Source organism: Brassica napus, chromosome C1 (genome assembly GCF_020379485.1).
Source record: "Brassica napus cultivar Da-Ae chromosome C1, Da-Ae, whole genome shotgun sequence".
NCBI lineage: Eukaryota > Viridiplantae > Streptophyta > Magnoliopsida > Brassicales > Brassicaceae > Brassica > Brassica napus.
This window is the reverse complement of record NC_063444.1, coordinates 17,448,637-17,575,524: the sequence shown is the minus strand read 5'-3', so window position 1 is coordinate 17,575,524 and position 126,888 is coordinate 17,448,637. Positions and strand designations below refer to the sequence as shown.

The following is a 126,888-nucleotide window of genomic DNA, read 5'->3' as shown; positions in this document are numbered from 1 at the left end:
AAAACCCTAATTTCGCAGAGGTCCCGGATCTCTGCGAGAGCCAACGGCAAGTGACCAAATATATGCGGAAATCATGAAAAGATAACAAAGGAGTTTAGAGAAAACAGTATATATCTTATTTCAAGTCCGCGTGAGAGCGTTGCGACAGGCCTATGGACTTGCCTACAGCCCTGATGGCCCCTCCCCATGGTAACTCGCAGTCAAATGATCTCCATGCTACTCGAGACTACTCAACGAAAACTGCGTCATCAAAACGCCCTTCTCGTGAGCCAGAATTCCACCAGAGACTTGATAGACACGGCAAGCCTTCTGGTGAACGAATCTCGGCGTCGCTAGTTAGTACTAGAGGGCCAAAAAACAAACTGACTCCTTCGCTTGGGAAGACTGAACAATATCGGAAGCGTCCTATTGATACTGAAGTGGAGACAGAGGACAACATACGCTTCCCCGCACAGCGCCAGACATCGCCAATCAATAGAACAAATGATCGGATTGAACGTAGACTCGAGGGATGTCCTCTCCCTGTTCAACACTCTCCTCCATACTCAACGGTGCGAACCAGAAACTCTGCCTCTCACAAAAAACGACGTCGACAAATCTTCCCGCCTAACTCATCGGAAAACCAACGTCAGGTACACGAAGGTGACAGTACTCGCATGGAAGGCACAAACAACGGCCATAATAGGGAGCGTGGCCTGCCTAGAACACCCCTCATGCCGACGGCGCCCGATTCTCAGTCTCTCCCGAATGCCCCTTCCATGGAAGCAGTAATGGAAGAACTCAGAGAAGTAACATACCAGTACACGAACTGCCCGGATCCAGTAGAAAGCGCAGCAAGGAGACAACAAGTACTGGATGGAGAGGTGCACGGTTTGATGGAGGAAACAGCATCAAGAATAATTGCTGCGGCGTTGAGGCTCAGCAACACAACCAAAACGTTTCAATCCCACAAATCTCCCCCGCGGCAACGGATCGAGTTGTTAATGCAGCGAACTGTCAATCTGTTATGCCAGATCCTAATGTCATCCTCCTTCCTGCTTCATTGGCAGCACCTACTTCAAAACGTAGAGGCCGTCCTCCTAAGGCAAGGAAACAGAACCCAAGCCCGAGATTGCTTGCTGGCACAAGTTCACGCAAACACAACCTAGCGAAGGCTCATGCGTCGCCAGGAGGTAACTCACCTCATAGGGCGGGCTCATCGGGACGTCAGACGACGCCGCATCAATCTGATAGACAAGCTCACTCTTCTAGTCTATCCCAATCTTCTCAACAGGATGAGGCACAGGTGGATTTTCACCACCGCCATCATCCTCTTCCTTAGCAATACTGAGTTGGAATTGTTGTGGGCTCGGGAACCACACAACAATTCCGAGGCTGAAGAATATTCGGCGACGTATCTTCGCCGACCTTCTGTTCCTCATGGAGACTAAGAATCCGGATGATTTTGTTCTCAGTGAACTCCAGTTTATGGATTATGATTCTCATTTCCTTGTTCCCCCTCACTCTCCTGGTGGAGGAGGTCTACCTTTGTTTTGGAAGAGTAATGTGGATGTTTCAATTGTTTCTGCTTCACAAAATGTTATCGACATTGTCATCTCCTTTAAAGGACAACGTTTTTTGGCCTCAATTATCTATGGTGAACCAGATATAACATTGCGATCAGCCTTTTGGGACTCTTTGTCAACTCAATTTGCAGATAGAGACACACCCTGTTGTGGGAACCAAAATTCGCACTGTCAATTTACGTTTAAATTAGGAAACTAGGAAAACCATAATTTCCCAGAGGTCCCGGATCTCTGCGAGAGCCAACGGCAAGTGACCAAATATATGCGGAAATCATGAAAAGATAACAAATGAGTTTAGAGAAAACAGTAGATCTTATTTCGAGTCCGCGTGAGAGCGTTGCGATCATTACAAGAGATCATAAAAGCTTTGGCCGCAAAGGCTGTCAGCGAGTTACCTAGTTCTAGCGGCCTAAAAGCTCAAACCTAATTGACTAGCAGCTCGATAACAAAAGACGAAGAAAATACAGAAAAGGTTTTTGATTGATTTCGGACTGAACCTTATGAAAGGCTGCCTACGTACCCCTTTCGAGGATCAAGCCGAACGTAGTTCAAGAGTGAACCAAGAGATTGAACTGCTTGTGCACGTTCGTCTGGTAATCGGGTGCCAGTCATGGAAACAGAGCATGTCGAGAATAATGCCTCAGAGTTTCTAAGTGCCGAGAGTTTTGAGTCTAAAAAGTTGTCCCCCATGCCTCTCGCCTAGAATTCCTAATATACTCGCTCCTAGGTCGGTTTACGCTTTTTCCTCTTCTGCCCTTAAGCCGTCATAATTTAAAAATGAAGATATTTCGTTTTTCCCGATCTTTCTAATTATCTTCGAATACTTCACATTTATCCGCGGAAACTTGACATTTATCTTTCCTTGCGAACCAAGCATAAACCGTTCTACGGTTTATGGGCTTTTGGTTAAGAAATCGTAAGTGGGTTTCGAGTCACGTCTTACTTTGGGCCGTTGTTTGACTCGAAACGTTTATTACGGCTTCTTTCGATAAAAACGAACTTGCCGCGGTTTTTATCGTAAAGTTCGATTGATGACTTCAAATGACGAGAAACATGAAATGGGTTGGCTACGGTCTTCGGGAGATAGCATTAAAGAGTAGACGAGAATGCATGGATTCGTGTCGTATCGATTTTTAAGAAAGCACGGTCGCTACGTAGCGAATGATTCGTGTGCGTGCTCGGTCCCTACGTAGCGACCGAGCCGTGTGAGCTTCGGTGAGAGCTCGGTCACTACGTAGCGACCGAGCCGTGTACGTGCTCGGTCGGTACGTAGTGACCGAGCCGTGTACGTGCTCGGTCGCTACATAGCGACCGAGCTTCAGGGAGAGCTGTGTACGTGCTCGGTCGCTTTTGCGCTGGATGCTACGTGGCAACCTTGTTCGCGTCTTTCTCCAATTTTTCGTGAATGTGTTTTCTCCGCAAGATTCTAAGATTTATTTTTCGTAAAAACGTTCATGCCGATTTTTACGGACTTTCAGACATTGATTCCGTCGTGACCGATTTTGACCCCAACACCTGGATAGTTACCGGTGATCTTAATGAAATTATAGATAATAGCGAGAAGACGGGAGGCTCAACAAGAGCCTAAAGCTCCTTCAGCCATTTTTGCGACTTCCTCTCACGAAACGATCTTTTTGACTTACGTCACACCGGGAACTTTCTTTCATGGCGAGGACAACGACACACGCATTTAGTTCATTGCAGACTAGATCGTACCCTCATCAACAGCTCCTGGCATGACCCCTTCCCAATGGGAAGATGCCACTATCTCCGGTTTGAAGGGTCTGACCATAGACCCTTTCTTACTATGCTGGATACAACAAGGAAGAAGTCAGCACGCATTTTTCGTTACGACCGACGTCTTAAGGACAATGAGGAGATTAAGCAGCTTATCGACGCGATATGGAACTCGAACCCGTTTCTTTCGGTGATACAGCGCCTAGGCCAGTGCAGACGAGCCTTAGCCAAATGGTGTAGAACGAACCATTTCAACAGTCGTCAAACCATCGAAAGACTGCAGAAGGAACTTGAAGAAGCTATGTCAGCTACCTCTGTAGAATAATCTCAGCTTTTGCAAATCAACACCGCCCTGATAAAAGCCTACCAAGAGGAAGAAGCTTTCTCGAAACAGAGGAGCCGTCTACTTTGGTTGACTCTCGGAGACAAGAATACGAGCTACTTCCATGCGGTGGCCAAAGGGAGAAACAGCAGGAACAAGTTCTCTGTTCTGGAAACAGAACAAGACGTTGCTATCTTTGAAGAAGAACACATTTGATTGGAAGTGGCGAAATACTTTCAAACCTTATTCGCGGCGTCGGATAGGGAGTCTACTGCTACTGTCCTTAATGCCTTATCGTCTCGGGTAACCCCAATCATGAATGCAGTGCTGATCTCTACACCGGCTGCGGCTGAGATACGGAAAGCACTTTTCGCAATTCATCCCGACAAAGCACCGGGACCCGATCGTTTCTCCGCCAGTTTCTTTCAATCCCAATGGGCAACCATTAGCTCTACCATTGTAGCCGAAGTCCAAAATTTCTTCGAGTCTGGCACAATGTCACCGAGCATCAACACAACGCATGTTCGGCTCATACCCAAGGGACAGGGACCAAAGTTTGTCTCAGATTATAGACCGATTGCACTCTACAAAGTATACTACAAGATCATTTCCAAAATCCTATCTCTTCGCCTCAGACCGATCCTTGGACACATAGTCTCCGAGAACCAATCAGCTCTTCTCCCCGGAAGAGCCATCACCGACAATGTGTTGATTACACATGAGATGCTTCATTACCTCAAGAACTCCGAGGCTCGGAAACATTGCTTTATGGCGGTGAAAACTGACATGAGTAAAGCTTACGATCGATTGGAGTGGGGCTTCATCCAACAGGTTTTTTCGCCGACTAGGCTTCCATGAGAAGTGGACGAACTGGGTCATGCAGTGTGTGACGACAGTCTCTTACTCCTACTTAGTAAATGATTCCGCCTATGGAATGTGGTTCCGCAGCGAGGGATCCGACAAGGCGATCCTCTATCTCCATATTTGTTCATTCTTTGTGGAGAAGTTCTCTCGGGTCTTTGCAGGAGGGCTCAGGAAAGCGGTATCATGACAGGCATACGTCTCACGAAACAATGTCCGAGGATTAACCATCTCCTGTTTGCGGAAGATACGATGTTATTTATCAAAGCAGACGAACAAAGCTCAGCGGCGCTTAAGGATATTCTACGGCAGTATGAAGCGGCTTCTGGGCAGTTAATAAATGCGGCCAAGTCTTCTGTCTTCTTCTCTTCTAAAACACCACAGGTGGCCAAATTATGTGTCAATCAAATCCTTGGTGTTGATCGGGAAGGCGGAGTGGGAAAATATCTAGGCCTCCCGGAACTGTTCGGTAGGCGCAAAAGAGACCTATTTGCATCGATTGTTGATAGGATCATACATATATTTAAAGCAATTGTATAATTAGTATATTTAAATGAAATTAAAACTTTAATAAATTAAAAATTACCAGTAAGTGTGGGGTGGTCGATCTGGGTTGATGATTCGTAAACCTTCTCGTCCCGGCATCTGGAGAAGGTCTTCCACTGTATATCTTGCATATGGTGCATTCGGTGGCACCATCAAATCTGGAAGAAGAAATGCAGGAGCCGGAGCAGCTGCGGGAGCCGGAGCTGCTGCAGGAGCCGGAGCTGCTGCAGGAGCCGGAGCAGCTTCGGGTGCGGTGGACTGCTTCTGAGGATGATGCTGCTCATTCTGAGGCTGCTGTGGAGGCTCATCGTACTGGGGAAAGAATTGAGCAGGGTCTGTAAGACCCGATCCCGGCCTACTAGGCCGCGGTCGATGCCTCACGTCGCTTAGTCCATACCCGGACCGAACCTCTAAAAATTTTTGCCCTTTATTTAAAACATCGCCCATAGGCGAGGGCTAAATCAGATCTTAGCTCAAGACTACCATAGTCTTTCCTAGCTTAGATCAATACAACACATACGCAGCGGAATAGTATCTACTTAACCATTGGACTAAATCCAATCTAACACTTGTCTGGTCAGATCGCCTCAGCTACTGGTCAGTAAACGCAACTGCCAGCTAGCTCCAAGGTCGATCCTGAACCTAGACCAAGTCATACAATCAAAGGTTCCGTTCCCCTAAGCCATTCTATCTAGATCTATGCAACATTGACAGATCATACACTTGCCACATTCCCAGAGCTTGTTAGCTCATTGTCCCAGCTGACTTAGCTGTCTTAGCTAGCTCACCCAGTCAGTTGAGCTGAACCACTTCACTTGAGGTTTGCTGCTCCGTTCCAGCTGATCGAGCTGCGAGGTAGCTTTGCCCAGCTCCCCGTCAACTCGTCCAACTCCCTTATACCTGCATAAACTCTTCCCTTGGGTACTTAGTCATTCAGCCAATCATCCCCACAGACATAAGTAACCCTTGAGAAGTCTTCAAACAGCTAAGGACATGCATTTGGCCCTTACCGGCTCATGCACTGTCCCACATCCTTTTTGCCTTATCAACTTATGATACCAAGTCCAGCTCATGGACTAACAATGCCCATCAGATCCTGAGTCAATCAACCAACCACCCCACATGACTCAGAACTGATGAGTCTCCATACTTCCTAATCAGTCATGGAACCATGTCCCACTGAACCTGATTAGTATTGCTCTTACCACCGGTGCATCCTTTGATCAATCAGATCAGACACCTTGATCCATCATCCAAGGATCAGGTCATCCATCCTTCCCCATGATCAGGTCACACACGGCCTGCCTTAGCAACGCCAAGGTTGATAACCAGCAATTCCTTATGATCAATATGATAAGTGACAATATGTTCCAGCACACAAACATATGATCAGATATCCTAACACAAGGATCTGACCCCAATATGCCCTCAGGTGCAATTTCGACCGCAAGCAAACCTGCTCCAAAAATCAAATAAAATTCATGACAATTCATGATAAATCATTACTAAGAGAATGGTCCAATCAGATTTCCCAGAACCGGCCTCCATCCCATAGATCTCGGCCAAGATCAGCCAAACCGGCCCAAGGGACCATCTCTAAATCAATCCCTAAAAACTCATTAGGATTCATGATAATTCATGATAAATCTTAACTAAGAGAATGGTCAAGTCAGAATTCCAAGAACCGATCTCGATCCTATGGATCTCGACCTTGAACAGCCCCATCGGCCACCTTGACCATCTCGAAATCAATCAGATAAAAATTCCCAAATACCATGATAATTCATGATAATTTACCACTAAGAGGATTCCAAAGTCAGATCGCCATAAATCCATCAGGAAGTAGGAGATCCGGACTTAGCTGCCAAACCAAGGCCATGGAGGGTTCTTCTGAACCGGCCAAGCTATGGTTCAGTGCTACTATGTCTAATCATCAATCTCAATCATAAGAAGAAGAAATAATATGATTAATAATCATAAAACAGAGTAAGGTGTAACTGCAGGACCAGATCAGCCCATAGTGTACCAGACTATGTTCAATGGTCTGCAGTCCCCACCTGTTACCTCATCAGGGGCGTCCATGCTCCTCCTAGCACGCCTTCATCAAACCCTTATCACATACTTCCAGTATTGATAAGATCTAACCATGGTTCGTGCCCATCACTCCTTCCATGGAACTTCCATGAAACCAGTTTCTATACTGCATCCATCTTCAAGGCTGTTCATGCCTTTGAGAGTGGAGTCAAGCCTTCCCCCTTCTCTCCTAACCAATTGCGTGTGTTCCCAAGACACAGAGGAAGCCTTAGACATGATCATCCATGATCAATCACCATCCAAAGGTCGTGCATCACTTCCCTCTTTGTTCCCCATGAAACTGCTTTCCACACCAATCTCCCTTTAAGGCTGCATTGGCCCTTGGGAATGGATTCCGGCCAACTCCCTCCTTTACTCACCATTTGCATGTGTTCACAGGCTCCAGATAAGGCTTTGGGTGTTGTCAACAATGATCAAAACCGTTCAGAGGGTCGTTCTCAACTTCCCCCTTGATCTGCCCCAAAACTGTCTCTTTATGGCCTTCACACCACCATGGGTCTTGGATTGGGAATCCGACCAACTCTCTGTATTTTTCTCTGGATTCTTTGTGTTTCAGGGTGTATAAGGAAGCCCTGGCGTGCCTAGTATCCATCCTCTTGATCTCACAAACAAACTCCACCGGAAACAACCAGGAACCACCATGGATCAGATCGTCCAACCGTCGGTTTGCCTCCCTTTTCTCTCTGGAAGTTTGTCTGAGTTTTCTATCTTCTCTGTAATGATATTTTCGACCAGAGACCAGAAAAATGAAGAAGAATTCGGTCATAACCTCCCCCCTAACTGCCTGGACGAGCAGTTACCAAAAAGGTATCAAAAGGGGCAGTTTTTCCCATAACCGCCACCAAGTAACTGCCCATGGCGGTTATTCTTCTTTTTTAAATTCACGTCCTGGGCCTTCCAAACCACCCCTGGACATGTCTAAAACAAGCCCAAAGTGATTTCCCACGCCCATGGTTCAACCACAAGAGCCCACCGGTCCATCGGTACCCATGGGTCGTCCACAAGGCCTGGTCACTGTCTAACACTTGAACACTCAGTACAGCTTCTTCTCTTCATCTTATTCAATCTTACTAAGTCCCTTGGTCTATTTCCAGACCTAGACTTAGGTTTCTCATGATCCATCCTGATCATTTACTTCATTACAGCTTGTTCACGATCAATTCCCATGATCTGAACCAAAGCAGTTCCGTTTCTGTTGAAACATATAGACCCTATGTCAAGTTCCAGGAACGGGGACATGACAGGGTCATCGAACCGCGGATAGTAAGCTTCAGGGTCATATGCCTGTGGAGGCACATACGGATCGGCATATTGGCTATCAGGCACATTCTCTTGGCCGGATGCAGTGCCGGAAGTAGAAGCTCCGACTGTGGAAGAAAGTTACTCACGTAAGAGTTTCTAGGCATAAGGTTCCTAAGTCTCTGTCTACCGCTAGCCATAGCAATAACGTCAATCTGAAAAAACAAACATAAAAAATGGTTATAAACAATTCAAATTTATTATATAAAAATAATCTAAACCTATTCTAATTTGATCATAATCTAACTCCATCCTAAACTAATTCCAAACCTAAACTAATTCCAAACCTAAACTAACTAACCACCTAAATCTTAAAAAAAAAAAAAAAAACCTAGAGAGAGATGGGAGGTTGTTGTTAGAGAGAGGGTAATGAGCAACTAAATGGCTTCGCGAGGTCTGCGCATATATAGAGTTTTGCTGTTAGTCGTAAATTCGTTGTAAATGTACGAGCAATGAGAGACTAGCAGTCGTAAATAAGTCGTAAGTTTACGACTAATGGGGGACCAAGAGTTATAACGACCAATGAGAGACTACTTTTTCTTTTTTTTTACGATCAATCAGATACTAGTGGTCGTAAATAAGTCGTACATTTACGACCAATAAGGGACGCAGTCTTTACGACTAATTAGGGACTACCGTTGAAAATTTGAATAAAAAAAGAAGAGAAGAAAGATACCTAGAAACACAGGTGGAAAGAGACAAAGCGAGACCTACGTAAAACATACGTAAGTCTCGCCTTGTCTCCAACTACATGTTTTCTAGGATCTTTCTTCTCCTTCTTTTTATTTTCAAATCTTTAAGATTTGGTGAGGAAATTGGTTTGGAATTGTGTTTGATTTGGGGAGCAAAGTGGTGAGCTTTTATAGGAAACTGCCGGAGGCTTTACGACTAATAAGCGTCGTCTCGTTTTCATTTAGTCGTAAATTAGAAGTAGTTAACGACTAATTAGCTTCGTTATCTTTTAGACTAGTTGTAACGGAGCCGTAATTTACGACTACTTAGCTTTGATACCTTTTATACTAGTCGTAAATTAGTAGTAGTTAACTTCTTTCAATTTCCCACCTAGACGTCCAATCTGACAGAATAAGTCTGGAACATCTTCAACAATATATGTCGGCATAACACCACCATCATCATATCTGCTCGTAGTCGTTTTCCGTGTTCGGACTCGGGACCCAAAGTAATACGACGTGAAGTGGGATGTTTCCTCATTCAAACTCCCAGCAACTATTGAACCTTCAACCCTAACCAGATTTTAGGCTTTCCCTTTCAAATATTTCATGGCTCGCTCGTAAGGATACATCCATCCGTTATGAACAGGTCCACGAAGCAATGCCTCGTACGAAAGGTGGACAACTAAATGTTCCATGACGTCAAAAAATGACGGAAGAAAAATCTTCTCCAAGTTGTACATCAAGATCGGAATATTCTCATCAAGTTGTCTGATGACATCTACAGTTAAGGTGCGTGCGCTAAGATCTCTGAAAAAATTTCCGATGCCTGCAAATGTACAAGCCAGCGTAAGATAATTTTCATTAGTTTTTTTCCAAGAAGAAGTAATAATAGCTTTATTTGTTACTTGCAAGTGCCTCGTGAACATTTTTTGGAAGCAACTCCACAAATGCAAATGGTAGAAGTCGTTGCATAAACACATGACAGTCATGGCTCTTTATCCCTGAAAACTTTTGTCCCTGCTGATCAACACATCTTGATAGATTTGAAACATATCCATCAGAAAACTTCACATCTGATGCCACCCACTTGAACAACGCTGCTTTTGCTTCTGCTCACAATCTGAAAATGGGAACCGGAATTTTCCCATCGTTTCTAATATGCAGCTCAATCCTAGAACATAATGCAGGCAAATCCAACCTTGAGTTCTAGTTATCTTTTGTATTCCCGGGGACGTTCAACAATGTATTGATGATGTTGTCAAAGAAGTTCTTCTCTATATGCATCACATCAAGATTGTGGCGTGGAAGTAGATTTTTCCAATATGGAAGTTTCCAAAATATACTCTTCTTGTGCCAATTGTGATGTGTCCCGTAACCAGCAGACATATTTGCAGTTGTCTATATATACAGTTGTATATACGCACATCAATCATCTCCGAAGGTAAACCAAGGCTATGAACCAGTTTTTGAATCTCATAATAAGATTCATCACACTGATTATCTTCAGGCAAATACTCTTTAAACAACTCAGCCCATGCATCCATACAAACTTCAGGTAAGTTATGATCAGTTTTGATATTCATCATCCTAGCTGCCAATGATAATTTAGAAAGACCTTCTATACAACCTTCATAAATTGGCTCATTAGCTGCTGCTAGCATCTCATAAAATCTTTTTGCATCCAAATTAGGCCCCTCTACATTTTCTACCTCCTCTATTACTGATCTTGTTTCACGAAATGCATTTGTAACCATATCATGCATCCTATCATGATCTACCATATGATCCTCTTGAAGGTTACAACTTTCAGAAGGTAAATGTGGTTCCTCTCTGTTACGAACATTTTCAACCTGATTACTACTACTAGCTTCATTCTTACTATCAGCTTCTCCGTGGTTAAACCAGATACAGTAATGTGGAGTAAATCCTCTATTTACTATATGTTTCCAAACGTTTCACTAGCAGCAAACTTGGTATTGTTGCATTTACGACATGGACAAAACATTTTACCCGTTTCTAGTGTGAGAGACGTCTGTCCGGCGTGGTACATGAACATCTCTGCTCCGTTGAGAAATTCTTCTGTTACTCTTCCGCTTGAATCTTTATATGCATACATCCAACTCCGAAGCTCATAGATATTTCTAGACTTTTTTTTTTTTACTCTTTCTCATTTTTTTTTTGCATCTTAAGAATGAGGGAGAAGATCATATTTATAGGGAAATTTTGATTTTGGTAGGTTTACAACGAATTTACGTTTGATAATAACGTAACCACCAATGTGCAACTGCATTCCTCGTAAATTGGTCGTTAATCAGATGGTACAGCGTCGATGTTTCTTAGTCGTATATTTACAACTACTTTACGACTACATAAAAGTGTAGCCGTAAACTGTGGGAACCGAAATTCGCATTGTCGATTTACGTTTAAATCAGGAAACTGGGAAAACCCTAATTTCTCAGAGGTCCCAGATCTCTGCGAGAGCCAACAGCAAGTGACCAAATATATGTGGAAATCATGAAAAGATAACAAACGGGTTTAGAGAAAACAGTAGATCTTATTTTGAGTCCGCGTGAGAGCGTTGCGATCATTACAAGAGATCATAAAAGCTTCGGCCGCAAAGGCAACCAGCGAGTTACCTAGTTCTAGCGGCCTAAAAGCTCAAACCTAGTTGATTCGCAGCTCGATAACTAAAGACGAAGAAAATACAGAAAAGTTTTTTGATTGATTTCGGACTGAACCTTATGAAAGGCTGCCTACGTACCCCTTTCGAATATCAAGCCGAACGTAGTTCGAGAGTGAACCAAGAGATCGAACTGCTTGTGCACGTTCGTCTGGTAATCGGGTGCCAGTCATGGAAACAGAGCATGTCGAGAATAATGCCTCAGAGTTTCTCAGTGCCAAGAGTTCTGAGTTTAAAAAGTTTTTCACTGTGCCTCTCGCCTAGGACTCCTTATATACTCGCTCCTAGGTCGGTTAACACTTTTTCTTCTTTTGCCTGTAAGCCGTCATAACTTAAAAATGGAGATATTCCGTTTTTCCCGATCTTTCTAATTATCTTCGAATACTTCATATTTGTCCGCGGAAACTTGACATTTATCTTTCCATGCGAACCAAGCATAAACCGTCCTACGGTTTATGGGCTTTTGGTTAAGAAATCGTAAGTGGGTTTCGAGTCACGTCTTAGGTCTCTTTGGGCCGTTGTTTGACTCGAAACGTTTATTACGGCTTCTTTGGATAAAAACGAACTTTCCGCGGTTTTTATCGTAAAGTTCGATTGATGACTTCAATTGAAGAGAAACATGAAATGGGTTGGCTACGGTCTTCGGGTGATAGCATTAAAGAGTAGACGAGAATGCATGGATTCGTGTTGTATCAATTTTTAAGAAAGCACGGTCGCTACGTAGCGACCGAATTGTGTGCGTGCTCGGTCGCTACGTAGCGACCGAGCTGTGTACGTGCTCGGTCGTTACGTAGCGATCGAGCTTAGGGGAGATCTCGGTCGCTACGTAGCGACCGAGCTTTGGTGAGAGCTCGGTCACTACGTAACGACCGAGCTTCGGGGAGAGCTCGGTCGCTACGTAGAGACCGAGCTTTGGTGAGAGCTCGGTCGCTACGTAGCGACCGAGCCGTGTACGTGCTCGGTCGCTACGTTGCGACCGTGCTTCGGTGAGAGCTCGGTCGCTACGTAGCGACCGAGCCGTGTATGTGCTCGGTCGCTAAGTAGCGACCGAGCTTTGGTGAGAGCTTGGTCGCTACGTAGCGACCGAGCTTCGGTGAGAGCTCGGTCGCTACGTAGAAACCGAGCCGTGTACGAGCCCGGTCGTTACGTAGCTTCCGAGCCGTGTACGTGCTCGGTCACTACGTAGCGACCGAGCTTCGGGGAGAGCTCGATCGCTACGTAGCGACCGAGCTTTAAGGAGAGCTCGGTCGCTACGTAGCGACAGAGCCGTGTACGTGCTTGGTCGCTACGTAGCGACCGAGCTTTGGGGAGAGCTCAGTCGCTACGTAGCGACCAAGCTTCGGTGAGAGCTCGGTCGCTACGTAGCGACCGAGCCGTGTACGTGCTCGGTCGCTACGTAGCGATCGAGCTGTGTACGTGCTCGGTCGCTACGTAGTGTGGGACCGTGCTTCGGGGAGAGCTCGGTCGCTACGTAGTGTGGGAACCGAAATTCGCACTGTCGATTTCCATTTAAATAAGGAAACTAGGAAAACCCTAATTTCTCAGAGGTCCCGGATATCTGCTAATACCACATGCCAAGCGAATCAGAACACAATAATGACAACGAAGAAGTATAATAATCGTAAGAAGAGAGCAAAGAGAAGTCTTATTCCGAATTTACGTATGAGCATTTACAACAAGGTATAAGCCTGGACTCGAGAGCTGTCGGCGAGATTCCTAGTTCTAGCAACCCTAAGACGGCTAAACCTAATTGAGTCGCAGCACGAAATAATAAAAACGGAAAGTTGCCTAATTGCTTTAAGTGCTAAGTTTTCTCTGAGAAAATCCCTGCACATGCCTCTCGCCTAGGACCCCTTATATACTGGCTCCAAGGTCAGTTTAAGCCTTTCCTCTTCTGCCCTTAAGCCGCCATAGCATAAAAATGGAGATATTCCATTTTTTCCGATCTTCGTAATTATCTTCAAAATTTCGTATTTATCCGCGGAAATTTGACATTTATCTTCCCTTGCGGACCAAGCGTAAACCGACATGCGGTTTACGGGCTGTTGGTTAAGAAATCGTAAGTTGGGCCTCGAGTCGTGTCTTAGGTCCCTTTGGGCCATCTTTCGACTCGAAGCGTTTATTACGACTTCTTTCGATAAAGAATGAACTTTCCGCGGGGAACGTGAGATGGGTTCGCTACGGTATTCAGGAGATAGCATCGAAGGGTAGACGGGAATGCATGGACCAATGTCGTATCGACGTTTTGGAAGAGCTCGGTCGCTACGTAGCGACCAAACTTTGGTTCGAGCTCGGTCGCTACGTAGCGACCAAGCAAACGCTCGATCGCTACGTAGCTACCGAGCTCCGGCTCGAGCTCGGTCGCTACGTAGCGACCGAGCGGAATAGGCGTTTGGTCGCAACTTAGCGACTGAGCTTTGGCTCGAACTCGGTGGCTACGTAGCGACCGAGCAGAGCACGCGTTTGGTCGCTGCGTAACGATCCTTCTCGAGCTCTTGTCCGATGATTCGCGTTTCTTCCGCAAAGGTTTTTCGTAAAGAAGAATCTATTTTCGAAAAAATATTTGTCGAAGAATTTTTCTACGTTTTTTCTTCTTAAGTGATTTGGACGTTAACTTCATCGTAACCGTTTTTGACCCCAACAGTGAGCCCCCCAGCACATTGGGAACATGGATTTCTAGCGAGGTCCCAATGCGAGGTATGGCGAGTTTGGACGAGATTGGTGTATTTGGACGAAGTTCGTGTCCAAAAATCCGCAAGTAAATAGTAATTTACTCATTCTCATTGAGAAGTTTTTCCTGAAAAGCTCTTTCTCTTTCTCTCTGTCATTTCCTCCTTGATTTTAAAGAAAAAGAAAAACACGAGATGTCGAGTAAGAAGAGGAGTTCGAAGAAAGGGTCTTTGCCCGCGAATGTTTCTGAAGAGCTTCGAGTGCCGAAGATGGAATTTGTTCCTCATTCCGTATACCCCGCCGAGAACGAGGCATGGTGGGTGGCGTGTTACGGTTCGATCACGCCTCCCATAGAAAAATTGTTTCCGGTCATGAACCATCGCCTGGTGGAGGCAGGTGCGCCGAGTAGGAGCACTAGCGGATTTCTCGAGGTCATGCAGTCGTGCTACCATATTTCGGACGCGGTAGAATTCAGGGTTACTTGTCAAGGAGAGTGCGCTAGTAGTCCCCCGGAGGGCTTCTTTACTTGTTACGGGGGATTTATAGTGCGTTGCCGTTTATGGTTTCTGATCCCCGAGATCATCGTCCGTGTGTTGGATCGCTTCGGGGTGGCGATAAGCCAACTGAATCCTCTTGGCATCCAGCACCTCATAGGGATCCTGGTCCTGAGCTACGAGCATGGTCTTTCACTCACCGTTGATCACTTCGAAGCGCTTCTTCGACTACAGATCATCAGGGAAACGGACACGTACAGACTGGTTCCTCGAAACTTCATGTCAGTGGTAAAGGGGTTCACTTCTAGCTTCAACTCGTGGAGGAAGTTTTTCTTTTTCGTTCGTGTAGACACAGCGTCCGTTGAGGAGAGTTGTATCCCACTGTTTCGGAGGTTTCCGAACGATCGTCCCTTTATCAACCCTCTTGCTCCGTTTCCTGAGGACATTATTGCGATGAGGGATCTGCTCAGGAATGGTCCTTTTTCTGGACTTCTTTTACATCGAAGAGAGTTCGAAAGGCGTTGAGGTTTGTGCATCCTGGTCCTGCTTTGGGCGGAGAAACAAGGAGTGATTCCGAGCCTGAAGACCAAGGTTCCAACGCCGGTCCCAACGCCGCTCCTACTATTGTGTCGGGGCCAAATTTTTCGAAGGGGAAAGATATTGATCTCGGCGACCTGGAGTTTTCGGTGGACGATTGCATGATTCCAGGATGGGATCCGAACCTTGCTTTTGGCGATGGAAGTGGTACGAGCGAGGTCCCTATTCCGGACTTCGATGATTTCTCCGCTGGTCTTCCATCAGGATTTGACGCTCCTCAGGCCACGATCGAGTCAGGGAGGCCGAAAGTTGTTGCGGAAGGATCACGCATCATTAACGGGGTATAAATTTTAAGAATGCTGACGATCGTTATTATTATTTTTTGCTTATAACGTGTCAATCGGTTTTACAGGGTTTGAACTTGCTTGGATCGGCCATTGGGGTGAGCCATAGAGAGGCCAGGATCTATCGCTTTAAAGCGGAGAAGGGGGAAAAGGATCTTGCTCGCATGCGAGACGAGATGTTGGCGCGAGACGCCCAACTCGTTCGTGATCATGCCAGGGCTGTTCGCAGGGCGGAACGGAAGGGCAAGAGGTAAATTTTCGAGGTGATGAAGACTCGCGCTTCTCAATTCTAGGTTGAGTACAGGAATCTTAAGGGTGCTTTCAACTCGCTGGGCGACTTCCGTGAGTGTCGCGGCTCTGTCGGGAGCCTTTGGAAGACGCAGGAAGATGACTACGTTTTCGAGAGGGAGATGGAGTTAATGAAGGGTGGCATGAAGGATCATGCTCACGCTGAGGCGACCATTCCTTCGATAGATGGGAAGATCCAGGGATTCTGGGATCCCATCCCGGTTTCCCCTGACACCGTAGAAACTACGACTGATTTTGCCGGTGACGACGAGGAAGTGAACTTTCCCACGGATGCATTCGGAGCTTCCTTGTCCGGGAGTTTTAACTTTGACCTGTGATCATTTTGACGGGAAGGAGTTTTTCCCTTTATCTAGTATTTAGCGGCCGAGTGTGGCCCTTGTTCATATATGTCTGGCCGAGTGTGGCCTTGAACCCTTACCGCTATGTGGTTTATATAATGGATGTCTGTTTGGGTTACTTTGTTTAGAGTAGGTTTGAAGTGAACATGAGTTGTCGTCTCACATATATCTTCGTTGAGGCGTTCAATCTGTTAGTTCGTTCGCGATGTGAGTTTTCGTAAAAATCATTTACGATTTTTCGGGAACGTTGAGTTATGAACAAAGAGACGTGTTTTAGGAATCTCGTATCGTTTAGATATCATGTTTTTGAGATGTTTGAGACCAATGCGATGGGTTTAGGGCAAGACCTAGGTTTACTCTCGGTTTTAAGGTTTGTGCAGTGACTAGCCGGCTATCGGTTTTCCTGTTGCGATTTCTACCTGATTCGTACCGATTTAAAGTCCGCGATAGGTTCTCGGCTTATACGACTTGTATGGTACGAAACGAGCATCTTTCCAGAGACAATTTTTAAGCCAACTAGAAGTGCTAGACCAAAATTTCGGATTTTTTTGTAGCGTGCTTTCGTCTTTGTGTTGGACGTTTGAAGATCAAAAGAGTGATCAGGTTGCGTTTGTTTAAGACGTTTATGTGTTCGTCGGGGCCAATCGACGAACGGAGTGTAAGATTTGTAGTGGTCGTGTTCGGACAATTTGTTCGTATCATCTCGATTTTTAACTTGGCGACGTCTCGCAGTTATTTCGAAGACTATACGTATATTGCTGAAGTGAGATTGTTTTGCGATTTTGTCATAAAAAGAGCGACGCATATTTCGTAAAAATTTTCGAAATCTTGATAGAATTCGATTACAATAACGCATATTTTTCTATGTGGGAGTATACGAGTATGCGCACACACTCCCCCCCCCCTTTTTTGAGAAGGGGATAGCTGAACTCGTCCTTCGACGAGCTGCCTACGTACCCCTTTCGAGTATCAAATCATCTCGTAGTTTTGTTTTATTCCGCGAGCATTTTTACTCGGCGGTTGTCGCCGTGCTGAGCGCCTTGATCGAGATGATCGTGGCAGGGTCAGTGTTTTCTTCCAGATGTTCCGGTTGAATTGTAGTGTCGGCTCTGGCCTCGTGTCGAGTTTCGACACCCGAAGCGTCTGCGTCGGCAGACGATGTGAAATCGTCTTTTCTCGAAACGTTGTTGGTCGAAGATTTATCGATCTTCGTGCGTTTGCGATTTGCCGTTGCAGAGGCTGTTATCTGTCTTAACTTGTGTTCTGCGAGGAAGCACAGTCGCGACTGTTTCTGACATCCCCAGATAGCTGCGACTCCGTTTGGGGTCGGGAATTTGACGCCCAGGTGGTACGTCGATGGAACGGCTTGCATAGCGTTGAGCCACGGGGTTCCCATGATCACGTTGTAGATGGCAGGATGATCGACTACCGCAAACTCTACGATTTTTGTGACCTCCTTGGCCATGACAGGTAGCTGAATTGATCTGAGGGTCATCGATACTTCGCCAGAAAAGCCTGTGAGCGGTTTCGGAGTTGGAGTTACTTCTCCGAATTCAATGCTCATCCGATTGAGAGTGTCGCGGAAGATTACATTTACCGTGCTCCCTGTGTCAATGAGTACTCTTCCGACTTCCAGATCTCGTATGACGAGGTCTATGACGAACGGATCGCAGTGAGGCTGATCGATCCCGCTGGCTTCCTCGTTTGTGAAGGTGATTGAGCAGTTCTGATCATCTTTGGTAGGAGACCATGTAGGCCAGTTTGCGCTCGACTCTGCCTTCCGCTGGTAAGCCTTGATGGTAGAGACCGTATCATAGCAGAATTGCGATCTTCCGATGATCATGTTGACACTACGACGATTGTTATCGTTCCCCTTGTCGTCTGGCTCCCTGCCGCGTTTATCCCCGGATTGGTTTCTTTGGGGAGATCTCTCCGCGGGGAGATTTTTGTCCGGCTTCGGGGGGGGCGATCGGTCTCGAGGATGAGATCTTTCACGCTAGTTACTTCCGAGAGTTCTCCGGCTAGTAGCTTCGCGGCCAGGCTCGCTCCCAAGACCTTGCAGTTAGTCTTGGAGTGTCCTCGAGATTGGTGGAACTCGCAGAAGGTGTTTTCGTCATATCCTTGGTTGTGAGTCCATGTATTACCCGTGGTTCGGCCCTGGTCTGAGCCGATCGCGTAATTATGTGCTCCTTGGAGTTCTTCCCCCTCGTGATGGACATACTTGTCGTTACGAGGGTTCTTCTTCCTTGTTTTCGGGTCTACATCTTTCGAGGACGATCTCGCCGACTTATGCTTCTGCGATAAGATTTTCGTTTCTTCCTCGATCATGATGTAGTTCGTCGCCTTGTGGAGGGCGTCTTGGATCGTCCGCGGTTTTTCGAGGGATATCCATTTTCTGAATTTCGACTTGTACCAGAGCGCCTTCCTGAGCGCGTCGATGGCCACCTTGTCGCTTATCCCGCTGACCCTGGACATCACCAACTTGAACCGTCTGATGAACTCGCGAAGGGGTTCCTCTTCCCTCTGGGACAGACTCCAGAGATCGACATTGGAAGTTTCTCTATCTATGAACATAGAGTATTGCTTGAGAAATTCCGATGCGAGCTGTTGGAAACTTCCGATAGAGTTTCGTTTAAGGCGCGCGAACCATTCGAGGGCTGCTCCTTCTAGATTCTCTACGAACAGGAGGCAGTAGCCGGCATCTCTCTCGCCGTCCTTCAGCCTCGCTCTTCCCAACGTGATGTGGAAATCCTGAAGGTACGCTCTCGGATCGGTTGTACCATCATATTTCGGTACTTTGATTTTTCCTGGATCGGATACCCTCGTATCTGAGATGCGAGCGGTGAAAGGGGTCTTCCGAGCCCCTTCCAGCAGTCTGTCGATCTCGGGGCCCGCGTTCGTAGCATGATGGATTTGAGATTTTACGGCTCTTACTTCTGCCGGAGTCTTGGTCATATAGTCGCGAAGATCGCGTATATCCGACGTCTCGTCAGCAGGTTTTCGCGCTTGTCGGCGTTTACTGCGAGTGAGCTCGGTTTGTTTTTCAGCCAGCTCTTCCTGTTCGTTCCAATAGAGGATTTCCTCCTCTTCTGTCATTGGTTTGTCGAACGGAGAGCTTTCCCGAGTGAATCGGCTTCTGGTCCTTCTTGGATGTCTGTCGGCGTCCTCATCAGTATTATTGGAGACATCGCTAGGATCTAGGTCGACTTGCTCGACTCCGTTGTCCTCTGAAGCCTTCGCGGTAGGCGGAGGGCTTTCGGAGTTTCCCCTTTCGACGTGAGACTTCTCGCTAGGGTTTTAAACCAAAGGTCGTTCCTGGGCGGCTCCAGGCCTGTCGAGTGGGGTCGCAAAGTCGAGTCTTTTCCCGCGGACTTTAGTGGTTCCACGGGGGCGGATTGCTCGAGTCCTTGCCGTGAAAGTTTCAACTTGTTTGGTCAAGGTGCTCACGAACTTATCCTATTCTTCCGACCTTTCTCCTTAGGTGGCGAACATCTTTTTGAACTCCTCGAGCGCCGCGGCGTTGGCCGCGGATATGTTTGCTGCGGGAGTGTGGAGATCAGTGCCGCTGCCTCCGTTGAGAGGAGTCTGCACGTTATCCGTGTCGTCAGTTGACATGTCTGGTTGAGCGCGATGTGGTCGAGAGTTAGATTGATCCGTGTATCCCCCTCCTTCTAGCGCCAAACCGTGGGAAACGAAATTTGCACTGTCGATTTCCGTTTAAATAAGGAAACTAGGAAAACCCTAATTTCCCAGAGGTCCCGGATATCTGCTAATACCACACGCCAAGCAAATCAGAACACAATAATGACAACGAAGAAGTATAAAAATCGTAAGAAGAGAGCAAAGAGAAGTCTTATTCCGAATTTACGTATGAGCGTTTACAACAAGATATAAGCCTGGGCTCGAGAGCTGTCGGCGAAACTCCTAGTTCTAGCAACCCTAAGATGGCTAAACCTAATTGAGTCGCAGCTCGATATAACAAAAACGGAAAGTTGCCTAATTGCTCTAAGTGCTAAGTTTTCTCTGAGAAAATCCCTGCCCATGCCTCTCGCCTAGGACCCCTTATATACTGGCTCCAAGGTCGGTTTACGCCTTTCCTCTTCTGCCCTTAAGCCGCCATAGCATAAAAATGGAGATATTCCATTTTTTTCCGATCTTCGTAATTATCATCAAAATTTCGTATTTATCCGCGGAAACTTGACATTTATCTTCCCTTGTGGACCAAGCGTAAACCGACATGCTGTTTACGGGCTGTTGGTTAAGAAATCGTAAGTTGGGCCTCGAGTCGTGTCTTAGGTCCCTTTGGGCCGTCTTTCGACTCGAAGCGTTTATTACGGCTTCTTTCGATAAAGAATGAACTTTCCGCAGTTTTTACGGTAAAGTTTGATTGATAACTTGGAAATGGTGGGGAACGTGAGATGGGTTCGCTACGGTATTCGGGAGATAGCGTCGAAGGGTAAACGAGAATGCATGGACCGATGTCGTATCGACGTTTCGGAATAGCTCGGTCGCTACGTAGCGACCGAACTTTGGTTCGAGCTCCGTCTCTACGTAGCGACTGAGCTCCGGCTCGAGCTCGGTCGCTACGTAGTGACCGAGCGGAATAGGCGTTTGGTCGCTACGTAGCGACTGAGATTTGGCTCGAACTCTGTCGCTACGTAGCGACCGAGCGGAACACGCGTTTGCTCGGTGCGTAACGATCCTTCTCGAGCTCTTGTCCGATGATTCGCATTTCTTCCGCAAAGGTTTTTCGTAAAGAAGAATCTATTTTCGAAAAAATATTTATCGAAGAATTTTTCTACGTTTTTTCTTCTTCAGGGATTTGGACGTTAACTTCGCCGTAACCGTTTTTGACCCCAACACGTAGCGACTGACCTTTGGTGTGACCTCAGTCGCTATGTAGAGACCGAACTTTGGTGAGAGCTCGGTCGCTACGTAGCAACTGAGCCGTGTACGTGCTCGGTCGCTACGTAGCAACTGAGCCGTGTACGTGCTCGGTCGCTACGTAGCGACCGAGCTTCGGTGAGAGCTCGGTTGCTACGTAGCGACTGAGCCGTGTACGTGCTCGGTCGCTACGTAGCGATCGAGCTTTGGTGAGAGCTCGGTCGCTACGTAGCGACCGAGTTTCGGGGAGAGCTCGGTCGCTACGTAGCGACCGAGCCGTGTACATGCTCGGTCGCTACGTAGCGACCGAGCTTAGTGACCGAGCCGTGTACGTGCTCAGTCGCTACGTTGCGACCGAGCTTTGGTGAGATCTCTGTCGCTACGTAGCGACCAGCTTTTGCGCTGGTTGCTACGCGGCAACCTTGTTCGCGTCTTTCTCCGATTTTTCGTGAATGTGTTTTCTCCGCAAGATTCTTCGTAAAAATAAATCTTTTTCTAAGATTTATTTTTCGTAAAAACGTTCATGCCGATTTTTACGGATTTTTAGACATTGATTCGGTCGTGACCGATTTTGACCCCAACAGTTAGCCCCCCAGCTCGTTAGAACCATGAGCTTCTAGCGTGAGGTTTTAGCGAGTGGCTTGGCAAGTTAAGTGAGTTAGGCAGAATTAATGGTCGAAAAGGTCCGTGGTAAGTGGTTTTCTCGCTCTTCTAAAAGTAGAACACGATAAGATTGGGGCTGCGCCTTATGACGGCTGCCTACGTACCCTTGTTGAAGGGATGAAGCCTTTCGTAGTTCTTCTTGGAGTTAAGGTTCGTATGACTAGTTTTCCAGCGAGACCTTTACGGTCTGGTTTTTATGTAGAGGTTATCAGGCGTGTTGCTGCCGATGGCATTTTATATGGGTGTAGAAGGAAGACTACGAGTTGTCATCTCGTAATCTGACTCTGTGTGAACTGCTATATCCGTGATCTGTTTCGAGAGTTTTCCGCAGTGTGTAAACTTGCGAAATTTCTGAAGACGCTCGAATATTGGCAAAGAGACAAATTTTGGGATCTCGTATCAAGGTTTTTGATACTATGCCTAGAGATGTTAGAGACCAGTGCGCTGGGTTTAGGGCAAGACCTAGGTTTACTCCTGGTTTTAGAGGGTGCGATGACTAATTCGACTTACGTATCCCATTTCAGTTTCATCCTGATTCAATACCGATTTAAAGTCCGCGATAGGTTTTCGGCTTATACGACTTGTATGGTTGGAACCGAGCATCTCTCCAAGGACAATTTTTAAGCCTCCTGGAAGTGCTGACCAAAAATTTTTGGGTTTCTTTTATAGCGCCATTATCCTTGTGTCGGATGTACGAGAGTCATCTCTACGAGATGGCTAAGTCTGTTTAGGACGTTAAGAGTTTGTTGTGAGCAGCAACAAACTTAATGGTTAAAATTACCGTTTTGAGTCTTCGCGAAGGATATGTTTTGAGAAGATGTTAGTGCGTATGATTGTCTGGTCTTCCAAGAAAGTGTTTTTATCGAGGAAGGAAATTTCGTCGAAGAACGAATCTTCAGGCGTCTGCGACGTCTCGCGATGCTGAAGATTTTTTATTCTTTCGTATGCCGCGTTTCGTGCTTGAAATGTTCGCGGGCTTGAAGATGTTTTTCGATGTTGCAAGGGATTTGTCCTAGCCCTTCGTTTGGGAAACATTCTGGTTTGACTACGGATGTTCGCAGCCAGAATTGTTGTTCCTGTTTAGATTTGATTTGCGATCGAGGAGTTAGGACCAAGGGGTCGCGTAAATTTGTCCCTGGAAAGAGGCATCCTCCTATACCGTGCTTTTTGTGGTGTTGGCCTTCCGAAATTTCTTTCGTGTCTATTTGAAGATGTTCCGTATAGCTATAGTAGTTCTGTTACGAGTTTTCCTTACATGCCGCGTTTACGAGTAAAACACAGCGGACTTAAAGTGAATCGTAGTATATGGAACTTGGTAGATTTTTTTACAAGTGGAACCTTTCCGTTAACTATTTGGTTGTTAGGACTGAGTTTTGTTATGACGAATTTACCGTATGATGCCCGTTTTTTGGGTGGTACGATAATTGTTTGTGTAATCGTTACTTGGCGTTTCAAGACAAATTCCAGATTACCGTTAAGCCGTCAGGTTATTGGAGCGGTGGTCGCTCAATTGTTTTGGCTTTGCATGAAGGTTGTGCTCAGCTTTATAGCCAAGGACGTTGTTGCCAAAGGATTAGACCATGACACTTTCATGCTGTCAATAAGGTCAAGTCGGTTAGAATCGTCCCTAAAGGGGATGCTGTAACCTAGTTCGGCTTCAAAGGAAAGACGTAATTGGGCGAGTGACGAATGACGTTTATCGAGATTGATAGGCCGAGTATGCCCATGGTGGTAAAAAACGTTTTTCCACATTAGGGTAAATTTATACGATGAAAGTTTCGTATAATGTTTCCTTTATTCGTATGGAAGTTGTTTCCTTTGTTTCTGAGGGAGATAAAGCCTAAGAAGCTCGATACAGAGCCCGTGCGGAGTCAGTTGCGGGGTGATTTCCTGCTCGGACGTGACAAAGCGGAATGAGAGCGGATGCCAGTGAGTCGCGGGGCTAGAGAATGAGATCTTTCAGATCGTGGTGCGAGGAAGTAAAGTTTATATTGGTCGTCCAATGTCGGATCATATAGCTTGGTTTTTTGCTATAAGGAAAGTACTTTTTCGTAAAACCTGTTACGTTTACTTTCGAAAGTTACTTCTTATGACATGATCTGATTATACGAAGGAATTTTTGCGTAAGTAACGGGCGACCGGTTTTTACGAATTTATTAAATTGACGCGACATATGGAGATGTCAAAATAACGATGCTTCCGCAGATTTTGAGAAACGTTTTCGCCTTTGTTTTTATTCTTCGGTGAAAGTTTCTCTGAGTCACTCATGGAGTTTTACCAAAGGTTATTTCCCGAGATCTAGTCGCGAAACGTTTTTGCAGGTTTCTTGAATGAATCAGTTAAACAGCGATAGACTTAGTCGACGAGCGGGGAGGACGTGTTCTCTTTGTCGTATTTTCTGTTACTTTTGTTCTTGATTTTGCTTTGTCGCAAATGTTTTTGATGTTTTTCCGTGAGTCGGTTGGTTCAACGGAAAATGAGAGTGATGCTTTGATGCCTGAAGATTTCTCGGACAATGATTCTTGTACGAAACTCGTTTTATCAAATCGGAAAACATCTTTATGACTTCAGCAAATCATCGACTTTCATTCTGAAGTTTGGCAGAGGTTTTCTAAACGAATGATTGCGATGATAGATGTTGTATAGTCTTTCAGAATTTTTTCCAACATGGTTTGGATCAGTTCCTAGCGTTTAGACGAATCTCAGATTGTCGTTCGCTTTTAGGACGATCTTGACGAGACATCGCATTGTATGAACATTTTTCCGCATATTTCTACGAGAGTTTGCTTTGTCGAAAGCGTTTTCTTGTCGAAAGCATTTTCTTGGTCTTGACGAGACATCGCATTGTTTGAATATGTTTTTGAAGTATGGGAGTATACGAGTATAGTATACGCACCTACTCCGTCCCTTTTTTTCTCGAGGAATAGAATGATCGACAGTCCGAGTCGGTTTGAAGACGACGCTTGGACTGTGATTTGGTTGTTTCCAGGTTGAAGACTTGGAATATGTCCGTTCCGAGAGAATTGCCCGAAACGAATCGGTTTTAAGACGACGTTCATGTCTCTAGTTTTTTCTCTCTTTAGGAAGCGAGCTTGATATGCGTGGCGATCGTTTCTCGATTTTCGGAGAGTTTAGATCGATTTGCAAGATCTGGACGAACAGTTATGAGACAATATTTCGAGACAGGAAAAATCACCTAAGACTTACTTTGCTAGACTATCCACCTAGGTTTTACGTTCCCTAAAGTTCTATGGCAGTCTCAAAGGCGTTTTTATTTCTTAGTAATATCCTACGAAAACTCCAAATCTGATTTCAAAAATTTCAAGTCGCAAATACCTTAGTTCTCTCGAAGATGCAGTTTTGTCTCCTCTCAGTTTTGCTTGCTCATTTCCCCTTCCTGCGTATGTTCGCCTTTTTCGATATTGGTGTTTATCCTTTGAAACTTGACATTTATCTTCCGCACTTGACTGATACGAAGTCAATAAAAAGGTTCAACGTAATCGTATAGTTGAGGCGGCTAAGGTGTTAAGTTAACCGTTGCCGTATTATACGATTAATCTGAATCCACGCGAGAAAACTAGTCTTTGCGGGTTTTTTTTTATCGTAAAGTTTCAATGGTAACTCCAATCGAGACGAAACAAGAGACATTTCGATCGAGATTTGAAGCACAACACAAATATGGAGGTAAGGACGAGTAGGATCAAGCAAAGGAGTTTAGACGAGTCTTACTCGTTTTCGTCGTAAAATCTCAACGGAAACTCCGATTGAGACGAAACGAAAAGCGTTTCGATGAGGATTCAAAAGAGAACGCAAAGGAGGACTTTTCTGAGGCCTGACAGGTTACTATGTAGCGAGTGGAGGTCTGACAGGTCGCTACATAGCGAGTGGAAGCAAGCCAAGAAGAGTCCTACTTGTTTTCGTCGTAAAATCTCAACGGAAACTCCGATTGAGACGAAACGAAAAGCGTTACGATGAGGATTCAAAAGAGAACGCAAAGGAGGACCTTTTTTAGGCCTGACAGTTCGCTACGTAGCGAGTGGAGAGTTGGCTTGAGCTTGGTCGCTATGTAGCGACCGAGCCGTGTGCGTGCTCGGTCGCTACGTAGCGACCGAGCTGTGTGCGTGCTCGGTCGCTACGTAGCGACCGAGCTGTGTACGCGCTCAGTCGCTACGTAGCGACCGAGCTTGGCTGGAGCTCGGTCGCTACGTCGCGACCGAGCTGTGTGCGTGCTCTGTCGCTACGTAGCGACCGAGCTTGGATTGAGCTTGGTCGCTACGTAGCAACCGAGCCGTGTGCTTGCTCGGTCGCTACGTAGCGACCGAGCTGTGTAATCGATTTGTTGCGCTTCCTTTTTCCGCGATTAACCTAGGGGTTTTCTGCGGTTTTTGTGAGAACAAGTTTTACCCTTCCAAAATGTGTTCAGAAAACGTGTTTTGGTAAAACTCTTACGCATTGAGATTTCTTTTGTTCGGTAATGAGCCAAACTTACGGGGTTTGATAAGATTTATCGTTTCCCTTTATGTTTAAAAAGAGAAATCGCGAGCTCGTTTCATTGCACTTCCTATTGCAAAAAGTCGCAGCAAGGTTTTCGATTTTCTCAAGAACTGTGGCGTTTTCATAGGCGTTGGCCATAGGCGCAGTGGCGGCTGGAGTTTTCTTACCAGCGTTGTTACGAACTGCGATTTTCTCTTTTGTATTTCCATACATTGTTTTGATCAAGCGTTTTGCGGCTATGAGTTAGAGTAATCCGTACCCCCCTCCTTCTTGCGCCAAACTGTGGGAACCGAAATTCGCACTGTCGATTTACGTTTAAATTAGGAAACTGGGAAAACCCTAATTTCCCAGAGGTCCCGGATCTCTGCGAGAGCCAACGGCAAGTGACCAAATATATGAGAAAATCATGAAAAGATAACAGACGAGTTTAGAGAAAACATTAGATCTTATTTTGAGTCCGCGTGAGAGCGTTGCGATCATTACAAGAGATCATAAAAGCTTTGGCCGCAAAGGCTGTCAGCGAGTTACCTAGTTCTAGCGGCCTAAAAGCTCAAACCTAGTTGACTCGCAGCTCGATAACTAAAGACAAAGAAAATACAGAAAAGATTTTTGATTGATTTCGGACTGAACCTTATGAAAGGCTGCCTACGTACCCCTTTCGAGGATCAAGCCGAACGTAGTTCGAGAGTGAACCAAGAGATCGAACTGCTTGTGCACGTTCGTCTGGTAATCGGGTGCCAGTCATGGAAACAGAGCATGTCGAGAATAATCCCTCAGAGTTTCTAAGTGCCGAGAGTTCTGAGTTTAAAATTTTTTTCACTGTGCCTCTCGCCTAGGACCCCTTATATACTCGCTCCTAGGTCGGTTTACGCTTTTTCCTCTTCTGCCCGTAAGCCGTCATAACTTAAAAATGAAGATATTCCGTTTTTCCCGATCTTTCTAATTATCTTCGAATACTTCATATTTATCCGCGGAAACTTGACATTTATATTTCCTTGCGAACCAAGCATAAACCGTTCTACGGTTTATGGGCTTTTGGTTAAGAAATCGTAAGTGGGTTTCGAATCACGTCTTAGGTCTCTTTGGGCCGTTGTTTGACTCAAAACGTTTATTACGGTTCTTTCGATAAAAATGAACTTTCTGCGGATTTTATCGTAAAGTTCGATTGATGACTTCAAATGACGAGAAACATGAAATGGGTTGGCTACGGTCTTCGGGAGATAGCATTAAAGAGTAGACGAGAATGCATGGATTCGTGTCGTATCGATTTTTAAGAAAGCACGGTCGCTACGTAGCGACCGAGCTTCGGGGAGATCTCGGTCGCTACGTAGCGACCGAGCTTCGGGGAGATCTCGGTCGCTACGTAGCGACCGATCTTCGGGGAGAGCTCGGTCGCTACGTAGCGATCGATCCGTGTACGTGCTTGGTCGCTATTCAGTGAGAGCTTGGTCGCTACGTAGCGACCGAGCCGTGTATGTACTCGGTCGCTACGTAGCGACCGAGCTTTGGTGAGAGCTCGGTCGCTACATAGCGACCAGCTTTTGAGCTGGTTGCTACGCGGCAACCTTGTTCGAGTCTTTCTCCGATTTTTCGTGAATGTGTTTTCTCCGCAAGATTCTTCGTAAAAATAAATCTTTTTCTAAGATTTATTTTTCGTAAAAACGTTCATGCCGATTTTTACGGACTTTCAGACATTGATTCCGTCGTGACCGATTTTGACCCCAACATAAACGCGAAGTTAATTTACGACCAATTTACGACGAGAACTATTAGTAGCCAAATTACGTCTGAGTTACGACGAACATTCAGGTAGTCGTAACTTAGTCGTAAAGTCGAAATTAATTTACAACTACACATTTGTAGTCGTAAATCGTAGTCGTTACTCCCACGTTTTCATGGAGTGTGGATTAGTATGCGGAGAAATATGGAATGTTGATCCATTCACGATTCTGAGAGAATTAATGCTGACACCATGGCAGTACCATATTGTGCGCACAGTTCATAAGCAGAACTATGCCATCGCTAGAACAAACATTTGATTAGTCCTCCATCTAACCAGAAAGGCGATCACATATCTTTAATTTAGTGTTTCCATTTATAATTTTGTGTATTTACATATTATTTATTATTTTCGAAATTATATTTATCAGTAATATTAAAATGTAAAACTATACATTATATCAATATTTCGAAAAATTTAAAACTAAACATAATAAGATAATAATATTAGTGGACGCTCTCTAGAGCCTCGATTAGTCACTTTTAATAGTATAGATTGTATATTTACTTATTATTATTATTTATTTAGTTACAATGCCACGTGGCTTCTTTAGGAAGAAATATTTTTTGCTGATGTGGAACTATTTTGATTTTCAAATGTTAACTATATAACTATTATTTTGGATGTTATATTCGGAATTATATGTTTGTGTGAATACATGAGTGATTTGTATGGTTTGTTTAATAGAAAGTTTTCATCTTTTTAGGTTAAAATTATTGTATTGTAACGTTGATGTGAGCATTCTTTGCGATGTTTGAATTTTGTTGTTGTCCGTGTGCTTAACCTAAGTGATATTGGTGATTAACCATTATTTTTTTCTGGAAATAGAAAATGATGGCACAAGCAGTAACATATATCAAAGGGTATCTAATTATACATATTGTATATATACACATATATCTTTAGAAAAAACCAGAAAACAATACATTTTTCAAATAGATGTTTAATGTAGTTTTTCATTTCTAATATTGTATATTTACTTATTATTTAGTTTTTCTTATATTGTATATTTTTATATTCTATTTTTTTGCTTTTATATCAAATGGTAACATAACGATAGATGTTTAATGTAATATTTTTATTTTATATATTGTATATTTACTTATTATTTATTTTACTATACATTTTTGGGATAGATGTTTAATGTATTTTTTGTATTTTTTATATTATATATATACTTTTTTTCTTATATTTTATATTTACTTATATAATATTATGATAGATGTTTAATGTAACATTTCTATTTCTTATATTGTATATTTACTTATTATTTATTTTACTATACATTTTTCAGATAGATGTTTAATTTAGTTTCTTCATTTTTTATATTGTATATTTACTCATTATTATTATTTTTTGTATTTTTACTTATTCAAAATTTCTTGCTTTTATATCAAATGATAATATTACTATATATTTTTAATGTAATATTTTTTTATTACATAGTAAATTACATATTATTTATTTGTTCTTATATTGTACATCTATTGATTCTAATTACGATGAATGTTTAATGTAATATTTATATTTCTTATGTTGTATATTTATTTATTATTTATTTTACTATACATATTTCAGATAGATGTTTAAAGTAGTTTTTCTATTTCTTATATTATATATATACTTATTATTTATTTTTTTTCTTATATTGTATGTTTACTTATCTAATATTACGATAGATGTTTAATTTAAAATTTTTATTTTATGGTGTATATTTACTTATTATTTATTTTACTATACATTTTTCAGATAGATGTTTAGTTTAGTTTCTTCATATTTTATATTGTATATTTACTTTTTTTTTGTCAACAATATTGTATATTTACTTATTGTTTATTTTTTAAAATTTCCTATATTTACTTATTCTAAATTTCTTGATTTTATATCAAATGATAATATTACGATATATGTTTAATGTAATATGTTTTTCTTATATAGTATATTTACGTATTATTTATTTTTTTCTTATATTGTATATTTATTGATTCTAATTATGATACATGTTTAATGTAATATTTCTATTTTTTATATTGTATATTTACTTATTATTTATTTTTTTCTATATTGTATATTTACTTATAAAAATATTTGATAATAAAAATGTAAAACTACAAATTTGCAGATAGATGTGTAATTTTTTTTTTTTTGTCAACATAATTCATTTCATAAAGCCCAATGGGCAAGGTACAGAGGATTTAAAAGTCTACATAAGGGCCCAATATATTAAACTTAATCGGTAAGAAAACATATTGATGAGATGAGAATTGATCTACGCGTCTTCCACCGAAAGAGATTAGGACCACGTGTCATCATTTAGGAGATATATCTAGCATCTACCACCAACTTCCGAACACGCCTATTGCCGGTGTATCCTCCGCCGCGAAGTCGGTGTCTTCTCCGCCTCTAAACCGCTGTCTTCTCCGCTTCAATTTACCACCATCAACAGACTTCAGAAATCCTCTGAGATTATCCTCTTTGCAGACTGCCTAGGCATATGACCATATTCTTCAGTCACCATCTTCACGTATCTCCGGGGAGGTTGAAGGAGGAAGAGATATAGATCATTTGTTAGGACATCCATAAGACCCCAACTCTTCTTGATCTGATCTCACCATCGCCAAGACACTCCCAATCTCTTGATTTGCAAACAATGAAATACTACATGCAAAGCCCAGTTTATGTGGCCATAAATCATGTAGATTTATAATCCATTGAAGTAAAACAAGCTAAAATGAGAAAAGAAGAACTAAGAACATAGCTTCGGGATTTTTGATTAAAGCAAGCAAAGAGGATTTTCTGGACATATCTAAAACTTATTTATTCAAACCAAATCGAAAGCACAAGATAATCATGAAGAACAAGTTCGATATTGGCTTGAAAAGACACAACAAAATCGTCAAACGAAATACAAGTCGCCTAGCGAAAACCATTATCCGCTTAACGGAAGATAATATAATACACCAAAAAGAAAACACAAAAGAGTATGGCAACCGGTGGCGATTAGCCTACCGGCCGCCGGAAAACGATATCAGCTTTTGAAGGTCTAGAGAGAAGTTGGGTGATTTTAGAGAGAGAGTCTTTTTTTTTATTATAATTTGACGATGATAGATGTGTAATGTAGTTTTTTCATTTTATTCTATTTTTTTCTTTTATATCAAATGGTAATATTACGATAGATGTTTAATGTAATATTTATATTTCTTATATTCTATATTTATTTACTATTTAGTTTTTCTTATATTGTATATTTATTTATTCTAATATTATTATAGATGTTTAATATAATATTTCTATTTTATATTGTATATTTACTTATTATTTATTTTACTATGCATTTTTCAGAGAGATGTTTAATTTTTAGTTTTCTCATTTTTTAATTGTATATTTATTTATTGTTTATTTTTTATTATCTTGTATATTTACTTATTATAGCTTTCTTGATTTTATATCAAATAATAATATTATGATAGATGTTTAATGTAATATTTATATTTTTTATATTGTATATTTACTTATTATTTATTTACAGATTTTTAATGTAATTTTTTTATTTTTTTTTAATTTTTTATTGTATATTTATTTTTTTATATTATATATTTACTTAATAATTATTTTTTTATTTTTAATAATAATACCACATAACTTCTTTTGGCATAATGATTTTTTTTTTATGTATGGAGTTTCAAAATGTGTCTTTTATTATTAGCATAGATTCAAGCCCTTAAGTGTAAAAATGGTAACTATTGAGTTAACCTTCTTCAACAGGGCTTTATTGGGCTGTTATATACTTATAACCCGACTCTCTGGCTGGTTGGACTTTTTCTTTGTTTAAATAAGCCTTCGCAGTGTCCGGGTACATGTGTTATACATCTCAGCTTTCCGATTTGAGAGTTGTGGGTTACTCTCCTTATTTGCATAGAAAATACATAGACTACTGGAATAAATTCAGAACTATTTGCACACAACGTGTTCTAATATACGTTAAAAGGTATTTATTTATATGTCAAAGACTGAGTTCTTCGCGTGTACGTCTCTTCTACTCTTTGGAATAAGCTGATGAGTGCTATCATGGGGATTCATTACACTGCAGACTGGAATGCCACTCTGCTCTTTATGGCACAGCCACCAAGTTCGCGAGTAAGAATCTTTATAGCTCGCTATGTCTTCCAGACTGCAGTATATATGATTTGGAAGGAGAGAAATTCAAGGAAGCATGGAGAGCATCTAAGGACACTAGAAAATCTTTGCAGAACCATTGACAGGCTTGTTAAGAACATAATTATGTCCCTTAAGGGAAAAGATAAGAGCTTGGAGAGCGCTTTCCAACTTTGGATTACTTATGTGAGAACATAGTGAGATCATAACTCTTTTACTATTTTGAAATGTAAGAGCCAAAGTAACATCTGTTGTAAAAAAGCTTATTTTCTTTTGAATCAAATTTAATTTTTTTTTTCAAAAAAAAGAGTTCTTTTGAATTATAGATGGAAGTCTAAAATTAATTTATTGTATAGTTTAAAATGCAACATTTGTAAATGTCACACATTAGGAACATAGGGTAAAAATCATCATATATAAAAAATGAAAAATCCATAACAAAGCTCAAATCTTTCGATCTGCACATTATGGGGTTGATTGGCAAATGCTTTCTATATCCCAGATTATTTCTAAAGCATAAAATTTTACTAATCATACTTTGTAAATTTTTTTAAAAGCTACAATTTTTTTTTTCTTTTTTGTTTATTTTTAGTTGTGGAAAGCAATAAATCTAAAGCACTTATTTTTGTTTTAGAAAATTTATATGTAGGTCACTAAATCTTTTCCAACCTACAGCTAAATTATTTACAACCACACCAAAAAAAATTACAGTTTTATTTTTACAGCAAAAAATATAAAGTTACAGCTTCTTTCATATGTTGCGAAAAATATATCAAAGCTGAGGTTAGGCTTCAGGCTTTGGAATTTAGCAAATACAACACATGTCAAAAGATTAGTTTTTAAGGTTAATTCCTTTTAATTTTTTTTATTGACAAAGTTGACAAAAATATATTATCCATTGATACTGGTTAGATGAATTAAGTGGCAAATAAGTGCATAATCAATTGAATTTGATTTGTAATGTAAGAACTTAATTCACATCCAAATAATTATTGTGATAATAAATTCTCAATATCCCATCATTGTTGTAAGTTGAATTCTGCAAATTAACAAAGTCATTATCTTCTCATACAGCACCACCTCGACACAATCATAAATCTGTGAAAACTTAAATTACAAATGTAGGATGCATTTTAACATTCATGTTTGAATCTGAACTGGAGATGTGTATATCTGACTGAAGGCTACAAATTGGTTAATGTCAAAACTGTAGTGTTTCTTAGTTGAGTAATACTATAAGTCTAGTCAGGTATAAATTTTCCGAAATAATTGCTTGTTTATGTTGTGGAAGTAGGCACATTACTAAACCTCATCAACTTGTGTGTGTGTTAATATGATATTTTACAAGTACTTGCTCATCCATATGATGGGTTATTGTCTTGGTATTAGTCCCGAGGAACAATCTAATAAGGAACTCAAATGCTGATATTAAATTAATCATATACAAGTAGCGAAAATGGTGGCACTGATCGTAAGGACAAAAAAGGAAAGGTTTGGAATGTCTAGGGTAAATGAAGTACAGCATGGAGGGTAATTTAAAAAAAAAATGTTAAAACATATTTATTTTTACGCGGAGTGGTTGTAATGGGAGTAGAAGAAATAAGCACGCGTTGTCCCTAATCTCTCTCAACTAATCTAAAGACATTTTATGTTTTGTCTCATCCGATCCCACTTAATTAAAATTATGTTACAACCATCTATCTAATTGGGTTTATCATCAAATCAGAGCATTATCGATAAGTTCGCAGATACCGAAGCAGAAACACTAAAGAGTGAAACAATGTAAATCCAAATCCTAAACGTCGTAGCATCTTCAGCTTTGGTGTATGCATGCCATTACATTCCAATTACTTCCCGACAAAAATTTGCTCCCACCACTTTTGATGTGCCTTTCAGACTTTATATCCCCATGTCCACTTCTTTCTTTTCAACCCCGCTCCATTTTCTAGCTATACTGTCTCGCCTATTTTTGTTAGAAACTGTTACGATTAAATTTACCAAATGAACCTAACTAATCAAAAGCAAGAGAGACACATTTAAGCAGAATGATCATATATAAGTTTGTGTCAGTGCTCGATCTATACACTTACGCTTTATCATTATGTCATCATGGAAAGGAGCTTAGATTATCATTTCAATCGAGAGAAAACGAGGAGATCGGGGAGAATGTCTTTGAGTAAAAACGAGTGGTCTTTTTCACAATTATTTATCTATCAAAACACATTCTATTATATCCTGATATCATTATTTCCTACTCCTGAACTCCTTTTGTCTTTTTTCCAATGTATAGGACCAGTTTTATATACTTTTTCCTACTTGCCAAATCATAAGAAGTTAAAAACATAAAAGTGGATCAACTAATTTATAGAAAACATTAACAACTTTTGACACTGCTTTAAAATGTGTTTCATTTTAAATTATATGCCAATAATATAACTTTAAATTCCACCGAGAGATTTGATGTAGAGACAAATAAGTGGCTCCATTTCACCATCTCCCAAGCCACCAAAATCTCTCCTAAACCCTTTTGTCACTCCCTTTTCTTATTCACTTTTCTTTCCAATGAAAAGTAAAATATCATTTGATTTTCTTGAATATAGAAGATATGAATACGAGCTATCAATGGTTATGCATATCTCCTTACATTACATATTTACATATGCAAGATTTTTTCATGTATTTTAGCTTGACAATCCACCATTGAAAAATTCATTATGTATAAGATTTAAGTTCTGTTACAAGCAAAAAAAAAAAGTATAAGATTAAAGTTCAAACATTAACCAGTTTCAAAAAAAAAAGTTCAAACATTAACAATAAAAAGTATATATATATATATATTATTCTAGATTCATTTCAAGCATTGACAATATATAAACAATCTAGATCCGTGGCAAAGAAAAGTTTCCATTACAAAAAGAACCCTTAGGAGGAGGTAAGTGGGAAGCATGAAAAAAGGGGGTTTATACAACTCAATAATCATCCAAGCAAACCAATCCATGTGCTTCCCTTGAAAGTCTTGAAACATTATTCTTGTCATTTTCCTCCCAGCCATCTTCTACTTTGGCCAACTTTTTTTGTTGCTTCAAAAAATAATTTCAAATATGCAAATATCCACTCACACATAATACATTCTCTTTTTACAATCCTTAGATTGTCCCTTTTGCCTTCTTCCTCTTGTTCTCTTCCCACTTTACTCCTGATTCTCTTCCTTTTGGAATTTCGTCGAACTACTCAACAACCCTATATACGTTTTATTTATTTTGTAATATTCTCATGCAGATTAAATAATAAGAAATGTCGACCACTTTCATCCATATATAAATAGGCATGATGCACGTAACATGGCCCCAAACCCTATAGCAACACACCCTCCACGACTCATATCATTACCATTATTACTATTATTATACTTTGCACGTCATGAATTCAATGGTAAGAGACCGCAAAGAACAAATGGTAATCCAGTCTTCAATCGTCTTGCTTCAAGAAAGATTCAGACAACTTCAGAAAGCGCGAGAGTTAAGAGCTGAACGAGAGCTCCTTAACCCTAAACCTAACCACCAAGACAACAATATCTCACAATATTACAGGGAACCCGTGAGTTTTTGTTTCTTCCAGTTTCTACCTCTAAACTCTCAAACAAGCTCGTCACAGCAGCTCCTCTCCCTCTCCTTGTGCCCTCACTCCACTTCTGATTCCATTGAAAAGCCTAAATTTTATCATCACTGGCCAAAAAAGGACGAGAATAAGGTGGTTGGGATTGATAGATACGATGACGTTGACACGTCTCTGCGTCTCTAAACTCATAAAAATTGCTCCTCTCCATCTTTTGTTGTTTTGTTTTGTTTCTAATTTAGAAATATGTATGTATAACCTTTTTGGTCGGTATTCTCTTTTACGGAGTCTTGTAGGTGGTGATGATATGTAATATGGAAGGGTCAAATGCGATCAAATATATTATTAACTATTTCGGAGCTACTGCTTATGATCTATTTTATATTACGTTGGCTACGTTGACAATGATCTACGTACTCATTGAGTTATTTGTTCTTGTTTTTGAATGGTTGCCAACTTAATTACCATCTTCCCTCAACTTGATATCGACTTATACGTAAGATAATGTTCTGTCTCTCTACTTTTTATATACTTGGAACTTAACTCTAGCCAAAAAGGCCATTGTAAGGTACATGTACTTGAAATTAGATTCATGTTGGCCTGCGCTTGCGCATGTTCAAACCCTGCTTTTGCTTCTCAAGAAAATTCAATGTTATATATTTTTTTAGAAATAGTGAAAATCTCATACGGGTCATGATAAAAAAAATGTCAATCACAATCAAAACTTACTTGCATGTATTTGAGACAATACTCTTTAACTCTTTCATACGTCAGTAATAACGAGAGAGAGATAGAGATATCAAAAGTAAGTGCCATTCAATTATAGCCAGATTTTAAAAGAATATATTCAATCCAGTATTATATTTTTAGTAGCTGACCACCCGCAACTAAACTTGGTGTTATATATTGGATCTTATATTTGCAAATCAAGTTTCACAAATTTTGAAGTTAGGTGCTATTGTTGGTTCTAAGTGATAATTAACAAATGAGAAAACTGGTATGCTTTGGTTCAGGCAATAAATCGAAGGCTTAACTGATACTCGCTTGATGATCTCTAGTTTAGATATTGATTACAGTAGAAGAGAATCAAGTATTTCAGATCTGTAATTTAACGTTAGACATAGACTTGCAACAAAGTAGCTGATTGGTTATATATTATTGGCTCTTGAGCTAAACACTACCATCCAATCTATAAGTAGGGCTTTTAATAATCATATATGATGAAAAATTTCACTATTAATTTAATAAATATATTGTTATTTTGTAAAAAAACTGTGTATTTAAAATATTTTTGGATTTAAACAATGCTTTTAAATTCAACCTGGACCCGCGTCAAACTGGTTAATCCGGTGATTCGATAATTTGATTTAGGTTTTTTAAAATATACATATTTTAAAAAATTACTAAAACCATAAACTAACCGATTGAAACCGATGGATGACCGATGTGTAATGCAATTTGATTTAAATTGTTATAGTTCCATAATTTTTCACATTTTAATCCAAATTTTAAAGTTCATTGTTTTGCAATTGTATGAAATTAGGACGTTTCTATACAATTTTGATAGATATAAAAATAATTAACAACTATAAATATGTCTTGATCATATTACTCCTTTTTATATAGCTTAATTAATTTTATTATATTTTTTTGTGTAATATATCTTGTTAATAATTTATATTATAATCAGTTCAAATTTGTTGTTAACAATTAGTGTTAAGCATTTTTCTATTTATTAAAATATATTTTGAACATTTTCATAATTATTTTCGTTATTATATTTATTGTACAATGTATAACGTTTATATATTTTTTTATGTAATGGCTATTATTGAATTATTATGTTATTTAAATAAATGATATAACTATTATTAAGTAAATATAAATAAATAATATGTTAATTTAATTGATATACTATTGATTGAAATGTTTTTGTAGTATTTAAACCTGTAAAAATAAGTTCTATTTATTTTCGTTGTTTTATAAATTATTTGATTTCCAATTATTTAATTTATTTAAATAATTTGAAAGAAAACTGTGAGAAATTATTGAAAAGATGAGTTATAATATTTTATATTGTTTGGCACAAGATTAATCATAGTGTTGTTTGGAAACATGGATAGTAGTATAAAGAAAGAGGTATATTGTTTGGAAACATGGATAGTAGTATAAAGAAAGAAATATTAGTTGTGATTTAATGTAGGTTTAACTATAAAATAGAAAGGTATTTATTTAAAAATGACAAAATAAATGTTAGGTTCAACATAATGTTTCTGTTTTAATTAGGGGTGGGAGTTCGGGTACCCATTCGGGTTCGGTTCGGATCTATTCGGGTTTCGAGTTTTCGGAGTCAAAGATTTCAGTCCCATTCGAATATTTCTAAATTACGGTTTGGGTTTGATTCGTATCTTTGCGGACTCGGTTCGGGTTCGGATCACCCGTTAAAATTGTTTTTAAAATTTTAAAATTCATTATATACTTTAAATTTCTCAAAATCTATAAACGAAATATTATATTACATAAAAATTTGAATAACATATGTCAAAATACCTAAACTTAACATATAATTTGATTTGGTTTGAATATTTGGATAGATAATCAATAGATAGTTCAAATATTTTTGGTGTTTTGAGTGTATTTTAACTATTTCAGACATTTATTTTTGACTATTTGTATATATTTTAAAGTATTTTGGACAATTTAAAAATATCTTATATATTTTGGATGTTTTTAATAGACATTAAATCTAAAATATATTTATATAAGGGGGTATAGAAATTAATTTCGGATACATTCGGGTACCCGGAATACTTTGGTTCGGGTCAGATTCGGTTCCGGTTCTTTAGATAGCAAAACTTTGAACCCGTTCGGATATTTAATCAATTTCGGTTTAGGTTCGGTACTATTTTTTCGGGTCGGGTTCAGTTCGGTTCTTCGGATTCGGAATTTTGGCTCAGCCCTAGTTTTAATAATATAGATATTCCAAATAACTTCATTAGTAAATAAATTAGGAATATTAAAAAATGTATATAATTAAAATTGGTTTAAATATATTATAATATTTTGGTTTAAAAATATATATATTATACTTTGTATGACATATGCATGCTGTAGTATCAGATTATAAATTTTCATTATAATATATGAAAACATGATTCTTATTAATACAAATCTGACATAGTATAGGAATACGACAGCAAAATTATACATAAATATTTTTCCAGAAAAAAAATATACATTAATGGAATACGTAAATATGTGCTTACTCATGTTTTTAAAAAAATATATGCATACACATAGAAGAAGCCGTGCATATCATCCATTGTCAATGAAGATTACACTATGTGCATAGTTTTAATTAATGGCCCATTATAGTATGTGATAACCTACTATTGTGAAAATTGGTTTACATTAAACGTGAGCAATCACTACAAGAAACCATACCTTTAACGAGGAAAAATTACGAGGAAATATATTCCTCGTAAATTTACGAGAAAATTACTACGATTTTACGACAAAACTGAATTTCGTCGTAAAGTCGTAGTAAAGTTACAAGGAAAATGTTTCGTGGTAATTTACATGTAAATTTACGTCGATTTTACGAGGAAAGAGAAAATTCGTTGTAAAGTCCTTGTAACTTTACAAGGCTTTTACGACGAAACATGTTACCATTAATTTTTGTGAAAACGTATTTTAAGAATGCTTTACCAAACTGATACCCTCGGTTTAGAGATTTTGGAATAACTTGATTACCTGCTATCAAAGTTACACCTAGTGAACGAATAGTTGCTAGAGAAGAATCACTTTTGCAAGAAGAAGTGTGTATCACTGAAGTGGAAGTATCTGAACAACAAACTGATGACATCCTTCTAATTGATGTGGATAACCGTCAATATGAAGATCTTTTCGACGATATGACGGATGAAGAAAGTGAAGAAGAGTTCGATGCAAGCGATGATAATCATTGTACTGATATTGTTGAAAACTCGAATGATTCAGAATGATGTAATATATGTTTTAAATATTTTAAAAAAATATATAAATCAGTTTAAGACTTAATGCAAGTGTATATTGTTTGGTTATAATAATTATTTGTTGGCTTTTAAGGATTTAATTGGAGTTTAGGGTTTAAGAGAAAATAGGATAAATGGGAGAATGGGGGAATGGGGTAAAAGGGATATGAGGTTATAGGTAAGAGACTTTGGGGGTTAGGGATTTGATTTTTAGGGATTCAGATATAGTCGTAGTAAATTCGTCGTAATGGAAAACACGGGCCTGGTATATTCCTTGTAATACACGTGTCCTTATAAATTCGTTGTAATCATTTCCTTGTAAATTCGTTGTAAAAATTTCCTTGTAAATTCGTTGTAATGCTCCCTTGCAAATTTGTTGTAACTCTAAAAACGCGGGCCTGGTAGATTTGTCGTAAACATGTGTCCTTGTAAATTTGTTGTAATTTTTTCTTTGTAAATTCGTTGTAATGCTTTCCTTGTGAATTCGTTGTAACTTTACAAGGATTTTTTTCACGAAACATGTTACCATTATTTTTGGTGAAAACGTGTTTAAGCTGTTTTACCAAACTGATTTTGTTGTAAGAATTCTCAAGCAAGTTAACTTCATTTCATACCCTCGGTTTAGAGATTACAGAATAATTTGATTATTTGCTATCAAGTGGTTGTTTGATTATAGTACTTATAACTTGCGTTTTAAGGATTCAATTGGAGTTTAGGGTTTAAGAAAAAATATGATAAAGGGGATGATGTGGTAAAAGGGTATGGTGTAAATAGATAAGTGATTTTGGGGTTTAGGGATTTGATTTTCGGGGTTTCAGATATAGTCCTAGTAAATTCGTCGTAATAGAAAACACACGGGCCTGGTAGATTCCTCGTAATATATGTGTCCTTGTAAATTCGTTGTAATGCTTTCCTTGTAATTTCATTGTAAAGCTTTCCTTGTAAATTCGTCGTAAAATTTTCCTTGTAAATTCGTCGTAAATATTCCTTGTAAATTCATTGTAATTCTAAAAACGCGGACCTGGTAGATTCCTCGTAACACTAAAAACGCGGGCATGGTAGATTCCTCGTAAAATTACGACGACTTTACGAGGAATGTTGTTTTCTTATATAAACTCGACACATGAATGAGGAATGCCTCCTTCATTCATCTCAAACCACTCCTCTCCTTCTCTCAAAGGTATGTTGTTTTTAATATTAATTTAGGTTTAGGTGGTTAGTTTAGGTGGTTAGTTTAGGTAATTAGTTTAGGTGATTAGTTTAGTTAATTAGATTAGGTGGTTAGTTTAGGTGGTAATTTTAGGTAACAAAACTATATTCAAATATTAGGTTGAGGCATTTAAACGACTGATTAAATATTTTTTTAAAAAAATTAAATATATTTTATTTTCTTATAATTTTATGTAATTAATTATATTAATATGTTTCTTTTTTCAAGGTGGCTCCTAAAAAGATGGAACTGACGGTATGAATAAGCTTCATCAATGAAGCCACAAGGAAGACTTCATCCTACTCTTCGAGACGGAACCCATAGATGAAGTACGAGACTCTCCATGAAGAAACACCTCCAACAACTACTTCGACGGCGTTCTCCCTTAGCTTTTTATTTTTCAATTTTTTTGTTTTCTATTAGTAATTTGAATATTATTTTATGAAATTTATATATTTTTTAAAAAAAATATTTTAATTTTCAATATTTTATTTTATAAATTATATATTTTGATTTTGAATATTTCATAATAATATAATAATATGACAATGAGATGTAAATTTCTCGTAAAGATTACGAGGATTTTACAAGTACTTCCTTGTAAAATCCTCGTAATCTTTACGGGAAATTTACTAGGAAATACTTGTAAATTCCTTACGGGAAATTTACTAGGAAATACTTGTAAATTCCTTGTAAATATTACAAGGACTTTACATTAAAAGACTTGTAAATTCGTCGTAAATTGTACAAGTACTTAAAGACGACTTTACAAGGAAACTATACGAGTCTTTTACGATGAAGCGTAACTACGAAACTACGACGAAATACTCTCTTTCGCTTTTACAACGAATTTATTTCGTCGTAAATGTTACATGGAAGTTACGACGAATCTTGCATTACGACGGACGTTTTACAACGAAACGCTATTCCTTGTTAATTCGTTGTAACCCTTCTATTACAACGAATTAACAAAAAATATGACCCTTGTAATAAATATGTTTTCTTGTAGTGAATATCTTATATATTAAAACAGAAGTCATTACATTGATTCATGTGTAATTTTTTTAAAAATAGACTTAATGGACATATTCCTAGAAAATCATATTACATTTAATCTCTAATCTTATCATTTAAATTTTGAGCTTACCAGAAATTTTTATTGGGATATCAATAATTGGATCTAAACAATAGATGATCCATTGGATTTATAAATAGTATAAATTAAATAGATATAATTTAATGTTGTAATACTATACATCCATATGTTAATTATTTAAATATTTGTCGATGTAAACTTTTAAAATTATAAATATTTTTTTTAAATAACAAAAATCATATTATCTAACAATGATTAATCTTTACTACCTTAAACCAATGAAAACAGATTAACTATATAGTTTATTTTAAAAATTAAATAAAAACTAAATGTTTAATTATTTACTCAATAATATAAATCTATGAAGCAAAAAGTTTAATTTTTTAAAAAAATTCTAAATTTGTGAAATGTTACAATATTTTTGACTATGACAATAAAACAATATTTTACTAATATATATATATATATATATATAGTTACGATTTTAATAATGAAATAATAATCCGAAAATATATATATATAAGAAGATACAAATACGTGTGAAAATTTGAAACAATCTATTCAATGAAAAAATATACCGTATGCTTATTATGTTTTAAAAATTGATAGACACATATATATTATAATATATACCAATTTAGAATTGAAAACAAAATGTTTATATAAAAATAAATGAAAAAAAAAATTCGCGCGGTTGCGCGGATTAAGATCTAGTTTGGTATTAAGTGGATATCATGTTAACTTAGAATATTAAAAAATTTAGAATAAAAATAGACAGTGGGTTGAGGAATCACAAATATAAAAGTATGGAACCGGTTTAGTCTTTGAATTATTAATCACTTTTTATTTAGAAAAATACATTGAGTTATCAATCAGTTTGAATTATTTATAATGCTTCAAATATTATTACATCTTTTGTTGGACTATTTTAAATTTAAATGACAACTTCCAACAGTAGATAAAAAATATGATCCTAAATTAATAGATTAGATGCCTCTATTTAAATGATGTGAAATTGGACATTTTTTGTTGCTGCATAGATCAGAAAAGAATAAATAGTTAAAAAAACAAAAAAAACAATTCAAGTAGAACCAAAATACTAAAAGAAATTTGAGCACATACATTTAAACACAAATGCTCGGTGTTCTAAAAAACGGTGTACGCGACCTCTAGGCGTCCTTATAGGCGGTAAATCAGATTTAAACGAAACGATTTTTGATTGATTTTTTTAAAAATCGGTCTAGTGTTGAAAAAAATCAATGTGACGTCCGCTTAATCAATAATATTTTATAAAATTCCTAATTACCGCTTAGCGATCTGTTGAACATTGTAAATATCTAAAGATAATTTGATTACAAACTGTAAAACAAATATCAAAAAGAAAATTTGATCAGTTTTGATGTGAAAAGTTTTAAGCAAATATCTGAAGAGAACATGACATGATCGAGTCCTAACTTTTTTTTTGAAGAATTCGAACTTATTTAGTGAAAATAATAATTCGGACTTCAACTGTTTAAATCAGTGACCCAACTCCCAACTCCAGATCTCTCCATTATTTTTGTAATGATCAAAACTTTGAAAATTATAAAACATAAAGAGTTAACTTTAAATCATTCACCAGATTTTTGTCGACGACCAGATAGTTAAAAATTGTTTAATTTATGTTTAAGTTTAGAAAAACCCCACGAAAAATGAACATAGATAACATAGATACAAATCCTTTCATAACGATCGATCGCTAGTCGTTTATCCAGTCGAGTAGCATAAGGTGAAATGAATTTCTTAATGTTATACACCACTAGTTGAAAGAACAGTGGTAGTTTTTTGACCGGAGAGCAGTAGCTTCCTTTAATGGGCCCATCCGGCCCAACAAGGAAATTTCTGGGTCGGAGAGAGCCTCTAGACAAAACAGAGGCTCGGCCCTGCTTTTGTTGCGGATTGAGAGAGAGAGAGAGAGAGATCCGATTCTGATCAGAGATTTGTAGATTGTTCGAAGAAGATGAACACTGACATCACTGCCTTGGAGAAGCCCCAGTACCCCGTCGTTGATCGGAATCCTCCATTCACAAAAGTCGTCGGAAACTTCAGCGTCCTCGATTACCTCCGTTTCTCCACCATCACCGGCGTTTCCGTCACCGTCGGCTATCTATCAGGTCCACTTCTCTCCCTTTCTCTCTCTATCTGTTGGAATGCGTGTGAATATACTCATCGATTTGGCGATGTGTAGGGATTAAGCCTGGTATCAAGGGACCGTCAATGGTGACGGGAGGACTGATCGGACTCATGGGTGGGTTCATGTATGCGTATCAGAACTCGGCGGGGAGGCTCATGGGTTTCTTCCCTAACGAGGGCGAGGTCGCTAGCTACCAGAAGCGTGGTTGGTTCCCCAAATGAGTCTAGGGTTTTTGCTGGATCTGGGTTCGATTTCGAAAAGAAGTCTCTTTTTTTTTTATTTGCTACTCCTTTTGTTTGAGGATAATGTTTGCCTCTGTTTGAGGATAATGTTTGCCTCTGTTTGTTAAAACCTTTTGGTATCTTCTTTGTAGTGTAGTTTGTGTGCAAATATTGGTTTCAAGAGATATGTGTATCAGTGTCAACGTTCCAGATGAACTTGGAGCAGCTGCATTTTTGAGTCTCTTGATAGACTCTGCCTCTTGTTCCTATCCTGGTAAAAGGTTTTTAAAAGTTTTAGAAAGGGAGTTTTTTCTGAATTGAGGATAAAAGAAGCCTACGAAGTATTTTGTAGCTGCAACTTCTAGCAGTTTCACGTTCCCAGTCCTGCATGGAGGAGCGTGCTTCATACGAAATGGAGGGGGCATGATTCGTAAAAGTACAAGTGACCCCAAACGATGTCACAATATATCACTGGAACCATGTATGGAGTGATACCAAATATGTGCCTCTAATTTTTAAATATTTTTGTTCAGCTCTCTTTTGTTTTCTCATATCATTGTCTCTCTATATTACTCTTTTCTTTACTGAATATTTACATCAAAAACGTGACTATGAGTATGAGTTTAGTTTTTCTATTTGATGTTTCAACCAACAGTTCCAAAAATTATGAGTGAGATTTGATCCTTAACCAAAATTTTTATTTAGCAACTTATTTAAGAGTACCATATTATCAATAATTAACTTACAGCTGAAGCAAAAAAACAAAAGAAAAATACAGCTGAAGCACTAGCATACTAGTGACGAGAAAGCGAGAACAACTACAACAAGAGCGAAAATTAAGACTGTTTCAGAATTGTCTTAAGCAAAAGCGTGAAAGACTGGTTCATAACTAATTGATGTACTATCCTCTGCATCAAATATGTTTTCAATCAAATTACAAGTCACGCACATGACACATGTCTACATGTCTCATATTATATACATACGACATACCAATTCGATGACGCATGCATTAACAAAATCATATTCTCGGACCAAATTCTTATCAGTATGCAGCAAGCTTAGTCCAGTCAGCGATATATGTATTTAAGTAACTAAAGTTAGCTCAGTATATTATCTTCTTTAACCTAAAGATCCCTAATCGTATATATTGTTATTATTACTCCTTAGACGATATACCGAATACTCTGTTGGAGATACGTACGGTTTTTTACACTATGTGATTAAGGAAAACCACAACCATTAAACATTCCCCTTTTCTTGTGAATCGTTTATGTACCTAAAGTTAGTCCTTACTTATTGTATATTATACCACTTGTTTAACCATCAATACCACTTGTTTAACCATCAAGTTGTCACTATTATTTTTGATTTTTATTACTAAATTTAGTACTTAAATCTGATTCTATTCTCTGTAAATACAATTTTGCGCATCCACCAGATTTCACTTTTTGTTTCAAAGTGTTAACTGAAACACTAGACATCTTTCTGAGTTTCTGGAGATTTTCTTTCTTGTTTTTGAATCAATATATACTTGGAAAATCATCAAGAGTGTTTTATGCCCAGGTAAATATCTTCCCTGCTTTGTGAGTCTGCCTGATGTAATTTGGAAACACTACCTTCTTGCAAATAATATATTTGACAAAATTAGTTTTGTTTGTTCAACTCAGTTTCATTCTATATGTTCTCAGTATGTGAGTCCGAAATTAATTGTTCTGGAAACCATTCCATTAACAAAAATAATAATACTCTATATAGTCTTGTCTTTATATATTACTTTTAGTTTATGTTCTGGTTAATTTGTATTTAATCTATAATTAAATAAAATCAAATATCTCTTAGACCAATGGCAAGTGAGGCCCTTCCGAAGAGTGAGCAGTCTGCTCCATAGAGTTTGGAAATAATCTAATCCCAACATAGAGTTATATCATAAACCTAATATTTTTGGATCCATTTTAACCGTATTAAAACAATAAATATGAATGTATAAATTCGATAAAATATTTTAAAATTTTAATAAAATTTGTTTTCCTCTCATTTGTAGCTTGCAAAAACTCGGCTGGCTAAATGTTTCTCCTCAGCCATATTATTATAAATATAATTTGAAGTCTGAATAGATAATGGAACTAGAGGGAGCAGAATCGATGAAGAGTAGGAAGGAACAAGAAAGGGAAAGGAGGTTGTAATGGGGTTCATGGGCTCGGGTTCATAGGCCCGGATATAAAAAAGAAATATTTAAATGGATTTATTTCCGCGACCCGCGTCTTACGAGTGACTCGGTATGAGGCGGGTTCACGCCAGGTGTCACGGTTCCATTGGCGCCGCGTTGTTGACGTCACGACGACGAAAGGGGAGAGAAATTCATTTTTTCATTTTCCAGAAAAAACTAGGGTTTTCTTCCGAGAGGCGATATCTCGTGCGATTTTGATCTTTCTTCACTTTTCTCCACTTTTCTCCATCGAATCGACGACGGAGTGTCTCCTCGACGAGAATAGGTCAGTGTCGAGTCAATTTCCCGTTAGATCGAAGCGTTTTGATGTCGATTAGTGGAGTTCTCAAATTAGGGTTCAAACTCGATTTTGGGGGTTTCGATTCTAGGGTTCCAAATCGTCATATGGGTTACATTTTGGGTAAGATCGAACCGTTTAGTTGTCGATTAGTGGGGTATTGGAGGTAGGGTTCAAACTCGAGTTTTGGGGGTTTCGATTTTAGGGTTCCGAATCGTCTTATGGGTTTCATTTTGGGTTAGATCGAAGCGTTTTGTTATCGAATAGTGGGTTCCATTATGGGTTCCGTTCATGATATAATTTTGTGATTTTGTTGTAAGCCGTTTGCTTGTCTGCTTCAGATGGATCCCGCAGAGGAGAGAAGAGATACAAAAAGGCATCAGGAGAACTGCAACATGTTGGGATACGTGGCCGATTCTGAATATGGGATTCCTAGAAGATGTCCCTGTGGTGGGAGAATCATTGACGAGGTTCGCGGGAAGGAAGAGTACGACACTCATCCTGGGAAACGCTTCTTCAGCTGCATAAACTACGAGGTAAGAGATACCTCAACAGACGCATATATTAGTATAGAATTTTTTTTTATGTTGTCTGATGTTTTTTTTTGTTGTCCCCAAGGCTGATGGATTTCATTATCGTCAGCCTTGGGTAATAGGCGTCCAGGAGGAGATCGAACGCCTGCATAAGCGTGTGGAGGAGGCTGATGAGTTGATCAAGTTGGTGCCCAATCTCAATAAACAGATTGAGAGTGTCGAGGTTAGTGTCGTTTTTTAAGAGTAGCTCATAGGAATTTAATATTGGTAATGTTTGGGTTTTTTTAATTCACTAACAAGGTTTCTATGTTTCCATGTGCATGCACATGTTAAAAGGCTCAGTTTGCTGCTTGATCACCTCACTGGTGACGTTTATAACCTCACTGTGCAGATGGCTAATCTGGAGAAGGTCTGCTTTGAATGAAATTGTTTAGGTAAACACTCTAACTAAACTGAACTGAACTAGAAGTAGTTTCCTTGTAGGTTGCTTGGTTGAACTTCACTAGGTAGACTAGGAAGTAAAGTAGATGTTCATAAATCTAGTTTCTGTGTTGTATTAATTGATATGCTTTGAAAGTGATGTGATGCTCTCTATAGTACGAACTGAACTAGGGTAGTTGGTTGCTGTGATGAATGCTTGAAAGTGGTTGTGTTTTGATGAATGCTATCTTTGTAATACTTGTTAGCGTTTTAAAAATGTGATTTGATGTGTAATGAATGCACTCTGTTCGCGTTTTTAAAATGTGATTTGAAAGTGGTTGTGTTTTGATGAATGCTATCTGTGTAATCAATGTTTGGTAGTTAGAAACGCAAACCAAAATATTAGTTTAAAAACATAGTCAATCTTTCTACCCTTAACTCAAACCAACTTCTGAAAACACATACCAACTTTAAAACACACCAATCGAAACACAATGGATCCGTTTTCCCTTACTTCTCCCGGCCCTGTGAACATAGACGTAGGGTCTTCTGATGTTCCTAAACCGGTGGAAAGGAGAAAGTGGACAACACAAGACGACTTAGTCCTCATAAGTGCTTGGTTAAACACCAGCAAGGATCCCATAGTTAGTAACCAGCAGAAGTTAGGGTCGTTTTGGAAAAGAATTGAGGATTATTTCAATTCAAGCCCTCAGCTCACAGGCTTTGCTTCTAGAGAGTGGAGTCAGTGTAAGCAGAGGTGGGGTAGGCTCAATGACCAGGTGTCTAAGTTTGTGGGAAGCTATCAGGCCGCTTTGAAGGAGCAAGCTAGTGGCCAAAATGAGAACGATGTCATGAAGTCTGCCCATGACATCTTCTTCAACGACTACCACGGCAAGTTCACACTTGAACATGCGTGGAGGGAGCTGCGGTTCGATCAAAAATGGAGGTCTATCTCTTTACCAAGAGATGGTGCAAAGGAGAAAAGGAAGGAAGCTGCAGAGACGGTGCCTGACTCGGAAGAGGTAAGGCCACCTGGTGTTAAGGCTTCCAAAGCAGCCAAACACAAGAAGAATGGGAATGAAGTTGCATATGATCGACTACAGAGCATTCTAGACTTAAAACAGAACATATCCAAATAGAAACTACTATATCGTCTCCTCTCAAAAAAAGTAACTCTCACTGAAAGTGAGGTGTCTCTGAAGGACAAACTCGTAGCTGAGATGCTTTGATCTGGTCAGTGATTAGTTGCGTAGTTGTTTAGGTAGTTATGATGTTCTGTTGATTGTTTACGTTGTGCAGGTCACGGGTTGATTATTTGCTTACTTGGTTATTTGCTTACTTGATTATTTGCTAGCTTGATTATTCGCTAACTTGATTATTTGCTTACTTGGTTACTAACTATTTGTCTTGCTTCTTCTTTTGTTTTTTGTTGTGCAGGTCACGGGTTGAACATCTACTGGCGTGTTTGGTTCCTTCTGCAGGTCACGGGTTGTACTAGCTAGTGGTGTAGTTGTGGTTGTAGTAGGTGTGTTTGTGTCACGGGTGATGATGCTCTCAGAGTTTTCTACAAGCTAGTCACGGGTTGTAGTAGGTAGAGCTGTAGTTGATGAATTATGTTTGTGTCACGGGTGTGAAAGTGTAGTATTTTGTTGGTTTCTACACTTCACGTGTGTTGTAAAACAATGACTATATAATCTGTCTCATTTATGCATTGCTCTCTCAAATATTGTTCACCTCTTTTTCTCTTAAACTTGTACTTCTTCATCGCTTCTCTCTAAAACAATAAGAACACAACTATCATCCTCTATCTTCTTTAAATCATATAGCACAAAACACTCAAGCCCACGCCACAAAACACTCAAAACACACTTAGCCAAATATTCTTCTTCTATCTCCAATTTTTTTTTTTAAAAACCATTAATCATATTTTCTTCTTCGATATCCTTTTTTTATTAAACACACTTAGCCAAATATTCCTATTCTGTCTCCACCTTTTTTTTAACCTTTAATCATATTTTTACTAAATTAAAACATAAAATTTCATCCTCATCGTCAGATGGCGTAGATGAAGCTGTTGAAGAATGGTTCGACGAAGAATTTGATAATCTCGTCGACTCCCTAGTTAATGATCAAGCAAAAAAACCAAAGAGACGGGCTTACTACGAAAGACATCGGGAAGAAGGACACAATCAACTATGGAATGACTATTTCAGGGAACATGCTACATACCCACCGGAAATGTTTAGAAGACGTTTTTGAATGCACAAGCCATTGTGGATGCTTTAAGAAATGAAGTTCCATACGTTCAGCAAAGAAGAAATGCTCACGGAAGGTATGGCCTATCTACACTGCAAAAGTGTACAGCAGCTATACGTATGCTGGCATATGGTCAATCAGGAGATACGTATGACGAATATCTCCGACTAGGTGAAAGTACTGCACTTTTATGTTTGGACAATTTCACTAATGCGATAATACAATTGTTTGGCCATGAGTATCTAAGAAGACCTACAACTGATGATCTTCAACGACTACTGGATATTGGAGAGTTACGCGGGTTCCCAGGAATGGTAGGCAGCATCGACTGTATGCATTGGGAGTGGAAAAATTGCCCAACAGCTTGGAGAGGACAGTACACACGTGGTTCAGGAATGCCGACAATTATCTTAGAGGCGGTGGCATCACAAGATCTATGGATATGACACGCATTTTTCGGACTTCCAGGTACCCTCAACGATATTAATGTTCTTGATCGGTCACCAGTTTTTGATGACATTATACAAGGTCGAGCTCCTAAAGTAAATTTCAGGGTCAACAACCACAATTATCGTATGGCGTACTATCTTAGCGACGGAATTTATCCGAAATAGTCAACATTTATCCAATCAATCTCACTTCCTCAAACTCCAAAAGCACAACTATTTGCTCAACATCAAGAAGCCGTAAGAAAAGATGTCGAACGTGCTTTCGGAGTATTGCAAGCGAGGTTTGTAATAGTTAAAAACCCAGCACTACTATGGGACAAGGAAAAGATAGGAAGGATTATGAGATGTTGTGTCATACTGCACAACATGATAGTAGAGGACGAACGCGACAGATTCACTCAGTATGATACAGATGAATTCGAATCAGGAGAGTCAAGCAGAAGTTCTCAGGTTGATGTCGTCTCCTCTACGGAAAGCCTTTCTAATGTCGGTGAAATGCGTGGGATTCGCAATCAAATTCGGGATCAACAGATACATCATCGTTTGAAAGCTGATTTAGTTGAAAATATATGGCAAAAGTTTGGTAATCTTGATGAATAATCTTTGTATGTTTAAGATTTCTCTATGTATTAAATAACTTTTAACAAAAAAAAAAATTATAAAAAATAATTTAAATTTCTAAGAACCCCATATTCGGGTTCACCAATGGAAAAACACAATCAATACAGGTTCATCACTATTTCTGACCCCATCACAAATATAATAAAAAAAATCCAATGAACCCAAGAGACTGAGAAAGAAGACGGAGAAAGAAGACGGTTTCTGAGCGAAGATGAAAGGGAAAGGCATTTAGCACGGCGCCGGAAAAACTACCAACTCCGAAGGCAGAGAGCAGAGATAAATCGCATCGACTGTCAGGTCCAAGCGATCACCGGAGGTAGCCAAGCAACACTAACCTCACCTCCTGATTCCGGAACCAGTAATACTGTCCCGTTGGCAGAGTCTGATCAAAGTAAGGATGCTCTCACAATCATCATCTAGTTAATTATGAGAAGATATACAACCTATAGTAACTAAAATGTTTATCATTTATTTGTGTTTCAGGTGTGGATATACCAATGGAGAAGTTGGGTCAACTGATTGGGACAATACGGCTGAGCCGTGTGAAACATCTGGTGAGGACACTAAACAAGTCCACTGCTATGAGTGTAGAGGCAAGTAACAATGAAACAACAGAAGAAAAAAACATACATGATTAAGCTAACTAGCTCAGATTGTATATTGATATACTCAATGGAAGAGATCTATTTTAATTAGTTAAGGCTAAGATGTGGGTAAGTGTGAAAATTGACAGGTACTGCAATGTCAAGTGGGTTACGTTTGAGTGAGGTGAAACAACTAGTGAGGTCAAAGGGGGCAACAAGAGGGATTGTTGTCACAACATTAGCTCTCTCCACAAACTTTACTCAAATAATTTAGGGTACTAACTACTTTTCTTCATGAAGTGATTTCAGCTTTACTAGAGTTCAGAGCTTGAATGGAAGTCTTATAAATTAATATTTGTAAAAGCGAATCCATTATTTTGTGAGAATTAGAAATTCAATATTTTTGCTTGTTCCCATACACAAGTGAAAGTACTTTTTAGCTTAGATAAAAACTGAGTTTTGCAATCAATTACTGAAAATGTAGAAGGAACTAACAAAGACATTTGGTAGTACAAATGTTTTTTTTATGGGTAGAGAGATTAAAAACCATCTTGATTTTTTATACGTGTTTGCTTGTGAATTAACGTGATGAAATTTTAATTTTGAGATACACCTTCAAATACATTTGTGAAACATACATCTTCCATGACAATAACTCGTCATCTTCAAATTCTATGTATCATCAAAGTTTTTTTTTCTGGATAGAGATGGATAAAATTTAATTTTGACATAAAGTTTTATTGTACGTTCAGTTTGTAAATATATTTGCTTGGTATGAAAATTAGGTTGTATTGTATACATAAATTCATAATATTTTTGTCCTTTAGTTTTGGTGATGTATATTAGAGCACCTCCAGTAGAGGTATCTCATTGAATATCTAAACATTTTTTAAGAATAAAGAAAAAAAGAGAAATTGGAGAAAGAAATCGGCAGTTAATTGCTGTTTTATAACTTTAATGCTTGGAAGAAAAAGAAAACGCACTGTTTTGAAAGGCGACACAAAAAGCGATAAAAAAGGCGATTTCTATGGGGTTTTCGCGATGGATCCGGCGGACCCGCTGATGTTAGGAGTTTTCAAGGCTCCTAATACAAATGATGTAGTATAAAAGATTGTCGAACAAATTCTAAGGAATTTCAAAGCACCGAGAATGCAAGTACGTACTTAATCTAAGTGCAACCGATAATTTGGATGGTTTTAAACTACTAATAATAATATAATGCAAGAATAGAACAATAAAACAATAAAACTAATGACTTTCTTTGGTTATGATAAAAGAGAACTTATGGGTATAGGAATTAGACCTTGGATGATCAAGTTTCGAACTAAGGATGACAAATGATCAATCAAACTATCAACCTTAAGCTTAGACACAATCTTAAACAAACTCTATGTCTAGATGAATGTTCATTTACTAACATATTTCAAACATCAAATGTCTTTGGTTGAATAATATGAAAGCAATCATTACTAACAAGTCTATTGGCTATCTTAACACCTTTAACAACAAATGTCTTTGGTAAAGTATGTTAAAAGCTTTGGGGAGTTGTCTCAGGCATTTCATCAAACACCTTGTGGGTGGAAAATGCCTAAAGATCAACTTTTGATAGGCCAACTCAGAAGATGCATTATGAATACTCTATTAGCAAGGAATAAGAAGGATCTACACTGTAACATCCTAGATCTAGCCTAATCACCCTTAATCTCCCTAACCCATGAATTCAAGAATGGATTACTCACTACTCTTCATGATTCCTCTTAAACCCATATTGAATTTCAGATTAATCATGTAGAAAAATACATATAATAGATATGAAAACAACAGAATTGCAATAACAAAATGATCAATTGATTCAAAGAGATAAACTTTCCAAGAGGTTTTGGTGGTTTTCTTTTGATAAAAGATAATCTGCCTCTAATGGCTTACAAAAGATACTTAAACTTAGGTTTAGAAAGTAAAAACGTGCATAATGAAATGACCAAAAGGCCCTAGAGTAAACATGAAGTCGAGCAAACAAAAGGCGCGCAGCGACCTCCAGTAGTCGCTCCAGGCTTCGGGAGCGACCTGGAGGGGTCGCTGCGAGACGTCGCTCTCGTGTCTCCGAGTGATGAAAACGCGAGCGACTTCTCCGCGTCGCTCTGGTAAGGTCGCTCTCGTGCCTCCGAGCGATGAAAAGGCGAGCGACTTCTCTGCATCGCTCTGGTAAGGTCGCTCTCGTGCCTTCGAGCGATGAAAACGCGAGCGACATCGGGGTGTCGCTCTGGCCAAGTCACTCTGAAGGGGTGTCACAGCGACTTCACGGTGTCGCTCCGGTGAGGTCGCTCCCATGCACTGCTCATCCAATGATCATCTTTATCACCTCTTCTGAGCTCCAAATGCACCCAAAAGTCTCCAAGAACTCCATGTGGTACTCCAATACCTGATAAAGATTCATGTATGCAAAATGCAACCTAAACATGGCTAAATTCTAGTCTATATGATCAAAATGCACATGGGTGAATGGATAAAACAATAGAAATATGCAAGATATCAACTCCCCCAAACTTGTTCTTTTACTTGTCCACAAGTGAACTTTCTAGAACTCATAGGGAGAGAGGGTTGAAGGTGGGAGCTCATAGCCAAAAGAAACACAACTAGCACTCAATTCAACATCTAATCCAACATGAGCACACTCTCTTATTACACTATAGCTTCTCTAGGCCTATCTCAACTCCTTTTGCCCTTACTCTCATCATCAAGCATCCACACATTCAAATCAACCAACCCTCACATTCATTAAGCATAAAACATCAGGTGAATTCTTGCAAATTGTCAATTGGTCCAAATCATTTGGTTGTGTAAGGGAAGGCTTTTTATTCAAGTGAGTCAAGAGGTTCAAGATATATGATCTTTGAGGTGGTTTACTCTCGAAACAAGTAGCCTTGACATTGCACATAATATATCTAAGAAAGGGACCAACTCATGCATACAATGCTCAATCTCCATTGTTCTACCCTTTTCCCAAACATACAAGTTACACAATCACTTCCCAATATCAAACCCAACTCACATCTCTCACCAAAAGAACCCAAGAACAATTTGCACATAAAACTCTTTTTCTTTGAAATCTATAAAGGATTTTCCTCAACTTCAAAACAATCTTAGCTCCTAACAACTTTGCTAGCCCTCTTTTTTTTTTGTTTTTTTTCTTTCTTCTTTTCTTATATTTTTCTTCTCTTTTTTTTTCGGAGGCCAAGACTTTTCATAAACTCGAGCTAGATTTACAATCACTTCCCAATGCCAAACCCAACTCACATCTCTCACCAAAAGAACTCAAGAACACTTTGCACATAAAACTCTTTTTCTTTGAAATCTATAAAGGATTTTCCTCAACTTCAAAACAATCTTAGCTCCTAACAACTTTGCTAGCCCCCTTTTTTTTTTTTTTTTTTTTTCTTTCTTCTTTTCTTATATTTTTCTTCTTTTTTTTTTTGGGGCCAAGACTTTTCATAAACTCGAGCTAGATGTTTATCTACTAATTCCAATAAGATTATCCATTTAAACACAAAGAGTCTATTCTTTTCCTTCGAACTTTTCATGCTTCCAAATCATAATCACAATACTCACTCCCACCTATAGCTAGACAATACAGTGCCTAATCTAGCAAGAATGAAGATCAAGCATTGTCGTTCCCGATACTCTCAACATTATGCACATGTAAGACTTTCTGAAAAAGGCCTCACTCATCAAGCAATGAAAGCTTAAAAGGAGGAAAGGGTTTTGGGAGTGGTGTACCACTCGAGTTTTTCAAAAAGATTGGCATAAAGGATGTGACACTCAAGTGTGTATATCCATGACTCAGTACACAAGGGACCATAAGCAAGAAGCATTAAGTTCGTTCAGTTCAAATAAGGTTGTAGTTGGCTTCAAAGATTGAGTTTCAGCAACTAATGAGATTCAGGAAGAGTTTTCAAGGCTCGAAACATACAAGGCTTTTTGAGAGATGCAATAGCTACTCGAGTGTGAGATAGTGTTCTTTACAAGGCATCTTAAATCATTGCTCCCAATGCAAGTGAATGCAACTTATATGCTCTAGACTCTCCTAAAAATGCAAGTGATGCAATCTATATGTTTTTTTTTATGCAAAAAGGTATGTGTGCAAGACTCAATGCAAATTCATCAAAGTAAACATGATCAAATACTTGGTACCTCCCCCAAACTTAAGTTACACAGTCTCTATGTTGTCAAGTAGAGGGAAATACCCACAAGAAAAAGCTAATATGCAAAAATGGGATGGTATATACAAGGGAAAATAGTGAAGTACCTTCAAGGATAGTGAGTAGGGACAGAGGCCCCAGCATCGTCGTCGTCCGGTGGGAACGTGGTGTAGTAACCCCTAGGTGCTGACCTGTAGTCTCCATACCATTGTTGGCTCTGAACCTCGTCAATCTCAACCTCACTATCTAAAGAGGCTAAGGATGGAGACTTGTTTCCTGAGGTGGAGGGTTGAATGGGTGGGTTCCTCCATGTTCGCTGGAGCTGTCTATCAGTGAGGGGGAAACCAAGATCAGTAGGCTGAGGTGGGGGCTGGGGTACTGATGTGTTCGCGAAGGCGAAGTCCGCTGAGCAACATCCAGCTATGCCTCCTCTGGTTAAGACATCGGCCACTTTCTTCATGAACTTGGCTGAAGTCTTTGCTTGCTTCTTCACCGTCTTGCTCAGCGCCTTGCACTTGTCCTTCAGCTTTTCTATTGTCCTGTCTTGTGCATTGTTCCATCTCTGAAGTCGACCAATATGCTCATGAGCGTCACGAAGTGCACCAGGAGGAAGAACCCCATCATGTGGCTTGAAGTAGTAGCGCGGAGGTCCATAGACGGGTACAGATGCTTCACTAGGAGGTTCGTAATGTCTCGTCGGAACACTCATTTTCCTTGGTGGAGCAATGGGACCGAGAGACCCGTGTTCTCCAAGAAAGTCTTCTTGGGATATGTTGAAGCTGATAGCTCCAGGTCTCTCTAAGCTCGCCAGGTTCTGGTTTGGAAGAACCACTTCGACCGGCTTGCCCTGCAAGTAGTAGTGGTAGACGTAGTCCTTCCCATACATCCCACTGAAATAGGTGGCAATCCTCAAGTAAGTGCCATCGATGAACTTAGGCCCTGCTACATCCTTTCCCAAGGGAACATTCAGAAATTGGAGCAGTGGTGTGATCATCCCGCCTATCCCAACCTTTGGGTGCAAATCAGTGGTGTACCATGCCCAGTCTCTGTAGTGCTCGAGACGATTCACGAAGAAGCTGACCATCCCGAAGGTAGCATAGATGTCGGTGCTTGGAAGGGGCAATGCTCCAGGTGGGGCGTATGGGCGGATAGCCGGGCAGAGCAGTCGCATGTCTTCCTCGGTGACATTACTAGCCTGCTTCCGTGGGTAGAATGCATGGACGAGCATCCTATGGAGGTAGCGTACAGACGGGTGCCGGATATGTGAGTTCTTGTCAGCCCCGGTAGAGTGCTTGTTTCCAGTGATCAACTTCCAAAGTTGGGTGGGGAGGTTTTCGCATTTGGAAAGGGAGTAGTCTGCCAAATCTTGGAAACCCATGACTCTCCCAATGTCTTTGAAGTTCATGTTGTAGTCTCTCCCATTGACCTTGAACCTGATTTTGCCCCATCCTTGCCTCACGTGCGGAGTGTCATGGTAAGTGACCTCAAAGGAAGACAAGAACTGACAGGAGACATCCCTGTAGACAGGGTAGGCCATGGTGAGGAGTTTGGGCATCTTCAGGTGCCCCAGCATTGCCTCAATATCAGAATCGAGACCCAACTCCTTCAGCAAATCAAGGTCGGCGAATCTGGTTGGAGTCCAAGTCACCCCATTCAGCAAATGATGATACAGCTCTTCCTCAGATGGAGTTTTCGCTCTGTCTCTATCAACATCAACCTCCTTCCCTTTTAACATCTTGGCCCTCTTTGTAGGAGCCTGCTCATCCGCACTTTCATCGCCACTCTCCTCGTCTGTGGCAACTACTTCACTTTTTCCTGCCCTCCTCTCCTGCTCTTTTGTCTTCTTTGCAGCCAAGGTTTGCTGTCGAGAAGCCCTCTGTGTCCAAGAGCCAGTCTGCTCCGAGGATAAATCTTTCCCTCTCAATGCAGATTCTCGTCTCTCAGCTTCTTGCTTTTCAGCATCCGACTTTCCCTTAGTTTTCTTAACCATTGGTACCTGAAAAATTCAAAACTTGGAAAGGGATAAGTGGATGAACTTTGCAAATGAAAATGGTAAGAGTAAACTCAACAAATGAATAGCAATTTAAACTCAAGTTAATTAAGCAGTCAAGCTAAGAGTAAAGAATCACACTTCTCAATCTTTTAAAATTTTGAAAATTACAAGACAAGTAAAATTCAATAATCAAAGTGGTTCTAGAATGAGAGAATTCTTTAATCAAACCTTTCAACACTTTAACATACTAACTTACCCACTAGCACACTCAATTGGGGGCAATTTTGAAAACCCCCAAATCCATGAACCCTAATTTTGCCAAAGTTCAACTTAAACTCAATTTCACCATTGATTCAACAACCCAACTTGATAGATAAGCTTTCCCTAGTCTATTTTACCACAATCTAGCAAGAAAATAACCAAATTTTGATTTTTAAATTCTAGGGTTCATGGACCTATGAATTTGAATTTAAAAACTCAATACCTCGCTTTGGATGAAAGGAAATGGTGAATGGGTGGTGAGGAATATACTAAAGGGGCGAAAGCTTGGATTTAGAAACAAGAACTTGTTGATTTGGGTGAGAATTGAGAAAGTTAGGGGATTTTTGGTGTGGGTGAGTTTGAGAGAGTATGAGTGTTTATGAGAGGAGGAGAGGGTGAGGAAGCTGAAATCATGGGTGTTGGGTAGGTTTAGGGGCGTCCGGTTTGGTTTAGGTAGATTGGGGATTGGTTTATTTTAATTAAACCGGGTTTAAAAAAAAACTTACATGGACCGGCTCGGGAGCGACTTGAGGGTGTCGCTGCGAGAGGTCGCTCCCGGGTCGTTTCTTCGCGAGCGACCTGGCTGTGTCGCTCCGAAGACGTCGCTCCCAGATGGAGTGACTTCATGTGCTCGCTCTAGGAGGTCGCTCCGAGAGCGATTCTCGCGTATCCGACGCCATAAACGCGAGCGATCTCGCTGTGTCGCTCCGGCCACGTCGCTCCCAGCTGGAGCGACTTTATGGTGTCGCTGCGGAACGTCGCTGCGAGGTCGATTTCGTGCCCAAGAACCGCGAAAACGCGAGTGACCTGGCTGTGTCGCTCCGAAGATGTCGCTCCCAGCTGGAGCAACCCTTCACACTCGCTGCTGATCCTCGATCACACGATCGATTCTCTGCTCAAACCGGATCGATCAAGCACCAGCACACTACTTCAAAAAAATTTCTCTTTTTTTTTTTTTTTTAGAAATATGATGAAAATGAAAATACTAATGCAATATGTACAAGGATACACATGGGACTTCTTCCCAAGTGAGCTAAGTCTCTAGCTTGACTTTGCCTCCTTTTGGATTAGGTCGGGGTAGGATCAGACAGTGGAGTTGAAACCCCATCTTCCTCGGGTGCATTTGCCATGTAGAGCTTAACCCTTTGCCCATTGACTGTGAAGTCTCTTCCATCAGTACTCCACAAAACTATTGCTCCATATGGCCTAACCTCCTTGACCTTGAAAGGACCGGACCACCTTGACTTAAGGTTTCCTGGAAATAACTTCAGCCTAAAGTTGTAGAGAAGAACTTGATCTCCTTCTTTAAACTCTCTCTTCAGGATATTCTTGTCATGGAAAGCTTTAGTCTTCTCCTTGTAGATCCTTGAGTTCTCAAAAGAATCCATTTTTATCTCATCAAGCTCATGTAGCTGAAAAATCCTTTTCTCCTTGGCACTCTTGATGTCTAAGTTCAGCAACTTTACTGCCCATAGTGCCTTGTACTCAAGCTCCACTGGCAGATGGCAAGCTTTCCCGTACACTAGGTTGAAAGGTGTGGTCCCCAGAGGTGTCTTGTAAGCTGTCCTATAAGCCCAAAGCGCATCATCAAACTTAATTGACCAATTCTTCCTTGTAATCCCCACAATCTTCTCCAAAATGGACTTGATCTCTCTGTTAGAAATCTCAACTTGACCACTTGTTTGAGGGTGGTATGGAGTTGCCACCTTGTGCTTAACACCGTTCTTCTTGAGAAGTCCCTCAAGCAGTTTGTTGATGAAATGAGACCCTCCATCACTGATTACAACTCTTGGAACCCCGAACCTTGGAAAGATGGTGCTCCTGAACATCTTGGTTACAACTCTAGCATCATTGGTGGGACTTGCAATAGCTTCCACCCATTTGGAGATATAGTCAACAGCTACAAGGATGTATTTGTTGCCAAAAGATGATGGAAATGGCCCCATGAAGTCTATACACCATAAATCAAACACTTCAACTTCAAGGATTGGATTTTGAGGCATTTCATTCCTTTTTGTGATGTTCCCTCTCCTTCGGCATGAATCACACTTTGAAACAAAGTCCTGTGTATCCTTAAACATATGTGGCCACCAGAATCCAGCTTGTAGCACCTTCGCAACAGTCTTGAAGGTAGCAAAGTGGCCTCCATAGGATGATCCATGACACTGTGTAAGGATCCCATCAATCTCCTCATTAGCAACCACTCTCCTATAAAGTTGATCCTTGCAGAGAATGTAGAGGTAGGGCTCATCCCAGTAGTATCTCTTCACATCCCTGTAGAACTTCTTCTTGGCATAGCCCACAAGATTCAAAGGTTCTTTTCCTGTGGCTAGGTAATTTACCAAATCAGCATACCAAGGTTCTTTCTCCTCTGTTGCCTTGACTTCTTCAAGCTTCCTACCAGTCTCACAAACTGCCATCACTGCTCCAATAGCCATGATCTGTTCCTCAGGAAGTCCTTCGTCAATAGGAATGCCACACTCCACTCTCAGCCTGGACAAGTGATCAGCTACACCATTCTCAACTCCTGGCTTGTCCTTGATCTCTAAATCAAACTCTTGAAGCAAAAGAATCCATCTCAAGAGCCTGGGTTTTGCATCCTTCTTTGCCAAAAGGTGTCTCAGCGCAGCATGATCTGTGTAGACAATGACTTTAGATCCCACCAAGTAGCTTCTGAACTTCTCAAAGGCAAAGACAATGGCTAGCATCTCCTTCTCTGTTGTGGCATATCTCATTTGAGCATCATTCAGGGTTTGGCTCGCGTAGTAGATCACATGGGTCTTGCCATCTTTCTTCTGCCCCAAAAAGCTCCCACAGCATAGTCACTAGCATCACACATGATCTCAAAGGGGAGATCCCAATCAGGTGGCTGGACAATCGGAGCACTGATGAGTTCACCTTTCAGCTTCTTGAAGGCTTGTAGACATTCCACATCAAAGCTGAAAGTGGCTTCCTTGCACAGCAGCCTGGTCAATGGTCTAGTGATCATGGAGAAGTCCTTGATGAATCTTCTGTAGAACCCAGCATGACCAAGAAAACTTCGGATGTCTTTCACTGTCTTTGGTGGGGGCAAACCAACCATAACATCGATTTTGGCCTTATCCACCTCAATCCCCTTCTCTGAAATCTTGTGTCCCAGCACAATCCCTTCCTTAACCATGAAGTGACACTTCTCCCAATTCAGCACAAGGTTGGTGTCTTCACATCTCTGTAGGACCCTGCACAAATTTGACAAACAAGCAGAGAACGAAGATCCGTAGACAGAGAAATCATCCATAAACACCTCCACAACATCCTCAATTAGATCAGAGAAAATTGACATCATGCACCTTTGAAAGGTGGCTGGAGCATTACATAGACCAAATGGCATTCTTCGATATGCGAAGGTACCATAAGGACATGTGAATGTCATTTTCTCTTGATAATTGGGATGTATGGGGATCTGGAAGAATCCTGAATATCCATCAAGAAAGCAATAGAATGGATGGTTTGCAAGTCTCTCAAGCATCTGATCAATAAATGGAAGTGGAAAATGATCTTTTCTAGATGCAGAGTTCAGTTTTCGGTAATCAATACACATTCTATGACCAGTGACTGTTCTTGTTGGTATCAATTCATCCTTGTCATTTTTAATTACAGTTATACCACCTTTCTTTGGCACAACATGCACAGGAGATACCCATTTAGAATCTGAAATAGGGTAAATAACACCAGCATCTAAGAGTTTAAGAATCTCTTTCTTTACAACATCCTTCAGGTTAGGATTTAACCGTCTTTGATGCTCGACAGAAGTCATTGATTCATCCTCAAGATGTATCCTATGCATACACAAAGAGGGTGATATTCCTTTGATGTCATCAAGAGAGTAACCTATTGCTTTTCTAAATCTTTTAAGTGTTTTCAAAAGTTCAGATAGCTCAGTTTCAGTAAGTTCACTACTCACAATGACTGGGTAAGTTTCATTAGGACAAAGGAACGCATACCTTACACCATTGGGGAGAGGTTTAAGCTCCACTTTAGGCGCCTTAAGCTCGCTCCAGTCGTCTTGCTGGGTGTCCTCTTGTTGAATGACTGAGGTTTCTTGATGAACCACTTGTGGCAGCTCCTCATACTGATCCTTACTACCAAATCCTCTGTGTGAATCCATCATCATCCCATAGGCAGCACTCTCCAGGTTCTCAATCACTTCAGTTTCTCTCTCTATCGTCAAAGCATGCTATAGAGGGTCTTCTAGTGACAACTCTTCAAGGAGCTCATCAGCAAGGGCGTCCATCTTTTCAACGTAGAAAACTTGCCCTTGAACTGTTGGTTTCTTCATTACCTCCTTGATGTCAAAGTGAAGAACATGTTTACCTAAGTGGAGATCAATCTTGCCCTCTTTCACATTAACAATTGCTCCTGCTGTAGCTAAGAAAGGCCTTCCAAGGATTAAGGGATCTTGAGCTTCCTCACCCATCTCAAGCACCACAAAGTCTGTAGGGATCTCATAGTTTCCAACCATAATGGGGAGGTTCTTCAAGATACCCACAGGGTACTTCACTGAACGATCAGCCAATACTAGAGACAGTCTACACTTCTTGTACTGAGTGAAACCAAGCTTCTTAGCAACAGATAAAGGCATCAAGCTGACACTAGCTCCCAAATCGCAGAGACATTGATCAAATACCATAGGTCCAAGAGCACAAGGTAATGTGAAGCATCCTGGACCTTCTAGCTTCTTTGGAACAACAAGCCTCTGGATGATGGCACTGCACTCATGAGTGAGAATCATCATGCCCTCCATCTCTTTCTTCTTTGCAGCTACAACATCTTTCAGAAACTTGCTATATTGAGGAATCAGCATGAAAGCATCAATGATGGGCATTGTGACTTGAACTTCACTCATTTGCTTCTCAAATAGAGCTTTGTACTTCTCTAGCAGCTGCCTCTTGAATCTACCAGGAAATGGAAGTTTGGGTTCATAGGGAGGAGGAACAAAAGAATTCTCACTTGCTGGAGCAACAATTTCACCATCTTTCACTGTTTTCTTCTCTTTCCCAACCTTTCCTTTACCTTTGGCTTCCACAATCTTCTCCAAGATTTCATCATTGATTTTCTCATCAACAATCACCACTTCATCATCTATGTTGATGGCAACCCCCTCACCTTGTTTCTCATCATCCTTGGTGAGAGCTCTCTGAGGTAACTCCTTACCACTCCTGAGGGTGATAGCTTTCATGGTCTCCTTGGGGTTTTACTCAGATTTTCCAGGTAAAGAACCTTGTTGGCGATTTTGTTGAATGTTCATGGCAGCAAACTGGTTCTCCAAGGTTCTGAACTTGTTGTTGAGCTCATTGTAACTTCCATCAATCTTTGAGTGAAGGTTCTTCAACTTATAGCCAACATGCTTCTCACTTCTTGTCTGAGACTCCAAGATTTGTTTCAGTAGGGCATCAGTGCTGCTGACTTGAGGAGTAGAGGTAGAAGGATTAGCTTGTTGTTGGGAAGAATGTTGTCCTTTGTTGTTGAAACCATGACGAGGGTTTTGTTGAGGCTGATAACTGCCTTGTTGGTTGTTCCGAGGCTGATAACCACTCTGTTGGTTGTTGAAATAGGATTTCTGTTGGTAGTTGTTGTACTGAAAGTTGGGCTCTTTTTTGTACCAGCTACCATTGTTGTTGATAAAACACAGCTCTTCTTGACCTTCCAAACCCTCAACCTCATGGACAATAGGTGGTGTCTCTTGGCTTGGGTTACCAACAAAGTGCAGCTGCTCTTGGGTGGCTTTATCAGCAATGAGGATGTCTATCTTATCCTGTAGAGCTTTCAACTCCTTCCTCGTCTGCTTGTCATCTGATCTACTGCCTCTGTCGTGGTCTCCACTGTAGACTGCATCACTCTTTACCATGTTGTCAACCAGCTCTTCTGCATCTTCCTCAGTTCTCCCCAAGAAGAACCCATTGCTAGCTGTATCAAGTCTGGCCCTGTACTTCGGAAGAGCACCCCGGTAGAATGTGCTCAGCAAGCTTTCCTTAGAGAAGCCATGGTGTGGGCATTGAGCTTGGTAGCCCTTGAATCTCTCTCAGGCTTCACTGAATCCTTCCAAGTTATTCTGTTGAAAGCTGGAAATCTCATTTCTCAGCTTAGCAGTTCTTGAAGTAGAGAAGAAATTCTCCAAAAATGCTTTATTGCAGTCATCCTAGGTGGTTATAGAGTCGCTGGGTAGAGACTTTTCCCACTGATGTGCCTTATCCCCCAAAGAGAAAGGCAATAGCTTGAGCTTTAAGGCATCTTCGGACACACCATTGGTCTTTGACAACCCACAGTAGCTGTCGAACCTGTCCAAGTGATCAAATGGGTCCTCTAGAGCCAAGCCATGATACTTGTTGTTCTCGATCACGTTGAGGAGTCCTGATTTGATCTCAAAGTTGTTGGTTGCTACAGCTGGTGTTCGGATTCCCAATCTATGACCATGAATGTTGGGGCGGTCATAAGTGCCAATGGGTCGAGCTGCTCGCTGTTGGTTTTGTGGAACGTTGTTAGCTCCATTGGCGTCCGCATCATTTTGAGGTATGTCTCCCATATCAGTATCCAATCTCGGCAAGTGAGCCTGTTGCTCTTCTTCTCTTCTCTTTCTAGCACACTCTCTCTCTCTAAAGCTCTGATGTCTGCAGCTCTTGGAACTAGGTTTGATGGACCCCTGCTCCTCAAGTTCATACACCTGTAAATTAAAGGGAGGTGAAGAAGGAGAATCAGTAACAAAAGAAAATAAAAATGACTTAGTCTAAAGCAACTGACTAAATCTCAATGTTCAAATCTACTCAGAATTTGGCAACGGCGCCAATTTGATGTTAGGAGTTTTCAAGGCTCCTAAGACAAATGATGTAGTATAAAAGTTTGTCAAACCAATTCTAAGGAATTTCAAAGCACCGAGAATGCAAGTACGTACTTAATCTAAGTGCAACCGATAATTTGGATGGTTTTAAACTACTACTAATAATAGAATGCAAGAACAGAACAATAAAACAATAAAAGAAGTGACTTTCTTTGGTTATGATAAAAGAGAACTCATGGGTATAGGAATTAGACCTTGGGTGATCAAGTTTCGAACTAAGGATGGCAAATGATCAATCAAACTATCAACCTTAAGCTTAGACACAATCTTAAACAAACTCTATGTCTAGATGAATGTTCATTTACTAACATATTTCAAACATCAAATGTCTTTGGTTGAATAATATGAATGCAATCATTACTAACAAGTCTATTGGCTATCTTAACACCTTTAACAACAAATGTCTTTGGTAAAGTATGTTAAAAGCTTAGGAGAGTTATCTCAGGCATTTCATCAAACACCTTGTGGGTAGGAAATGCCTAAAGATCAACTTTTGAGAGGTCAACTCAGAAGATGCATTATGAATACTCTACTAGCAAGTAATAAGAAGGATCTACACTGTAACATCCTAGATCTAGCCTAATCACCCTTAATCTCCCTAACCCATGAATTCAAGAATGGATTACTCACTACTCTTCATGATTCCTCTTAAACCCATATTGGATTTCAGATTAATCATGTAGAGAAATACAGATAATAGATATGAAAACAACAGAATTGCAATAACAAAATGATCAATTGATTCAAAGAGATGAACTTTCCAAGAGGTTTTGGTGGTTTTCTTTTGATAAAAGATAATCTGCCTCCAATGGCTTACAAAAGATACTTAAACTTAGGTTTAGAAAGTAAAGACGTGCATAATGAAATGACCAAAAGGCCCTTGAGTAAACATGAAGTCGAGCAAACAAAAGGCGCGCAGCGACCTCCAGTAGTCGCTCCGAGAGGTCGCTTAAGGCAAGACGTCGCTCCGGGTCGCTCTCGTGTCTCCGAGCGATGAAAACGCGAGCGACTTCTCCGCGTCGCTCTGGTAAGGTTGCTCTCGTGCCTCCGAGCGATGAAAACGCGAGCGACTTCTCTGCGTCGCTCTGATAAGGTCGCTCTCGTGCCTCGGAGCGATGAAAATGCGAGCGACATCGGGGTGTCGCTCTGGCCAAGTCGCTCTGAAGGGGTGTCACAGCGACTTCACGGTGTCGCTCCGGTGAGGTCGCTCCCATGCACTGCTCATCCAATGATCACCTTTATCACCTCTTTTGAGCTCCAAATGCACCCAAATGTCTCCAAGAACTCCATGTGGTACTCCAATACCTGATAAAGACTCATGTATTCAAAATGCAACCTAAACATGGTTAAATCCTAGTCTATATGATCAAAATGCACCTGGGTGAATGGATAAAACAATGGAAATATGCAAGATATCACCCGCCGGGGTCTATGGCTTCTCCAATGGGGGGTAACGATGATCGGGGAGGATGGATTGAGAGTACTATTCATGGGACCGAAGCGAATGCAAAAGAGGGTTTGAACCAAAGAGGATCTTTACATGGATCTTCATGGGTGGAGGTAGCGCAAGAGAAGAAAGTTCTGAAAAGGTATGAGCTCGACATCACTGAGCAAGAGGGGCAGAAAGTCGTGGAGATTCCAGATGAGATTCTTAACAACGCAAATCATCTTTGGGAAGATTACTTGATTGGGAAATTTTTGGATACGGCTCCTCATATTGTGTGTGTTCATGCCATCGTGAACAAGATCTGGCAAGGGGGGAAATCACAGCAGATTGATGTTCAAGAGGTTGATGCTACGACGATGAAGTTTAAAGTATCAAATCCGTTGATGAGAGCTAGGATACTACGAAGAGGCATGTGGAACATTGGCAATATTCCGCTCATTGTCACCAAATGGACACCTGATGAGTTGAAGGAGAAACCTGGGGTCAAGTCTATTCCACTGTGGGTGTATCTCAAAAACGTTCCCATGAACATGTACTCTTGGCAGGGGCTTAGTTTCATTGTTAGTGAAGCTGGGTTTCCTGTGCGACTACATCCTGAAACGGCTTCTTGCTCCAACTTTAAGCTTGCAAAGATTTTTGTCAATGTGGATTTGACAAAAGAACTGCCTAGGAAGATAAATTTCACAAAAGATGGAAAGTCCTCTCTGGTGGAGTTCATCTATCCTTGGCTTCCTACAAGGTGTAATACATGTGGAAAGTGGGGGCATGAAGAAAACGCTTGCGTAATGAATAAAAAGGATGGTGTAGGATTGGCAGATCAGATGGAAAAGCAGAGGGAGGATGTAGAGAAAACAAAGGATGAGATAGAGAAGGCAAGTGATGAAATAGAGAAGGCAATGGACGAACATTTAGTACATAAGAAGAACGGAGTAAATGGTAATGAGGTGGAGTTAAATGAGATTGAGAAAGGGCAAATAGTTGAGGAATGGTCTGATGTTTTACCAGGAAAAGTCAATAGGAATCAGAGTCCTCTGAAGTTTGGACAAGTCAAAATCATGACTCCATTGAGATTTTCAGCTTTGAATGAGATAAATGATAATGGGGAGTTGGTCAATAAGGATGAGATAAAGAAGGATACTGAAGCTAATAAAGTGGAAAAAGGAGGTTCTGAAGCGGAACAGTTTGTTGCTGCGGAGAGTCAAGAGGTTGCTGCGGAGAGTCAAGAGGTTGTGGAGAGAAAGGATGATGAGATTGGGAATTCTGGAGGAAAAAATGAAGTTTTAGTAATGGAGAGGAAAGTAGAGGGGAATGTTAACAATGAGGATGTATCACAGGAGGAACATAATGCAGAGGTTAGAGAAGTGGATGTTGTGAAAGACGATATGGTAATTACTAGAGAAGAAAAGGAGATTCGGAAACCAAGCTATTCTGATGTTTTGGGAGTAAGACCATCCATACCAAGAGCCACGAAAACACACCATAGGATCATTCATGAGCCTATGGTGGGTGGAAAGCATATGCCTGGGAATCTGGGTAAAAGAAGTACTCGCAAACCTACTCAATGACAGGATTCTTCTGGAACATGAGAGGTTTCAATAAGAGTTCAAAACACAAGGTAGTTCGCAGTTGGATTCAAAATAAGGAGTTGCAATTTGGATGTTTATTGGAGACGAGGGTAAAGGAGAGTAAGGCTATTCAGATAGTAAGTACGGTGGTTCCTGGATGGTCTTTCTTAAATAATTATGAGTATAGTCAGAAGGGTAGAATCCGGGTCATGAGTTTTTCTGCTCCTTTGTTTATGGGGAAAATCTTGCTGAGAATAAAAGAGGACTATGAAGTGATATGAAAGCTCATCAAGATTCTCCCATGTTCAAAGATAAGCAGTGGATAATCATGGGTGATTTTAACGAGATATTAGAAGGGGAGGAGCATTCAAACTATCAGAATTCGGGTCTTATAACGATGGGAATGCGTGATTTCGAGAGTGTCTATCAGCATTGCAGACTTATGGATTTGGGATATCAGGGACCAAGATTTACATGGTGTAATAAGCAAGATGAGGGTCTAATCTGCAAAAAGCTGGATATGATCTTAGTAAATGAGACTTGGCTAAATCAGAGAAGCCAAGCTCATGGTGTTTTCGAAGCTGGGGGCTGTTCGGATCATCTCAGAGGGAGATTTCATTTACAAGCGGAAGCAGTTGGGAAACGAAGGCCATTCAAATTCACAAATGTGGTTGCGGATATGCCAGAGTTTCTCACCTTGTTAGAAGATTATTGGAAAGATACTCAGCCTCTATTTCAGTCAACTTCAGCTCTTTTCAGATTCTCAAAGTATCTAAAAGCCCTGAAGCCTCTGATTCGGAACCTGAGCAAAGAAAAATTAGGAAAATTGTCTATGATAGTTCAAGAAGTCTATAAGGATCATTGTATGAAGCAGGAGAAACTATTTAATGATCCCTCTCAAGAGAATATCAGAGCGGAGTTGTTGGCAGCAAAGCATTGGCAAAGAATTTCTGCAATTGAAGAAAAGGTTCTTAAACAACGTTCTAAGATGCATTGGCTGCAGTTGGGTGATTGCAATAATAAAGTTTTTCATAATGCGGCCAAGATAAGAGAGACGAGGAATGCAATTCGAGAAATCAAGTGTCCTAATGGTACTATTGCTACATCACAGGAGGCTATAAAATCTGAAGCAGAGAGGTTCTTTCAGGATTTCTTAGCCCATGTACCTACAGAGATTCAGGGGATTTCAGTAGAAGAGATGCAGAAGATTATACCATTTTGCTGTTCTGAGGGTGAAAGATCACAGCTGATAAAACCTGTCACCAGTGAGGAGATCAAGGAAGTGATGTTCAAAATGCCAAGCAATAAATCACTGGGGCCAGATGGATTCACATCAGAATTTTTTAAAGCATCTTGGAGTATCATTGGTAATGACTTCATAGTCGCGGTGCAATCGTTCTTTATGAAGGGATTTCTTCCGAAAGGTCTAAACACCACCATCCTAGCTCTGATCCCAAAGAAAGAAGCTGCAATTGAGATAAGGGATTATAGGCCAATATCTTGCTGTAACGTCCTATACAAAGTAATCTCTAAGATCATTGCAAATCGTCTTAAAGGTACGCTTCCTCAATGTATATCCCCAAATCAATCAGCTTTTGTTAGAGATAGATTGTTGGTGGAGAATCTGTTGCTAGCTACTGAAATTGTCAAGGATTATCATAAGGAAGATATATCACCTAGATGCGCTATGAAGATTGATATATCAAAGGCTTTTGATTCTGTTCACTGGCCTTTTATGCTGAACACGTTGAGAGATTTAAATCTGCCAGAGCAGTTTGTGCATTGGATTGAGCTTTTTGTCTGCACTCCTTCTTTCTCGGTTCAAGTAAATAGAGAGCTAGTAGGCTTTTTTCAGAGTAAGCGAGGTCTGAGGCAGGGTTGTGCTCTCTCTCCCTACCTCTTTGTTATCTGTATGAACGTTTTGTCTCACCTACTAGACAAATCTACAGCGCAGAAGATCATTGGCTATCACCCTCGGTGCCAAAACATTCTGCTTACGCACCTGTGTTTTGCTGATGATTTGTTAGTCTTCACTGATGGTACAAAGCGCTCAATAGAAGGTATTCTCAAGATTTTTGAAGAATTTGCTAATATCTCTGGTCTAAAGATAAGTCTTGAAAAGTTCACTCTCTATACGGCTGGGATTTCAGAAGATCAAGAGAGTGATATTCTTGCTTGTTTTCCCATTGAGACTGGAAATCTTCCAGTGAGATATCTTGGACTACCCTTGCTCACAAAGAGAATGACGGTGACTGATTATATGCTCTTGGTGGAGAAAATCAGAAAGAGGATGAAGTCTTGGACGGGTAGATTCCTATCGTATGGAGGTCGGCTTCAACTCATCAGCTCAGTGATTACTAGCATGGCAAATTTCTGGTTATCGGCTTTTAGACTTCCTAGTAGTTGCCTAAAGGAGATTGAAAGTTTATGCTCTGCTTTTCTTTGGTCTGGACCAGATTTAAAGACAAGTAAAGCCAAAGTTAGTTGGAAGGATGTATGTTTGCCGAAGTGTGAAGGGGGTTTGGGGCTAAGACCGCTTAAGGAAATCAATTTGGTCTTTTGTCTGAAGCTGCTCTGGAGGATCTTTGCTTGTCATTCATCTCTATGGGTCAAATGGATCCACTGTTATTTGATTCGAAAGGGGTCTTTCTGGTCGATGAGAAGCGCAGCTGCATGCTCTTGGATGTGGAATTTTTTTTTGAAGTTAAGGGATTATGCTAAACAATACCTTATGATGGATGTTTATAATGGGGAGCATACATCTTTTTGGTATGATTCTTGGTCTCAGCTTGGATGTTTAAAGGATGTATTGGGCAGAGGAGGGAATTTGGCTATGGGTATTACTGAGGATTCACATGTTGCTGATGTTTTAATGGGACACCGTAGACGAAGACACAGACTGAGTATTCTAAATGAGGTGGAAGAAGAAATTGAGAAGGTCTGAAATAGGAAAATTGAAGAAGACGATATCCCTCTTTGGAAGCAGAATGGAAACACTTTTGCAAATAGTTTCTCAACAAAGAAGACTTGGCAGTCTATGCGTCAAGTTCAGCCGGTTTGTGATTGGAATAAAGGGGTATGGTTTCCTCAGTCTACTCCTAAATTCTCTTTTGTTGTTTGGGTGGCTATAAGAAATAGACTGTCAACATGTGATAGAATGAAGCTCTGGAACAACGCAGTTTATGAGACCTGCGTTCTGCGTACAGAGACTGAAGAGACTTGTCGGCATCTATTCTTTGGATGTAGATATTCGAGAAAAATCTGGGAGTTAGCTGAAGGTATTATGGGAAATGAGTTCACTTATGAATGGAATGATATTATTGATGCTATTTCAAAACAGCATCAAAAGACCACAGAGGGATTTCTGCTTTGCTATGCATTCCAAGTTTTGGTACATATTATCTGGCGTGAGCGAAACGCTCGTCGTCATGGGGAGCAGCCAAGGGATGAGTGTTTACTTCATAAGTTTGTGGATAAGATAATAAGACTGAAGTTGCTTGCTGTAAAGGGTAAGGGTTAGAAATATTTGGATGAAGGTTTACGTGGATGGTTTGAGACGAGAAGACTTCCCTCATAGCTTATAAGCTCTAGATGAAGATTGTTTTTACTAATTTGACTTTAGTACAAAGTAAACTCTAGATGCACTTGATGTAATACATGTTTTTTCCGATTGAATAAATTTTGCATTCATTCGAAAAAAAAAAATTTTGGAGAAAGAACACAATAAGTTCTCATAGAAAAACTTTTGAGAACCTCAGTAGAATCCCCTTTCCACTTCTCATTATCTTACTAGCTTATGTATTCAATTAAGATTAAAATTTAATTATTTAAGCAAAACTAACTAAAATACTAATATTATATTTTCAAGAACCCCTTTTGAGAATTTTAACATTGGTGTTGTTCTTACTGTTTACTTCTGAATTTATATTCAAACATTTAAAAGTATATAGACGTTATTATGATATCTTAATTGTTAATGAAAAAAATAAAAACTTTGAAACCCATGTGTTGTTCAAGATTATTCGAAAGAGATGATTAGATGAAGATTGACGTGAAGCTATGACAGAAACTAAGTATTCACTTTTGCTATGGGTAATATCAAGCTTTCATAGCTCAGTTGGCTAGAGCACCCGTTTAGTAAGCGGGAGGTCTTGAGTTCAACTCTCAATGAAAGCAAATTTATTTTGTGTAGGCCCATTTAAAATGGTCCCAATCTTTTTTTTGGACAAAGGTCTCATTGAAACTATTACGTAATAGATCACTTTTACACATTTTAATTAGACAATTTCAACTCTTTACACACTTTTCTCTTCTTCCAACCCACTTTTCTCTTTTCCCAACCCATAAAAACCCCACGTTACCCTTTTTCCTATTACGAAAGTCTAACCTATTAAATTAAAGAAACATTTACACTCTAGGACACTTTCCCTACTTTATATTACACCTTAAGACATTTTCCTATACTGACACACTTTCCCTAACAGCTTGTGTCTGATCTAGTGTCTTTCCTAACTAACATATTCCTTTTTTTGTTACAGCCCAACTACCCAGCTTCTTCCCATTCGCCATTTAGGCGAGATTATGCCCTAGCCGTCGATCTCGTTTTTTTTCTACGGCTGAGATTTATTTTCGCAGATCTAGACAAGACACATTGCTTTTTTTCAACATCAACCACTAGATCAAACCTAGTACATCGGACGGCCGAGATTAGTTGCATCAGATTCACCATCTCCTATCAACCTTTTGTCGTTGTTTCTAAGAACATCTTCAGCTTTACCTCATTCTTCATTCAGAAACTAAGAACATTATCAATCCCCTGATAGGGGAATCTTATTATCTGGACCACAAGTCGTGCTTGGTTAGCTAACTAACCTCTTTTTCTATGTCTGCGTATCACGTTAACTCCAACTAAAGAAAGATTTATCTAATTTGTTGCCCGCAACCACCATGGCCGACCACTGTATGATCATTGCCGGCGAATGGAAGACCTCCGGCGATGGTTGCTGGAACTTCTCCATCGACAAACACCAAATGTCGAGGATCGTGACGCTTAGCCCCTCCATGACGTTGGTAGAACTGCAGAACAATGTCTTGAAGGAGTTCTTTCCTAACACCCAAACACGCCCAGAAGCCTCTTTGAGCTACTGGCCTCCGAACTCTAAAAACCGGCAACGGGGATCTCAACCCCACCTGTCATGCTCACACACGATGGTTCTGTTTGTTTCTTCTACCAGCATTTCGAGTTACAGAAGGGCATGAACTTGTTTGTCACGTTCAACCATCAGTCGGAGCCCATCAACACGAGTCAAGTTGCTGAAAATCTATTCCCATTCAGCACTCCCAATCAGCCTATCACCAACCCCCCCCCCCTCCCCCTCTACTCAACCGTTATTCCGGTCCCTCGTCCCCCTGCATCCGGACTTTCCCCGCCTTCTACTGCCGCGTCTAAAATCCCCGGATTTTCCCTTTCCCCTGATGATGATTTATTTGGAGGCAGCCCTTCTAAGCCATCTAACACAACCAACAGCCCTCACTCAGCTCCTTCCAAGATCCGACGTTTCTCACTTATTGATGAAACTGTTCTTTGTAGCGACGATATGCTAGAAGAGATGTTCAAAGCAGACTCTGACAACATCCCCGATATTTGGCAGACAGAAGATGAGGAGGAGGAGGTTATCGGTCCTGACAGTCCCCTTCCTCCCAGTTTTGAACAAGTTCAACCACGCGGTTATGACCACGACTTTTGGGACCCTTTGATTGTGAAACATCTCGGTGGATATGATGCGGAACAGGTGATTGCCGGCATAGATGTTCCAAAAACGGCTCTATACAGTATCCACAGTAGCTACGATCTTTCCTACGAAGCTGAGGATGTTCCTGACTTGAATTGGAGGATAGCAGCGAGGAACCATTTGTGGGGAAACTGTATGCAACTAAGCAAGATTGTCAAATTGGGCTTGCTATCTACGCAATCAAGGAGCAGTTCTACTTCAGGCAAACCCGAACCACTAGGCATTCATTTGTGCTTAGTTGCCATGATACTGCCTACGATTGGCGCATACTGGCGAAGGAGCTAACCAACTGTGGTTACTACACCATCAAGAAGGCCCAGCTTGATCACACCTGCACCATCGACACACGCAACCTATACAGGAAGAAGGCCACTTCCAAAGTCCTTGCCCACGTATATCGCTCTCGCTACACCGAACCCACCAACGGACCTAAATCACTACAGCTTCAGCAGATGGTATTGGAAGACCTTCGCATAGACGCTTCCTACATGAAATGCCACAGGGCCAAAGAGCAAGCGGTGGATAACACTGTTGGAAATGCTGAGGATTCATTCCTCAACATCGCCTCCTATTTTCAGAGGCTCAAAGCAACCAACCCAGGCACGGTTACTGCAATCGAAACCGAGCCTGACATTTAAGGCAACACATGTTTCCTCTATGGCTTCCTGGCCTTTGGTGCTTCGATACAAGGGTTTCGGCGCCTACGCAAGGTTCTTATTATTGATGGGACACACCTTTCTGGGAAATATAATGGGGGTACTACTCACGGCTAGTGGTCAAGACGGTAACTTCCAAGTCTTCCCTCTTGCTTTTGCTGTCGTTGATGGCGAAACAGAACATGCCTGGACCTTGTTCCTCACCAAACTTGAACGGATCATTGCAGACTCAAATTCACTAACCATCATCTCTGATCGTCACTCCTCTATCATCAAAGCCAAGCTTGCAGTCTTCCCAAAGGCACATCATGGAGCTTGCATAGTCCACTTAATGCATAACGTTATCTCACGGTACAAAAACAAAGGTCTTGCAAAGATGGTGTGTGAGGCTACGTTTTTGGCATCAGCACCCCGTCAACAATGATGATCAGGCATATTCTAAACTTCTTCCCCTGCGACAGAGTTGTGTCACCAGCGACCATGGCTGCAAGGTCTTCTAAACTCAAGTTACGCCTACTCCCAAACAACTTGTCCCAGAAAACATAATACGCTTTCTTCGGCTTCGATTTATCATCTACCTCGTATCCCTGCTCAAACTCCCCACAAGGCAAGCCAGTAACATGGCCAAACTCGGTAAGCGAAAACCTTGTCGGACCCTAACCAAATACAGGCCACATCTCGAACCGTTTCTTCGTTACCAACTGCCTACAAAGCATTCCATGTACCAACTTCGCTGAGAACGCGCACATGCGCACTGGTAACCTGAACAGAGACCCGAAGCATGAACACAACAACCTTTCCATCTCCGTTGAACCTTCAAGCACATCCCTCACCAGAAGCAGGAACTCTAGCGATGAATAGCAGTTGTTCCTGTTGCTTGGGTATCGGTCGGTTGCAAAAAGCCGAAGTGGTAGCCTCTCATTAACCAACGGCGCCGTACCTAAGACCAAGAACACATTACAGACCGGATCTAAGACAAGCAAACTTTAACAAATGCCACATGACCTGGGTTCTCACTCACCTTCAACGACGCCTTTGCCTGATCTCTTTCTTTTTGTCGACATCACCTACCGTTGTTTGTCGTTGCTTTCGCCGCCGACAACGAAATTTCAATAAAGAACCGTAGAAAAAAAATGTTACGGTTTCAATTTTTTACGGGCCCAACAAAAGGAAATTAACCAAACACAACCGCCCTTTTGAAATCCACCAATCGTGTGTGTCTCATTTCGAAATTCAAAACCGCAAACAAGAGTAACCAGAACAAATAGATGTTTTACTGAACTACCCACCCCTGGTTACAATTTATTAGGGGCATGCACGACTTTAGCCACCAAAATGTGTGTTGGTAGCAATAAGTGTTCTACCATGTAATAAAAAGTCAATAAGTGTCTATTCCTGTTATAAACTCTAAACTAGACCTTGATCCGCGCACCAGCGCGGGTATGAATTTTCAGTTTTTAATTATTTATTTTATTAAATGATGTATTTGTAATATTCGTTCATATTATATTCAATAAGTAAATATTTTTTTTTTGCATCTTAAACTATCTATTTTTTTACGAATGTGTGATATCATATAAAAAATAAAAAAAATGAGTATAGAGTTAATTAGATAATTTTAAAAACAGAAAATTTCTTTCGTGTGCGATATCATATAAATAACGATCCGCCCAGTTAACAAAAATCATGATTATTTTATGTGTAATTTTTTTATTTTGACCATTTCCTTAAAACTATACTAAATTTTACATATTTAATTAGAATATTTTTAATATCTTTACATTTTTATTTGAAATGCAACTCAATATTTTTTTTAACAATTATAACAAAATATTTAAAAAATATTTTTAGAATTTATTTGAAAAATATGAAAATTACATTTTAAATTAAAATTATCCTAAAATATAATAAGTTTTGATGTAAACGAAAACTCAAATTATGTCAAAAATAATGATATTCAATGATAATAACAATTTTAATTGATTATTTTTAAAAAAATACATTTACAAAAATATTGTTTGAAAGAAAATTCATTTATCTTTCAAATATAAAATGAAAATGTTATAATTAAATAATAAAAAATATAAATAAAAACCATAAATTTAGCAAATGACAACTGAGTTATATTATGCTAAAAATTTTTTTCTAACAATTTATCAAATGACAAATGAGTTATGAGCAAATAATACCATATAATTTTTAAAAACATAGCCATTCTTAAATATTTTTTGAATAAATAATTATTTTAAAATTTAATCAACTAAAAATAATATTCATACAATTGTTTGAGTCAAATTCTAGTTTTATTGATGCATGTTATATATTAGTGCTGCATGTTTTAGGTAACATTTTAATGATGCACGTTTTTAAAAATCTCCATTATTAAAATTATGCACGTATGGATAACTCATGAGTTTTTTGGCTGATTAAATGACATTATGTCCAAATTTATTTAAGGATATATTTCATTAAGGTAACTGAAAAAGAGAAACAATAAAATATGAAGTTTAAATTCATTTAAGCATATTTCATTAATATAACTGAAAAAATAAGTAATAAATTAGGCAGTTTTATTCGTTTTAGGATATTTCATAAATGCAACTGAAAAAAAACAAGAAAAAAACAAAAAAAAAATTAGTGAATTAAAAACATTTTCAAATGAGTACATCTTTTTTAATAATATAGATTAAAATCTAACTAATGTTTAGTTTACTTTTTTAGCTCTTAACTTTTCAACACACTATTCTCTTTCTTTATATTTTCTTTTCTCTTTTTGCCGAAATTCAGTCCATCGATAAAAGACGACGGAGAAGAAGAAGTTGAGCGTTAGATTCATCAATTGCGTTGACGGAGAGTAAAGGATCTTGTTGATGTAGAGGTGTTATGTGACGGCGGCTCCGACAATTTTGGCGGTTGCTCTGTGGCCGGAGATGGTGATAAACTTCTTCAGCCGTTCACAGGCCTTTAGAGCCTTTGTGTGTGGGTTTTTAGGCATCAAAGACATGTGCTTTCCATCTATGGTGTATCCTCCACCGTTTTCCATCGTCTCCACAACCATTATCCGCCGTCTCTGTCACCGCACCGTGTCTCCACCAACATTCTCTAGCATCTCTGCCACAATTTTAACTTGGATCCTCTGATTTGTCCAGAGTCGGAACTCAAATCGTACCCGTCACAACGTAGAAATGGTGAGATTATGATATTTACAATTTTGGTCTAGATAAAGATATTTATTATAATTTCTTCTGCAAAACTCTCACAGGCCATCCGAGGAAAGATGTAGAGCTGATGCACGATAATATTTTCCTCATCCTTTACAAGACCTGTAAGAACAATCTCTTTTAACATTTTCAAGTCTGCTTATTTTCTTCATCTGGATTTATCTTGTTTAATTGTTTGGTAAAATTTTAGATTATTTTTATCTTGGCCGTATTTGTTTCCCTTCTTTGGATTTTCTTTCTATCTCAACCTATTGGAATTTCATTGTGAGTGTCGCATGTTTTTAACAAAAACAGAGTTTGTTTCTTGTTTATGCAGAAAATGAGAATTTATGCCTCTACGAATTTCCAACTGAGACATGTGAGGTTAATCTTTTGTGTTGAAGTTCCTTTTTTGTGTAGGGAGTGTGACTATTGTTGCAGAGAGACAAGCAAGTAGTTAATTTGGGCTATTGTACACCGTTTACAGTGTACATGTGGACACTTACATGCGGATACCAACAAAAAATTCATGTACACTGATGAACTTATGGTCGTATGTACATATCAATAATTTTTTGTTTGTAAACTTGGTGTCGTTTTTTCTCATAATTGAGTTGATCCCTTGTTTGAATCAAAATTGTGATTTTTTAACTACTAAGGTGATGATTGTTTCAGTAGTTTTTATTTTTAGTTTTTGGTTTTTAGATTTTAGTTTTTGGTTTTTAGATTTTGGTTTTTGGTTTTCAGCTTTTACTTTTTGGTATTTGGTTTTTAGATTTTGATTTTGGTTTTTGGATTTGCTGTATTTTTTTTTCAAAAATTAATCAATACATTACTTTAAAATAATACAACAAAATAGCAATAAATATTTAGATTTTACAATTAAAATTTATCAAAATACTGTGATTATTATTTTAAAATTAAATACTATAACATATTTAAATTATTATATTTTTACGAAAAATATATTATAGTAAAATATAAATCATAATATATATATAAATTATGCAAAAATAAAAATATTAAATTTTGAAACTACTTAGAAATTTTTCTTATATAAATTATTTTAATTTTTAAAACTTCAAAAGCAATAGTTTTTCTTATATAAATATTATAAATTATGCAAAAATTATGTACATAGAATTTTGAAACTAATTATAAATTTCTTATATAAATTATTTATATTTTCTTAAAGTTAAAGGTAATTTTTATATTTCAGGATTATAGAACACATTTTATTAATAAAACATATTATGATAAACTGAATTTGGTTGTTTTCTCTCTCTGAAAACAGCGATAGTCAAAATCCCTAATCACAAGCGTTGACCTTCTTCTTCTTTCTGATGGTTGGTGAATCGGAGTCACCGCTGGTGTCTCCTCTGCCTCCTGACCTTCTGTTCCTCCTGCCTTTGGAAGCTACGGTCCCTTTGGCCTCTCCTCCTCTTGTTGAGAAGGATACAATCATGACAGAAGCTGTTTCTGTTTCTGACAAAATTGATGTCTCTCCTGCTACGGCTGGTGTTCCGCCTATTTTGGTGGCTCTTTCGTCTGGTACCTCTGTTACGGAAACGGTTCAAGTTAAAAATTTGGCAAACCCTACTGTCTCCCAATCTGATTATCAGGCGGGTCCTTCGTCGACTCCATCCTCCGCTGGTGTACCTAAGGGTTCTACTTCTCAGGGTTCTGAGTTTAATTGGCTTAGCAGAACTAAAGCTGCAAGGAAATTTCCTAATTCTTCTATCCCTGTTACACGGTTCGAAGAAGGTGTGCCTCGTGTAAAGATTCCAAATGTGGTGTTTGAAAGAGGTGCTAAGGCTCACTCTGATTACATAGTTGGAATCTTTTATGGCAATGCTCCTTCATACGGAAAGATTTGGGGAGTTCTTAATTATCTGTGGGGAAAAGACAGGAGAGTGACAATTCATAACCTCTCGAAGAATGCTTATCTGTTCTATATCGGTGGCTCTAAGGCAGCGAATCCTCCAGCATGAGCTCTGGAGAATTGGTGACTCGCCGTTCTTTGTAACTGAATGGAAAGCTTCCTTCAGTATCGATCCCCCTTCACTTCAACAAGCTCCTATCTGGGCTACTCTAAATAAGGTGCCGTTTGATCTTCTTACTGATGAAGGTCTGGAAATCATCTCCAAACCGTTGGGGCGGATTGTTGATGCAAAACCTTTCTCGAGCGTTTCCTCAGTTGATGTTAAGGTTGTTGTGGACTTGACCGTCAAGCTTCCTACTTCGGTGGAGATTGAAAGAGAGAATGGTTTAGTGGATGTTTTAGAGGTGTCATATGCGTGGCTTCCTCCACTATGTCCGGTATGCAATGAGATAGGTCACAAGGCTAGTTTTTGCCCTTCTCGTAAAACCCAATCGAACAATCAGGATCATACTGGTGCTAGAAAGACCTCTCGGTGACAGAAAACTGCTTCAAAAGCTGCTGACAGGTCTCGACCTTCGACTTCGAACAAACAGTATGCTCAAAAAGTTCATCCTCAGGACCAAACCATCCCGGTTCAATCCTGTATTAATTCTGTTCTTGCAGATTTGGAGCCCTCTTCAGGAACTACTTTGGTTGGTGGAACGAGCAAAACCTCATGCTCTGTCTCTCAGTCTCCAGAAGTTTTCCCTATCCCTCCTCCCCAGGATAGTATGGTGGAAGCTCCTTCTCAAGCGGGTTTGGTTTCTTTAACAGAAGCTCCTTGCCAAGGAAGTCTTCAGTTGTTTACAGCGAGTAATGATACTCTTCCTGTTCCTGACTCAATTATTTCCCATTCGGAATTGCCTTTTGTTCCAGCAATGAAGGCAGTTTTGGTCAGGTCAGTGGTAGGGTCTAGCCAAGAAAAGCTTGTGGTCATCTCATTCAATCCTTTTGCAGTTCTTGAGCAGGAGGAAGATCCACCCAATATTCATCAGGAAGTTTCTTGTCAAGTAGAAGAAATTCCTCGAACCTGTCTTGAAGAATCTAAGCTTACTCTGGTGGTTACTACGCCAGGGAGCAGTAAGTCTCCTCCATCCCAGTTTCTCTCTAAGACTCAGAAGTACAAGAAGAGGAAGCTCGCTAAAAGGTCCCCTGTCTCAGGTGGTTCGCCTCCCCTCTCCTTAGGGGACCGCAACCCCCAATAACTATTTTATGTCAGACACATTTTTTTGGAACGTGCGCGGCATCAATTTTTCGAAGCATAGACCTCTGTCTTCATGGATAAATAAAAGGAGAATTTGCTTTGGTGCTATTTTGGAAACGCATGTTAGTGAGGCTAATAGTATATATATTTTATCGGTGTTGGGTTGGAGGCTTATCGCCAATTACCAGTTTTCTGATCTTGGCAAAGTGTGGTTTGTGTATAAGGGTCCTATCAAGGTTCAGTTTTTGTTTGCGGATTCTCAATCAATCACGGTTAAGATCTTGCCTCCAGAGTCTCTTCCCTTCTACTTCACGGCGGTGTATGCCTCAAATGATTTGGATGAGCGTAGGCAGCTTTGGATCTCTCTAAAAGACACAGCAATTGCTTTTGATTTGTCTACTCATCCCTGGATGGTCTGCGGGGACTTTAATGAGATTTTGGATCCCCGGGAGTCTTCAAATCCATCTATTATTTCCTCAACCAGAGCCATGCGTGAATTTGCATCGTGTCTTTCTGATATCGGAATCTTTGATCTAGCGTCGCAGGGGCCAAAGTTTACTTGGTCAAATCATCGTCCGTCTGATCCTATTGGTAAGAGGATTGATAGATGTCTAGTGAATGATCTGTGGCAGTTGTCTTATCCTAAAGGTTTTTGCTCCTTCGAACCTCCGGAGTTCTCTGATCATACGCCATGTCATATAAGGCTTACCTCCACTAAGCCAGATTTCGGGACCCGATCGTTCATGTTCCCAAGCTACTTAACAAAGCTGCCCTCTTTTGTTCCTACTATCAAAGAGTGTTGGTCTCAGTTAGGGGCTCCGGCAGGGAATCTCACATATTTGTGTTTTAAGCTCAAGCAGCTTAAATCTCCTATAAAGTCTCTTTGTAAGGAAAACTTCAGCCAGATTGAGAGAAGAGTTCAGGAGGCAAAATCGACTCTTGATTCTCACCAGCTGCAGGCACTTAATTTACCATCCCAAGATAATATTGCCTTGGAGAAGCAGTCTCGTGAAACCTGGCTGTTCTTATGTCTAGCTGAAGAAATGTTTTTCCGTCAGAAATCGTGTATTAAATGGTTGGAGGTGGGAGATTTAAATACCTGCTTTTTTCACAGAATTACTCTGGTCAGGAATGCACTTATTGGGATTACCTATCTATTAAGAGGTGATGGTTCACGTTCTCATTCTCTTAAAGAAGTTCACCAGATTGCAGCTTCTCACTTTGCGGGAATCTTATGTACTCTAAGAGGTTCTCACTGTCTTTTCCTACCTGAAGTTCTCTCTAGAATCATCTCAGCAGGCTGTTCTCCGGATCATCAAGCTCACCTTTCTGTTCCAGTGTCTGCTACCTTGATCAAAACCACGTTATTCAAGCTATCTCTAAATCGTACTCCTGGATCTGATGGTCTAACTGCTGAATTCTTCAGATCAACTTGGAGCTTTTTAGGAGATGAAGTATGTATGGCGATCTTGGATTTCTTCAGAACCAAGTTCATGCCTTCATGTCTCAATTCTACAACTCTTATTTTGTCCCTAAAAGACCGGGAGCAGACAATATACAGGACTTCCGACCTATTTCCTGTCTAAATACCTTATATAAGGTGATCTCTCGTATCTTGGCTGACAGATTGAAATATACTCTCCCAGATCTTGTGCTGCCTAATCAAACAGGTTTCATTAAGAATAGGTTGCTGCTTGAGAACGTTTTACTAGCCTCTGAGGTGCTTAATGGATATCATAAGAAGAATCGCTCACCGAGAATAACGCTTAAAATTGATATTTCAAAAGCGTTTGATTCCGTTCGTTGGGATTTTCTGCTTCAGACTCTCAAGGTTATGCAATTCCCATCTGATTTTGTTGACTGTATTCGTGCCTACATTACTACTCCATCTTTCTCATTGAGCATCAATGGAGTCACTTCAGGGTTTTTTAAAGGAAAATCCGGGTTAAGGCAGGGAGACCCCATCTCCCCTCTTTTATTTACTGTGGTCATGAACGTCTTATCTTTTATGTTGAATCGGGGAGCAGAGGATCGAATTTTTGGCTATCATCCGGGCTGTGCCGGAACTAGACTAACTCATCTCGCTTTTGCGGATGATTTACTGATTTTTCTTGATGGTACAGAAACCTCTCTGGCTGGAGTATTTACAGTTCTGTCCCAGTTTGAAAAATTCTCTGGTCTTCAAGTTAATATGTCAAAAACTTCCATGTTCTCTTCTGGTCTAGCAGCGCACTCGCAAGATAACATTCTTAACCGGTTCAGGCTGCGATCTCTCCAGCTGCCTGTGAGATATCTTGGTTTGCCTCTCTGCTCCAAGAAGTTATCGGTTAGGGACTGTGATCCTTTGCTTTCTCAAATTCGTAGGAAGCTTAATGGTTGGATGAACCGGCACCTGAGTATGGCGGGTAGACTTCAGTTCATCTCATCAACTATTCCTGGCATACTTGGATTTTGGTCTTCTGCCTTCTCTATCCCTAAGAAGGTTTTAAAGATGATTCAGTCCCTTCTCTCCTCTTTTCTCTGGCATGGAACACTAGATAATGCATCGGCCAAAGTCGCATGGGATTCATTGTGCTATCCGAAATGTGAAGGGGGTCTTGGAATCAGAGGACTCTCCTCTTGGAACACTGTTTTTGGCATCAAGTTGATTTGGATGCTTTACTTTCGTGCTGGTTCAATTTGGGTGGCATGGGTTCGAGACAAATACCTCTCTGCAGGTTCATTTTGGTCTCTTAATTCGCGGAGTTATTCCATCTCTTGGACTTTCCGAAGGCTGTTAAAGCTTCGTCACATAGCTTTGTCTTTTCTCAGCATCTCAGTGCGGGAAGGAGGTGAGACTTACTTCTGGTTTGATCCTTGGACACCTTATGGTATCTTGATTGACTATTTGGGACCTTCGGGACCTATGGATTTGGGAATTCCACTGAATTCTCTGGTTTCCTCTATTACTCAAGGTTCTGCTTGGATCTTAAGACCGGCCAGGTCTGAGAGACAACTGAATCTTCATGTCTATCTCACTTCATTCTCTCCTTCTCCTGGATCAGATGCTGCTATTTGGAAAGTTGGAGACAGAATTTGTACTAAATTCTCTACTAAGGATGTTTGGAAGTCTATTAGGATGGCTAAGCCTTCTGTTTCTTGGGCGAGATTCATATGGAATCAGGCAATTATACCAAAGTATAGGATTACCTCTTGGTTGTTCACCCTCAATCGTAATCCGACTATGGATCGTATGATCTCTTGAGGACTTGATTTGGAGAATTGTTGTTTGCTTTGTGGAAGCGCCCCTGAATCTAGGGATCACTTGTTTTTTGTCTGCCCCTATTCCTCTCTTGTTTGGAAAGCTGTTATTGGGGTGCTTGGTTTCACTAACCCTCCACTGCAGTGGGATTATGTTTTTGAGTGGTTTGTTTCTGCTTCTTTTAACCGGATTCAACTTGCTGCGGTGTTTCAACTCTGGCACGGTTCTATATATGTTATATGGCAAGAGCGCAATGCTCGATACCATAACGGTCTTACGAAATCTCATTGGATGTTATCTCAAGATGTCATCAAACATGCAAAGGACAAGTCTTCAGCTATGAGAAACTGTGGATCTGATCTTGGCTTTAGTTTGGTGGCGTTCTGGTCTACGTTTTAAAAAGTGCAGCATCTCTACTGCTGTGCTTTTTCCTTTCACTTCCATGGTCTTCAACGACATTGTGACCCTCTCCCTACTTTCTCTTTAAATTCCCTTGCTCTGTTTCTGTTTAGTTTGTTGCTTTGTTCTTCCTCTGTAAACTCTGTTTCTTTGTTTTAAATATGAAAGCCAGTTAAAAAAAATAAAAATAAAAAAAATAAAACATATTATGTTTTATAATTTTTTTATTTTTAATGTGACTAATAATTATTAAAATAATTCAATTGTTTTAGTTATAGAAACTAATGACTAAGTTTTAAAATTAAATATATTATTTATAAAATATATAAATTTATTTACAGATATGAAACACGAATTAAAATATTTCACAGTATTGTTTAAATGATATCTAATGTGCAAAATATTTTATGATAATTTTATTTTTATGAAAATATTAATTATTAATGAATTAAAATGTAGTAGTTTCTACAAAAAAAATTAAAATTCGTTTTTCTTCATAAAAGCTCACAAAAATTGATTTTTGGTTTTCCTTCATAAATTGGTTAAACTTTTCAAAAACTAGTTTCCCTAAATTTTAGAGAATCTATTTATTGAAAATCTTGATTGGCAACTCAAATGGTTTTTACAAAAACAAAAACCAAAAACTTGATTAGATGAAAAATGGTTTGTACAAAAACAAAAACCAAAAACTAAAGCAAAAACCACAACCTCTAAATAGATTCCCCAAGGATCTAGCCTCTTTGAAGAAAGCTCAGGTTTTATTTGCCACAATTTTGCAGCCGGTCCCAAAAGGTAAAGGCGGCATTGCTGTTATTTACCTTTTGGGACCGGCCATGACACCTACATTTCTTTCTCTGTTATTTAATTTCGATAAACAACTATGTGGTAGTGATGAGCAATTCGAGAGTTATGCACCACTCTGATTTAGATCTGTAAATGGATCTTTGTGCTGAGTATTTCTGTACCATATTTTAAACTGAGCCATCTATAATTGATGTTACATTAATATGGAACTTTGCCTAGTTTGCCATCTAAATAGCTGATGAAGGGTTCTTGAAATGATTAGACCTCAATGTGGTACTGTACAAGCGGGATTTCTAAAACTATTAAACCAAATTGATTGAGAAGGCAGTGACCACTCGGAAATATTCAAGCTCAACAGACCGGAACTAGGCGTTTCTTCATTTAACTTGGAGATTCGTTTCTGTGTCGATAATCCCGCTGAACTGAGCCTTCCCTTTCACCTTTTTAAAAGTCACTTTTGACATTGGTATAAGAACATGTTTTAGCATTATGTCCTATCGGGTTACAATTCTACATGTGTTTTTTTTTTGGAACACCAATTTTACATGTGTGTTCTTTGTTTGTTTGAGCTTTTTTATACGGTCATGCAAATGTTAAAGTTTAGTAGATTAGAAAGTAACCCATTGAAATACATAATCTGATTTTAAATATATTACCTCCGGAAACTTCTCTACACTACGAGTTAGAGAGGCTTTCATCAAGTCAGGATCATGTTTTCTTGACGCAAACCAGGATATCATCATTAATTGGATTGATCTGAAAGGCGAACAATTGGCAACCTTCTCGCATATGGCAAAGCTCTTTAATTTTATGGATCCAGTTATGTTACTGGTGGTGGTGTTATTATTGTTATATATATCACCTCCAAAATGAGTTCGTGCCAATCCTTTATCATTGGGTATCACACCGCTGAATTGGCGGAAAAACCATGTCCATGATTCATCATTTTTTGTGTCAATCACAACAAATGAAATTAGAAATATTTGGAAATTAACATCATGTGATGTTGCAATAAGAAGCATTTTTTTGTATTTTGTTTGCAAGAAAATATCATCTACCACCACAACTTTCTGAAGCCAATAATGCTAGTGTTAAAAACAAGGAATAAGTACTTAAATCTATTGTCTGCATCAACTTCCAGTCCAGTTAAAGTTCCAGGATTTGTCATTCTAATCATGTCTAGGTAAGTAGGTGATTCCTCGTATCCACTCTCTGAAAAACCCATTACGATATCTCTAGCAATTATAAGTGTATGATGAGCTTTCTAGTAATCCATCGGCGATATACAATAGACACCAACCCATTTAAAAGAAAGTAAGGTCAGAAAAGACAGTAAATTTGTTGCAAAAATGTAGTCAATTAACCTTTATTCTGAAGCTCATGTTCATAGCACTAACAACATGATGTGGCAAAATAGTTGGATCAACCCCACCAATATAGTCTTTGTACAAGAGTCCAAGAATTTCAGGAGTAGCATGTCGGAAACGAGATGAACGTTCTATTACAGAGCAGGAATGTTCGTCATATACTCATATCGTACACTTCGAATATTCACCTATTATTGTGGTTCTAAGCTTCCACGTGCATCCTTTTATCCATCATTTTACAAAAACGTTTATGCATAGTTTTTCCACATCAAAATAGAAATGTTGGACAACTGAAAAAAATCTTTGGACGTGTTTCCAATGCATCTTTTGAATCAAAACTTTGTCCCACGTCAAATTTGAAGGAGCTCAAGTCAAACTTATTATGTGGAGAATCTATTTCTTGTGTCTTTATGAAACAGGCTGGAAATCAGGGTTGGCAAGATGGATGATGGAAGCTTGATGGATCGACCAAATATATGATCGGGTGGGCGATATGAATGGAATCCGAGATGTAAACTTGAAACAAATGCAAATGCGATGAGATGCGGTTTATACTAATAACAAAATAAGATAAAAAAAACAAAGGATAGGATGGAATCAGGCTGCTGGACGTGTGTCTCTCTCAGCCTGATCAGAAGATGATCGAAGTGGATTGAGATGGTGCTTTGCTTGCTGGATGTGTATCACTCTCAAGCTTGGCAATTGGGTGGTACGGACGAAAAGGATTGATAGACACCACAAAGATCTATGGAAAGAATCTTTGATAAGCCTGATTTCTCTAGAGCTGTTTCTCACAACACTCTAAAGACTTAGAACAATAGTTTTAAGAAAACTAGAAAAATGAATATTTCATAATACTTTCAAGATGGGTGATTTACATTGAAGCAAATACTAGAGCTTTATAGGCTCAACAAAGACAGACTCTAACAGTCATAAAATGATAAAAGGAAACAAAATAACTCGAACTTAAAGTCTTGGAAGCAAAGGCTTTGATGGCTCCATGGAATATAGCCGTTAGGCTTGAATTGCTTTCTTCCAAAAGAGAAACTTGTGAAGACTTGTATCTTGATAGCTTCTGGACGTGTTCATGATCTTCAAGCCTTCCTGAAATACTGTAGAAACTCCTCAAAAGCATTTAGTGTAAATGTTGCCATATATGGAATGTTGATATAGAGAGAGATTCGCCTGATCTCCTGGGTGATGTTGAAGCTAAGGACTTCTTGGATGTCTTCTGGATGGTTTATATGATGTCCTGGCTTAAATAGATAAGTTTGGGTCGAACCAAACTGAAGGAGTAGAAGACATTCCTTAAATAATATCGGTTTGGCCAATGTAAGCAAACCGGGCCTCTCTTCTGGTCTGATTGGGATCCGCCTGATCCAATGTGGTCAGGTACATCTTGGGGCTCCTAGACAAGCTGGTAATGACTCGAAAACGGTGTAGCTTTGATGGCTGGGTTGTTGATGAGTTATGGCTCCAAGTGTGAATGCATCCCAATAAGGAAAGATGTGGTTAATGAGGATCCTCCTGATCCTATGGTTTCTGGTGCATGAAACGGACTTGTCTGACTCTTCTGAATCACTAGATGGACTTCCTGAATGTATAGATTGATCTCTTGGTGAGATCTTGCATATTCACATTGTTTTGTCCATTTATTCATGTGCATTTTCATCATATAGATTAGGATTTAGCCATGTCTAGGTTGCATTTTGCATACATATGTCTCTATTAGGTATTGGAGTACCACATGGAGTTCCTGGAGACATTTGGGTACATTTGAAGCTCAAAGGAGGTGATTAGAGTGATCTTTGGACGAGCACTTCCCGGAGCGACTTCCCGTAGCGACTACATGAAGTCGCTGTGACACACATCCCGGAGCGACCTGGCCAGAGCGACATGAAGAGGTCGCTCGCGTTTCTATCGCGAGACACCCCTCCCAGAGCGACTTGCCAGAGCGACGCTCCAAGGTCGCTCGCGTTTCCATGGCGAGACGACACCCAACGAAGCCCGGAGCGACCTCTCAGAGCGACCCACTGAGTTCGCTCCCGAAGGCCGGAGCGACTTGTCGGAGCGACATGCCGAGGTCGCTCCGCGTCTATTTGCCTGTCGAACTCATATTTTTCTAAGGGTCTTTTGGTCATTTCATTATGCACGTTTTTTCTTTTCAAAAACCTATGTTTTAAGTACCTTGGTAAGCCACCAAAAACAGAATCTCTTTTGGGGAGGAACAACTAGTAAAAACTTCTTTTGATTCAGATTTGATTGTTTTCATCTTGTGTTCTTGTTGATTTATTATCTATTTCTCTACATGATTAATCTGAAATCCACCATGGGTTTAAGAGGAATCATGGAGATTAGTGAGTAATCACCTTTTGAATTCATGGGTTAGGGAGATCAAGGGTGATTAGGTAGTTCTAGGATGTTTTAGTGTAGATCATTCTTGTTCCTTGCTAGTAGAGTATCCATAATGCATATTCTGAGTTGGCCACTCAAAAGCTGATCTTTAGGCATTTCGCACCCACAAGGTGTTTGATGAAATGTCTGAGACAACTCTCCTAAGCTTTTAACATACTTTACCAAAAACATTTGTTGTTAAAAGTGTTAAGATAGCCAATAGACTTGTTAGTAATGATTGCTTTCATATTATTCAACCAAAGACATTTGATGTTTGAGATATGTTAGCAAATGAACATTCATCTAGACATAGAGCTTGTTTAAGATTGTGTCTAAGCTTAAGGTTGATAGTTTGATTGATCGTTTGCCATCCTTAGTTCGAAACTTGATCACCCAAGGTCTAATCCCTATGCCCATGAGTTCTCTTTTCCCTTAGTAAAGAAAGTCATTTCATTTATCATTAATCATTAGTTTAGAAACCTCTTAAATTATCGGTTGCACTTAGATTAAGTGAGTACTTGCATTCTCGGTGCTTTGATATCCCTCAGAACTGGTTCGACATTCACTATACTACAACATTTATCTTAGGAGCCTTGAAAACTCCTAACATCACTTGGTCGCCAATATCTGGTTTGAAGCTGATTGAACCGGTTAGCTTCCAATTCAGGCAAGTGTAGAACTAGTTTGACCGGTTTTGGAGATTGGATCATAATTCTCCTGATATTTGGCTTTCTGGAAAGTTGAGAGATCCATCTTGAATCCTATGATCGTCTTTGGTTCAGGCCACTTCTTCTTTGGGCTTGAATCTTCTTCAAAAGTATGGTACTCGCAGATGGACGGGCTGGGGAACCTCAGGTTTGTAAAATTCATAACTTCTTCCTCCGTGAAGCTTATCTTGTAATTCCAAGCCTAATTGATTCCTGATGAGTTAGCCTTCTTGTATAATTGAATTCATGGAAAAATATCTTCTGTTTGTTGAGATATTCTCCTTGGACTGAACCTTTGTTGCTGGTATCTCCAAAGTGGCCAGTTTAGATGGTTTGGTGAGACTCTGGTTGAGATGCTGATTTGATGACCGCATCACTTTAAGACTGTGGCATAACTCATCCTTGCAGAAGATGCATGAACCTCTTCTACTTGGTCTGGTGGAAGCTCGTATGACGTAAAGTTTTCCTCATCAGACACTGCTCATCGTCGCATGCAGTAATCAAATCGATTACCTTCTTCATCTGCACATAATGGGTCATTTTCTTGCACTTTTTCTTTTGGATCTTCGTTAGCTTCCTCCACATCATTTTTCTTCACTTTAAACTGTACACATAGTCTACCGTTTTCGACTTTGTGAAGAAAAAAATCCATGAAACTGTGTACTGTTGCTTACTTTCACAGGAGGTGTATCGAGGTTTTGCTTCAAGAGAGTGCATTTTGGCAAAAGGTACGTCAGTTCCAACTCGTGTTCTAAAAAATCAACTCCGTAATTCTCAAATATGATTTCCACAAAATCGTCATATCTACGTCCTCATTCACAGCAAATAATTTGCTACTTTGATCATTGTTCACTTCAAATAACCACTTCATTCTTTCAACTTTCCACTTTCCACATACGAGAATGATGTGATCCATTTTTGTTTAATAAATGAAGATAGTAACAAGGGATTAAAATACTATGAAAGAGGACAATTTGATAATGAATAAAAGTGGGATGAAAGAGACGACAGTTACAAACTTTGTATAAGTTAATTCTAGTTTTAATTACTCTAGAAATCAACCAGATTCAAAATTAAAGTAAACCGGATTTAATCCAAATCGATTTAATTTTGGTTTACTCAAACCCATAATTTTGTCTAAAAATCTGCTACTTCGTAAATACAAAAGTTTGTCACAAATTTAAATCTGATACTAAAATCTGCCATGAAAAATAAGTCTAACACAAAAACTATCAGTTATGAAAAATTGGCTACTTCATTCGCCAAACATATCTATAAAAATTTGTTCAAATAAAATTGGATTAAGCTTGTGGTATTAAAATCAGACAATCAACTCTGTCACAGATACAAATCTGCCATTTTTATGAAAGTCGTCAACATACTTTTGACAGACTTTATTTCCGAATCAACTCACAGCAAATTCCTTACTTATAAATTGTTGGCCAAAAGAACGGAGGATACGATTTTGTAACATCCTAAAATTCAGCAAGCTCAATTTCCTTTTATTTTAAAAGAAAAGTTATGAGTGAATATTCGGGTATCCGTTCGGGTTCAATTCAGATCTATTCGTATTTTAGATTTTTGGGTTAGAAATTTAAGCCTCACTCAAATAGTAATAAATTTTGATGCGGTTTCAGTTTGGATTTTTGCGGTTTGGTTTGGGTTCGGATACCCACTTAGATTATGTAAAGAAATTTGAACATCCAAATATACCTTAAAGCTAGGCTCCCCAAAATCTAAAAATAAAAAATAATATACAATATATAAATTTGAATAATGCATGACCAAAAAATTTAAAATTAATATATAAATTGGGTTGATTGGAATATTTTGATGAGTGTTTCAAAAAAAAAGGAATATTTGGATGAAGAACTAAGGGTGGGCGTTCGGGTACCCATTCGGGTTCGGTTCGGGTCTATTCGGGTTTTAGGTTTTCGAGGTCAAAGATTTCAGCTCCATTCGGATATTTTTAAGTTTCGGTTTGGTTTCGGTTCGGATCTTTGCGGGTTCGGTTCGGGTTCGGATAACTCATTAAAATTATTTTTAAAATTTTAAAATTCATTATATACTTTAATTTTCTCAAAATCTATAAACAAAATATTATATTACATAAAAATTTGAATAACATATGTCAAAATACCTAAACTTAACATATAATTTGATTTGGTTTGAATATTTGGATTGATAATCAATAGATATTTCAAATATTTTTGGTATTTTGAGTATATTTTAGCTATTTTAGACATTTACTTTTGACTATTTGTACATATTTTCAAGTATTTTGGACAATTAAAAAATCTATATATATAAAAAAATGTTTGTCTCCCTCCTATTGTGCCACGTCATAAAGTCGTTGATTGTGAGTGCGACACCTGTCTTCTTTGCCTAAAACTCATCGTTTCATTAGCTTTTGATGTGGGCTGCTGCGTTTCATAATTGTTTACGGTTTATTGGGCTTTTTGTTCACACCGTAATATAGCCCAAATACAGAGAGATAGCCACTATAATGAAAACATATGTAAAGACTGAAACTTTGGAAACGAGAAGGAAAAGAAGGAGCGTACCGTGAGTTTCTGGATGCTACTGACTTCGCTTTGGTTGGAGGCGATATCCACGGTGACGGTTCATTTCGCCGCCCCCTCCGGTAACTCAATAACATTCAAGAGTTTAAAATTATTGGTGATGGGTTTTGCAGAGTATGAAGAGGCAGAGGGAAGAAGATGATGAGCAACAACACTGAAGAGGTTAAAAAAAAATCGAGCCAATTAATAAAAATATTCCACAGTTTAAGCGGTGGCGAGTAAATCAGATCGGTTTCTCAATTCTGCTATGACTCGATCAAGAGAGAAATATATTTTTTTTTGTCCAAAGAAATATAGGTATTATCAAAGCAAAGATTGCTCCGAACGAATCATAAGAAGATAAGGGAAGCAATCAAAGATTTTTATTTCATTTTTTAATTAGTTATTGGAAATTAACATGATTGGAAATGCCATACACGCGCAGAGACATGCGAGTTGGTGAGATATGAAATACAGATTTTAAACTTAAAAGGGAAATAGACAGGAAGCAATGCGTTCAATTCCCATTGGGTCTTTTCTTTTGAACCTTTTGTTTAGAGATAATTTCTACTGTACTTTGTGTTATACTTCTTGATATAATTCTTGCATTTACATAAACTATTTTAGATGTCTGGTGTATCTAGATATTCTTAGCAATAAATGATTATATGTTCAGAAGCATGAACATAGAAATGATTCTTAAACCTCCAGATATTTGTTTTAGTTAATGGGTCTGATTGGTAATGGCTGTAGCTTTAAAATTTTTGCTGTAGAAAAAAATCTGTAAACATTTTGAAGTGGCTTTAGATTTTATTGTTGTAGAATTTTATGGAAAACACTAAAAAATTGCTTTGGATATTTGGCTCTGCAGAGCACTTGTACAGCTGTAGGTTATTTCAAGAGCTGTGGTTTCAAAAAAAAATTTAAAGCTTGATTGCTCTGAATTTGATGCTTTAGAAATAAATAGGACCGTGGACAGCACCTACAGCAACTACCAATCACCCTCATTGTTGCCCCTTAATACTTGTTCTGTGTACCAGCAAGTCAATCTTTTTTTAAACAATTATTTTACCCTAACGACCTGAATTTCGTGTTTTTGGGGGCAACTAATAAAGACATGTGATTTATTTTTCCACTAGTCTGAGAAAATTCTAAGGACCTGACTTTGAAAGTTCGAAGTCACACATTCACAAATTACATCTTCTTAATTATTCACCATTTTACCTCAACACAATAATTAATGTGTTTATATAACAGAACCATAGTATTATATGGATACACTTTGTAATACCTTCTAGTGTTGTCTTAGCTGATGAACTCGCAGACTCTGCAGCCAATCGTTTTAGCTGAACACATGGCCGAAAAGATAAGTTTACTTTAATGATATACATAATCAAATCGTTTTCTAATTCTTTTCAACATACACCACCAAATAATAGAAATCGAAATGTCACAAATACGCTCCGGCCCCCTGATAGTAAGTTTCTTATTCATCATCCTCTTTTCATATCCCTCTTCTTTAGCGACAATAACTAGTTGCAGTTTAAATAAACCTATGATCATTATCCTTGATAGTAGATTTCCTTTTACTAAATTTCTCATTCTGCAACGCCTTTACTTACCTACCCAGCTACCCTCTCACATATAAATTAAACAGTTACCATAATTCTTAGGAAAGATATCAGTTTTGTTTCACAAGTGTTTCCATCTTCTTTTAACGCTTTTCGGTTAGCCAAGAAGTTCCCAGCCATAACCTCGTCGCCCCCTCATACTGGAGGCAAGTAGTTCCCGTCCAAGCAGCAAACCTGAGAACTGGATGCACACTCCATTTTTTGTTTCAACCTTTGTTGATTTTAACACACTCAGACATAGTCACGTAGCTTAAGAGTGAGATTAAAAGAGAAGGTGTGACAAGGTAAAAAAACGTTACTGGTTGGAATCTTCTTTAGTTGCCGAAAACTTTAGGTCAACTTAACAATTAGTCCTTATCGTTCATCCAATTTGTCTTTCTCAACATCAGTCCATTTCCCTAGTAAATGAAAATTTTGCCTTATTCAACACTCCATTGTTTGCCTCTACATCAGTCAGTTTCGCTGGTTAACTTCTGTAAAAATAGAACATAGATTTGAGATTTTTTTTTCTGAGGAAATTGCCAAGCACCTTACTTAGAAGTCAATAAAAAATATAGAACAATCTTATCATATAAGGAAGAATCCAACTTCCTATAGTCCAAGGTGTGAACTCGTTTTTTCTATAAAAACAATCAACAAAAACAACTCGCCTAAATCACTTCCTTTTTCATCGTTTTTTTTTAACGCTGAATAATTATGCTATTACAACTATGAGAAATATTACAAACGATTCTACAGCCGACAATTCTACCTGCCGTATGAGGATTCACGTATGACTGCATCACCTGAGCCGCCCTATGGATCCACGCTTGACGGTACTCCTTGCGACATGCTGCAGATCTCTTGTAAGCCATTTTCTCCCTTAATTCGTATAATTCCGCATTCTCCGATGTGTAGAAGCATTAATGAACCATTGGTCAAACTACTAGACCAAGGGAGCTTCCACCATTTTTCATCGTTTACTAATATATTCAAAGTCTTCCAGAATCTCCGACTCTGCTCTATTTTTTGCTATAAAATCTTATATATTAAAATAGAAGTCACAACATTTTACTAATGTTTATATATATAGTTACGATTTTAATTATGAAATAATAATCCAAAAATATATATATATATATATAAGCAGATACAAATACATGTGAAAGTTTAAAACAATCTATTCAATGAAAAAATATACTGTAAACTTATTATGTTTTAAAAATTGATAGACACATATTATAATATATATCAATTTAGAATTGAAAACAAGATATTTATATAAAAATAAATGAAAACAAAAACTCGCGCGGTTGCGCGGATCGAGATCTAGTAGAGTTTAAAGTAAAAATATAGTTTAGAGTAAAAGTACTCCAATGATATTCTATTACACACTCTATAATAGAGTGAAAAATAGGTTTACTCCAAATATAGAGTAACTTGTTTTTTTTGTTCATCATTCTATTTTTTATTTAAAATAGAGTACCATTGGAACATACTCAAACACTATTATAGAGTTACTCTATTTTAGAATAAAAAATAGAGTAAACCATTGGAGATGGTCTAAGCCACATAAGTCCAAAAGAAACTTCGATTTGTATAATTAATAAAAACTCCAGAAAGAAACTTCAATATTAATAATATGGAGGGTTTGTCCAAAAGATTGAAACCAATGTTCTTGACTCATCAATGTAGCTGGATCAATCGTTGAACAGGTCTAACCGGATTTTAAATTTTAGTTTAATTCTAAATTAAGTAACTATATAACTATAATATTACTTTTATAAATTTTTATATTATTGTTAAAATCTAAAAATGATATACAGACCTCTGTAAATTAATACTCGATAAATTAATAATCTCTATAAATTAATAATTTCACCGGTCCCAACTTGGACCGGTTCAAAATTTGACACAAATCGATAAAATAATAAGATAATAATTTTTTAAAAAATTCTATGTAGATATATGGTCCCATTGAAATCATAAATTAATAATTTATATGTATACATATTTTATATAAGTAAGAACCTATTATTATATTTTTTATTTTATATTCACAATAAAAGTTTTTTATATTTTCTTAACACTTAATATAGTTTTGATGAGATTTAGTAATATTATATCTAAAACCACATTTAAGTTCTATGCAATATATATTATATACACCAAATCATATATATAAAATTAATATAAATGTCAAATTTTGAAAGATAACAATTAATATCTCTATAAATTAATAAAATTTCAAAGTACCAACATTATTAATTTATAGAGGTTTTACTGTAAAACTAAAGTGAAAACTTTCAGAAGCAATATAAAAATATAGTAAAAGCTAGATAGATATTAAAAACAATATAAACTTTTGAAACTTTATAATTTTTTTAAATTTGAATTTGAGAAACCGGATTTTAATATAGAACCGATCATCATTTTTAACGAGTTTGACGGGCTTTTAACCGGGTTTGTCTGTATAACTAAAATTCGGTTTTTAACACAATCCAAAACCGGTTCCGGCCGGGTCCAGTTTTCAGAAGACTGACTGAAACACAGGTTCTTCACCATTTTCCTTCTTACAAAACTAAGACATTCACTAATCCTTCTTTCTTCACCATTTTCCTATTGACACCTCAACACAATGATCATTCTGTTTCTATCCCTTACAAATTCTCTGTTCTACAGAATCATATGGATACTCTTTGTGATACCTTATTGTGTTTCCTCAGCTGATGAGCTTCACAGACGCTGCAGCCAATCATTTAGCTGTGGCGATCAGACAGATCTCTTTTACCCTTTCTGGATACCTAGCAGAGTCGAATGCGGCCACCCCGACTTCCAGCTCCAATGCAGTGAAAGGTTTGCAGAGGTTAGCATCTCCTCCGTGAAGTTCAGAATCTTAGAGGCAAACTCTACCTCTCGTGTCATAAGACTCGCCAGGTCAGATTACATCAGCGGTTTCTGTCCCCAACACTCAATAAATGCGCAGTTCAACGAAAACGTCCTTCCTTTCGTCCCTGGCACCGATAATCTGACAATTTATTATGGATGCTCACCAAACTTTCCACGGAGTTTTCCTCCTTTAGTTGGAGAACTTGACTGTGGTGGTGATGATGAGAAAAGTTACTATGTGACGACAAACCTCTCGTCTCCTTTACTTAGCGAGATTGGTGGCTTTTTAAACTACTTCAGCGGACAGTGCAAAAGAAACGTCAGCATTCCTGCATCTGGACCTGCGTTGAACACACTGCAGAAAAATACAACTCAAGATAATCTGAAGAAGACTCTTCAAGAGGGTTTCAACGTTGGACTTAGCCATGAATGTTTGATGTGCATAGCCTCTGACGGTGCTTGTGGATATAACCGGATCTCAAATGAATCTATCTGTCATTGTATACATCAGACGTATAGCCTTACCTGCAGAAAGAAAGGTAAGATATGTTTTTCATATATATATATGAACTCATTTCCTAATATTCTCCCATTGACCCACATTTTGATTGGATCTTCCCTAAATTCTTACATCAATTAAGTACAAAAAAAAAAAATTCTTACATCAATTCCGTTACAAAGAAAGAGCTGATCTAAGTATTTAGTTTCTGGTAAAGAACAATGTTCTCTCTTCATTTTTGAACTTTGAACTGACCTCTTTTTTGGCGTCCTTCTGTTGATGCAGGCTTCTCTGCTGCCGCAAAAGCAGGTTCTTACCTTTTTAAGGCAGTTGATTTTATCACACTATAGGCAACAACATAGACTTGCAATGAAAGTTGTTGTTGTTGTTTTATTGGTCTCAGGAATGGAAATTGCTTTCGGATTGGCACTGTTATTTCTTATAGTAGGGTGGCTTTGTTCCATCAGGTGCAGAAAGAAGGCACATAAAGCTCAATACACAAGCAAAGACATCCCAGTAACAGAGTAAACTTCTTATGAAAACCTAGCTTCTTTTTTTTTTTTCCGGTTAATCGAGTACACTTTTGGTTGGTGGTCATCATTTTATTCTGTCTTATCAGCCAGCAAAGGAAGACATCATCACATGCTCCTAGAAAACTTAATATAAAGGCCCTTATTCCAGTGAAACACTATAGCTACGTGCAAGTAAAGAGAATTACAAAGTCATTTTCGCAAGAGGTTGGGAAAGGCGGATTTGGAACCGTCTATAGAGGAACCCTCTGTGATGGCCGCAAGGTTGCTGTGAAGGTCTTGAAGAACACAAAGGGTAATGGTGAAGACTTCCTCAGCGAGGTTGCAAGCATGAGCGAAACTTCTCATGTCAACATCGTTACCTTGCTAGGATTTTGTGCTGAGGGTACCAAAAGAGCAATTATTTGTGAATTCTTGGAAAATGGAGCTCTTGATAAATTCATCGCAAGCAAATATGGAATGGACGAAACTATATGAGATCGCATTAGGCGTTGCTCGTGGGCTAGAGTACTTGCACCACGGATTGTACATTTTGACATAAAACCGCAGAATGTACTCTTAGATGACAATCTTTGCCCCAAAGTTTCAGACTTTGGCCTTGCTAAGCTCTGCGAGAGGAAAGAAAGCATCTTGTCACTACTGGACATGAAAGGCACGATAGGATACATTGCACCTGAAGTGTTTTCAAGAGTGTATGGTAGAGTCTCCCACAAGTCAGATGTGTACAGCTATGGAATGTTGGTTCTTGAGATGATAGGAGCAAGGGCCAAAACATCAACTGAAGACACTGTAAGTTCAGTGTACTTTCCAGAATGGATCTATAAGGATCTTGAGAAGGAAGACAATATAAGGCTTAACGGGAATGGAATCATTTGTGAAGAAGAGGAGATAGCAAGGAAGATGACATTGGTGGGTTTGTGGTGTATTCAATCTTCCCCTTCAGATCGCCCACCCATGAACAGAGTGGTAGAGATGATGGAAGGGAACCTGGATGCTCTGGAATTCCCTCCGAGACCTGTTTTTCATATTCCCCCAGCACCTCTTCAAGAATCTTCTACGCTTTCAGAGAGTGATTCGGTTTACACAGAAATATGTTCCATGAATGTCGCATAAAGAAAGAAAACTCCTTAGAACCTATAAATCACATAATATGTATATACTTTATTCATGACATTCAGTATAATGGAGCTTTTGTTTCTTCTACACCTCATCTGGGATTTGTCATGCTAATTACTTTCCTCCTGACTTCTCCAACCCCTGTGGCAGCTTCCTCTGCTTGTTTTTGGCAAGTGATACAACAAATTTTCTTCAGATGCTCCCAGCCAATTAGTATGTTAGCCATCCAAATCAAAACTTGTGTAGATTTTGAGCCTAGCACTTCTCCATCATCACTGGTTTCCATATGAGAGAGAGACTGCTACACAGATTTAATTGGACACAGATTTCTGACAGCTAACTGCAAGTTGTTTTGGTCACACAACCAAGACAAAATGACAAACCAATCTATCAAAGAGGATAACTAGTGTCCAAGTCATCTGGATAGTAGTCAACATCCATAAACAGAGAAGCCATCTCTTGGACCTTGTTGTGTATCTTCCTAGAGAGTCTGTGAGACGTGTCATTCCTCATGAACCTATGAACTTGACCTTGTAATTCAATCTGGCTATAACCTGGATCTTTTTCAACTCCTGCATTCTCCATTCTCTTCCTAACCTTTGAGGCAGCATCCAACAATCCACAGCTCGCGTATCCATTGGCAAACACCACGTAATTCCCCCCGTTCGTTGGATCCAACTCGAAATATCTCGTAGCTGCGAGCTCTAGCAGCTCCACATTCCCATGATTCCTGCATGATCCCAGCAAAGATCCCCAAACCGGAGCATGTTTCTTGCACGGTGACTTCATTATAAACTCGTACGCCTCTTGTAGCCTACCAGCACGCCCTAAGATATCAACCATAGCTGCGTAGTGTTGTCCCTCAGGCTCCATCCCGTAATCCCTTTTCATAGAATCAAAATGCATCCGACCTTGGTCAACCAAACCTCCATGGCTACACGCAGTGAGAACCACCAAAAACGTGACAGAGTTCGGTCTGCAACCCTCTTCCTTCATCTTCTCAAAGCATTTCAACACCTCCGAAACTTGTCCATGATACCCGTATCCAGACATCAACGAGGTCCACGTAACCACGTTTCTATCGAGAAACTGATCAAACGCTTTGTATCCATCAGAGACACTGCTGCACTTGAAGTACATATCAACAAGAGCACCATTGACTATAACATTCGACTTAAGACAAGTCTTTACCATCACAGCATGAGATCTCATTCCATGTTCCAGCGACGCTAAAGCAGAACACGCTCTAAACACGGAAGAAAAAGTATACTGATCCGGAACTAAACCACAGTATCGCATATCGTAATACATAAAAAGCCCTTCTTGTTCAAGACCCTTCTTAACACACCCTGAGATCATTGCGTTCCTCGATATCAAACACCTCGACTGCAAACCACGAAAGAGAATCCCACCTGTTTGAAGATCCCCTGACAAGGCGTAAAGTATCAACAGCTTGACTTTCAAATACTCAGTCGGAGAAAACCCCACAACGACCATGTGAGCATGTACTCGTTTCCCCTTTGCGTATTCACGCCTCTCTTTGCATTCCTGTAACAGCATAGAGTAAGTATCGGACTCGAGCTGTAACCCGTTGCTACGCCATAACAGCCCAACAGCTTCTTTCAATCTCCCAGTGATGCAAAGACCTTGTAGTGTCTTGTCAGGCTGCTCTTTCTTTCTATGATGAGCTACCTGAAAGCTAGAACAAGTTGCAGGTCAAAACTAAACTTTGTTCGATCAATGAAAGCTTCACACTTTATAGTATCAAATAATCATTGGGAAATGGTAAACCTGGGAATTTTCCTCTGAGCCAGCATGCGGCGTAGTATCGTCGTCGCTTTGCCGGAAAACTTGGGATCAGATAAAACGTGTACCTCGCTGGAATCGGAATCAGACTCGTTCCTATTTAACTCTAGAGTTGAAACCATCGAGACACTCCTCATCGTGAAGCCTAAATCGCTCAAAAGACGGGAGATTGAGGAGGAAGAGAAGCAGATAAAGGAAGAGTGGGACTTTCGATAGAGTGAAGACGATATTAACGTTCTCTGTTTTGAAACCAACATTCCCGAGGAGATAAGGATCTTTTATTTGATGAATTTGCAGCAGGTGAATGAGACGAGAGGGCTTCTCCACATGAAACTAAAATGATGATCTATCGATCGTCTCCGGGAGAAATTGCATTCCTTACATTTCTCGATTTCTCTAGGGTTCAAGCGCAGGAGAAAAGGGTTTAACTCGATCTTCATAGTGAGTATAATAATATTGTACTGAAATGTATAAACACAAGTCAAGATGGCCGAGTTGGTCTAAGGCGCCCGCTTCAGGTGCGGGTCCGAAAGGGCGTGGGTTCAAATCCCACTCTTGACAACTATCATTTTAGTTTTTTTTCCTCATGATCCTCCACACCTTGTATTTTATAGCAAAGTTTAAAAAAAAAAGAATCTGGTCTATTTAAGAATCACACCGTATAAAAGATATGAAATATTTTTTCTCCTTAATCCAAGAATTTACTAAATTTTTTTAACACGTTACTAAATTTGTTTTAGTAATGCCAATTGGGACTTTGCTTTTACCACTGCTCGTTTTTCTTTTTATTTATCTGATAAAATATTTGACAAACAATTGGTTGACATTACGTTGTAACAAAAAGATTACCGTCTTTTATTGTGAAGCTGAACGTTAATTTAGCGACACTCAACTTCCTCAAACAACAGTTAATGAAGAAGTTCAAGTGTTTGACACATGCGCATCACTAAGCTGGTATTAGTTCCATGATGTTTGACATACACATTTCATATATATTGGATATTCACGGCTAACTATCCCCTAAATCTACCATCCTTTGATGAAGTTTCGTTGGGCTCAGTCTCAAACCAGTTAATGCCGCACCCTGATTCTTTGGCTTCACGTGTTGCAACCCTACTCCACTCCACAAAACTTTGATCCTAGCAGAGGAGACCTATGAGAAGAGGCATAATCATTGGTCGTTGAAACTTAGTAAACTGATCATTTTGTATTTCAAAATATGACAAAGGCCAAGAAAAGCAAAGGACATGAAGTAGAATGAGAAACAACTAAACACACATAACTTGTTACTAATCCAAAAATACTAAACTACATATAATAGTCAAAGTATGTTTTCGTTTAAAGCACATACAGAAGACAAGAAAAAAAAAAGATGATAAAACAGAACAAAAAGAGAGAGACGAGTTAAACTATCTATATTAGTAAAATTGGAGTATTTTTTTGAGATCCTCTTAAATTTTTTTAAATATTACAACTATGCCATTGAATTTTAATTTTAATTATATAATTTGGGAAATTAGTTAGAACTACCAAATGAATTTTATGCTATTTTCTTTAAATGAATTTTACATATATTATTAATTCAATGATTACTCATTAATAACACATCAATAAAAGAAATTATGTTACATATATTTCCTCCATTATACTAACATATCTTACCAAAATCTAATATACTTACCATTTAATAGAAACTAATCTATATTATTAAAACTTAAGTACATTTTTGAGATCCTTTTAAATTTTCTTAAATATTACAATTGTGCCATTGAGTTTTAATTTTAATTATATAATTAGGAAAATTAGTTATAATTACCAAACAATTTTCTGCTATTTTTCTTAAATGAATTTTACATATATTTTTCATTCAATGATTTCTCATTAATAACACATCGATAAAAAAAATTATGTTACTTATATTTCCTCCATTATACTAACATACTAGGTGGTAACCTGCGCCCTGCGCAGGGTGGATAAAATAAAAAAGATTAAAAATTTTAATTTATAGATATTAGAAATTTAAAAATCATAGTAACAAATATTATATATTATATAATGAAAAACTGAACGAAATTTTGCATGTAAGTTTATATAAAGTAAGCTTCAACTTTAAAAAAAAACTTGTGTAATTGAAGTATATTTTGTAGAAGTAAATATATAAGAATAAGCAAAGACTAATATAAACAATTGTTTTTATTTTGAAAAAATACTTAATTTTAATGATATATGAGATTATTTTGATGTACGTGTTGGTCACCTAAACATATATAAACATAGTATTAGTAATAATAAACCTGAATATAATATTTCTCACAATTAAACATAGTATTAGTTAACCAAATCATTAATTGTTGATATGGTCAGCTTTCTTAAAGTACATGAGACATATACAAAAAAATGAGAAAATATATTTATTTTCTCACAATTAAACATATACAAAAGAATAGAGAAAATCATACGGGCCTAAATAAGCACATGATTGTCTCAAGTGTTACTGACCCACAATTTAAGTTCTTTTAATTTTAGTGACATCACCCAAAACAAAACAAAAATTAAAGAAAGGAAACTTAGATTTGAATAAATTTTATCATAGTCCAAAAGTTAAAGAAAATAAACCTAGGGTTGAAAAAGATTATAATAGTTTCGATGTCTAGTCCAACTTTTATGGGGAGAATAAATTTTATAAATTAAATGAATAAGATAAGGAAACTTAGGTTTGAAGACCGAATATGATTGAATTATAAATGATTTGTTACATTAATAGTCAAATTTGACTTTTCAATCAAACCAAAAAGATTGCACATCATGTTTTATGATTTCAATAATTTCTTTTTTTTGTTAGAGCGTTTATCTAAAAATATAAAGGGACCCTGAATATCAATTCATTAGAAAAATTTAATAACTACAATACCAATTTTGATATTTTCAAAAAAAAAAATCCAACGATGGATAATCAGTGCGATATGTTTGTACGTAAAATAGGTAACAATATGAAGATCTGGTCACACAAATTTTATGTAAAAATATCCTCCGTTGCAAAAAGTATGTATAAATCAACGATGGATAATCATGTATTCGTAATAACTTTGACGTGGAGAAACCGTATTCAAATAACAACGATGCAATATCCGTTAAAGCCCTTATAAAACTCTTTTCACGTCAATTTTGTTTCCATTATCACGCTAACATTGCCATTGACAATAATTCATTTGATCATGTGATTGACAGTTCAAATTTGAATCATATATTATGGGAAAAATCGAAATGGTAATGTATTAACTTGTGTTGCCTTGAATCTAAACTATCATAAAATTATCGTCGATTACAATTGCATTGATAATTTTGGAAACGATAAACATGGTTAACATGCAATGGAGGAGATTTGAAACTATTATTAGCTTTTAACAATATAATATATTTCCAAGTTTTATGTCATTTTAAAAAAAAAGTGTATGTATATATCTATAAGATTTTGCCATTATGTAATAATTCTTGAACATTGCGATTGTGATTTGTATCTTTATCTAATACGGAGAAGAGTTGCAGCAACATATATATAAGTAGATATGTAGATACATACGTACACAATGGATTTTATGTAGTCTAACTATGTAGAAAGGCATTAATATTTAAGTCAGGCTATATAACGAAATCGATCATTATGAAGAATCTCAGGTTTTGATAATAAAATTTCTGCGTATTTAAATTTGCCGTTTCTAATTGAAGCGTAGCAAGTAGGGCGCAAGTTTAATTATTTTGTTAATCAATAAGCTTATAGTATATACCCAATTTTTAATGTAATGAGCAATGACAAATTTTGTAATTAGTCTAGTTAAAAAAAGATTTTTGAATATCTGAGGTGAGAGAGCTTGTGGTGCTGACACGTAGGAAATTGCACACATGTAATAAACACATGAATTAAAGGTTAGTCAAATAATAAAAAAGGGATCTTACCATAATATAATATCATCATCATTTAATAGAAACTAAATTAGGCAATATAAAAAAAAAATCTATTGTTTTCAAATCGCATAGAAGAAGTCAAGTTAGTTGTACACTTATCTTAGACCAACTGTGTGTTAACTTTTTGAGCAATATGTTAAGAAATGAAAAACAAAAACAAAAGCTAACATAATTAAAGGAAATTAGTTGTACATTTATTTATATGAAAACTCAATTCACTATGCGCAACAACTTTAGATGTTTATATACTAACATTTTGTACATTAACCAAATGAATAATCCAATTAAAAAAGTTGATGGATTTAAATGGATTTGAAATGGATTTGAAATTTAAAAGAGATCGGTTAAAAAGGAAATGAGTTTAAACAAGATGGATTTATCTATTTTAACATTTGTAACAAATTAACAAAACTAGTTTGGATTCTTACAACGTAAGATATTCCGCACTTTTTAAGTGCGTTTCAAAATCTAGTTTCTATACTATACATGTTTATCTTTTTTTTGTAACACTGCATGTATATCTTATACATTTATTACGAATTTCCTTGTTCAAATACTTAGTTTTGCAACTCAGAATTTGAATGACATGTTGTTCATATATACCGATAATAGCCAGCTCCAACTATTGCGGTTTATGACTATCAACACCACACAACTTTAGGAGAAACAGTTGTTTAACTACTGTGTGGATAAAAAAAACACAACCACTAAACATTACTACCATTTGTCAGTGACTTGTTCTTGTCTCAAATGTTTACCTAAAATTAATCCTCGATTGATGGATATTAGACCACTTGTTTTACCTCAAGCTGTCACTGTTACATCTTTATCTTTCCACTTCTAAATTTAGAATTTGAACCTGAATGTCTCATCTATAAATACATAAGACTTAACTTATTATCGTTTTTGTAACTGTTAGCTGAAAACACTAACATCTTTCGAAAGATTGCTATATAATACAAAAACACAAACAAATCTTGATAGAATTTTTCTACAAAGAAAAATCGATAAGAATTTTGAAAAACATTCATAGTGCTTTCTATGTAAACTATCAGCTAAATCGCTAAACATCTTTTGAAATTGTAAAAGAAAATCAATAGGAGTTTCAGAAGATCTGATTCACAATGTTTATTAACCAGGTAAAATTTCCTCTGCTTTTGTAAAATCTAGCTGATGTAATTTGAAAGTTTAAAATAACTTCTCTCAAATTATGTGTTTGACGAAAAAATAAATTTGTTTATTCAGTTTACTTTCGCTAAACAGGCATGGATCCTAGACAATAGATTCATACGATAATTCTTATAGCAGAGGAAATTTGTATATTGTAATTACATTTTCCTTAACAGAGGTTAAATTTGTGGCCAAAATTTATTTTGTTTTACTAGACTGAATTCGGTCAAATTTTAGTTATATCACAGCGAGGAAGGTCTATTTTAATTTATCAATGAAAAAATTAGACGAAATTAATCTCTCTAACGTTCACGTCACATTTTGGATCAATAAAATTTACATAACATCATTAAGTTGAAGAATGTTTTCATACATAACATATATTCCATTTAGTTAAGTATACATTAGTTTAGTTTGCATGACTAGTTACTTGGTGGTTAAGATATGTGTAATGCCTTTTTTTTCCATTTTTTCTATTTAATTTATTATTAACAATAAAAAATCTTATTATATACTATTGCAAGGTTATTCTTAGACCCTTTGGATGGTAATCTACTCGAAGAGATATTGAGACAATCAAATGAAATTAGGGAAATACAATCAAAAACATTATTCACTGCAACATAATTTGATCTATTTAAATTGACTATTGAGTATGTGTGAGGTCAACAATTTAACTTTCCAAAGCAAAAGAAAAAGGATAATTGACGTTATCAAAAGAAAAAGAGACCTTTAACTTTTTACGCATGAGATTAATAGATCAAATTTATGTTTTTAAATAGTCAATTTGATATACATTATTTTGAGATTATTTTGAGACGGAAAGAGTAGTCAGAACTTAAGATAATTGTGTACGAATATCTAGAAATTAAGATATTTATATATTAATTTATTGTGTTATTTTCATTTTGTTTCTTTATCTATAAATCATTATTGTATTAGATTTTAAGATTCTGTAAAGACCTATTCAGAGATACAGTAGTCATAGGAGATTAGTTACCTGGGTCCCATTACTATAGTTTTACAGCTAGCAGAATCTTATCCAATTAATCTCATCTTCTATCCTCTCTCTCAATCACATTCACTGTGTTTTTTGAGATACCATCCTTGTGCAGTTAACAGTTAAACATTTTTTGAATAATTTATCCCTCTGGTGAGACTCGAAATCTTATTCAAACTTCAAACGTTGACTTTTGTTTCATAACTTATTAGTATTTTGTTTGTCCTGATATATAAGACAATGTGTTTGAATGGAAAGAATCTCAAAAGCTTTAATGACGAAGAGGAATCCAGATTCTCGTTTTTCGATATTCTTCCATATCTCTTTTTGATATTATATTTTAACATTTGTGTAATGTCATCACAATTCACAGGCATAGTGTGTGAGAAAGAATCTCAGTCTTTGGAGGAGAAAAGATGGTGGAAGGAGGTATAGCGAAAGCAGACAAAACAGAGTTCACAGAGTGTTGGAGGACGACATGGAAGACCCCTTACATCATGCGCCTCGCTCTCTCCGCCGGAATCGGAGGTCTTCTCTTCGGTTACGACACCGGAGTCATCTCCGGCGCTCTTCTCTTCATCAAAGAAGACTTCGACGAGGTCGATAGGAAAACATGGCTTCAGTCGACTATCGTCAGCATGGCGGTGGCCGGAGCCATCGTCGGAGCAGCCGTAGGAGGCTGGATCAACGACAGATTCGGAAGGAGGATGTCGATTCTCATCGCCGACGTGCTGTTTTTGATCGGCGCGGTCGTCATGGCGTTTGCTCCGGCTCCTTGGGTTATCATCGTCGGAAGAATCTTCGTTGGGTTCGGCGTCGGTATGGCTTCGATGACGTCGCCGCTTTACATATCGGAAGCTTCTCCGGCGAGAATCAGAGGTGCGCTTGTTAGCACCAACGGTCTTTTAATCACCGGAGGACAGTTCTTCTCTTACCTCATCAATCTCGCTTTTGTCCACGTAAGTAAAATGTAAAGCTTCAATCTTTGTGTAAAGTGTTTCTGATTATGTCTTAATGGGACAGACTCCGGGGACATGGAGGTGGATGTTGGGAGTTGCGGGAGTTCCGGCGATAATTCAGTTTGCGTTGATGTGGTCCTTGCCGGAATCTCCACGGTGGTTGTACAGGAAGGACAGGGTCGCGGAGTCTAGAGCAATCTTGGAGAGGATCTACCCGGAGGACGAAGTGGAGGCGGAGATGGAAGCGTTGAAAGAGTCCGTGGAGGCGGAGAAAGCAGACGAGGCCATCATCGGAGATAGTTTTGGCGCCAAACTCAAAGGAGCCTTCGCGAATCCTGTCGTCCGACGTGGACTCGCGGCTGGTATTACTGTCCAGGTGGCGCAGCAGTTTGTCGGGATCAACACTGTGATGTATTACAGTCCCTCCATTGTGCAGTTCGCTGGATACGCCTCCAACAGTACAGCAATGGCTCTGTCTCTTGTAACTTCTGGTCTGAACGCGATTGGTTCGATTGTGAGCATGATGTTTGTGGACCGGTACGGTAGAAGGAAGCTGATGATCATCTCTATGTTTGGGATCATAACTTGTCTTATCATCTTAGCGATTGTCTTCGCACAAGCGGCTATCCACGCCCCCAAGATCGATGCAGTGGAGTCAACCACGTTTGCTCCAAACGCTACTTGTCCAGCGTTTGCTCCCCTCGCAGTCCCAAACGCGCCTCCCTCGAGGTGGAACTGCATGAAGTGTCTCAGGTCCGAATGTGGATTCTGCGCTAGCGGCGTGCAACCGTACGCGCCAGGAGCATGCGTGGTGTTATCGGACGACATGAAGGCGACGTGTCACTCAAGGGGAAGAACATATTTCAAAGATGGATGTCCAAGCAAGTTTGGGTTCTTGGCTATAGTGTTTTTGGGGCTTTACATCGTAGTGTACGCTCCAGGTATGGGTACTGTCCCATGGATTGTCAACTCTGAGATCTATCCGCTTAGATACAGAGGTCTTGGCGGAGGCATAGCTGCTGTCTCGAACTGGGTCTCTAATCTCATTGTGAGCGAGAGCTTTCTCTCACTCACACATGCTCTTGGCTCCTCTGGGACTTTCCTTCTCTTTGCTGGCTTCTCTACGGTTGGACTCTTCTTTATTTGGCTGCTTGTGCCTGAGACCAAAGGACTTCAGTTTGAGGAGGTCGAGAAGTTGCTCGAGGTCGGCTACAAGCCAAGTCTCTTGCGGCGGAAGAACAAGGCTAAAGACGTTGATACAGCTTAAGATGAAGTTTGTATTTCTCTATTTATTAATATTGTTGCAACTTTCCAGTTTCTATATTGTATGAAACCGGAATAATACGTACTTACGTAGTATCAAGAACACTTTAAAAACCTCAACCAAACTTCTCTATGATTTGACAACTATCCCAAAAGGGTCTGCAAAAGCTTATGTCAATGAATAAGGCAGACAACTTTGTGAACCGAAAGCAACAAACTTTTAATAAGTGAAAATGTTATTCTTTCAAGACAGGGATAGCATAACTATCAGTTCTATGTAGTGGGCCAAACTACTGTTTCAACAATAACCATTACTATTATAGGACAAGACATTACAGCGGTGCCAGACCAAAAATCTTCTACCAGATCCACCGGTTTGTCCACATACTCAGACACGGATCCACAAACAACACTCAAAGATCCAACAATAATTGATTCAGATAAGAGAAAAAAATAATTGATTAAAATTGCTTTGCTCTTAAACATTGCATTTGCGCCGACACTAGAAGCTTTTTGCCTTAAAAATCAGCAAATTCCACCACTCACACCAACAGAAAAACTGGATGCTAGACTTGTAATCCAAATAGCACTCTCACACATATAAAACTAGCTTAACATCAATACAAGGAAGATCAAAAGTAGTCAAAGTTTCTGGGACTCATTTGATCTTTCCTTTTACAGTCTACATAAAGATGCTATACAAAACCCACCAAACATACACTCAGTATATACAATACTAGACTGCTGAAAACCGTCCATAATGGTTTCATTCAAGGGAACCCATGCAAATCAATTTCAAGGGCTTGATGATGAACTTCCCTCCTTCCTTGGCTCCCTAAGATAACCCAGTAGTCTTTCTGCCTGTACAATAAAAAAAAGGATGAAGACCCATCAAGCTCAAGCTTTTCATACATCCACATTAAATCATCAAATGGATTCACTAGTAAAACTAGATCTGTTAAGAGTTCCATAACACAAGACTCTCAGTGGTTTAGTAGCCGAGTCAAATCAGTTATTAAGTTCATACCTTGCGTTTAGCTCTAACGCTGACGGCGCCGCTCTGAGATAGACCCACAAGAGGAGGAATCGCACCTTCCCTCACAAGCAACCCACGGTTCCTGACATTATCAGCACAAAGCTGCAACAGCGTCAAGACCGCAAACTCTTTCCCTTTCACCGATCCATCCTCGATAGCCTCTACAAGCGCTGCGATCCCTCCTTCCTCTACAATAGCCTCTCTGCCTTCCTCAATCGCCGCCAGGCTGCTCAGAACCACCATCGCCTTCTCCGCCATCCCAGTCCCTTCCTCCGCCACAAGATCCACCAACGGCTTCACCGCTCCGGCGGTAACCGCTCTCTCCTTGTTCTGCTGAAGCGTGCATAGCTTGTAAAGCGTCGTGAGCGCGTCCTTCTTCCCCCTGCAAGACCCGTTCAGCAGCAGAGAAACAAGCGGCGGAATCGCGCCGCAAGCTCCGATCGAGTTCTTGTTCTCCTCCACGAGCGCGAGGCTGAGCAACGCGCACGCCGCGTTCTGCTTCGAAGTCTCCGTCCCCGTCTTGAGAACCCACACGAGAGACTTGATAGCTCCTCCCGCGGCTATCACAGCTTTGTTCTGGTCGTGGAGAGAGAGGTTCAAGAGAGCAGTCACGGCGTGCTCCTGCGTCCACGGATCGTTGCAACGAAGAAGCGGAATTAGAGCTTGGATAGCTCCAGATTCGCCAATCAACACACGGTTATCAGCTCGATTCTTCGCCAGGAGCCTCAGCTTCGCCGCGGCGGATCGTTTAATCGCCACGGAAGAGGAGCGAAGCCCGTCGATGCAGAGCTTCACCGTCGGCTGCAGATCTTCCGGGGAGATACACTCTATAATCTCCGTGGAGAAGTTCTCCCTCTCCAGAAACCCTAGACACGGCTCCGGATCTTGCTCTTCTTCATCTCCGACGTTCTCCGTTCTGTTGGTACCCGGCGACGGCAAGCAAGCGAGACGGTGTAGCTCCCCGGAGATATCACTGCTACAAGCGGAGAAATCACTAAACGCCTGAGAAATATCGAGAAAGGCTTCTTCTTTCGATGAGGAAGCGATTGAGTGGACTGAGTTACTGTTCTTCAACGCGAGCTCGCCGAGTCTCATGTCGATGACGGAGTCCGACAGATACTCCGACGCGTACTCCGATTTATCGCCGACGAAAGAGCAAGATTGATCGCCGCTTTGGTAGAAGTTAGATCTCACCGTCCTCATCGACCGGCCGACTTGACGGTGTATCTTCGCCGCCGACGGAGAAGATGAGCCGTAGAAGTCGGTTGTTAACGGGAAACGGGTTGAATTCGAGTGAGGTAACGGATCCTCCACCGAAACCATCTTTATAAAAAGATCTGTGCTGACCAAACTCGAGTTTCAGTTATGTTCTTAGTTTCTCTGAACTTTCAGGGTGAGGTTAAAGAGGAGGCTTGAGGAAGAGGACGAGAAGCTTTTTTAAAGCTGTTAGTACCTGGGTGACTCTGCACTCACGGACTGTGACAAGTTTCCAATATCACGGTGACACGTGGAAAGATCTGGAGTTGGGTCTATTTAGATCGACGATTAAGAAGGCGCGTTTTATTATTTGCATGTCTGTCTGACAAGCCATGTGGCTGTGACTAGGAGGTGAACGAAAGATCCGGTTAAAGTACATTAATGTCCCTGTACAAGGGACTTGACGCCACAGGACACGATCGGCCCAGTTGGCCTTTTTCGTAATTCCAATACAATGTCGATCGGGTTGAGTTATGAACGGCTGAGGAAGAGACGTTTTAGACCGTTAGATCAGATATCTAACGGTTAATGAAGCTTTGAATGAACAGCTTGTCCACAGGTGTCCATCGAAACCGTCCACAAATCCACAGATACCCCAACGCCTTGGTTTAATTTTTCACCATTGCAGTTTATATTGGTTGAAGTCGGTTTAGGTCTTTTTTTTTTTTTTTTTTTTTTGAACAACAAGTCGGTTTAGGTCTATTACTTCATTATTCTCGATATTTGCTATAAAATAACTTGTAATTTTATATTATCGAAATGTTTAAATAATGACGAAATTTTATACCCGTAGAAAAGAGATAACATTGATATATGATAAATATACGATAGAAAGAGTTTATTACAAAGAGGGAGAAAAAAAGATGAGTTGCGAGTTAAGTAAAAAAGTAAGATTTACTGTGTGTGCATAGTGGCGTGGGCTCCATATAATATACGTACACACGAAAACGTCAACTTTTGGTGCGTGTATTCTTGACGTTCTTTTTTCTTCATGTTTATAACACTCCTCCTTGGAGACCAGTGTCACTATCCTTTTTTATTTACGTCTTTGTTGCCTCGTTAAAAATCTTTCCAAGAAAACCCAATGAAAAAAACCATAGTAAGATAAAAAGAGTACAACTATGTAAGCTCCCCCTCGAATGAGCAGTAATAGATCCTTCTGATGACACATTCCAATGTTATGGACATGTTTTCAGAATACTGAAGTAGGAAGTGATTTTGTGAACAGGTCGGCCGCATTGTCGCATGCTCGGACATATCTTACTTCAATCTCTTTCTTCTTCTCGAGCTCTTGAGTGTATGAGAAGAATTTCGGATGAATATGCTTCGTTCTATTGCTTTTGATATATCCTTCTTTTGTTTGAGCAACACATGCCGCATTATTTTCATATAGAATAGTTGGCTCTATATTTTCGTCAATCCCACTGCTTGAACAAATGTGTCGGCTTATTGATCTTAGCCATACACGTTCTCTACTTGTTTCATGAAGTGTGATGATCTCAGCATGATTTGAAGAAGTAGCCACGAGCGTTTATTTCTGAGAACTCCATGATATAGCAGTGCCTCCGATCGTGAAAACATATCATGTTTGCGATCGGGCTTTGTGTGGATCTCAAAAGATATCATGCATCTGCAAAACCAACCATTTGACCTTTTGAATCCTTAGGGTAAAACAAGCCCAAATCAATGGTCCCTTGAAGGTAACGAAAGATATGTTTAATTCCACTCCAATGTCTCCGTGTGGGAGATGAGCTAAACCTCGCCAAAAGGTTAACATCGAATGATAGATCGGACCGTGTACAATTTTCAAGGTACATCAACGCTCCAATTGCACTTAGATATGGTACTTCTGGACCAAGTATCTCTTCATTTTTCTCAAGTGGTCGAAATGGATCACTTTCAATATTAAGTGATCTAGCGACCATCGGTGTGCTAAGAGGAATAGATTTATCCATGTTAAACCGTTTCAATACTCTTTTAGTGTATGTGGATTGATGCACAAATATACCATTTTGAGAATGCTCTATTTGTAGGCCAAGACAATATTGTGTCTGTCCGAGATCTTTCATCTCAAATTCTCTTTTGAGATAGTCTGATGCCTTTTGTATTTTCCTTTTAGTTCCGATAATATTAAGATCATCAACATATACCGCGATTATCACAAATCCGGATGTTGTTTTCTTGATGAAAACACATGGGCATATAGGATCATTCACATATCCTTCTTTTGTTAAATGCTCACTGAGACGATTATACCACATACGTCCAGATTGTTTTAACCCATATAACAATCTTTGAAATTTTATTGCACATAACTCTTTAGGTTTGGAACTTAATGCTTCTGGCATTTTAAATCCATCAGAAACTTTCATGTAGATATAAGTATCTAATGATCCATATAGATAGGCTGTAACAACATCCATGAGAAGCATCTCAAAATTTTTATCAGCTGCTAGGCTCATCAAGAACCTAAATGTGATTGCATCCATAACAGAAGAATACGTTTCCTCATAATCAATTCCAGGTCTTTGAGAAAAACCATGAGCCACAAGGCGTGCCTTGTATCTCGTAACCTCATTTTTCTCATTTCTCTTTCTGACAAAAATTCATTTGTATCCAACTGATCTCACATCTGCAGGTGTGAGTGTAATAGATCCAAACACTTCTCGCCTATTAAGCGAATTGAGTTCGGTTTGTATTGAATCTTTCCATATGTTCCAATCATGTCTCATTTGACATTCATAAACAGATTTTGGTTCTGCATCATCGATTTCTTCATATATTTCACTTGACACAATATATGAGAAGGCATCATCAACATCACCATTTTATTTCTTTTCCATATCTTCTTATTATGGATGTAATTGATAGAAATTTCATGATTATTTTCTGACTCATGATGCTCAACTTTCTCAGTATCCTCATTATTTGTTTCGTACAAAATACTTTATGCTATTTTGGGTGTGTCATTTATCTCGACATCCTTTTGTCTTCTAGGTTTTTTATTCTTAGAACCAGCAGGTCTACCACGCTTCAGGCATGTTTTAGACTCACGTGTATTATATGCTTGTCCTTCCTCAGTTGATATTTTGATACAAGCAGGAGCATTTGAAGCTGGTATATGGGATTTAGTTACCGTCATGGTTGTGCAAATGCATCAAGTTGCTGATTAGCTATACTCTGTAAATGCATAATTCGCTGAACTTCTAGTTCTGACTCCTTAGTAGGAGGATCAAGATGTAACAATGATGGTACACTCCATTTGATATCATTTCCTACATTTTTGTTTTCTCTCCTTAGAACTGAGAATACTTTTTCATCAAAATGACAATCGGCGAACCGTGCGGTAAAGACATCACCAGTCGGTGGTTCTAGGTATCGTATAATTGATGGAGAATCACAACCAACATATATTTCCAATCTTCTTTGTGATCCCATCTTTGTACGTTGTGGTGGTGCCACATGCACATATACCGCACAACCAAAGATTCTTAAATGGGAAATATTTGATTCTCGACCAAACGCTAATTGTATTGGAGAATAATTATGGTATGCACTTGGTCTTACTGGAATGAGTGCTTCTACATGTAAAATAGCATGTCCCCATACAAAGGTTGGAAGTTTTGATCTCATGATCAATGGTCTTGCAATGAGTTGCAGACACTTAATTAAAGAGCAACATAATGTTCAACTTCAATTTCCGTTACCATACAATAATCATTGAATGCTTGGGATGTGAATTCACCAGCGTTGTCTAATATAACTCTTTTAATAGTATAATCAAGGAACTGTGCTCGCAGTTTAATTATCTGAGCCAGAAATCTGGCAAATGCCACATTTCGAGATGATAATAGACAAATATTTGACCATATGCTGGATGTGTCAATTAATACCATAAAATAGTGGAATGGTCCACAAGGTGGATGTATTGGTCCACATATATCGCCTTGAATTCTTTCAAGGAACTTTGGTGATTCTCTATCGATATTGGTTGGCGATGGCCTTACAATCAATTTTCCAAGAGAACATGCAATACATGTCATTTTATTCCCTTGATAAATCTTCTGGATTTTCAGTGAATGACCGACCATGTGAGCTTTTTATGATTTTACGCATCATTGTAGTGTCTGGGTGTCCAAGGTGATCATGTCATAATGTGAATTCTTCTGGATTTTGTTTCACTACATGATTTGATTCGATTCATCGATATAAGTATGATGCAATCCCGGAGGAAGTTTTGGGAACTTTTCCAGTATGTGATTTTTGCCACATTTATCAGAAGTTACATATATGTACTTCTTTCCATTCTCAGTTGCAGACTGAGTATCATATCCGTGAAGATATATGTCTTTGAAACTCAACAAATTCCTTTTAGAATTAGGAGAATATCGAGCATTGTTTATGGAAACCTTTGTTCCATTTGGCAACATAAAGTTTGTTTTACCAGCTCCTTCAATCACGTCTGCAGGACCTGATATTGTATTGACGACAATTCTTGTCGGTTTTATATTAGAGAAATATCTCTTTTGTCTCAGAATAGTGTGCGTTGTTCCACTGTCTGGTATACATACCGGTTCTTGGATTTTGCTCCTTTAGCATTTTGATCCATTTCTGAAATTGTCATAAATATTAATAAAAGAAACACACAATAATTATACATTAAGGTGACGTTAAAACATCATTATTCATCTAAAACAGGAAATGTAATAATTATACATGAAAGTACTGAAGAATATTCAGTTGTTTTATTATGATCATTTCAGTCTTCTTCAGGAGTAATTTAGTCCAGCTCATTTGCGAAATCAGAGGCTTCGAGGTATGATGTCCCTTCAAAGTTTTCTGTGAGATTCACTTCTTTAGCTTTGCCTTTCATGGACTCTTGATATAACTTGCAGAGATGTGGAGGAGTACGACAGGTACGAGACCAATGTCCTTTACATCCACATTTGTAACATATAGTCTCACGCTTCTGGGTGGTATCCTCTTGAGTTTTTTTACCCTTAGGAAGTTGTTCAGATCTAACCCATTTGTTAGATCTCTTCCACTTGGGATTGTAAGTTTTTCCACGTTTGTTGTTGAAACGGCGACCACGACCTCGGTTAGTCTGGTTTCTCCTTTCCGAATTTTCTACCGCCATAGCATTCACTTTAGAGAATGCCTTGGCTGCCGTAGGTCGGGAATTGTGGTTTTTGATTAGTAGTTCATCGTTTTTTTCAGCCAACATGAGCGTAACCATCAATTCAAAAAATCTAGTGTACCCATTTTCTGAAAATTCGGGGTAGGAGTTTATGCTCTTTGTGGAAAGTGTTGTATGTCTTGTCGAGCATTTCTGCCTCAGAGACGGGACTACCACAATAATTTAGTTGTGCAACTATCCTCAAAACAGCGGAATTGTATTCCTCAACCTTTTGAAAATCCTGAAACCTCAGGTTTTTCCACTCTTCAAGAGCGTGAGGGAGATTGATTTCTTTCTGGTTATCAAACCTCTCCTTCAAGGTTTGCCAAAGTTCGGTTGGGTCCTCGATGTTTGCATAGTCGTGCATTAGATTATTATCTAAATGCTTCTTCAGGAAGATTATCGCTTCGGCTGTATGCTCGGGCGGCGATTTGTTACCGATTTTTTTCGTTTCAGTTAACTTCTTCATTACAAGGTAAGGTTTCACATTTGTGACTCATCCGATGTAATTTCCGCCAGTTATTTTCAGAGCCGGAAACTAAAGTTTCTCGATGTTTGCCATTTGTATTTCTAAAACAAAAATAATATATTTTATTAGAATTTCATAATTTTAAAATGAACCATTTATATTAATAATACACGAAACTACAAGAAAAAATAGCGCATAGAAAAGTAAACTGACATTGATCGTAATTCTTCAGGAGTAAATTCTCCAATAAATAGACCGTACATAGATGCAAAAATTAGAATTGCACATAAAACCAAAAATATGCGAATCATCTTTCTTGCAATGAAAAACCGGGATGGAGCGATTTGAAAATATTTGAGAGAAGATGAAATGTTTTGGATAAAGTAAATGAGTCAAGAATGAGTATATTTATAGATGAAAACACTATTCATAACCGTTTGAGAAATGTAAAAATTTTGAAATTTTTTCTTTGTGACCGTTGGGATTAAATCGTATGAACCAAAAATCAATCGGGAAATATTGTAATAATCAGTCAACCAAATTCCATAAATTTCATAATATTTTATATAGGTGACCAAACATTTATATAATAACTATAATATAATAAACAAATAAATATCAAGCGTATTATGGCGTTAGAAAAATTATAACATCAAATAAATTATGCGGCAGTACAGCCAAGCCAATAATTATGGTGTATTTAACAATCAAGGTTTATTAACGAGGCGACATACCGCCCAAATTAATATAGGTAAATGATAATAAATTTAAATAATTACTATAAAATAATAAATAGTAATATAGGCGGTATACCGACCATTATAGAAGGTTATATATGATATATATAAATTTTACAGAATCGCAGAGTGATCGTGCTAATAATGTATTATAAAATAACTTATAATTTTATAGTATCAAGAAATTTAAATAAGAGCGAAATTTTATATCCGCAGAAAGGAGATAACACAGATATATGATAAATATACGATAGAGAGAGTTTATTATAAAGAGGGAGAAGAGAGATAAGGTGCGAGTTACAATTGAATGAAAACGTTCGTTTATATAGAAGTAAAAAAAGTAGGATTTACTGTGCGCTGCATAGTAACATAGGCTCTACATAATATACGTACACACGAGAACGTCAACTTTTGGTGCGTGTATTCTTGACGTTTTTTTTTTCTTTACGTTTATAACAATATTAAAATAATGAATGAGCAATGTCTCTAGATACTCCCAGAAAATGGTAATCCCGAAAAGAATTATCTTGCTTCATTGACTGAAGATTTTTTGTTTAAATTTAATAACAAAATTATATTATTCTAAATTTGTATTGGTTAAACACTCTTAGAAAAACCCTACCACTAATGATTGTTAACACTTTATTTTCTACTCTAAAACTAAGTTTGGAATTTACCCAAAAAAACTGAGTTTAGAATAAACTATTCTTTAAATTTATTTCATTGTTTACTCTATAACATAATAGAAAATATATTATTCTAAAAATAAAGTAATAAATTTATTTTTACTAGTTACTTCATTTAAAATAGAAGAAAATAAACTGAAACTCAATTTAATTTTTAAAATTTAAAAGATAATACATTAAAATACTTTCATAGCATACCAACAACAGAAAGTTTTTGAAGTTTTGGTTTTTAATTTTTCCAAGAACTTGGATAAAACGCAGCGACACTTAATGTTATAAGGTTGTAAATTGTGGCTAGAATTTCTTTTTGTCATATAATCGGGAATCACTTAATAAGTTGTATTCGTGGTCGCAATTACATCAAGCGTAGTTGCTGGAGAGGAACATACATATATAAAATATACAGTAACATTAAAAGAAAACGCGCCAGTAACGACTACACGTTACGACTAAAAAATTATGATCGTAATTTTACGACGAATTTACGTCAACATTACGTCTATATCAAAAATCGTTGTAAACTCGACGTAAACATACAACGAGAACAATTCGTCATAAATTTGTTGTAGCCTTACGACATATTTACTGACGAGTTTCGTCGATTTCTAAATGTCGTCGTAAAGTAGTTGTTGCATTACGATTAAATTACGTCATAAATTATTAGGATCTAATTAATGACTACATTACGAGTAAACAGGAGGTTGTTGTACACGTGATAAATATTTGTATGTATGGATGGTAAAAGTGGTTGTAATATAGTTGTTAAGTTAAAGTAAATTTTATGAAGCAGTAAATTCGTTGCAACATTCCCACCTACCAAATTCAAAAATTTCCTATAATATGCATTCCTCTCCCATTCTAAAGATGCACAAAAAAAACAAAAAAAAAGTTCAAAAAATTGTCTAATGGTGGCAATATCTATAAGGTCCGGAGTTGGATGTATGCACATAAAGATTATGCGGGAGTTGTGAGAAACGAATTTCTCAACGGGACAAAGATATTCAATTACCAGGCCGGAAACACACCTCTCACGCATGAAACGGGTAAAATTTTATGTCTCTGTCGTAAGTGCAAGAATACCAAGTTTGCTCGTAGTGAAACGGTTTGGAAACATATAGTAAATATAGGATTTACCCCACATTACTATATTTTGTTTCATCATGGAGAGGGTGAAAGTAGGAATGAAGCTAGTAGTAGTACTCACTATGAAGATGGTGGTAATAGGGAAGAACCGAGTGATCATTTGCATCTTGAAAGTAGTCACCCTCCGGAGGATCATATTGTAGATCATGATAGGATGCATGACATGGTTACAGATGCATTTCGTGAAACAACCTCAGTAGCTGCTGCAGAAGTAGAAAATGTAGAGGAACCTAACTTCGATGCGAAAAGGTTCTATGAAATGCTAGATGCAGATAATCAACCAATTTATGAAAGTTGTAGAGAAGATCTTTCTAAATTGTCATTGGCAGCTAGGATGATTAATATCAAAACTGATCATAACTTACCTGAAGTTTGTATGGATGCATGGAATGAGTTGTTTAAAAAATATTTGCCCGAAGATAATTTGTCATCTGAATCTTATTGTGAGATTCAGAAACTGGTTACCAGGCTTACCCATCATCGACCACCAAATACTTATTGGTAAGTTTGATTAGATTTGTAATTATTTTCATATTTACATTCATTTATTATAATTATATATCTTATTTAGTTTTCAGTCAATTTTACAGGTTTAAGGCGGACAATTGCCTTGGACGATCCGTTTCAGTGACCATCAAGTCATACTTCTCTGAAGCGCATCCGAACTAAACTCTTACACCAGAACACATTCGGAAGACTTGGTTCAAGTGTTTTGTGGTAAGTTTTATTTTAAATTTTATTTTATATATTTTGTTTTCCAATTTATTTTTTTACATTTATTAATGAATTAATTTTTTTCCAGCGAAAGTAGAATTGGTTTATTGCCGTCAACGAGCAAGGGAAGAAAGCTAAGGCGATGGACCACCTTAAGAACATTGTTAGCAACCGGAAAGAGAAGATGAGGTATCAATGGGATGCTGCAAAACCCACATACGTCAGCGATAAGACTTGGAGAGACCTGGAGGCCTTTAGGCTTTTGCCTCGCTCGATTCACACGTCCAACAATTGCTCTACAGCCCAGTTAACGCCTGATACCGAAGGCAATTTACCATTGCCCCATACTTCTGGACAGATCCCACATGCCGGGGTTGCCCTAAAGATGGTAAGTGTTAATTATTTTTTTTATTTTTTAATAATTAATAAATTATTTATTAAGCACGCATTATTATAAAAAAAAATTATAGGCTGCTGAGGAAGGAGAAACACTTTTTCTTTCCCGAATTTACAAGAAGACGCACTAACATGCGGATGAAACGTTTGTGGATGCTCGGGTAGAAAGGATCCACAACGATGTGGAGGCGGATCCAAGAGGTTCAGACCCAGCTGTCGCAACAAAATCCGGATGGCGGTTCAGTTGTCGACCGTCGAACATGACAAACTTTTCAAAAATGTAATTAATATATTTTAATATACATTTTAATATGTTTTAATTATTTTATAATAATTAATATATATTTACTAATAATCAAATTCATTAATTAATTACTGGTTGTCCCGAAGAAAGGAACTGATGGTCGGAATTGGTTCAGTGAACGATGTTCCGAGGACGAGAGTATGTCACGTTGCTGCAAGGGAGGAAATTTCTCAGCTCCGGGAAGCTTTGTTGGTTGCCAACACCGTCATGGCGGAGAACAGGACCCAGATGATGGCCATGGCGTTAATGTTTGATCTCATGGCGGATGTGAACCCGGAATTTGTGGAGATGTGGTGGGTGGAACGTCCAAACATAAACCCCAACCGCATACCGGAAGAGCAGGCGGAGCTAGAGCGAAAGACCGAGCGCCGTAGTTTGGAGCTACGTGACGACTTGGACTTTTAGGTTTATTTTTTTTGGTTTGTAATATATTTTGGATATTATAAATTTTTAATATATTAGATTTTTATTTTAATTTTTTGAAATAAAATAATTTTGTAATTTTTTTTTATTTTTTATATTTATAATTTAAAACAATTTTTTTTTAAATGAATAAATAGTAATGTTAATTTGTCATAAACTAGTAGTAAGACTTACGACTAATTAACGTCGAATCTCGATGTGAATTCGTCGTAAATTTACGTCCATCTAACCTACTTTTTACAACCACTTTTACGAAAACATAACGACGGCTAATTTACGACGAGATATGTGGACGTAATATTACGTCTAACTTACGACGAACCAGTTTATGACAATTTAAATACTAGTCATGTTCGTCGTAGTATTTACGATGATTTTACGACGATTGACGCATTATGACGAGCTAATAAATCTTTGTAATAGGAGATTAAAGACGATTTAACGACGAATTGTGCAGTCGTTAACTCCCTATTTTTTCGTAGCGTAAATTTTGAATGCTCTTTGCTGTCATCATCGTTTTGTATAAACGTTTGTCGTGTTTCCATTTACAAAAAGAAGATATTTGTTAATGGAGATATATACTCCTACCTTGCTTTGTTGTAATCAATGTTATTGTTGTTGTTCACTGATTTGTGAAATATATCTGTAATTTTGAAAATCAAATCCGAATAAACCAACCCGTCATATGAGAAGAGCCGGTCCTACACATTTTGAGACCACAAGCAAATAATAAATAAAAAGCTGAAAAATAAAATATTCTTTAAGGAGGGTTTGAACCCAGCTTCCTTGCAATGCTTTGTCACAGTATTACTAATAGACCAGAGGCACGAAAATATGTGGCTGATAAATCTACATTATAATAGTACAGTTGCATCACTCCTGATGCGACACGTCAGTGATATGTGGGTCCCATTTTTAAAAAGTGTGAAAAAGTGTCATGTGTGATTCAAACCCGGGTTATTGAGATCTAAACAACAACATTTATACCACTGAGCTAAAGGATTCTTTGTACATTGATGGCTGAAACAAATATATATTTATGAAGGTCGGAAACCTTTGCTTCTTCCGTTTTCTCTGTGGGACCCACACTTATTTATTTTATCTAATGATTTAATAAATACTTTATAACTCACGTTTTGAAATGAGATTCGTTAAAAAAAAGCCCAATAAACCTCTTTGGTCCGTAAGCGTTCTCTTCAATGGAAGTTTAGGGCTTTCAATTTTTAATCATCGGTTCATGACTCATCTAAGAAACACAGATTGACTCTTTGAGTTTCATGAATCAGTTTTTCTTCTTTAGTCTCTACATCTCTCCATCTTTAATAAATTCATCATCGGTTCTTTTATTTTGCCTGATAAATCATGATTGTATGGTTTTAATTTTCTTTGGTTATCCTTAGCTTGCACCCTTTGATCTAACCAAGAAGAAGAAGAAGACATTTGTCGTTCAGGATGCCATCGAGGACTCAGCTGAGTTACACGGGAGACATACTATTCGTTGTCTGATTGTTCAAGAAGAGTTTATGTACTGTGAAACATATTTGTTTCTTTGCATCAGTTGCTTTGTTTAATCTTTTTTCCTGCAAATAATGATGGCTTTGACAGTTCATTCACGGGAGCCAAGAAGTAAAAGAAGAAGAAACCAGTGAGTGTTTGACATTTTCTGTCTTCCTGAGTTTTTTTTTCCATTCATTAAACTTGGATTTTGAAGATTATGTGTCTCACATTCTTTTTATTTTGATGGTTGTTAGGTTGAATGAAGATCATTGAATAAAGAAAATGTCGATGCTCCTGAAGATTTGGAGTGTACTTTATATTTCTTTCTCTGATAATTCTAGCGACATAAATTTGAACCTTACAGAGGTTATATTGCAGAGCATCCTAATGTTGAGGAAGAGGTGGAGGGAATTGATCTTCACAAACAACGTTACCCGTGGGAGGGAAGTGACATGGATTATTTATACGACGAGGTAAGCATATCATTAGATGGTTTGCGGTCCATCTTTGAGAGCCGTCGATTGTAAATGTCTATCGTTTTGAAGTTGTACGACACTAAGATGTAAAAAATTACTAATCACGATTACCTTATTAGCAGAGTTCTTTTGCACAGCTATTGTCAATGGAATTAACACTGGAAATTGATGGTGCTATATTTCATGTTCTAAATGCTAACACAAGCTCCAATGTTGATTCTCAGCTTTAACATGCCAAAATCTCAGCTTTAACATGCCAAAATCACAATGCAGTGGGTGTTGTAAGGTAATTCAGTAGGCACAAATGTTCAGCTGAAAAAAATTCTAAACTGTATTTATGCATCAAACTTATCATTTGTAACATAATAATATGTTTTTTCTGTGCTAGAAACTGTTTGTAAATAAATGTCTCGGATGTATATGACTGCTTAGTTTGTTGCTTTTGACAGTGAAATCACTAAGCTTGCAATGTGTCAGGACAAGAAAAGCATCTCAGCTGATGGTTAGCTTTACAATTTCGTTGGTTTTTTTTCCTATTATGTTGGATGGATTATTTTAGCTAACAAATATCGCAACAGAGCGCTGACAATAACTATAATAGATTTATATATACATTTAGAATTGGAAGTTTGGTGAGAACAGAAACAAGTATTTCTGTCACGCTATTGGACAGTTATACGCCATTTCACGAGAATTGATTTCTTATATTTCCCATAATCAGTAAGATTTTGACTGTTTTGTCTACTTTGCATTCATACCTCATTCTCCATCTAACTTCTCGGTGCTACTATATAATGATCAAGTCATTTTCTGCACAAATAGGCAAGTGGGGATGTTACGTTGGGTGCTTGGTTTATTGGGCTTGGCTATACAAAGTCTGTTATGACTCTAAAACTTTTACCTCATTTAACATTGATTCTGGTTCTTGGGAGAATTGCAGATTGTGAATGAAAGGCACAAGCAGAGAACATATGTGTAGCTGCGTTCGACTTGACATGTAGCGGTATCTGCAAATCCAATGATCCTATTGTGGAGGTTAACATGCAATGAGTTGACCTGGAAATCATTATCTGGAAGCTACATTTCGAGGCATTTCCTCAACATATAAATAGACCGTAGACAGAGTTTGATATTTATAATACTCAGTGATAATGGAGTCTGTAGAAAACAGTCCTTTTGCATATTCTATATGGAACCAAGAGATATGTCCTTTGTTTGATGATTGTATTATGATAGCTACTAACATAGGAGATGACTAGAGAAAGAGAAATGAGTATGAAACTCTTATATGGGTAGCTTTTGTAAACACATTTGGGTTTATTAACAGTTGTGACAAGCAATTATGTTTATAGTAAAGGAAACCCGCTACAGCGTCAATAACAAATACGTCTGTTTTTTGGTTGTTTGGGATTGAACTAGCTTATGGGTTTTCTAAATCAATATAACTGATTTGACTAAAGCTATCTTGTATGACAAAAAGAAGGATTGCAAGTTTAATAACTTCTACTTTAGACTTTAATTTCAACTAAATTATAATCAGTCTTTTATGTATATCATCTTAGTTATAATCGTAATGATTTATTAGAATAAATAAACAGTTTCAACAATATTTAATATGTGATTTAATAAACAAAAGAACATGTAGGATTTTTAGGATTTAAAGAGATTGGAGACAACAGTTAATGAATATGAAAAGAATACGAAACAGATGATGAAAAATGATTCGAGCAAATTAGTGGCAACACAGAGCTAAGCGAAATAAAAATATCAATCAATAAAGAATGAAAGAAGAATGAGCAGTGTTAAGTTATTACACAAGCCAAAACTAAGACAGATCAAACGACATAACGTGAAAACAAATGTAAACAAGACAAGAGGAGATGGTGAAGATAAAATGCATTGAAAAACTAAATGCTAGATTATTAAGCAATAGACAAAAATAGATTAAAATGCAAAAACTCCGCGTCCGCGATCCCTAGTTATATAATAATATGGCAGGCCGGAAGCACATGCTTCCTCTATTTGTGTCAAAAGGACCGGCACTGCATGTGAGCAACTATGGTGTAGCATAACAAATATAGTTTTTTTGACTAAAAAAATTAACCAGATAGTTTTCACATAACGAATGAGACTAATGAATGTATTCTGATATTTGGTTTCTCTATTGAATATCTGTAATGAAGCATGTCTACTTATACTTTGTTATTCTTAACCGATACCGTTCATATGTTCATAGATCAAAAGCATATATCAACTTGATCCAACGCGAGTAATATATTTTTCAGATCAAACAAGTGCACGTACGATTAATTAAATATGAATAGCTAGTCGCCAAAGCGACGTATCAACAATTTAAACATGTTATTTTGTCTCTCAAAGGTTTTATTGTAAGTGTTTTAACTAATCAAATATGAATTGCTCCGGAGGCAAAGTATCTCTATCTTTGTGATCATTTTAAAAGTAACGTGCTGTGTAATTATACAGCATGGTGAGTTGTTCAACACCCCAACTGGAATCTAAAAGATTTAATATTGTAATTAAATTAATGCGATTGTAAAGATTGTGTTTGTCCCCACTCTAACAATCGTGTAGACAGCCGTAGAGATAGAGTAGGTATATCCTTATTACGGCGACCAAAATAGACAAATAATATATTGTATCTAGACTGCGTAATCCTCAAATTATTAATATTCCCAATTGTTGATTAATTAAAACTCTAAATAGACCAATTCTGTCATTTTTAGTAACTTAAATTTTCTAATTGATGTCCATCACGAATTGTCGTTTTCTGCAAAGTTGGGTGTATGTATGTACATCAATTTGCACATAATTGTATGTCTACGCGTATATATCATTTAATTAAAAGATTACATGATATAAATTTATAGGGAATGGGAAAGAACATTATAGGTATAAATATGGATCAGTTCGAATATTGTTTAGTATTAAAAACATAACTATTAATATTCAAAAAAATTCTGGTTCTTAGTATTTTACTTAAACAATAACTAGTATTTTGAAGTTATGAATATATTTTATATAT

General features: G+C 38.5%; 8 protein-coding genes, 3 long non-coding RNA genes, 4 other non-coding genes and 2 pseudogenes across 18 annotated transcripts; 14 read left to right on the top strand and 3 right to left on the bottom strand.

Annotated features, from left to right (window-relative positions):
* The first annotated feature begins 35,757 nt into the window (after nt 1-35,757).
* BNACNNG40280D lies at nt 35,758-36,424 on the top strand. The gene has a single exon (XM_013835109.3). It carries the CDS (start codon nt 35,867-35,869, stop codon nt 36,245-36,247), a length of 381 nt encoding a protein of 126 aa, XP_013690563.1. The 5' UTR covers nt 35,758-35,866; the 3' UTR covers nt 36,248-36,424.
* A 2,222-nt stretch (nt 36,425-38,646) lies between these two features.
* On the top strand, nt 38,647-41,806 carry LOC125580934. The gene is made up of 2 exons (XR_007318652.1): nt 38,647-41,254; nt 41,513-41,806. It is a non-coding gene; the product is annotated as an uncharacterized LOC125580934 (long non-coding RNA).
* A 2,229-nt stretch (nt 41,807-44,035) lies between these two features.
* LOC106391985 (NADH-ubiquinone oxidoreductase 20.9 kDa subunit) lies at nt 44,036-44,984 on the top strand. Its single transcript, XM_013832745.3, has 2 exons — nt 44,036-44,533; nt 44,608-44,984. The coding sequence occupies exons 1-2, from the start codon at nt 44,380-44,382 to the stop codon at nt 44,772-44,774; spliced, it is 321 nt and encodes a 106-aa protein (XP_013688199.1). The 5' UTR covers nt 44,036-44,379; the 3' UTR covers nt 44,775-44,984.
* A 3,744-nt stretch (nt 44,985-48,728) lies between these two features.
* On the top strand, nt 48,729-49,373 carry LOC111201699 (glutathione S-transferase T3-like). The gene has a single exon (XM_022693976.1). It carries the CDS (start codon nt 48,729-48,731, stop codon nt 49,371-49,373), a length of 645 nt encoding a protein of 214 aa, XP_022549697.1.
* Nucleotides 49,374-50,576: 1,203 nt separating this feature from the next.
* Nucleotides 50,577-52,172, top strand: LOC106395746. Its single transcript, XR_007318651.1, has 2 exons — nt 50,577-51,951; nt 52,044-52,172. It is a non-coding gene; the product is annotated as an uncharacterized LOC106395746 (long non-coding RNA).
* A 12,439-nt stretch (nt 52,173-64,611) lies between these two features.
* On the top strand, nt 64,612-64,718 carry LOC125581022. The gene has a single exon (XR_007318733.1). It is a non-coding gene; the product is annotated as a small nucleolar RNA R71 (small nucleolar RNA).
* A 7,864-nt stretch (nt 64,719-72,582) lies between these two features.
* On the top strand, nt 72,583-72,656 carry TRNAT-AGU. The gene has a single exon. It is a non-coding gene; the product is annotated as a tRNA-Thr (tRNA).
* A 4,921-nt stretch (nt 72,657-77,577) lies between these two features.
* LOC106394797 lies at nt 77,578-78,805 on the top strand. Of its 2 annotated transcripts, XR_001279011.3 has the most exons (3): nt 77,651-78,116; nt 78,191-78,253; nt 78,466-78,805. It is a non-coding gene; the product is annotated as an uncharacterized LOC106394797 (long non-coding RNA). The 2 variants fall into 2 exon arrangements; XR_002655172.2 differs by having other exon boundaries at nt 77,578-78,116; nt 78,191-78,805.
* Nucleotides 78,806-79,471: 666 nt separating this feature from the next.
* LOC106394243 lies at nt 79,472-84,497 on the top strand. Its single transcript, XM_013834825.2, has 5 exons — nt 79,472-80,041; nt 80,103-80,447; nt 80,550-81,203; nt 81,478-82,756; nt 82,924-84,497. The coding sequence occupies exons 1-5, from the start codon at nt 79,472-79,474 to the stop codon at nt 84,495-84,497; spliced, it is 4,422 nt and encodes a 1,473-aa protein (XP_013690279.2).
* A 1,279-nt stretch (nt 84,498-85,776) lies between these two features.
* Nucleotides 85,777-85,877, top strand: LOC125581169 (annotated as a pseudogene).
* Nucleotides 85,878-86,017: 140 nt separating this feature from the next.
* On the top strand, nt 86,018-86,129 carry LOC125581189. Its single transcript, XR_007318896.1, has one exon. It is a non-coding gene; the product is annotated as a small nucleolar RNA Z107/R87 (small nucleolar RNA).
* Nucleotides 86,130-96,531: 10,402 nt separating this feature from the next.
* On the top strand, nt 96,532-99,464 carry LOC106391987 (annotated as a pseudogene).
* On the bottom strand, nt 99,347-101,731 carry LOC106421982 (pentatricopeptide repeat-containing protein At4g16470-like). The gene is made up of 2 exons (XM_013862816.3): nt 101,162-101,731; nt 99,347-101,069 (listed from the first exon to the last, which is right to left on the bottom strand). Exons 1-2 carry the CDS (start codon nt 101,431-101,433, stop codon nt 99,761-99,763), a joined length of 1,581 nt encoding a protein of 526 aa, XP_013718270.1. The 5' UTR covers nt 101,434-101,731; the 3' UTR covers nt 99,347-99,760.
* TRNAL-CAG lies at nt 101,657-101,737 on the top strand. Its single transcript has one exon. It is a non-coding gene; the product is annotated as a tRNA-Leu (tRNA).
* Nucleotides 101,738-106,052: 4,315 nt separating this feature from the next.
* On the top strand, nt 106,053-109,651 carry LOC106391990 (inositol transporter 4-like). 3 transcript variants are annotated; one of them, XM_022694859.2, is made up of 3 exons: nt 106,053-106,278; nt 107,683-108,268; nt 108,333-109,651. In XM_022694859.2, exons 2-3 carry the CDS (start codon nt 107,726-107,728, stop codon nt 109,533-109,535), a joined length of 1,746 nt encoding a protein of 581 aa, XP_022550580.2. In that variant the 5' UTR covers nt 106,053-106,278; nt 107,683-107,725; the 3' UTR covers nt 109,536-109,651. The 3 variants fall into 3 exon arrangements, with proteins under 3 accessions (XP_022550580.2, XP_013688202.2, XP_013688201.2); XM_013832748.3 differs by lacking the exon at nt 106,053-106,278 and adding an exon at nt 107,272-107,462; XM_013832747.3 differs by lacking the exon at nt 106,053-106,278 and having other exon boundaries at nt 107,508-108,268.
* A 321-nt stretch (nt 109,652-109,972) lies between these two features.
* On the bottom strand, nt 109,973-111,982 carry LOC106391991 (U-box domain-containing protein 4-like). Its single transcript, XM_013832749.3, has 2 exons — nt 110,559-111,982; nt 109,973-110,392 (listed from the first exon to the last, which is right to left on the bottom strand). Exons 1-2 carry the CDS (start codon nt 111,888-111,890, stop codon nt 110,327-110,329), a joined length of 1,398 nt encoding a protein of 465 aa, XP_013688203.2. The 5' UTR covers nt 111,891-111,982; the 3' UTR covers nt 109,973-110,326.
* Nucleotides 111,983-116,604: 4,622 nt separating this feature from the next.
* On the bottom strand, nt 116,605-117,060 carry LOC106394246. Its single transcript, XM_048743737.1, has one exon. It carries the CDS (start codon nt 117,058-117,060, stop codon nt 116,605-116,607), a length of 456 nt encoding a protein of 151 aa, XP_048599694.1.
* Between the last annotated feature and the right edge of the window lie 9,828 nt (nt 117,061-126,888).

Coding starts and splice junctions, on each gene's coding strand:
- BNACNNG40280D (XM_013835109.3), top strand. CDS start 35,867: ATGAATTCAATGGTAAGAGACCGCAAAGAACAAATGGTAATCCAGTCT.
- LOC106391985 (XM_013832745.3), top strand. CDS start 44,380: ATGAACACTGACATCACTGCCTTGGAGAAGCCCCAGTACCCCGTCGTT. Junction 44,534..44,607: donor CACCGTCGGCTATCTATCAG/GTCCACTTCTCT, acceptor GGCGATGTGTAG/GGATTAAGCCTGGTATCAAG.
- LOC111201699 (XM_022693976.1), top strand. CDS start 48,729: ATGGATCCGTTTTCCCTTACTTCTCCCGGCCCTGTGAACATAGACGTA.
- LOC106394243 (XM_013834825.2), top strand. CDS start 79,472: ATGGTTGGTGAATCGGAGTCACCGCTGGTGTCTCCTCTGCCTCCTGAC. Junction 80,448..80,549: donor GGCTTCCTCCACTATGTCCG/GTATGCAATGAG, acceptor TCTCGGTGACAG/AAAACTGCTTCAAAAGCTGC. Junction 81,204..81,477: donor AGCTCGCTAAAAGGTCCCCT/GTCTCAGGTGGT, acceptor TTTGTGTATAAG/GGTCCTATCAAGGTTCAGTT.
- LOC106421982 (XM_013862816.3), bottom strand. CDS start 101,433: ATGTTGGTTTCAAAACAGAGAACGTTAATATCGTCTTCACTCTATCGA. Junction 101,070..101,161: donor GCTCAGAGGAAAATTCCCAG/GTTTACCATTTC, acceptor AACTTGTTCTAG/CTTTCAGGTAGCTCATCATA.
- LOC106391990 (XM_022694859.2), top strand. CDS start 107,726: ATGGTGGAAGGAGGTATAGCGAAAGCAGACAAAACAGAGTTCACAGAG. Junction 108,269..108,332: donor TCAATCTCGCTTTTGTCCAC/GTAAGTAAAATG, acceptor TTAATGGGACAG/ACTCCGGGGACATGGAGGTG.
- LOC106391991 (XM_013832749.3), bottom strand. CDS start 111,890: ATGGTTTCGGTGGAGGATCCGTTACCTCACTCGAATTCAACCCGTTTC. Junction 110,393..110,558: donor GCGTTAGAGCTAAACGCAAG/GTATGAACTTAA, acceptor TTTATTGTACAG/GCAGAAAGACTACTGGGTTA.
- LOC106394246 (XM_048743737.1), bottom strand. CDS start 117,060: ATGGTTACGCTCATGTTGGCTGAAAAAAACGATGAACTACTAATCAAA.